This window comes from Hylobates moloch, unplaced genomic scaffold (genome assembly GCF_009828535.3).
Source record: "Hylobates moloch isolate HMO894 unplaced genomic scaffold, HMol_V3 SCAFFOLD_6, whole genome shotgun sequence".
Lineage (NCBI taxonomy): Eukaryota > Metazoa > Chordata > Mammalia > Primates > Hylobatidae > Hylobates > Hylobates moloch.
The window spans coordinates 28,995,306-29,117,201 of NW_026652281.1; the positions used below are offsets into that span (position 1 = coordinate 28,995,306).

The 121,896-nt window shown below is 36.6% G+C and overlaps 1 protein-coding gene, 1 non-coding gene and 1 pseudogene across 5 annotated transcripts; 2 read left to right on the top strand and 1 right to left on the bottom strand.

The window, feature by feature from the left end:
- The first annotated feature begins 12,617 nt into the window (after positions 1 to 12,617).
- LOC116470344 (fatty acid-binding protein 5-like) lies at positions 12,618 to 13,122 on the top strand (annotated as a pseudogene).
- A 13,039-nt stretch (positions 13,123 to 26,161) lies between these two features.
- On the bottom strand, positions 26,162 to 120,591 carry HSD17B4 (hydroxysteroid 17-beta dehydrogenase 4). Of its 4 annotated transcripts, none has more exons than XM_032156589.2 (24): positions 120,460 to 120,591; positions 116,415 to 116,468; positions 98,473 to 98,580; positions 98,028 to 98,087; positions 96,754 to 96,775; positions 96,611 to 96,657; positions 94,988 to 95,072; positions 93,466 to 93,653; positions 83,979 to 84,070; positions 81,136 to 81,160; positions 79,390 to 79,518; positions 76,772 to 76,875; positions 73,868 to 74,104; positions 71,335 to 71,386; positions 66,563 to 66,634; positions 64,209 to 64,312; positions 58,381 to 58,446; positions 49,693 to 49,762; positions 42,786 to 42,892; positions 41,595 to 41,681; positions 38,800 to 38,886; positions 37,385 to 37,523; positions 31,951 to 32,078; positions 26,162 to 26,586 (listed from the first exon to the last, which is right to left on the bottom strand). In XM_032156589.2, exons 1-24 carry the CDS (start codon positions 120,515 to 120,517, stop codon positions 26,497 to 26,499), a joined length of 2,211 nt encoding a protein of 736 aa, XP_032012480.1. In that variant the 5' UTR covers positions 120,518 to 120,591; the 3' UTR covers positions 26,162 to 26,496. The 4 variants fall into 4 exon arrangements, with proteins under 4 accessions (XP_032012480.1, XP_058296566.1, XP_058296568.1 ...); XM_058440583.1 differs by lacking the exon at positions 120,460 to 120,591 and adding an exon at positions 120,228 to 120,339; XM_058440584.1 differs by lacking the exons at positions 26,162 to 26,586; positions 120,460 to 120,591 and adding exons at positions 27,575 to 27,778; positions 120,228 to 120,339.
- Positions 103,742 to 103,840, top strand: LOC116472119 (small nucleolar RNA U13). The gene has a single exon (XR_004249023.1). It is a non-coding gene; the product is annotated as a small nucleolar RNA U13 (small nucleolar RNA).
- Positions 120,592 to 121,896: the final 1,305 nt, after the last annotated feature.

Below are 121,896 nucleotides of genomic sequence, written 5' to 3' on the forward strand. Positions count from 1 at the left end.
AAATCCTTTTCATTTCTCTGGTGGGCTACTCATTAAGAACAGACTCGAATTGCCTGTCAGCTTTTTCTGTAATTTTTACGGGTAAAATGTTTCTGTGGGCATTCTAATTTTAAAAGACAGCAAAAACTCCGTATTTTAGTTGCAACATTTAAAATAACAACAATGTATGTTTTCATACTTGCCAGTTAATTTTCATCAAGTTAAAGCACACAGTAAGATGTTTCCTACCAGAATCCATGGGTTTAAAATCCTGAAATTAGCATACTAGTACCTCGCAATCCCAGCTGTGTGTATTTCTTGCCTAGTGGTATCTTTACTATCTAAAGGTGCTTTCTTTCATCTTCTTTGAAGCATTCCTTCTCCTTTTCTTTCTATTGTTTACACTGTAAACTTAATTTTGTTTTGTTTTGTTTTTTGTTTGTTTTTTTTTTTTTTTTTGAGACGGAGTCTTGCTCTGTCGCCCAGGCTGGAGTGCAGTGGCGCAATCTCGGCTCACTGCAAGCTCCACCTCCTGGGTTCACGCCATTCTCCTGCCTCAGCCTCCCGAGTAGCTGGGACCACAGGCACCTGCCACCACGCCTGGCTAACTTTTTTTTTGTATTTTTAGCAGAGACGGGGTTTCACCGTGTTAGCCAGGATAGCCTCGATTTCCTGACCTCGTGATCCACCTGCCTCGGCCTCCCAAAGTGCTGGGATTACAGGTGTGAGCCACCGTGCCCGGCAACTTAACGTTCTTAAGCATCAAATCTGTGATGCTTATTAGAAAATCTTGCAAAATTTTTAATAAAATTATTATAAATTCTGCTTGTTAAACTCAAGTAAAAGTATAGGTACATTAATATTTTCAGTGGAAAGCCTACCATGCCACATAGACTTTGGAGTTGAGTGAGCTGGGTTTGATTCCTGGTGCCATTACATCCTAACTTTGTGACTTTGGAAAATTTTACTTTTCCGAAAATAATGACGAAAATTGCACATAGCTCATGGGAATAAAATGCAATAATGTATGTGCCACACCAGCATAATAGACAAAGCAGCATTTTACAGTGATTAGGCAAAAAGATTGCCTATATTCAGATCTCAGGTCTGCCACTTAATAGCAATATGATCTTGAGCAACTTAACCTCTCCAAACCTGTGTACTCATCTTTATAATGGGGGGGCAATTACATAATCTACCTCATAGGTAGATTATATTGTTGAGATGATTGACTGGGATAATACTTGTAAAACCCTCGACACAGGATGCTGCCAGTGGTGGGCAACTCAGGGATAGTATTTCCCTTTCTTGGCCTCCTTCTTTCCAAGCCACCTCCATGTTTCCTGCTCACTCTTTCCTACCTTGCCATCCCACTTTGCCTAGAAGGAAAAAAACATGTAACCTAGAGGCAGAATCCCTCATATAGAGAGAAACGTCTGTTTAGTTATCTACATGTTGACACCATCATCAGCTGTGAAAAGAAACACTCTGATGGCCTGGTTGAGAAACAGAGCTAAACACTTACGCATAATAAAGTGGGAGAAGTTGGGAGCTTCTGGAGGTATGGGATATGAGAAGGGCAGATGTGAGAGGAGTCTCTGGTTTGTGACTTTTCACCAGTGGGATTGGCCAAGCAGTTCAAAGAATTAGAGTGCAAACATCCTGCTAAGCTTAGCTGTACGTTGAGCCTAACACTTCAGTAATAGTCTAATACATATAATTACCTTACAGGTGTGGTTTGGTGGAAAATATCAATGAAAAAGAATGCTATTCCACATTTGGATTCAATGCAATGATGAAAGAAGGGAATAGCTGAATGAGGTGAGATGAGAGACTAATAACTTCATGAAATCAGAAGTCGGGGCTTTAATTTCTCATATAAGCAGAATAAGGACTCAAGCAAGCTCTTTTGATTTAAATATTAAATGAGAGGTGACGAGGAGGGCTAAAAAACTTGGGTTTCCACCACCTTTGCCCCACCAATACTGTTAACATGTTAATCATACCATTTTCTCCTTTTCATCACTTGCTTTTCATTATGTATACATATGCAGTGTAACTCTTACTTGATAAAGTAAAATACTTGATTTCAAAGCAAGGCTGAAACTCTAATGCTTATGGACTCCTAAAATCTTGAAATCAGAAGACGTTCTAGCCATGGCTTAGTGCAAGCTCTTAAATTAACAGCTAGGAAGCAGGCCTGGAGAGTGACTTTCCCAGTTCTCATGGCAAGTTGCCAGCAGCAAATGGACTTGAACTTTCAGCCAAGGGAGACCATTCCCTTCTTTAAGTGAGAAAGGGAATATATATAAGCCTAAACAGGTAAGGTAGCTCACAAAACTAGGGAGCTATTCCTAGCTGTCTGCATATTTTCTTGAGTTGAGACAGTCATTAATCCATTTTAACAATGGACAATCTTTATATTAACTCTACCAATTAATTATGTCAATACATTATTATATCAGATACCTTTATAACGATAAATTAATGCTCTCCTTGGAGTGAAATATCATGATGAAACCCATTCTTTGACATATAAAAGTGAAATTAAGCATGAAAACAGGTCCCACTGATCATCAGAACTTCTAATATCTTCATTTGCTTTCCTGTGTTTTGAGCTGATTTTCAGTTGAGTTGAGTTGAAGTGAACTTAGAAAATTCAATGCCTTTACAAACAATATGAAGCTCTGAATAATTCATTTCTGTTGTAGTTTAATTGTTGAATAAATGATTAGACTAATTATCATTGAATTTGTAAAATAAAAAGCAACTATTTTAATTTGGAGATTTGAAAACTGATTTTTTTTAATGGCTGAATGATAAAATCATAATTCTACAGCAATTCAGTGTGTTTATAATGGTAATTATTTTACTTTTAGGTTCCACAAAGAAAATATAGATAAGCTACTGTATAGAAATCAGAGTAAATAGCCCATGTCTCAGACCTGTAGCTATTATTCTTTAAAATAGTTATAAAATGAATTTAATTCAAGAGACAATTTATCTTTGCCAACTGTGATGGTTAATACTGAGTGTCAACTTGATTGGATTGAAGGATGCAAAGTATTGTTCCTGGGTGTGTCTGTGAGGGTGTTGCCAAAGGAGATTAACATTCGAGTCAGTGGACTGGGAGAGGCAGACCCACCCCCAATCTGGGTGGGCACCATCTAATCAGCTGCCAGCTCTACTGGGAGAAAAGCAGGCAGAAGAATGTGGAAGGACTTGACTTCCTGAGTCTTCCGGACTTCATCTTTCTGCCATGCTGGATGCTTCCTGCCCTTGAATATCAGAGTCCAAGTTCTTCAACTTTTGGACTCTTGGACTTACACCAAAGATTTGCCAGGGGTTCTCAGGCCTTTGGCCACAGACTGAAGGCTGCACTGTGGGCTTCCGTACTTCAGAGGTTTCAGGACTCAGACTGGCTTCCTTGCTCCTCAGCTTGGAGACAGCCTATTGTGGGACTTCACCTCGTGATCGTGCGAGTCAACTCTCCTTAATAAACCCCTCTTTATATATACATCTGTCCTGTTAGTTCTGTCCCTCTAGAGAACCCTGACAAATACGAACTACAAGATTTTATCAGTAAAAATACAAAATATATTGGTTTGCATATGGAGTGTAAAAGAGGGGGGGTGGAGGTCTAGAAGAGATGAGTCCCTGAGGTGTTGTAAAAAGACACTTAAGGAATGAAACCTTAATACATAAAGAAAGGCACTAACAAGGTATAAGCTAGGGGCACATTTTCAACTCTGCAAGGAAAGTCAGAAGTTTAAAATGTCAAAGATAAAGGACTTCTTTGGTCCAAGAATACCACAAATACCAAGAAATACAATCCTCAGCACTCTCCTGTTTCACCTTCAGTTAGATAATGTTCTATAATTCCAAAATTATGGAGTGAAAGTACAGCTAGCTTTTAGAGACAGCACTCTTCACAGCACATTCACCTTAAGGAGAGATTTTAAGACAAAGCATATTATCCTTTAAAATGAGGCTGAAAAGATATGTTTAGAGGTATCGCTTAGAATGCTTAGTAGAATCAACACAAACTAGGAGGCAGGTGACCTTGCTTCTTGATCTAACTTTGATACCTCTAACTCTCCCACTGTGACCTGGAACAACTCATTTAACTTCTCAGAGTTGCATTGCCATTTGCCAGATGGGATTTTTTAAAATTATCAACAGTAAGAATAGAAACCGATAATTCACATGCGAAGAAATGCATATTTCTTAAACAACTGTTGGAAAAGAATGTATTCTCTAAATAATTTAAAAATGCAACTTGAACCTGAGAAACCACCAAATGTCTGCTAAAGAGTAAGAATGCCTTTAAATGATCATAATCTTTAACAATAAAGTTGGATTCACTCATTCAATGCAATCAGCTGCTTAAAAGCAGATATTCTCTCTTCCTTATTTATATCTAAATCGCCAGGGCCTGTACACATTAGTTCAGTAAATATTTGTTCAATCAGTGCTAGCCATTGGTGGTGTTGAAAACTGCTGTTTGAGAATCAGTATAGCCACATGGAGCACGTATTTCTGGCATAGCCAACTAATTAAGCTTCAAGGTAAAGCATGAGAAAATGGTTTGTTTCAGTCTGTCCTGACCTGCCCTCATGTGCCAAACTGTGTATTCTTAACCAGGCATAGGAAAAAGAATAGAAGACTATTTTATAGTGTGCAGTGGGCCAGAAAGTAGTAGTACCAATCACCTCTAATATGCCAATCTGGGCTCCAAGGTGAAATCCTCTCAGTGTTCTGGTGTCCTCCCTTGGGACATGAGGGTGACCTGGGCTGAGGTTTGGTTGTCAGTGAGCCCCAACTTCAATTGACTGTTCAAAAGGGCGAAAGATTCAAGTCATTTTAGCACACAGAACTACCCATCTCCTTATAATATATTCTGTGAGCAGGACAGAATATTCTCATAGTGTCCATTCCCAATCAGAAGCAGGAGTCTCCTCCTGGTCCATCATCTGCACACAGAATCAGTGTGCTTACTTCTTGTCTCAGTTACTCCCACAGCCACCTTATTTGAATCAGAGGTCTAAGTCTTACTGCCTTTTCCTACTTGGACACAAAATTTAATAAACCTGGGAAATAAAGAATGCCTAATCAATAGGCTTTGACTTGTATAGGGTGTTACTTTTATTTTATGACAGAACTCACCATTCGTAAACATAAAAACACGTGGTCTCCAACAATTCCATTCCTAAATGTTTTAATCTAAGAAAACAATTCAGAAGTGAAATGTCTACAGCAGTATTTCCTATAATAGAATGTAGTGGTTCATAAATGTTGATCGGGATGAAAAGGGAAGATCCAAGACATTCTCTGAGCAACCAGTTGGAAAACCGAGTGGATGCTGGGGCTGGGGCCACTCACTGATCTAGGGAATGCGTAAGGGTAGGCAGGTAGGAGCAGGGCCACATCAGGTGCTGTGCCATTTTAACTGCACTGCTGTGGGAGTAGGATAACCTTTTCTAATTTTCACAAGGCCCTACTTACCTGCAGCGGGGAGCATGTCTTTTTAACACAAAAGAGTGCCCTGTGGCCTACAGGCAGCTCTGGATGAGAGGGAAAAAGTGTGCTTTCAGTTGTGGGTGTGTTCCATTTTTGAAACTCCTGAGGTATCTAGGGGAATTGCAGGGTAGGAAGTAGTGATCAGAACCGAGGTTTAGCTGGAGTTATAGAAATGTGGAGCCATCAGTGTGCAGGAGAAGCAGTAACTACCCCATCGTACAGGGCTATATCTTCTATCATGGCTCATTGCACCTAAGAATCATCAATTGTAAGATACAAACTAATTTCAGAGATGTGAGAATGTGAAAAAATGAGCATCTTAGAATTTATGTATATGATTAAGGGAAAGAACTGCTATTGTCCCTGGATGCTCTAAGTTTTTTTCAAGAGTGTAAAAATTAAAACGAAAACAGAGGCAAATCTCTAAATTTAATATTTTATTTGGGAATCACAGAATTGCAATTCAGGGCATACACAGACCAGGTAGTCTTCAACATGTCCAAAGAACGAAGAGAAGATTGGGAGTTTTATTAGAAAGATCAACGTTATGTACTGTTTTAAAAGAAATCTCATCAGCACTGGAGAAGCTTTTGAAAGCTGGCAAGCTCTGACTGGTGAGTGACGGTGGTAGGTACAACTAGTCTTAGAGTCACACCCAGTCATTTCAGCAGCTACAAGGTACAACTGCTCTTTGGGTTACAGCAAGCTGCTTCAGCAGCCAGGCTTGTGGAAAATTCAGTTCTTGGAGCAGGTGCTCTGTGCCTCAAGTGCTTTTCCCGCCTGCCCTCTTGACTCAGATTTAGTTGGCTATGACAAGAATGACACAATTCATGTTATCAACTTTCACAAGAGCCAAATAGAAAAGATATGGGAGGACTATTTGGAGGAACAGATGAATAGCTGGAACAGAAAGGAAGAAGAAGCCTTCAACTGCCCTTGGAGTATGTAGCTTCTTCCTAATTCACCTCACCTTTTCTGTGTTCCCCCTGCTGGCCATTTTTTTAAATTAATTGTTATTTTTATTTCAATAGTTTTTGGAGTATAGGTGGTTTTTGGTTACATGGATAACCAGGTAACCCTGTGGGTGAGTCTTTTATCCCTCACCCACCTCCCAATCTTCCCCTCCAAGTCTCTAAAGTCCATTATATTATTCTTATGCCTTTGTATCCTCATAGTTTATCTCACACTTATAAATGAGAACATATGATATTTGATTTTCCATTCCTGAGTTTCTTCACTTGGAATAATGGCCTCAAGCTCCATCCAAGTTGCTGAAAAAGACATTGTTTCATTCCTTTTTATGGCTGAATAGTATTCAACAGTGTACATATCCATATTTTATTTATCTACCCATTGGTTGATGGGGACTTAGGTTGGTTCCATATGTTTGCAATTACAAATTGTGCTGCTATAAACATGCATGTGCATGTCTCTTTTTAATATAATGACTTATTTTCCTCTGAGTAGATATTCATTAATGGGATTGCTGGATCAAATGGTATTTCTACTTTTTGTTCTTCAAGGACTCTCCATACTGTTTTTCATGGTGGTTGTACTAATATACATTCCCCCCAGCAGAGTAAAGTTGTTCCCTTTTCACCACATCCACACCAACATCTATTGTTTCTAGACTTTTTAATTACGGCCATTCTTGCAGAAGGTGGTATTTCACTGTGGTTTTAATTTGCATTTCTCTAATAATTTGTGATGTTGAGCACTTTTTTCATATGTTTGTTGTCCATTTGTATATCTTCTTTTACTAATTGTCTATTCATGTCTTTAGCCCACTTTTTGATGGGATTATTTGTTTTTTTCTTGCTGATTACTTTGAGTTCCATGTAGATTCTGGATATTAGTCCACTGTCGGATGCATGGTTTGTGAAGATTTTCTCCCACTCTATGGGTTGTCTGTGTACTCTGCTAATTCTTTCTTTTGTTGTGAAGAAGATTTTTAGTTTAATCATGTCCCATTTATTTATTTTTAAAATATAAGTTTTTTTTGTAGCTGTTGTAAAAGAGATTGAGTTCTTGATTTGATTCTCAGCTTTGTCATTGTTGATGTACTGCAGTGCTACTGATTTGTAGACATTGATTTTGTATCCTGAGACTTTACTGAACTCATTTATCAGATCTAGGAGCTTTTCAGAGGAGTCTTTAAGGGTTTCTAGGTATATGATCATACCATCAGCAAACAGTAAAAATTTGACTTCCTCTTTTCTGATTTGGATGTCCTTTATTTCTTTCTCTTGCCTGACTGCTCAGGCCAGGACTTCCAGTACCACGTTGAATAGAAGTGGTGAGAGTGGGCATCCTTGTCTTATTCCAGTTCTCAGGGATAATGCTTTCAACTTTTCCCCATTCAGTACAATGTTGGCTATAAGTCTGTCATAGATGGTTTTCATCACTTTGAAGTAAGTCCCTTCTACGCCTATTTTGTTGAGAGTTTTTATCATAAAAGGATGCTGGATTTTATCTAATGCTTTTTCCACATCTGTTGAGATGATCATATGTTTTTGTTTTCAGTTCTGTTTACGTGATGTATCACATTTATTGACTTGATATGTTAAACCATCCCTGCATCTCTGGTATGAAACCCACCTCATCATGATGTATTACATTTTTGATATGCAGTTGAATTTGGTTAGCTAGTATTTTGTTGAGAATTTTTGCATCTATGTTTATCGGGGATATAGGTCTGTAGTTTTCTTTATGTCTTTTCTTGGTTTTGATATTAGTGAGATAATGGCTTCATAGAATGACTTAGGGAGGATTCTCTAATTTTCACCTTTTGAAATAGTTCCAGTAGGATAGGTACCAATTCTTCTTTAAATGTCCGATAGAATTCAGCTGTTAATCCATCTGGTCCTGCAATTTTTTTGTTGTTGCTGACAATTTTTTTATTACTATTTCAATCTCACTACTTGTTATTGGTCTGTTTAGAGTTTCTATTTCCTCCTGGTTCAGTCTAGGAGGGTTGTATATTTCCAGAAGTTTATCCATCTCCTCTAGGTTTTCTAGTTTGTGCACATAAAGCTGTTCACAATAGCCTTGAATGATCTTTTGTATTTCTGTGATATTGGCTGTAGTATCCCAAGTTTCATTTCTAATTGAGCTTATTTGGATCTTTTCTCTTTTTTTCTTGGTTAATATTGCTAATGGTCCATCAATTTTGTTTATCTTTTCAAAGAAACAGTTTTTTGTTTCATTTATCTTTTGTATTTAATTTCAATTTCATTTAGTTCTACTCTTATCTTTGTTATTCCTTTTCTTCTGCTGCGTTTGGGTTTAGGTAGTTCTTGTTTCTCTAGTTTCTTGAGGTGTGACATTATGTTGTCAATTTGTGTTTTCATACTTTTTGATGTAGGAATTTAATGCTATGAACTTTCCTCTTCGCACTGCTTCTGCTGTGTCCCAGAGGTTTTGATAAGTTGTGTCACTATTATAATTGATTTCAAAGAATTTTTAAATTTCCATCTTGATTTCATTGTTAACCCAAAAATCAATCAAGAGCAGACTATTTAATTTCCATTTATTCGTACAGTTTTGAGGGTTCTTTTTGTAGTCGATTTCCAGTTTTATTCCACTGTAGTCTGAGAGGGTGCTTGGTATAATTTCAATTTTCTTAAACTTATGGAGACTTTTGTGGCCTATCTTATAGTCTCTCTTGGAGAATGTTCCATGTGCTAATGAGAAGAATGTATATTCTACAGTTGTTGGGTAGAATGTTCTGTAAATATCTGTTAAGTCCATTTGTTCTAGGGTAGAGTTTAAGTCCACTGTTTCTTTGTTGACTTTCTGTCTTCATGATCTGTCTAGTGCTGTCAGTGGAATATTGGTCCCCACTATTATTGTCTTGTTTTCTATCTCATTTCCTAGGTCTAGTAGTAATTGTTTTATAAATCTGGGAACTCTTGTGTTAGGATATAAATTTAGGATTGTAATATCTTCCTGTTGGACTAATCCTTTTATCATTATATAATATTTTTCTTTGTCTTTTTTTACTGTTATTGCTTTAAAGTCTGTTTTGTCTGATATAAAAATAGCTACTCCTGCTTACTTCTGGTTTTCATTTGTGTGAGATATCTTTTTCCACCCATTTAACTTATGTTTATGTGAGTTCTTATGTGTTAGATGAGTCTCCTGGAGACAGCAGATATTTGGTTTGTGATTTTTTTATCCATTCTGCCCTTTTGTATCTTTTAAGTGGAGGATTTAGGCCATTTACATTCAATGTTAATATTGAGATGTGAGGTGCTAGTCTATTCATCATGTTACTTGTTCCCTAGATACTTTGTTTTTTTATTGTGTCATTGATTATTAAGCTACTTAAGGAGGTACCAGAAAAGGGTGAAAACCAACATAAATAAATAAACAATATCCAGGATATGAATGAAAAAGTTTCCAGAGAACTAGATATCATAAAGAAAAACAATCAGAACTTCTGGAAATGAAAGACACTCTTAGGAATATACAAAATGCAGTAGAAAGTTTCAAAAACAGACTAGAACAAGTAGAAGAAGGAATGTCAGAGCTTGAAGACAAGGCGTTTGAATTAACCCAATCATAACCCAAAAATAACACAATGAAAAAAACAAAGTATCTAAGTAACAAGTAACATGATGAATAGAATAGCACCTCACATCTCAATATTAATATTGAATGTAAATTTATAGGCCCTATAACATTTACGCTTTCAGGAGGTTCTATTTTGGTGTATCTCAAACTTTTGTTTCAAGATTTAGAACTTCTTTCAGCATTTCTTGTAGTGTGGGTTTGACATCATTTGTTTGTCTGAAAAAGACTTTATCTCTGCTCATTTATGAAGCTTAGTTTTGCTGGATACAAAATTCTTGATAAAAATTGTTTTGTTTAATGAGGCTAAAGATAAGACTCCAATCCCTTCTGGCTTATCAGGTTTCTGCTGAGGAATCTGTCGTTATTCTGACAGGTTTTCCAGTGTAGATTATCTGATGCTTTTGTCTCACAATTATTAAAATTTTTTCCTTTGTCTTAACTTTAGATAAAGTGATGACTATGTACCATGGTGATGATATTTTTCCAATGAATTTCCTAGGTGTTCTTTGAGCTTTTTGTATTTGCATGTCTAGATCTCTAGCAAGGCCAGGGAAGTTTTCCTCAATTATTCCCTCAAATAAGTTTTCCAAACTTTTAGACTTCTCTTCTCCCTCAGAAATACCAATTATTCTAAGAATGGCGTGAGCCCGGGAGGCAGCGCTTTCAGTGAGCCGAGATTACGCCACTGCACTCCAGCCTGGGCGACAAAGCAAGACTCCATCTCAAAAAAAAAAAAAAAGAAATACCAATTATTCTTAGGTTTGGCCATTTTACATAATCCCATATTACTTGGAGACTTTGTTCAGTTTTTAAAATTCTTTTTTCTTTGTCTGATTGGGTTAATTCAAATGCCTTGTCTTCAAGCTCTGACATTCCTTTTTCTACTTGTTCTAGTCTATTTTTGAAACTTTCTACTGCATTTTATATATTCCTAAGAGTGTCTTTCATTTCCAGAAGTTCTGATTGTTTTTACGATATCTAGTTCTCTGGAAACTTTTTCATTCATATCCTGGATTTTTTTTTATTTATTTATGTTGGTTTTCACCTTTTTCTGGTACCTCTTTGAGTAGCTTAATAATCAACCTTCTGAATTCTTTATCTGGCATTTCAGAGATTTGTTCTTGATTTGGATCCATTGCTGGACAGCTAGTGTGATATTTTGGGGGGTGTTATAGAACCCTGCTTTGTCATATTACCAGATTTACTTTCCTGCTTCCTTCTCATTTGGGTAGACTATTTCTTCAAATTGTTCTTGAATTTATTTTTAATTCGACTGTGTTTTTTTTTTAAGCATATGACTTTAATGCTTATAGTTGATTTTAGCCTAATTTGATTCTTGGTGCTTTTAAGAGTGAACACTCTGTATGAATTCCTAACTTACAGAGAGTCTTGTGCACTGGCTTTCCCAGATGCTGGTTGTAGTAGTTATATACTTGGTGCATGGGCAAGTTCACTGTCTCCTATAGGTTTGGAATGGCAGGGATCTCTTGGAGCTTATCTCATTCTCTCAAGGTATACAGTTTATTTATTTATTTACTTTTTCCCCAGTATTTTATTTACTGAGTTGATGATTCAGGCTTTAGGCCAATTAGGGGAGGTGTCCTTGGGTAGGCACTGGTAGTAGCTAAGGCAGGCGTGTAGATGTAATACCCAATGGTTGGCAGAGGTCCCAGGCTTGATGAAGGTGGCCGGGGGAGCTCTCAGTTAGATGCACTGAGGTTTTATCAGGGTGAAGGGTGGGAGCCACCTCAGCTCCTCTGCCAGGCCCCTGTTGACCATTATTAAAGTGATAGATAATGAAGTAAAAATAATCAAATTATTATGATACAGCGGGTTTCTGTCTATATGATACATAGAGACAAAGATTCCAAATGAAACAGGAATAAAGGAAATGTAAGAAATAAAATCAAAGCAAAAAGTTAAATTAACGAATATAGTTTAGATGAAGAAAATGAAACCTTACAGATACACTGAAATCATCTTTGATAACTTCTGCAAGCTCATTCACCAGAAGCAACCACTCTCATGACGCAGGTGTGGATCCTCTCCAGTCCATGCTTTATCCCTTTATTACATGTAAATATAGCCATAGCAAGTATAATGTTTTTAAATTTTTACATGAATTACATCATTCTATACATTTCTGGAGTGATTTTTTTTTTTTAATTTTGGCCAACAATTGTGTTTTAGTTGGTTATATATTTGGGATCACAAACATGTCTACTATGAAACTGGAATATTTGCCTTCTAATTAAACAAGAAATAACTATATAATAACTATCAGGATCAAAGTGTCCACACAGAACAGGAGCAGATGCAAGTGACTGCTGGACCTCTTCCCAGCCTCTAGCTCCCTAAGGTAGGCACCATATCTAGGGACAAAGTCCACACAGGAAGGATCCTGAAGCGTCTGAGAACACAGCCACATTCTTGTCACGCCATTGCCCTTTTATTCTTTCCTTAAAACATCACGTAAGAGGGCACAGCATGTTTCCCATGCTGGACCCTGCTCTGCTCACTCCACACACCTTCTGACACCCACCATGGACACTGTTCAGCAGCTGGAAGAAAGATGGCACCTGATGGACAGCAAAGGCTTTGATGAATAATAAATACATGAAGGAACTAGGAGTGGGACTAGCCCTCTGTGAAAAAAAGGGTGCTTATGGCCAAAAAAGATTGCATTACCTTTTTTGATGGCAAAAACCTCACCATAAAAATGGAGAGTACTTTAAAATCACACAGTTTTCTCATACTCAGGGGAGAGAAATTCAAAGAAACTACAGGTGATGGCGGAAAAACTCAGACTGCACCTTTACATATGGCATATTTGTTTGACATCAGAAGTGGGATGGAAAGGAAGGCAAAATAAGAAAATTGAAAGACAGAAAATTAGTAGTGGACTGCATCATAAACAATGTCACCTGTACTCAGATCTGTGAAAAAGTAGAATAAAAACTCCATCATCACTTTGGACAAGAATTAGTTACCAGAATGAACAAGCTCACTTCAATGGACAAATCCCCTTACTACTGCTTTTTTTGTCATTACTGTATTCAATTATCTTTATCAAAATCATTTTACATGCAACTATTTCAAAGTCCTGGTTTAATTCGAATCCTCTCCATGCTTTATCCCTTTATTACCTGTAAATATAGCCATAGAAATATGGCTTTGATTAATAAATTGTGTTTGTATAAAATAAAGAGAAAAAGAGAAAGAAAGAAAAAAGAAAAGAAAGACAAATCATGTAATAGAATGTTAGAATATTAACAAATATATCAGTTAGAACACAATCTCTTGTGTCAGTATCCTAGGGTCCCTGAACACCATCCCTGACTCAGGGTTTCCAGCATGCTTGTATCACCCAGTGAAATCCCTGACTCTGATTTTAGTACATGTCTATTTATATATCTGCTTCCCTTCCCTTTTCCACTTGTACTCACAAGTGCCACAAGGACAATGTTAAATAGTAGTAGTGACAGTGGACTTATCTTCCTGTCTATAATGAAATGCCCTTTGTATTTTACCATTAAAGGACAAGGGAGAGATAGAACAATCACTCAACTTAGGTTAAAGAAGTATCCCTTTATACCTATCACATTAAATGTCTTTATCAGCAACAAAAAAAGAAAACTTCAGGCCAATATCCCTGATGAACACTGATGCAAAAAATACTGACAAATAGAATCTGGCAGCACATCAAGAAGCTTATCCACCACGATCAAGTTGGCTTCATCCCTGGGATGCAAAGTTGGTTCAACAGGCAAATCAATAAACGTAATTCATCATATAAACAGAACTAAAGACAAAAACCACATGATTATCTCAATAGACACAGAACAACATCCCTTCATATTAAAAACTCTCAGTAAACTAAGTATTGATGCAACATATCTCAAAATGAGAGACATTTATGGCAAACCCACAGCCAATATCATACTGAATAGGCAAAAACTGGACGCATTCCCTTTGAAAACCAACACAAGAATGCCCTCTCTCGCCACTCCTATTCAACATAGTATTGGAAGTTCTGGCCAGGGCAGTCAGGCAAGAGAAAGAAATGAAGGGTATTCAGGATTGGCACAGTAGCTCATGTCTGTAATCCCAGCAGTTTGGGAGGCCGTGGTGGGCAGATCACGTGAGCCCAGGAGTTCAAGACCAGCCTGAGCAACATGGCAAAACCCTGTCTCTCCCAAAAATATAAAAATTAGCTGGGCCTGGTGGCACATGCCTGTAGTCCCAGCTACTCAGGAAGCTGAGGCAGGAGGATCACTTGAACCCAGGAAGCAGAGGTTGCAGTGAGCCAATATCATGCCAGTGGACTCCAGCCTGGGTGACAGAGTGAGACACTAAGAAAGAAAGAGAGAAAGAGAAGAAAGAGAGAAAGAGAGAGAGAGAAAAGAAAGAAAGAGAGAAAGGAAGGAAGGAAGGAAAGAAGGAAGGAAGGAAGAAAGAAAAAAGGAAGGAAGGATTCACATAGGAAGAGAGAAAGTCAAACTCTCTCTGTTTGCAGATGACAAGATCATATATCAGAAAATCCCATTGTCTCAGCCCAAAAGCGCCTTAGGCTGATAAGCAACTTCAGCGAAGTCTCAGGATACAAAATCAACATGCAAAAATCACAAGCATTCCTATACACCAACAAAAGACAAGCAGAGAGGCAAATCATGACTTAACTCCCATTCACAATTGCTACAAAGAGAATAAAATACCTAGGAATACAGCTAACAAAGGATATGAAGGAATTCTTCAAGAAGAATTGCAAAGCACTGCTCAAGGAAATAAGAGAGGACACAAACAAATTGAAAAACATCCTATGCTTGTGGATACAAAGAATGAATATTGTGAAAAAGGCCATACTGAACAAAGTAATTTATAGATTTAATGCTACTCCCATTCAACTACCATTGACATTCATCACAGAATTAGGAAAAACTACTTTAAAAGTCATATAGAACCAGAAAAGAGCCCGTATAGCCAAGACAATCCTAAGCAAAAAGATGCTGGAGGCATCATGTTACCTGATTTCAAACTACACTACAAGGCAAACCTGAACCTGATCACAACAGCATGGTACTGGTACTAAAACAGATACGTAAACCAGTGGAAGAGAATAGACACCTCAGTAATAAGACCACATATCTATAACCATTTGATCTTCGACAAACCTGAGAAAAACAAGCAATGGGGAAAAGATTCCCTATTCAACAAATGGTGCTGGGGGTGCTGGCTAGCCATATGCAGAAAATGGAAACTGGACTCCTTTCTTACACTTTATACAAAAATCAACTCAAGATGGATTAAAGACTTAAATGTCAAAACCCAAACTATAAAAACCCTAAAGAAAATCTAGGCAGTAACATCCAGAACAGAGGCACAGGCAAGGATTTCATGATGAAAACACCAAAAGCAATTGCAACAAAAGTAAAAATTGATGAATGGAATCCAATTAAACTAATGAGCTTCTGCACAGCAAAAGAAACTATCATCAGAGTGAACAGACAACCAAAAGAATGGGAGGAAATTTTTGCAATCGCTCTATTTGACAGAGGTCTAATGTCCACAATCTGTAAGGAACTTAAGCAAATTTACAAGAAAAAAACAACCCCATCAAAAAGTGGACAAAGGATATGAATAGACACTTTTCAAAACAAGACATACATGGGGCCAACAAACATGCAAAAAAGCTCAACATCACTGATCATTAGAGAAATGCAAATCAAAAGCACAATGAGATACCATCTCACAACAGTCAGAATTGTGATTATTAAAAAGTCAAGAAACAACAGATGCTGGGGAGGCTGTGGAGAAACAGGAAGGCTTTTACACTGTTGGTGGGAGTGTAAATTAGTTCAACCATAGGGGAAGACAGTGTGGTGATTTCTTAAAGACCTACAACCATAAATACCATTTGACCCAGCAATCCCATTACTGGGTATATACCCCAAGGAATATAAATCATTCTATTATCTGTGCACATTTATGTTCATTGCAGCACTATTCGCAATAGCAAAGACATAGAATCAACCCAAATGCCCATCAATGATAGACTGGATAAAGAAAATATGGCATATATACACCATGGAATACTATGCAGCCATGAAAAGGAATGAGATCATGTCCTTCGCAAGGACATGGATACAGTTGAAAGCCATTATCCTCAGCAAACTAACACAGGAACAGAAAACCAAACACCGCATGTTCTCACCTATAAGTGGGAGCTGAACAATGAGAACATATGAACACAGGGAGGGGAACAACACACACTGAGGCTTGTCAGGGGGACAGGGAGAGGGAGAGCATCAGGAAAAATAGCTAATGCATGCTGGGCTTCATACCTAGGTGATGGGTTGATAGGTGCAGCAAACCACCACGGCACATGTTTACCTATGTAACAAACCTGCACGTCCTGCATATGTATTCCAGAACTTAAAATTAAATTAAATTAAAGCAAATGTGCTGAATTTTAAGTGCTTTTTCCAAATCTATGGAGATAATATAAATTTTTCTCCTTGTCCCCAGTAGCTCGCCATGATCATATAGTGGTTAGTACTCTGCATCGCAATCTATTAATGTGATTAATCCTATTAATGGAGTTTCTAATATTGAACCATAAGAGGTACTCTTTTAATGTGCTATTAGACACTTTTTTAAAAGGCCATTAGTCCATACTTTCTTTTGATTCTCTCACCTTTGAAGTTTTAGTATTGTTATATCAACTTAATGAACAAACGTGGCAGCTCTCATTCCGTGCCCTCCGGAACAATAGAAGTAAGATTGGCATTATCTCTTCATTAAGGGTTTGGCTGAATTCACATGTGAATCTGAGGCTTAGGAACTCAGGGAGAATAGTCATTTCTCAAACTTTCTCAAATTCTATTTTTCTTCTTCTTCTTGAGACAGGGTCTCACTCTATCATGGGTTGGGGTGCCGTGGCATGATTACAACTCACTGCAGCCTCCACCTCCCGGGCTCAATTGATCCACCTGGCTCAGCTTCCCCAGTAGCTAGGACTACAGGCATGTGCCAGGCTGGCAAATTTTTCCATTTTTTGGAGAAAAGAGTTTCACTATGTTGCCTAGGCTGGTCTTGAATTCCTGGATTCAAAGGATCCTCCCACCTCAGCCTCCCAAAGTGCTGGGATTACAGGTGCAAGCCACAATGGCCAGCCTCAAATTCTTTTATGTCAAACCATCTGTTTAGATTTTCTATTTTGTGTCAATGATGTAAAAAAATCATTAAATTTATACAGCATTTGAAGTTCATTGGCATACAGTTAAGCAAAATACTCTCCTTTTTAAAAATTAATTAGGTAAGATTGTGAGTTAGCTATTTATTAGACTTTGTAAGGATCAGCCTGTTGATTTGTTCATTTGATTATTTATTTATGCTAGATTTTTTATTTTCAACTCTCTTCTTTTTCTGCTTTTATTATAAATAATTCCTTTCTTCCGCTTTCCTTGGGTTTGTTGTTTTTCTAACTTACTAATTGAACACTTAATTCATTTATTTATATTCCTATAATTAGTATAAGAATTTTAAACTATGAAATTTTCCTTTGATTACTGCTGTAACTGCATCCTGCAGTGTTATACCATTTCCGTATATTCCCATATGCAGACATAACTTTATAAAATAAATGTAACAATATGCAAGCTTTGTTAATGTATCTTTTTCCTTCTCCTTTTGGTTGGTCTTCCTTTCTCCCTCCACTCCTCTCCCCTCCACTATAATCACCATACCCTAACTGCCACAGTAATCTTTGCTAACGATATAATGTGTTGGGATACATTTTTCCTATAGTGAAAAATCTTTCTCTGTCATTTTGCTTTAGGTGTGTATTATTTTATAGCATATAGTTGAATTTTTTTTATGTCACTATTGTATTTTTCCAATATTTAAATTGCAAAAATGTTTGAAAATACAGTAAACCTGAAAGAATTTTACACTAAGCACCTCTATACCCACCTCCTGAATAATCAACATTGTACTGTTGTTACCAGTGGAGGGTGTCCAGGTACTTGGCGTTTTGAACAAAGAATTGGACAAAATGCACAAACAAACAAGGAAAAAATGAAGCAACAAAAGCAGAGATTTATTGAAAACGAAAGTACACTCCACAGGGTGGGAGTGGGCTTGAGCATAGGGGCTCAAAAGCCCTTTTACAGAATTTTCTGGGGCTTAAATACCCTCTAGAGATTTCCCATTGGTTACTTGGTGTGCGCCCCATGGAAATGAAGATGGCCAACTACTTCAGAGGCTGAAGTGAAGTTACAAAGGTTACACCCTACGCAAGCATGTAATTGGTTGTGGAAAGCAACCAAACAGAGGCTAAAGTGAAGTTACAAAGTTACACTTCTGTGCAAACGAAGACTGGGCCTGCAGTCAATGTTCTCATTGTTCAGCTCCCACTAATAGGTGAGAACATGCGGTGTTTGGTTTTCTGTTCCTGGGCCTGCTTTCTACAACCAATCAGAGTCTGAAATGAAGTTACAAAGTTACACAAACTTACAAAGTTACACTTCTGTGCAAATGTTCTATTGGTTGCAGAAAGCAAACCAATCAGAGATACTTTCAATTTTCCATCTGCTACGCAGAAAAAGGGGGGGAGGAGGGGTTGCAAAGGGAGTAGTCTCCAATTTTTTTGTTACTTTTGGGTGAAAAGTTAGGGTTTTCCTTTTGATTTAGTTCTAGGAAGTCAGCGTGAATTGGCCTTAGGTTCCTTGCCTCCAGACTCCATTCTCCTGCCTCATTACGCTTGTGCTGTCACATCTGTCTATCTGCCTATCCCTCTATCCATCCCTCTTATTTTTTTATGCATTTCAAAGTAAATTGCAGATATCAGCGCACTTTATCCTTTAGTGCTTTGGCATGCATATCATGGATGAGAGTTTAATATTTGTTTATAATTTTTTCTAAGAAAAATTTATATATACAAAGGTATAAATCTTCAGTTAAAACTCAATGTGTTTTGACAAATGTATTTACTTGTGTAACGCAAATTCCTATCAAGATGTAGGATATAACTACCAGAGTTCTCTCATGGTCCTTCCCAAGCAATCCAAACTTTCCCCCTCAGCGCAACCACTTTCTGAACTTTTCCACCATATTTTAATTTTCTTGTTCTAGAATGCCATATACTCTTTTTTTTTTTTTTTTTTTTTTTTTTGGACGGAGTCTGGCTCTGTCACCCAGGCTGGAGGGCAGTGGCACGATCTCAGCTCACTGCAAGCTCCGCCTCCCGGGTTCACGCCATTCTCCTGCCCCAGCCTCCCGAATAGCTGGGACTGCAGGCGCCCACCACCACGCCCGGCTGATTTTTTGTATTTTTAGTAGAGACGGGGTTTCACTGTGTTAGCCAGAATGGTCTCGATCTCCTGACCTCGCAATCCACCAACCTCGACCTCCCAAAGTGCTGGGATTACAGGCGTGAGCTACCATGCCCGGCCATTCAGTATATTTTTGAGACTCATTCATGCTGCTTAACATAAAACTATTTATTTTAGAGATGTAGGGGCAGTGGCTCTTCACAAGCATGATCATTGCACACTGCAGCCTTGAGCTCCTGGGCTTAAGCAATCTTCCTGCCTCAGCCTCCTAAGTAGCTGTGACTACATGTGCACACCACTGAACCTGGCTAGTTAACTTTTTAAATGGTTGAGTAGAATCTCACTGTATCATACACCATCATCTGTTTATCCATTCCCTAGTGGATGGATTTTAGCTATTAAAAACAAAACTGTTGTAAAAATTCTTATATAAGCCTTTTTGTAATATGTTTTCATTTCTCTAGAGAAAGTAGCTAGAAATTGAATTGACTCACAGGAAAAGTGTATACTAGTTATAAAAAAAATGCTAAAACTTTTTCTAAACTGGTCATACCATTTTACACTGCTACCAGTGTATAAGACTTCCAGTTGATCCACATGCTTACCAAGATTTGGTATTGTCAGTCTTTTTAACTTTAATCATTTCAGTGAGTATGTAATGGTAGCTTACTATGGTTTTCATTTTCATTTCCCTGACTTCTCATGGTGTTGAGTACTTCTTTTTTTTTTTTTTTTTTTTTTTTTTTTTTTTGAGACGGAGTCTTGCTCTGTCGCCCAGGCTGGAGTGCAGTGGCGCAATCTCGGCTCACTGCAACCTCCGCCTCCCGGGTTCACGCCATTCTCCTGCCTCAGCCTCTCCGAGTAGCTGGGACTACAGGCGCCCGCCACCACGCCCGGCTAATTTTTTTGTATTTTTAGTAGAGACGGGGTTTCACCGTGGTCTCGATCTCCTGACCTCGTGATCCGCCCGCCTCGGCCTCCCAAAGTGGGTGTTGAGTACTTCTAATATGACATGTGGCATGTCCTAATCATTTGCCCATTTTAAAAAATTAGGTTATTAATGAACCTTACTATTTTTAATATTTAAAAAACAGTGGGAGGAATGGGATAAACTGTATGCATGGAGTTCCAACATCTCAACAAGAAATGCAAGTTGTATGCCAATCATTTTGTTTCATTAATATACTTTATTTGGTTTAAAGATTATGAGAAAGAGCCTTAAAGGAACAGGAAGCATATGAAAAGACAAGTTAAATGGTGACCAAAGTGACTTAAAATAGCTCTTCTCTAATGGTAAAAATTTTACGTAAACATGTTTAAATAAGAATAGCAAAAACAAAGCTCCATTAGTAAGCAAAACATAAACAAGCAACTTTTTTTGTTTCTTGACCCTAATTCTGTCCCTTGACATTCATAATTGAAAAAATTTTCCTGAAAGGCATTCATACTTTCATAAATTGTTTAAGGCAAATAAATATGCCAGTTCTTTCAGCTGGAACCACCATCTTCCAGTAATTCGCCAAAATGATGAACACAAAGGCAAAGAAGAGAGGCACCCGATATATGGTCTCTAGGCATTTTAGAAAACAGAGTTTTTCCTTTGGCCATGTATATGCAAATCTATAAAAAAGGTGATACTGTGAATCAAGGGAATGGGTACTGTTCAAAAAGGAATGCCCCACAAGTGTTATCATGGCAAAACTGGAACAGTCTACAGTGTTACCTGGCATGCTGTTGGCCTTATTGTAAACAAACAAGTTAAAGGCAAGATTCTTGCCAAGAGAATTAATGTGCGTATTGAACACATTAAGCACTCTAAGAGCCAAGATAGCTTCCTGAAACGCGTGAGGGAAAATAATCAGAAAAAGAAGCCAAAGACAAAAGGTACCTGGGTTCAATAGAAGCGCCAGTCTGCTCCACTCAGCGAAGTACACTGTGAGAACCGACAGGAAGGAGCCTGAGCTGCTGAAACCTATTCCCTATGAATTCATGGCATAGTAGGTGATAAAAAAATAAAAGACCTCTGGACTGTAAAAATGTTTCTATTCATTGAGTAGAAGTGTGGTGTCCTCTTCCCAAAAGAAATATTTAAAGCAAATTTTAATTGTGTCCTTATCTATCATGTAATGTCTTTACTATTCAAATTTAATGTATTTCTTGCTGAAAGAGGTGAGGTGGCTTACTGTGGAACATATTACTCAATTGGTTAGAAAACAGCCAGATATTATTTATGAAATATTTGTACTGGTTTGAAGATAGTCCCACTAAATCATCATGGAAGAAATAAAATAATTTACAAAAATTTTTTAAAAATTAAATTTTTAAAAAAAAATAAAGATGACAGTTGAAAATTTTGTTTTCTAAACCAGTGGCTCTCAGCACCTATATCCAGGTTCCACCCTGCCAGCTAAATCCAGTTCCTAGCCTGTTTTTTGTCCAGCTAGCAAACTAAGAATGGCTTTTTCAATTTTAGGTTTTTTTGTTTTTTTTTTTTAAACATGGTACAGAGACCAAATGTGGCCCACAACGCCAAAAATCTCTACTGTGTGGCCCTTTACGGAAAATGTATGCTGACCCCTGATTTAACCCATCATTTTTCTTTACTGACACTCCTGTAACTTCAAGAGATTAAGGTGTATAGAGCTGCTCAACCTCACTTCAAATACTTCTTAGTCTGTTTTCTGGGTTAATTTTATGACTTCTTCCATGCTGCCTACAAAAACTGTCCCCAGCCAGTGCTCCCTGCAAAAACACATGGTTCTTTCTACTTGACTGTTTTTCCATTCTTGTGAGCTGTGGGCTTAAAAGTTATGTAACCAAGCTTCTTAAAAGATGGATTTTGAATGAAGCTACAAACAGATCGTATATGGTTAAATTGTGAATTTTAGTGCCTCAACACTCGGCAATCTCAGGTATCTTTTTTTTTAAGCTATGTTAACCCTGATGTCTAGAAATCACTTAACTGGGCAACTTCAGCCAATATACCATGTATACATGTAATATAAATCTAGACTCATTTTTAGCTAAGGCTTGCAATTTCTATATTTTGCCTATTTATGCATTGTAAAATAGGTTATTTTCTCTCCTCTCCCCTCATAAAAATAGCTTAGTCCACATTGACCTAAAATGTTCTTCTCTTCAGAAAATTGCTTTCCATAACTGTCAGCTTTTGAAGTTTTTGAACTTCAGAATTTCTCAGCGGAACTGGATTATCTTTTAGTTTTTCTGCTTTATTTGTTGACCTAACAGGCAAAGTTAAAATGTTGGGGTAATACTATTCAAACCTATTTATTTCCAATGAAAAAAAAATCAGCTTTCTTATTGTATGCTTTAAAATATATACAAAGTTCTGTGAGAAGTCAAGAGATTATTCTATTAGGATCGATTGAGAACAGTCTCACACAGGTGACACTTGGAAGGCTTAGGGATATATAGTTTACCTGATGTTAAGGTAAAGAAGCAAATTAAGAGAGCTAAAGAACCTGTGGGGTGGATATTTGGGATTTGGCTTTCCAGTCCTCCAAATTTCCTGATATCACACCTGATTTGCTCTTAGGCCATGTAGCTTGGTTGGGGCTGATCCTATGAGTGTAGAAAAAGAGCTAACAAAGCAGACCTTGAGCCTGCTGCCCTTAGACTGCTTCTGAGGTTGACGCCTGGCTGGTATCTGGGAACTTAAAATTTGGGGAAGCTTCCCATCATTCCCTCACTGAGTGGCTCTCTGTGCCATGTTTGTACAAACAATGTGGTTTATGCTAAACACCTGCTTTCCTCCTGAGTCTGGAATTTGGGGATGTGTTCAGGGAGAGGAGCCCATGTGAATAAGATCCCAGTAATAACCTGGGGAGCTGACTCTCTAAATAAATTTCACTGGTAGTCAAAGGAAATCACAAAAGAGACAAGTAGAAGTCAGATTAACAGGTTCATTAAGAAGTTAATATATTTCTCATTGAAATGGTAAGAATAATTAAGGGCATTTGACAATATTAAATATTACAGAAGGGTTAAGGAGCATGACTAATAAGTTTCCAAATCTGGATATGAGTTCTCTGACCGAGATGTGTAAGAAAATTAAAACATAGCTTCCTTAAGTTTTAGGTATCTAGGATATATAATCAACACTTTCACTAATATATGGTGGCATTTATTTTAATATGCTATTTCTATTGGACACGAAAGCTTTCCCAAGTTCAACAGAAACAACTATTTAGTACAATAATAGACCAACATTAAAAATATTGCCATTGACTATTCACAATAGCAAAGACTTGGAACCAACCCAAATGTCCAACAATTAATTCAATTAATTCAATTGGCACAACAGATCACTGAATTAAATTTAAAAATACTATACAGTTCATGAGACAAAAGCATAATTGCCAAAAATATAATTTCTTTCTATGCCTTCTACTTATTCTGTTCACTCATTAAAATCAGTAACATATTGAGGTCTTCTACTGTTCCATCACCGTTCTAAGTATCACAATTCCAAATTTCTGAAACCTTCTCCCCTGATCCCTGAATTTACATTCTTGTTTCCTTAAATAAAATGTGCTGAGTTCTACAAAGCCCCGTCCAGGATTGAAAGACATATTCCTCAGCGTGCTACTGGTACAAAACAGACATACCGAGCAACATAACTAAATAGGGAACTCAGAAATAAGACTGCACACCTACAAGCATCTGATCTTTATCAAACTTGACAAAAACAAGCAATGAAAAAAGATTCTCTAATAGGTTTAATAAATGATACTGCGAGTGCTGGTTAGCCACATGCAGAAAATTGAAACTGGACCCCTTTCTTACACCTTATACAAAAACTAACTCAAGATGGGTTACAGACTTAAATGTAAAAACCCAAAACTATAAACCCTAGAAGAAAATCTAGGAAATAACATTCAGGGCATAGGCATGGGCAAAGATTTCATGACAACAACGCCAAAAGCAATTGCAACAAAAGCAAAAATTGGCAAATGAGATCTAATTAAACTAAAGAGCACCTGCACAGCAAAAGAAACTATCATCAGAGTGAACAGACAACCTACAGAATGGGAGAAAATTTTTGCAATCTATCCATCTGACAAAGGTCTAATACCCAGAGTCTACAAGGAACCTAAACAAATGTACAGGAAAAAAACAACCCAATTAAAAAGTGGGGCAAAGGACATGAACAGATACTTCTCAAAAGAAGACACACATGTGGCCAAAAAACATGAAGAAAAGTTCAACATCACTGATCACTAGAGAAATGCAAATCAATGAGATACCATCTCATGCCAGTCAGAATGGCGATTATTAAAAAATCAAGAAACAATAGATGCTGGTGAGGCTGTGAATAAATAAAAACACTTTTACACTGTTGGGGGGAGTATAAATTAATTCAACCACAGTGGAAGACAGTGTGGCAATTCCTCAAAGACTTAGAGGCAGAAATACCATTTGACCCAGCAATCCCATTATTGGGTATTTACCCAAAGGAATATAAATCATTCTATTATAAAGGTACATGCACACAAATGTTCACTGCAGCACTATTCACAATAGCAAAGACACAGAATCAACCCAAATGCCCACCAATGATAGACTGGATAAAGAAAATGTGGTAGCTATATACAATGGAATACTCTGCAGCCATAAAAAAGAGTGAGACCATATCTTTGCAGGGACATGGATGGAGCTGGAGGCCATTATCCTTAGGAAACTAACGCAACAACAGAAAAGCAAACGCCGCATGTTTTCACTTATAAGAGGGAGCTGAATGATGAGAACACATGGACACATGGTGGGGAACAACTCACACTGGGGCCTGTTGCAGGGGTGAAGGTGGGAGGAGGGAGAGCATCAGGAAGAACAGCTAATTGATGCTGCACTTAATATCTAGGTGATGGTATGAGCTGTGCAGCAAACCACCATGGCACATGTTTACCTATGTAACAAACCAGTACATCCTGCACATGTACCCCTGAACTTAAAAGTTTTAAGGAAAAAAAAAAGACATATTCCCCCAACTGCTGGGCAAGCCAACTCCAGGAATTGCTTTGCCGCTTTGACCAAGGTCATGGCCCCATGGCAGGGCAGGTCATAACCAATGACTACTTGCCTCAGGACAATTCTGAATGGCCATCTCAGCTTCAGAGCTCCCCAAAAGATCAGTCCGGGCCTTATGGTAACTGCAACCATAGCCTAATGTCTCCGTCGGCCCAGCTCTGCTTCCTTTGCTTCTCCTGGCAGGTGCTGCTCATAAAAGCACCTCCCAAATCAACTTCCTGCACATGAATCTCCATCTCAAAATCAGCTTCCCGAGAAACTCAGCCCAAACTAGCCACTCACACATATTCTCCTCAGCTGTGTTACATGATTGACATTTACTCCATCCCCGAGCTTAGCATCCCACTTGCTGCTCGTCACCTCTGCAGCCAACTCATCCAAAGAGCATCTCCCAGCACACTTCATCAGAGCTAAATGCTGAAAAACAGTGACATGGCAGTACTTGCTAGTAACCATCTTTTTGATTTGAGACTGCTGATTATTCAAGAAAGCTATACTTGGTAGATTTATAAACATTATATGTAGTAAAGAATTTCCAGCAAAGGGGAGGGGAGAAGAAAGAAAACTATCTGGGAGCATAAAGACTTTTCTCTTGCTTTAAACCAGAATACTATCAGAACAAAGTATGAAAAATTAGTGCATACATGGAAATTCACATAAAAACTGGGGTATCCATATATAAAAAAAACAGAAAATCACAAAAAAACAATGGTATCAAAGGCCTTTATTGATTTAATTTTCCTTTCAACTTACCAATGCTATCGCAAATTCTAAGGAAACTGGACTTGGGTGAAATTTTTTTATTATGAAGATACAGATCTAAGAACAGAAGGATAATTATGTGCTAGCTTATATATAGTTCCTTGTAAAAATAATGATACATGAAAAATTAGTAGAAAATGAAAATCTGCAGTTATCTGATATCTGAAAATGTTAAGCAATTTCGCCTGCATCTTAGTTCTAATCACTTTTGCAGAATAAGGATATTTGGGTGAAGAGAGTATTTAATTATTGCATTTTTATTAATAGTGTAGTGTGCCCTTCAGAGCTTGGCATAGTCTTTAAGAATCATCTGAAGTTTCTGGCTCAGCATGATGTTCCCTCTGGCCTTCAGTCTGCCACTAAAGAATGCCTGCAAGGAGAGGAGGGAAAAAGAGTGCCAACTGTTACCATGTTATAGTTTATTTCTTTTTTTTTTTTTAAGATCATTATTCAGGCTGAATACAATCGAGCTAATAATTCTGGACAACAAAGGCAACTTTTATTTAGCAAGGACAATTTAATAACTATAGATAGCACATATTTTTTAGGGATCTAAAAAAAAGAAAAATCACTCCTGTGTATTTTAGAAAACTATACAGTAATTTATCTGAACTCACGGATCTGGGAGTTCTGTTTCAACCTACGTTTCTGGCTTTACTTTATGTTCTTACACGTGAATTTGAGACCATATTAATAAAAGGCTACACTGTTTTCCTAATAAAAATATCCAATTCAGAACTTTTAAAAGCAGATTTAAAATATTTACTACAGTTTCATGAACTAGAAAGCCAAGAAATGACAAACTAGAGAATGTAACACAATGTTGAACAGATCACAGCTGTAGCATCAGAATGCCTGGGTTAAAATCCAGGCTCTGCCCCTTAATAGCAAGGTGAGCTTGAGAAAATGCTTAGATACGTGTTCTCTGTGAGCGTCAATCTCCTCATCTATAAAAGGCATAACAACAGTACCTAAATAACACAACTCTATTGTGTGTGTTAAATAAAATAATGTGTACAGTGCTTAGCTTAGTAGTTTGACATGTGGTAAGAGAGTATTAATTCATCATTATTATCAAGCAAAAGCTGGTGTGTTAAAAAATGAAGGGTTCCTGTAGCAGTTTTGTATCTAACGTGATACAGAAACTGGCGCAAGTTCCTTAAGTTCTCCTTCAGTGTAAATTCCCTATCAGTAAAATAAAAATAATCAACCATAGTTTTTATAGATTACATAAAATATAAAGTGAAAAAGCCTCTAGATTTCTAGCTAAATGGAAAAAATAGTGATACCTATATACATTTAGCATTACAAAGCAGCTCCACAAATATAATCTCACTTAAGAATCACAGCTGTCAATTTGAAGTGGGCACATCAGCAGTTCTTACCCCAGCTGGCAGATGAGAAACTGAATTTCAGAGAGCTTCTTAAATAACCTGCTCAAGTCTACAAAGCCAGCAAGAAGTAGGGCCACGGCTTAAACTCAGGTGTTCTTTGCTCAGCAATGCTTGTTAACAATACTTGTTAACTGGCAGCACTTAGTCTCAGAAGCAAACCCTTGTGAACTGGAGACAAGGCAACAACTTTTTATTCCAGAAATAGTAAGAGAGAGCTCATTCAGTCACAATCAAATGCATTCAAACAGGAGACCAGAATTTCAAAACTAAGATTTCTTTCACTATGCAGTTACAAAAAACAAACAAAACAATGGTCTGCAACTCGTGCAGGGAAGGAGTCAGTACTTAGACCAGCCTGCTACGTACTAAACTCTGAAAGAGATTTACAACCTAAAACAAGAACACCTAATTACTCGAAGTAAAAATATCAATTTTGGACATTTTTGAGCAGAAGAATTTTGTACATAAATCTTTCCTCCTATCTATTTTCTAATTTCTTAAAGCCCTTAACCATACGTCCATACTGCCAGTTTCCAAACTCTGCACTGCCATGCACCAGACATCACAGCAAACTCTCTGAGGGACACTTGGAATACTGTTAATTTGGGAGGGAAATACAGTCATACTGGTTGAACACAAAAAACTAATTGTTTCGAACTACTTCATAAATGAAACTGTTAGGTATATGGTTTGGCCTAGGAGTGCCATGCAAAAAGTAGTAAGACTATAAACTGCCATAAAGGAAGAAGGTCTGGAAGCACTGTGCTTTCCAGAAAGGCTATACCAACTACTGACTGATTGAGACAGGGTCTTGCTGTGTCACCCAGGCTACAGGTGCATGATCACACTCACTGCAGCCTAAACCTCCTGGGCTCAAGTGATCCTCCCAACTCAGCCTCTCAAGTAGCTGGGACTACAGGTATGTGCCACCATACAAGGCTAATTTTTTTTTTTTTTTTTGGTAGAGACAGGGTCTCACTGCGTTGCCCAGGCTCAAACTCCTGGACTCAAGCAATTCTCCTGCCTTGGCCTCCCAAAGTGCTGGAACTTCAGGCACGAGACATTGTGCCCCGCCGATGCCAATTTTATATTCCCTCCAGGTGTATATAAATTATCTTATCCCAACCTTAAAAACACTATTTTCTTGCACTTTGAAAATATGAGGCAAAAATAACATGCTTTAATTTGTATTTTTGGATACTTGGAAAAATTTTTTTCTTTTGTATGTTAGTCATTTCTATTTATTTCATTAATTACTGTTCCATACCTTTTGTCCACTTTTTCTTTTTTATTATTATTATTATGCTTTAAGTTCTACGGTACATGTGCACAATGTGCAGGTTTATTACATATGTATACATGTGCCATGTTGGTGTGCTGCACCCGTTAACTCGTCATTTAGCATTAGGTATATCTCCTAATGCTATCCCTCCCCCCTCCCCCCACCCCACAACAGGACCCAGTGTGTGATGTTCTCCGCCCTGTGTCCAAGTGTTCTCATTGTTCAATTCCCACCTATGAGTGAGAACATGCGGTGTTTGGTTTTCTGTCCTTGCGATAGTTTACTAAGAATGATAGTTTCCAGCTTCATCCATGTCCCTACAAAGGACATGAACTCATCCTTTTCTATGGCTGCATAGTATTCTATGGTGTGTATGTGCCACATTTTCTTAATCCAGTCTATCATTGATGGACTTTTGTCCACTTTTTCTATTGAGGTTGTAGTGCTTTCCAGAATTTTTGGAATGATACTATGTATCATCATTTCATTTTTTCCCTCAATTTATGGAAATATACTATAGAGTCTGACATGCAGAAGTTTCTAATTTCTATACAGCCTAAACTACCAATATTGAGCTTTCATTCCTTACTTCTATATTTGCTTTAATCTACCTGAGTATGAATGTCTACAGTATACTAGGCAATATTCTAGGCTAGGCTGCTTATCTGTCCCTGTTCTCACAGAGCTAACATTAAACTAGGGGAGTCAAAAAGTAAAATGTAAACAAATATTTAAAGCCTGTTATAAATGCAATGAAGGAGAAAACAGGATGCTATCAGAATATAACAGGAAGAAACTACTTTGCATGAAATGAAGCCAGCCATGCAAACAGCTAGAAGGAGAAATTCCAGAAAAGGCAAATGCGTAGACATTGAAGGAGTAAAAGCTGATGGGAAGGAACTGAAAGGAAGGGCAAAATAATGAAAAAATAACTAGAATTAGCATTACAGTTGTTGGAGCAAGTGGCATGGGATGAAGCCTGAAAAAGGAACAAGGGAAAGAAACATCATATACAACATGGTAACAGCTAGCTTGGATTTTATACACATGCAAAAGGAAATCCTGGAGATTTTGTATCGAGTGGGATGATAAATATGAACCGGTAATTAATGAAAGTAGTAGAAATGACTAACGTACATAAATAATCTAATCTGATTTACATTTTTAAAGGATTACTCTGGCTCCTGGGTGGAGAACAACAGACTGAATGGGAGAGACAAGACTGGAAGAAGTAAGACAGGTGAGAGATGACAGAGGCTGGGATCACAGTGATATCCCTAGAGAGGGAGAAGATGAATTCAAGATATATTTTGGAGAAAGGTCAGAAAGAAGTAAGGAAGAAAAGGATAGAGAAGGGCAGAAGGAATCTAAGATAACTTTGACATTTCTGGGCTTATCAATTTGGGTAAACAGATGATGGTGCCACTGATTAAGAAGGAAGAGACTGGGGGAGAAAAATAAATCACAAGTTCTATTTTGGTCACAGTAAGTTTGACATGCCAGAAAGCTTCCCATCAGAGTGATCAAGTAGAGGGGTGGTTCTCTCACTATGGGGCTCAGAGAAGACTAAGTGGAGCCAAGTTCCTCGCCCGGCAGCCTTTGTACTAGTTGTTTCCTTAGTCTGATGACTCATTCTGATACTCTGTTCAAATCTCTATCAGGCATTTCAGGTACCTTAGAAAACCCCCAGAAGGTATTTTAAACAATCTATTTAAAATAGTTCCCCTGTCCTGTCACATTCTAACTCAAGGGTTGGCAAACAACAGCTGAAGAACCAGATCTAGTGGCCGTGTGTTTCTGTAAATAAAGTTTTATTGGAACACAGTCACAATCCATTGTTTATATATTCTCTATGGCTACTTTAAGGCTACAATGGCAAAGCTGAAGAGCTGCAACAGAGACCATCTTGCCCACAAAGCCTAAAATATTTACTATGTAACCCTTTACAGAAAAAGTTTGCCAGTCACTGCTCTAACACTCTACTCAGGCTTATTCTTCTTCTCTAACTTGAGATTTGATTTCTTTTGCATTAGTACACTAAAAGAAAGCTCCATACAGTAGAGTTTTGTTTTAATTTAGCCAGTACCTAGAACCTGAATAGGTACTAAATAAATTCCTGGAAAGAAATTAACAGACGGTTCACTGCATTGCCAAGCACTACACTAAGCTCTTCACACATATTATTGGGTTGAGTTCTTATAACAAGCCTTTGTAAACATTACAATTATAAAACTCATTTTATAAATGAGAAAATTGAGGCTTTTGGATGAAGTGACAGGGGCAAGATTCAAATTTAGATTTTATCTGATGCCAAAGACAACTTTTTACCTACTATACTACTTTACAATTCCTTTCAGTCTTTCTATACAGGAAAGTTGTATATTTCCTCATTTATTCAAATTACTCCAATGTGAAAGCTATTTTTAAATGACTGCACTCAGCCATTTGTTTGAACTCCTTCATTCTAAGAATCAGTAAGATAGTTCCCTTGGAATTTCTAGCTACATAATCACAAATTGAAAATAACAAATTTTTCTCTTCCATTCTAATTGCCACATCAATTACTTTAATTTTGTGTATTTGTGGATTGGCCAAAAGTTTCAAAATAATATTAACTAAATAATGGTCACAGAAGGCACTCTTGTCTTAACCATGATTTTCCACTGAAATGCCTCTAAGATTTACCCTAAGTAAGACATTGGCTATTACGTTAAAATATCCTTCTAGTTCCAATATTCAATGATTTCTTAATCTTATTTATTGGGAATGTCTAATTTTATGTAGTACCTACTAATGTCATATGGTTTTTCACCTTTGAACACATAACAGAATATATTAAAAAATCTAAATGTGGGTTCAGTCTTAAAAAGTGTCAGGTGAAACTCCATTAAAAAAGAAATATATGACCTGTCAACCAGAATATCAGCAGCAATTGTGTCATCTTCAGAGTTGTAAGAAACCTGGCTTATAAATCAGAATTTGGGCATCAGCTTAAAAACTGCAATTGTCAAAGAGGAAACAATAAAATAATGAATAAATGAACATTTGAGAACATTACCTTCTGAGGGTCAAGCTTGCCCAGGACCACCTCCATGAAATCTTCATCTGAAAGTATGATTGTTGTATCAGCAGCTCCTTTTGCAGGGCCTTGGTACACTTTTCCAGAACCACTTTTCAGGTCAATAGCTGGGAAAAATAGGAAGAAACCAATGTGTATCTTTTTCTCTCCACAAAATGGGGGTAAAATAAACCAAGTAAAATGCAGACATTTCTATAGTTTCCACGTTAATGTGGCACTTATTCTACACAGATTCTATCTATCGATTATACATTATCTGTCATTTAGAAAAAAAGCAAAATACAGAAATACAAGAATACAGAAATTCGAGGTAAAGAAGTGGAACTTCCACTTCTGTAGTGGCTCAGGTCATGGTCTGCAACCACCACCATCACCTTGAGTTTATAGACACCTATAAGATCACAGCTAATCTTATTGCAGAAGTGAAGAAAGAGATTGTATTCATTTTCTCTTAGCGTCAGAATTCATTATAGGCATCTTACTGTTGATTTTTAGCTCTGTATTTATTAATAACTAAGCTTCTGAAAGAGTCCGTAACAATTTCAGTCATACTTTACAGTATTTAATGAGGAAGGGGTGACGTAACAGATGAGAATATGGCATTTGAAAACTTGGAGACCCCTAGGCCGGGCGCAGTGGCTCACGCCTGTAATCCCAGCACTTTGGGAGGCCGAAGCAGGCGGATCACAAGGTCAGGAGATCGAGACCATCCTGGCTAACACAGTGAAATCCCGTCTCTACTAAAAAATACAAAAAATTAGCCAGGCGTGGTGGTCGGCGCCTGTAGTCCCAGCTACGTGGGAGGCTGAGGCAGGAGAATGGCATGAACCCAGGAAGCAGAGCTTGCAGTGAGCTGAGATCGCGCCACTGCACTCCAGCCTGGGCGACAGAGCGAGACTCCGTCTCGAAAAAAAAAAAGAAAACCTGGAGACCCCTGAGGATCTTATTAGGATATATACTTTACAAATCACAAAGGGCCACTACAGGAGAAAGAAGGAACTTTGTTTATGCTACCTTCCCTTAATATTGGGTCTTTCCTGGCACAAACATGTTTTGTCTTTGTATTCCCTATACTTCCTTGAAGAGAAAATACTTAGGAATTATTTGTTAAATGGAAAAGCACATGAAAGACGGATGTCTACCCCCCAAAAATATATATATATAATTTATATTAATAATAACAAACACAAAGAAAAAACCCAGGTTAAAAATTAAGATTTTTTAAAAATCACACCAAAAGCATATTACTTATGTGTTATTCCTGCCAAAAGTTCATAAACTAAAACTAATCACGAAAAAAGCATCAAGTAAAAACAAATCAAGAAACAGGCTATAAAATAATTGGTCTCCAGTCTTCAAATATCTCAAAATTGGGAAAAGCAAACACTGAGGAACTCATCCAGATTAAAGCAGACTAGAGACCTAAGAACCAAATGTAATGTATAATCCCAGATGGGACCCTGATCAATTCTTTTTCTTTCTTCATTTTAATAATGAATAATAATTATTGTTTTGCTATAAACGACATTATTGGGACAATTGAAATATTAACAAGATCTATAGATTAGCTAATATACTGCATCAATGTTAATCTCCTGATATTGGTCTTTATTGTGTGAATAGATAAGAGAATGTCTTTGATCTTAGAAAATGCTAGTAGCAGTCTCTTAGGCATAAAGGGACATCATGTCTGCAAGTTACTCCTAAATGCCTCCGAAGAAAAAAACACATATGATGGAAAAAAATAGTAAAGAAGATGAGATACAAATTTTAACAATTTGAGGAAACTGGATGAAAGACAAAAGTTCTCTAGTATTTTTGCAACTTTTCTATAATTCTGGAATCGTTTCAAAGAAAAAAGTACAAAATGATGTTATTAAGATGAATAACACACAGAAGATGGAAAGTCAGAATTGTTTTAAATGATTTTGTGCATTTGTGTGTACTTTTGAAGATAAATGTCCATGAGCATGCAGTCAGGAGCTGCTGTTAGTAAGAGAAGAAACAAGTCACTGTTGCTTTGGGAATAGAGAGTAACCCTGAGGCAGATACACCTCCAACAAACACGCCCCCATTCCTAACTGGAGAGCATATTCCTTTTCAAGGAAAATCTTTCAAGACTTTTCTATAAATGCATGAGACACTCATTTCAATCCAAATCCAACGTTTGGAACCGACACCCTTGGGATTTAGTTTATATCCAAGTTGAGAATCCTAAGTGGCAATCTGGTTTGACTGCTAGAAGATGAGCACCAACCCAGGAGCTCAGAGGTTTTAATGATCACATGGTATCCTCAAGAATTAATTATTCTGGTATCAAAAGAATGCCAGTTCCCAAACCTTTGTACATTCTTACCTACTGTGGCAAATGTCTAAGATTCAAAATAGATAACCTCTAACAGTCAGAGAACATCCTCATCCAGTCACATCATCATACAGTACATATATAGTACATAATGGAGGTTTGGATTTAGTCCAGATATGCAGACTTAACTCTACACAACTAATTACAGTATGTACCTTTTAAAACTTGGCTCATTTTATTATTTATTCAAACAAAAACAATATTCAAACAAAAATCCATAGTATCTTGCCAACTAAATGTAAATTCCACTTATGTTCCTGTAATGGAAATGATTACAAACATGTGAAAGGAAACCAAATTTAAATTCAGGAGGAAAACAACCAAACTGCTCAATGCCAACCAGCTTAAACAAATCATCCTAAAGAAAACGAAACAGATTTTGCTCAGCAACATTGTATTCAGCACATGGAAATAAATCTTTGTAAAAAGTTTCAGTAATATTATTTTACAGGTATTGGATACATACAAACAATAGATTTCTATTTGACAGTATAGGATTGTCTTTGCCAAAAACACCAATAAATTGCATATTTAAAACCTGTGGGCCAAATTCTATGATATTCATTTTGTTTACAGACAAATGGAAATTTTAGAACCATTATTCCATGAAGTGAACAGAAACAGCAGGACCGACAAAGATTTTCCTTCCATTTTCTTCCTGCATGTCATGAAGCAAGGTGGTGAATGAAGCCAACGTTCTTGGTTCCAACTACTAATTCCTCAAATATGCTTTCCAACTCTCTGCCTCCAGCTATGAAGTTACTCCTAAATTCCAGGCCCACAGTCCCCACAATCTAGTCCAGATCTTGGTTGGCTACAGTGTTGGTACCACAACTTATCTTCTTCTCTCCCAAACCTCCCTCCTCTACCTGTTTCATACTTCTAGTAATGCAGTCAACATCCTCAAGCACACAGGCTCAAAACCACAGTATTAGTTTTGACTCTTTCTCATTCCTCTTGTTTTTTAGATATAATCAGTAGCTAAGATAGCCAATTCAATCTTAGCAATAGTTCCACATAGGCCCTCTCCTCTCCATTATTACCATTTCCTTAATTGAGGTCTTCCTTTCACTCTGCAGTGCAACAACCTTTTTTTCCTCAACCCCAGTATTTCACCTTTCCTGACACACAGCCTCTAAATAATTATCCTTATGGATTTAAAAAAAAAAAGACATCCTGTCTATTCATATTTGTAGTCTCCACCCTAGCAGAGAACTTGGCATATAAATACTCAAATGTTCATTGAATGAATCAATCCTCCCATTCTCTGAAAGCAGAGAGCACCCTTTTCCATGTCTCTTAACACTTGTGTTCTACAAGAATTATTTATATACATGTACAGGTCCACAAGTCCTTATCTGAATGAACTGCTTCAGGCTGATGTGTTTTGGAATTTGGAATCAGATTTTAGGAAGGAAATATAATACATAAAACATGTATTCCATATTACAAAAGGCCCCCAACGGTGCAACAATTTATAAACAAGCGTCTTACTTCTATACTTGTCTAACTCACACTAGGTGAGTTAAAGATAATCGACAGCATCATATAAGCTCAAGTCCGACTTCACCACCAGTGAATCATGAGAAAAAAAAATGCTCATTTTTAGAGCTTTTTGGTTTCTGGAGTTTCAGGTAAGAGTACCTATGTTTTAATTTTCAGGAGCAGACTATTCCGTAGGCCACATAAATCCTCTGATTCTTTATCTTCCTTATGCCTTTATGTCATCTTTCATTTTCTCTGAATTTTTACTGTTGCTTAGAACAATAAAATAGGATTCAAAGGGTTTACTACAACAACTTCTGGCTGGGTTTAGAAATTAATAGTAATAAATACTATAAAATATGTTACTTATGAAATATCTCATTGGTATCATATTATACTTACATATTTCACTCATACTAAATAAAAACTAAACATCACTATCCATACAATAAACGTATTATTTTAATAGAAGGTAAAGCATCAATTTCAGAACCTTTTTTTAAAAGGCAGCCATACTGTTTTCTGAAACTATGCTTTCTACATGGCTTTTAGCACTCATTCCAACATATGCAGAATCAGGCTAGTTATTATGTGTTATTGACCATACTAGAAGCTAGAAATAGACAAACTGCAGCCATTTCTCAGGGTTGAGCCCAAAGTCAAATGACAGAAAACATACAATTATAAATGACCATAATACAGTAAGATAACTGTGACAAGCAACAGACTCTGTTGAAAGGGAATTCAGGGACTTATTGCTCTACCTCCTATCCATTTTCATCTTTTCGACCTAATTGAAGAATCTCTAGAAAAATAAAAGTGAGGTTAGAATATTCTATAATTAAAGTGTGTGCCATGATTAAGGATGTGAGTTACACAGCAGATGAAAAAGATCTGACAGAATATTTTTTCTTTATTCTTTTTATCCTCTAATTTCTCTTTCTTTACAAAATGGTACCAGGGTCCCTTTGGACCTCCACATCAGTGAAAAGAAATATGACTGCTTTCTTTCTGCAGCAAGATGTTTTATACTGGGTGCATGGCACTCTAATAGGTAATTTCCCTAGATTAGATAAACAAACACCTTTGACTATAATCTGTATCTATCTAGAAAATAGTGATTTTATATTGATAATTAAGATAATCCGAATTATTGTTTTGCTATGAAGAAAATAATTTTGTAACTGTCAAATATCATGACTTAAGAATACTTCATTTTGACTTGATGAATTTGCCTTATGTTTAAGAAGCTGAAGATTACATAAAGATGCATAGAGCCAAGATGACTGTTTAAACTACTTTCAAGGATTACAATGAAATCTTAAAACAGGTATTTTCATTTCAACTGATTCCTACATCTCTTACACACACACACACACACACACACACACACACACACACCCCTTTGGACATTCCCAAACCTATTCATTCCCACGGGAAAAGAAAAAAAACTTACCTAAAAAGGTAAGATTTACCTACCTTCAAAGGTCTTTAATTGTTAAAAAGATACTTTATTTACTAAGAATTACCTTAGAATATTATAAAATCAGGGCTGTAACTTACTCCACTTAGCCCCAATATTTCCGCCTTTGGTTATATGCCACTCAAATACAGCATTTACTTTCTTCACCACCTCAGGCCCAACATCCTTTAGGCGGCGTCCTATTTCCTCAAATACGAGAGTACTCTGAAGCTTCCCGCCCTAACAACAACAACAACAAAATAAACTTTAAAAGTTCTGTAAAAATAACTCAAGGAGAAAAGTGATTATAAAATATATGTGCAACAAAAATGATTTTTTAAAACTCTGCACATAAATAAGTCAGTTTTCTTCATACAATGTGTCTTTCATACTCTCTTTATATACATCGCTCAGAACCTCAGTCCTCTTACTAAGAGGATTTTACTTTTATTAGGATTCACAAATAATATTTTAAAAGAAAAATATGAACTGGACAACCTATGTTTTAGCTAACTTCAGAAAGATCCTGATCAAATTAATCAACTTCTATGGTCTCATTTTTTTAATTTATAAAATGAGACTAAATTACATGAAGTCTGAATTTCTTTACAGCTCTAAAACTTCTTAAGTTTTTGGGTTTTTTTTTTTTTTTTTTTTTTTTGAGACAGACTTGTCGCCCAGGCTAGAACGCAGTAGCGCAATCTCGGCTCACTGCAACCTCCACCTACCGGGTTCATGTGATTCTCCTGCCTCTGCTTCTTGAGTAGCTGGGATTACAGAAGCCCGCCACCAAAGCTGGCTAATTTTTGTATTTTTAGTAGAGACGGAGTCTCACCATGTTGGCCAGCCTGGTCTTGAACTCCTGACCTCAAGTGATTAACTACTTCAGCCTCCCAAAGGACTGGGATTACAGGCGTGAGGCACCGAGCTCGGTCAAAGTTTTTTTTTTTCTTAGACTATTCTTAAGGGATTTTAATTTTCAGTCAGTTATGGGGTTTATGACAGACAATTAAAGATCATGAGTATCGAAACTTCAACATTACAAAGTTAATATTTCAGAGATAGAATATAAACATTTTATCAAAAGTCTCAGCATGCTAATAAAGAATACAATGTTTTAATAAATTATACACACTATTGGTTTGTATATTTGCATACAAAGCTTTATATAAATCTTTAAATCAAGAAAAAGGTACAGGATATTCAACTTTTTAATCTATTTTTCTCCAAAACGCTATTTGCTTAAGATTCTGATTAAACAACTGATTTATTTACTCTAAAACTAGAAAATTATGTTCTCTTGAAAGATATCCTAGTATCCTGCAAAACAAGTTTTTTAAAGTTCATAAATTGCCAGAGTATTCCTTCTACTCCAAGCAGTTTTGAATTAATGTCTTTCACTTCAAGAATTAAGAATAGTTGTTAATTTTCTAAAGTAGCCTAACCACTCTTAAAGTCACCTTAACTGAAATTCCTAAATTAGGAAGTGGCTTGGATACTAATTTTTATAACCTACCTCAGAGGGTGTCTTAGCTGAAGTATCAGATGTTGGTGCAAGATCCACATATGCATTTGAAATGACAACGTCTCCAGTTTCTTGTACCTTAGGAGGAGAAGAAAAAAAAACGATTTATTCTGATTACAATGGAAGTGTAATTTCACTGTGAAACAGTACAAAGTTTAAAATTTATATTTTTTCCTCATATGAAAAAGAATATAATAATCCTGATAAAATAAAAGGCTGATAAAGTAAATGTCAAGATGAACAAACATAAAGGCTTTCTGATTTAATACAACTGTTAGTAACCCTGACTTTATAATCAACTGGAGCCCTTTAAAACAAACAAACAAACAAACAAACAAACAAACAAAGAAACCCTGTGAGGTCCCATCCCCAAAAAATCCAATGTAAATACGCTGATAGAGACTGGGCCTTGGTATTTTGGGCATTTTTTGGGGGGGAAGTGGGGAACAGGGGATGAACTCTTATAAACAGAATTCAGTCCATGCTGAATCCTTATAAATAGTAAAAGGCATAGCACAATAGCCACATGAGGTAGTGGTACTCAAAGTACGTTTGTTCTGCTAATATAGAATAAAATTGGCTAGGAACAAATAATAGTGTTTTTTAAGTAGTAATTCCAGGTCTTATTTCAAGAGGAAGTGTACACAGTATAAACTAAATGCCTAAATAGGCTTTTATCAAAATAGTCATTAAAGGAATTCAAATTCTAATTCCTAGTCCTTCATTTCAAATTATTCCAATGGCTATTCTTTCATAAAAATTATGGTATTGCTACAAATGTATAGGATAAGATAGGAGATCATAAGATAAGAATGATAGAAGATCATAAGATAAGAATGATAGAAGATCATTCTCTTGACTACATCTCATCATATTTTGGAGGAAAAAGTATCTTTCAAGTAATTTGTTCACTTTACTTCAAATTACATACATTGAAAAGCATGGAAAGAGATAATTAATGAACAAAATGCACTTTAGTAAATTACTTTATTGTTACCAAGTCAAGCAAATCATTTTAAAACACTGGTTTAAAATGTTTCTTATATCTTAAGAATAGAAAGGAAAGGAGGAATGGAGGAAGGGAGGGAGAAAGTGAGAAAACGAGGAAGGGAGAGAAGGAGTCCTAAAACTAATAGAAAAAGAATATCTATAATCACTGAAGAAAAATATAGCAAATATGCTGAAAAGATAATACAGCATGCTTAGAATTTAACAAAATGGCAAGAATACATTATTATATTTAGACATTTAATCATTTCTCAGCCCTTCAAGTTTATATCCATAGAAATTATTTACATACTATTCATCACTAGAATTGCAGGAAAATAAAAATCTGTAATATAGTCATGGTCCTTAACACTTTTAGAGTTCTTAATCTTAATCAAAAAGCAAAACTTACTCATACAAAACAAATTAGAAAATGTGAGGGCTCCAAAATATGTGGCACAGATATTAGCTGCAAAGGCTTTCAGAGAACACCAATTTGAGTGTATGTATGGGTAAGAAAGTGGGCAATAGTAAGAGACTGTCTCTAAGAGCAAAGTGGAGCTTGAACTTAAGCCTGAAGGACAGGAGGAATCTGAAAAGTAAAATAAACAATATGTACAGATTAAGCAGGAAAATGATATTGCAACCAGCAGAAAGGAATTAGGAGTAAGGCAACCATGTAAGAAGAAGTTTGCAGTTATCTACTTGTGAAAGAAAACATGATACAGAAAAGATATTTGGGGCCTGTAATCAAAGCTTTGAAGCCATGCTGATCGGGTTTCTATCCCAGCTCAACCATTTGCTGTGTGACCACGAGCAAGTTATTTAGGACACCTAGATTAGATTTTCTTAGGAACCTAGATTTTCTTATATTTACATACAGATTTATTATGCATATTAAAGAAAATAATATTGCCAGTTTATAGGTTCTCAATAAATGAAAGCAGTTACTATTATCATTGGAGTTGTTTAATATACTCTATATAGCATGAAATGATCAAGCCAAAAAGTATTAGCCTGGTCAAATGTGTTAACAAAAACTGTCTTTTAATAACTTGCAAATAAAACAATGATTCCATGTCCTTTAAGTATTTTACTGGAGCATTGCTAACAGCCTCACCCCAAAATAACCTCATTTACTATTTGTTAGGCCCAAACTCTGTGATGTAGCTTGTTAATTTGTGGATTTTTGTGTAATCAAGATGCATATGATTTCTGTCCAGAGAAAACTCATAAAGGATAAGATTTTACTGTTCTATAGGATATTAATTAATTTTGTCTCTAACTCTGCAAAATTATTTTAGAATGGCTTTCCTATTGGACCATATAAACTGTTGTTCTAACTGTCATTTGAACATGTTTTATCATATTGCAAGATCCTTCATTAATGAGTCAAATAGATTTCTGTCACATTTTCACTGTATATCTGTCTGAGTCACGCCTTTAAATTTTTTAAGATGATATTTTGACAATGATTTGATTGACTAGTTGAGCCAAAAAGACATGGTTGGCTGGGTTTTCAGAATACCTGGGCCACTGCTACATAGATAGGTACCAATTTAGTTGAAAATAAAAGAGAAAATAAAACACAAGGTGCAAAACACTTCTATTTTATTTTTTTTAACTGTTGCCTGATAAATAAAAATTTTGAAAACGCCAGACAAGATGTATCTTATTTTTAATTAAAATTTACCACTACTTAAAAAGAACTTTCTATCCATAGTACTAACCAAAAAAAAATGATAAGATGGAACACAATGATAAAGCATGTGAGAAGGGTGGCAGAGTAAAATTCATACCTTGGTTTGAAAATGAATTCTATTTCCTTCCTTCCACATCTCAGTTTGTAGAGTTTGTCCTGGATATACTGGTTTTGCAAAACGAGCCTTTAAAAAAGAATTGTGGGGTTAAAAATGTTTTAAAAGGAAACTCTTTTACTTGTAGGAGGAAAAAATTGGAAAGGAAATTAGAGAGCACAAAAGAAAAAAAATAATCAAGGTTTAACGATATTTAAATTCCTAAAAGACCTAAGTATAATATGATAAAATTAGTAAAATAAAGATGTAACTAATATAAGTAAGCCAATTCTTCGTCTTTTCAAAGTATGGAATCAAAAAATAGTGTTTTTTATCTTGACAAATCAAGAAATAAAACCATAATCATATTAGGTAGAGTTATATAGGTACATCAGAACAACTTAAAGAAATAGTTAAAAGTGGTACAAATTAAGTCTGAGGAATGAGGCCTGGGGTGAGTATACAGGGCAAAATAATTCCACTTTTTATTTCATAATTTTTTGTATTATTTTCTCTGTGTATATATTACTGGATAATAAAAAATAGTTGTAATAAAATGAAAAGCATGAGAGTAATCAGTGCTATCAAAGGCAATGCATCAGAAAATATATTTTCACTGCTGCGTGGAGGATAAATTAAAAGCTTTTGGAGCTATTTGACAATGCCTTAAACTTTTTTAAGTGTACATCTTTTGGCTTAAACGTACGCAAAATAATATGGGCATGGATATTTTTCCTTGTTATTTATAACGGATAAAAATTTGAAATCAACTAAAAAGTACAGAGTTAAAACAATATGCAATCATTATATTGCTGTAGATGTATGTTTATTGGACTTAATCAGCCACTTAACATTTTTAATTAAATTAAGGAAAATGATAACACAGTTAAAAAAAGCAAATCTTGAGTTTTCAAGGCATATGTACTGATATATATATATATGCACCTAATTAATTTATAAAGCAAGCCAGTTTATCTGTTAAAATTGCAACTGTGCATCCTTCCTGGTGCAAGTGCAACAGAGCTATTTATAGCTACAAAAAGAAAGTGTGCTGATTGCCAGGTCAATGAAATAATAAAAATGTACATTGCTGTAGTACAATATCTATTTTCAATTAAATCACTAAAACCCCTTTTCTTCTCTAAAGATAGAAAAAGATAGTAATATTCAAATTACATAGTAATATACATTTACCTTAATTGCCTTGAATCTTGACACATCATTATCTGCAAACTGCTGTAAAACACGCCTGGCAGAAAATCCGAATGTACATAATCCATGTAATATGGGCTTGTCAAAACCTAGGAAAAGAGAGAACACTGAGTTTTAGATACAGGTACCTTTAAAGTTTAAAAATCAAGTGTAGTTAATTCAGGACTTGAAAAATGTCTTTAGATTGCATTAGCAGGAATTATACCATCTATTTTAAGAAACACAGTAGAGGGGGGTGGAGCCAAGATGGCCGAATAGGAACAGCTCCGGTCTCCAGCTCCCAGCCCCAGCGACACAGAAGACTGGTGATTTCTGCATTTCTGCTTGAGGTACCGGTTTCATCTCACTAGGGAGTGCCTAACAGTGGGTGCAGGACAGACGGTGAAGCGCCCTGCCGAAGCAGGGCGAGGCATTGCCTCACTCGGGAAGTGCAAGGGGTCAGGGAGTTCCCTTTCCTAGTCAAAGAAAGGGGAAACAGACGGCACCTGGAATATCGGGTCAGTCCCATCCTAATACTGCGCTTCTCCAACGGGCCTGGAAAACGGCACACTAGGAGATTGTGTCCCGCACCTGGCTCGGAGGGTCCTATGCCCACGGAGTCTCGCTGATTGCTAGCACAGCAGTCTGAGATCAAGCTGCAAGGCGGCAGCGAGGCTGGGGGAGGGGCGCCCGCCATTGCCCAGGCTTGCTTAGGTAAACAAAGCAGCCAGGAAGCTCGAACTGGGTGGAGCCCACCATAGCTCAAGGAGGCCTGCCTGCTGTAGGCTCCACCTCTGGGGGCAGGGCACAGACAGACAAAAACTCAGCAAAGAACCTCCACAGACTTAAATGCCCCTGTCTGACTGACAGCTTTGAAGAGAGTAGTGGTTCTCCCAGCACGCAGCTGGAGATCTGAGAACGGACAGACTGCCTCCTAAAGTGGGTCCCTCACCCCTAAGCAGCCTAACTGGGAGGCACCCCCCCAGTAGGGTCAGACTGACACCTCATTCAACCGGGTACTCCTCTGAGACAAAACTTTCAGAGGAACTATCAGACAGCTGAATTTGTGGTCTCACGAAAATCCGCTGTTCTGCAGCCACCGCTGCTGACACCCAGCCAAACAGGGTCTGGAGCGGACCTCTAGTAAACTCCAACAGATCTGCAGCTGAGGGTCCTGTCTGGTAGAAGGAAAACTAACAAACAGAAAGGACTTCAACACCCAAAACCCATCTGTACATCACCATCACCAAAGACAAAAAGTAGATAAAACCACAAAGATGGGGAAAAAACAGAGCAGAAAAACTGGAAACTCTAAAAAACAGAGCACCTCTCCTCCTCCAAAGGAACGCAGTTCTTCACCAGCAACGGAACAAAGCTGGATGGAGGATGACTTTGATGAGTTGAGAGAAGAAGGCTTCAGACGATCAAACTACTCTGAGCTACGAGAGGAAATTCAAAACAATAGCAAAGAAGTTAAAAACTTTGAAAAAAAATTAGAAGGATGGATAACTAGAATAACCAATGGAGAGAAGGGCTTAAAGGAGCTGATGGAGCTGAAAGCCAAGTTTCGAGAACTACGCGAAGATTGCAGAAGCCTCAGTAGCAGATGTGATCAACTGGAAGAAAGGGTATCACTGATGGAAGATGAAATGAATGAAATGAAGAGACAAGGGAAGTTTAGAGAAAAAAGAATAAAAAGAAATGAACAAAGCCTCCAAGAAATTTGGGACTATGTGAAAAGACCAAACCTACGTCTGATTGGTGTACCTGAAAATGATGGGGAGAATGGAACCAAGTTGGAAAACACTCTGCAAGATATTATCCAGGAGAACTTCCCCAATCTAGCAAGGCAGGCCAGCATTCAGATTCAGGAAATACAGAGAACGCCACAAAGATACTCCTCGAGAAGGGCAACTCCAAGACACATAATTGTCAGATTCACCAAAGTTGAAATGAAGGAAAAAATGTTAAGGGCAGCCAGAGAGAAAGGTCGGGTTACCCACAAAGGGAAGCCCATCAGACTAACAGCTGATCTCTCAGCAGAAACTCTACAAGCCAGAAGAGAGTGGGGGCCGATATTCAACATTCTTAAAGAAAAGAATTTTCAACCCAGAATTTCCTATCCCGCCAAACTAAGCTTCATAAGTGAAGGAGAAATAAAATACTTTACAGACAAGCAAACGCTGAGTGATTTTGTCACCACCAGGCCTGCCCTAAAAGAGCTCCTGAAGGAAGCACTAAACATGGAAAGGAACAACCGGTTCCAGCCACTGCAAAAACATGCCAAATTGTAAAGACCATCGAGGCTAGGAAGAAACTATAGCAACTAACGAGCAAAATAACCAACTAACATCATAATGACAGGATCAGATTCACACATAACAATATTAACGTTAAATGTAAATGGGCTAAATGCTCCAATCAAAAGACACAGACTGGCAAACTGGATAAGGAGTCAGGACCCATCAGTGTGCTGTATTCAGGAAACCCATCTCACGTGCAGAGACACACATAGACTCAAAATAAAGGGATGGAGGAAGATCTATCAAGCAACTGGAAAACAAAAAAAGGCAGGGGTTGCAATCCTAGTCTCTGATAAAATAGACTTTAAACCAACAAAGATCAAAAGAGACAAAGAAGGCCATTACATAATGGTAAAGGGATCAATTCAACAAGAAGAGCTAACTATCCTAAATATATATGCACCCAACACAGGAGCACCCAGATTCATAAAGCAAGTCCTCAGTGACCTACAAAGGGACTTAAACTCCCACACAATAATAATGGGAGATTTTAACACCCCACTGTCAGCATTAGACAGATCAACGAGACAGAAAGTTAACAAGGATATCCAGGAATTGAACTCAGCTCTACATAAAGTGGACCTAATAGACATCTACAGAACTCTCCACCCCAAGTCAACAGAATATACATTTTTTTCAGCACCACACCACACCTATTCCAAAATTGACCACATAGTTGGAAGTAAAGCTCTCCTCAGCAAATGTAAAAGAACAGAAATTATAACAAACTGTCTCTCAGACCACAGTGCAATCAAACTAGAACTCAGGATTAAGAAACTCACTCAAAACCGCTCAACTACACGGAAACTGAACAACCTGCTCCTGAATGACTATTGGGTACATAATGAAATGAAGGCAGAAATAAAGATGTTCTTTGAAACCAACGAGAACAAAGACACAACATACCAGAATCTCTGGGACACATTCAAAGCAGTGTGTAGAGGGAAATTTATAGCACTAAATGCCCACAAGAGAAAGCAGGAAAGATCCAAAATTGACACCCTAACATCACAATTAAAAGAACTAGAAAAGCAAGAGCAAACACATTCAAAAGCTAGCAGAAGGCTAGAAATAACTAAAATCAGAGCAGAACTGAAGGAAATAGAGACACAAAAAACCCTTCAAAAAATTAATGAATCCAGGAGCTGGTTTTTTGAAAAGATCAACAAAATTGATGGACCGCTAGCAAGACTAATAAAGAAGAAAAGAGAGAAGAATCAAATAGATGCAATAAAAAACGAAAAAGGGGATATCACCACCAATCCCACAGAAATACAATCTACCATCAGAGAATACTACAAACACCTCTATGCAAATAAGCTAGAAAATCTAGAAGAAATGGATAAATTCCTCGACAAATACACCCTCCCAAGACTAAACCAGGAAGAAGTTGAATCTCTGAATAGACCAATAACAGCTTCTGAAATTGTGGCAATAATCAATAGCTTACCAACCAAAAAGAGTCCAGGACCTGATGGATTCACAGCTGAATTCTACCAGAGGTACAAGGAGGAACTGGTACCATTCCTTCTGAAACTATTCCAATCAATAGAAAAAGAGGGAATCCTCCCTAACACATTTTATGAAGCCAGCATCATCCTGATACCAAAACCTGGCAGAGACATAACCAAAAAAGAGAATTTCAGACCAATATCCTTGATGAACATTGATGCAAAAATCCTCAATAAAATACTGGCAAACCGAATCCAGCAGCACATCAAAAAGCTTATCCACCATGATCAAGTGGGCTTCATCCCTGGGATGCAAGGCTGGTTCAACATACGCAAATCAATAAATGTAATCCAGCATATAAACAGAACCAAAGACAAAAGCCACATGATTATCTCAATAGATGCAGAAAAGGCCTTTGACAAAATTCAACATCTCTTCATGCTAAAAACTCTCAATAAATTAGGTATCGATGGGACGTATCTCAAAATAATAAGAGCTATCTATGACAAACCCACAGCCAATATCATACTGAATGGGCAAAAACTGGAAGCATTCCCTCTGAAAACTGGCACAAGACAGGGATGCCCTCTCTCACCGCTCCTTTTCAACATAGTGCTGGAAGTTCTGGCCAGAGCAATTAGGCAGGAGAAGGAAATAAAGGGTATTCAATTAGGAAAAGAGGAAGTCAAATTGTCCCTGTTTGCAGATGACATGATTGTATATCTAGAAAACCCCATTGTCTCAGCCCGAAATCTCCTTAAGCTGATTAGCAACTTCAGCAAAGTCTCAGGATACAAAATTAATGTACAAAAATCACAAGCATTCTTGTACACCAATAACAGACAAACAGAGAGCCAAATCACGAGTGAACTCCCATTCACAATTGCTTCAAAGAGAATAAAATACCTAGGAATCCAACTTACAAGGGATGTGAAGGACCTCTTCAAGGAGAACTACAAACCACTGCTCAATGAAATCAAAGAGGATACAAACAAATGGAAGAACATTCCATGCTCATGGGTTGGAAGAATCAATATCGTGAAAATGGCCATACTGCCCAAGGTCATTTATAGATTCAATGCCATCCCCATCAAGCTACCAATGACTTTCTTCACAGAATTGGAAAAAACTACTTTAAAGTTCATATGGAACCAAAAAAGAGCCCGCATCGCCAAGTCAATCCTAAGCCAAAAGAACAAAGCTGGAGGCATCACGCTACCTGACTTTAAACTATACTACAAGGCTACAGTAACCAAAACAGCATGGTACTGGTACCACAACAGAGACATAGATCAATGGAACAGAACAGAGCCCTCAGAAATGATGCCGCATAGCTACAACTATCTGATCTTTGACAAACCTGACAAAAACAAGAAATGGGGAAAGGATTCCCTATTTAATAAATGGTGCTGGGAAAACTGGCTAGCCATATGTAGAAAGCTGCAACTGGATCCCTTCCTTACACCTTATACAAAAATTAATTCAAGATGGATTAAAGACTTATATGTTAGACCTAAAACCATTAAAATCCTACAAGAAAACCTAGGCAATACCATTCAGGACATAGGCGTGGGCAAGGACTTCATGTCTAAAACACCAAAAGCAATGGCAACAAAAGCCAAAATCGACAAATGGGATCTCATTAAACTAAAGAGCTTCTGCACAGCAAAAGAAACTACCATCAGAGTGAACAGGCAACCTACAGAATGGGTGAAAATCTTTGCAACCTACTCATCTGACAAAGGGCTAATATCCAGAATCTACAATGAACTCAAACAAATTTACAAGAAAAAAACAAACAACCCCATCAAAAAGTGGGCAGAGGACATGAACAGACACTTCTCAAAAGAAGACATTTATGCAGCCGAAAAACACATGAAGAAATGCTCATCATCACTGGCCATCAGAGAAATGCAAATCAAAACCACAGTGAGATACCATCTTACACCAGTTAGAATGGCCATCATTAAAAAATCAGGAAACAACAGGTGCTGGAGAGGATGTGGAGAAATAGGAACACTTTTACACTGTTGGTGGGACTGTAAACTAGTTCAACCATTGTGGAAGTCAGTGTGGCGATTCCTCAGGGATCTCGAACTAGAAATACCATTTGACCCAGCCATCCCATTACCCAAAGGACTATAAATCATGCTGCTATAAAGACACATGCACACGTATGTTTATTGCGGCACTATTCACAATAGCAAAGACTTGGAACCAACCCAAATGTCCAACAACGATAGACTGGATTAAGAAAATGTGGCACATATACACCATGGAATACTATGCAGCCATAAAAAATGATGAGTTCGTGTCCTTTGTAGGGACATGGATGAAACTGGAAAACATCATTCTCAGTAAACTATCGCAAGGACAAAAAACCAAACACCGCATGTTCTCACTCATAGGTGGGAATTGAACAATGAGAACTCATGGACACAGGAAGGGGAACATCACACTCCGGGGACTGTTGTGGGGTGGGGGGAGGGGGGAGGGACAGCATTAGGAGATACATCTAATGCTAAATGACGAGTTAATGGGTGCAGGAAATCAACATGGCACATGGATACATATGTAACAAACCTGCACATTGTGCACATGTACCCTAAAACCCTGAAGTATAATAAAAAAAAAAAAAAAAAAAAAAAAAGAAACACAGTAGATATTTTTTAAAGAGTATTTCCTGGGAGGAAATTATGAAATAAAGAAAGAAAGAAAAAAAAATAAATAAGAAAAGAGTGTGAGAGATCTGGAAACACAATTGTTTTGTTTAGTTTCGGTTGTAACCATGAAATCACCCAAGGTACTCTCAATATCCACATAGGTAGATGATCCTTCCCTAACCTTTCAGTTCCTTGCTGTCTCTCCAATGACCTTCTCCTTTGTGATAACTCAGACACCCACCCTCATGGTCCTATCCTAGACCTCGCACTAGCAGGAACTTCCCTCCACCATAATCTGAATTTCAAGTGCACTATTTTCTGAACACATTTCCTACCTTTCCATATCCTTTGCATAAATGTAATAAATAAAAAAACATTTTTTTAAATGTTACTCAAACTACCAGTCATAAGTAGTAGTGTCTTTACATTATTTAGTTAATTAAATATCGAATGGCTAATATTTTTCATTGATACATATTATCGACAACTCACCTGCTAGACTAGCAAAGTTAGGATCAATGTGTAAGGGATTCCAGTCTCCACTGAGGCGGTACAAAGCAGCCTGTGGAGAAACCATAAACATAACTAGAACTCAGTGTTTTGTTAGAATACATTAAATGAAAAATAGGAAACATGGCTGGTTATTGCTATAAGCATTGTATTATAATGTACCTGAGACTCTGATTTTAAAAATAATTATCTTTAACAATAAAGATTACCTATAATGAAATTTTTTTTTAATACTTACCACTAAAATCAGTAGGAGGGAAAAAAAAATGTAGAAAGGGAAGCCAAGAATTATATCTAGGTGAAACACTGTTACTATTGCCTAAGAAGAAATTCACAAAAAGAAGTCAATCAATCTACTCCCATTTATACACAGATAAGGTAAATGTTTACAGTCTGTTCTAAGCAAGCAAAATTTATGCCAACTTTCTTACTGGGGTGTTTTAAATTGAAGCTTCTAAGACAATATCAGACATAGAAACATCAAACACTTCTCACTAACTTTCATTCTGCTGGTACACTAAATCCTGAACGTTAGCTCACCCTGCAAGAAAACTGACTGAACTGATAGCTTGCTATTATGATAAAAGTTCTGCTGGGTCCAGATTTCCACATCACTAGTTTAGTTAGATAAGGTAGGATTAGCAGCGTGGCCTGGATTACAATAGGGAAAAAGTCACCATACTTTCTGGCATTTAAATGGTACATTCTTCCAAGTTAAAAAGCACTTACCAGCACTGAAAGGAAGAAATTCACCAAACAGCTAATACTAAGTGTATTTAATGTATCTGTAAACTTGATCCTTTTAGGTCAGCCTCAAGACTTCTTCCCTTTCTCATTAATTGCTGTGCTGTTTTCCAAAGACTACTGAAATGTTGTGTAAAGACTAGCCATATCTTTTTAAAATTACTGATCTTTTATTACTTTTAAACTATTGATTATTTTTAACAAGTTTTATTTATAGAAAATATTCTATAATTCGTAAGAAAACATCATTCTTTTTAATATGCTTTGTATAATTCCAATAAGCTCTTTTCCTTCCCCATCACTCCATATAATGGTTGTATAGATTATTTACTTTCTCAATGACTCAATATTCTTTCCTTTACATGTCTTCTTAATATAATGAAATCAAATAAACAATTATTGAATATTGGTGACTTGCAAGGTCCCATATGAGATGCTAAGAAAAGTAAATGATAATTTTTAAAAAGCACTTTATATAATAAAATGACAGCAAATATATATCATGATGTTGTATACAAATGAAAGAAAGACACATTTCAGGGCCTGAAATTGTGACAGGAAATTGTCAAACACATGCTAGATCATGGGATTTGGTACCAGGCAGATCTGGATTCAAAGCCAGCTCTACCATTAATGGGCAAGTTTCTTCACCATTCGAAGCCTCAACTGCTCATTTAGAAACATTTAGAGGCTAACAGAACTTACTCTCACAGAGGAGTTGGAAAAAGGTGGGATAAAGCTTACAAGGTATTATCTTTGATAAATAATACCTCAATAAATGTTAGTTATTTTTTAAAGATTACAGCAACAATATAAACAACCCAGTTTCTAAGATTAGTACTAGTATTCTCATTCCACATATATCATTTCCATAAATGAAAACGGTGTTCTAAAGAAACAATATTAATATGAAACATCTCACATTATTTCAATGATGGCGTTGCTTTCTATAGATAACAGAGTTAAACAAAGACAAAAAAGGCTCATTATGAGAAATGACAAAACCCAACTGACTGGATGTTTGACCCATTCAACGATAACACAAAATAAGCATTGTTCAATTAATAATGACAACTGCCAAAGCTTATCTTCTATGTATTTTGAAGAAATGGCATATTTCAGAAGGAAACCTAAAGGTTTCTTGTTTTGTTTCATTTCTGCCTAGAAATAAGTCATTACAAATAACCACCAAAAAGTAAGAAAAAGAAAAATAGCTATACATTATTTTGCACATTAAAAGTAGGTGGGAGGATAATCTGTATACAGGTAAACTATTTCTTAATTTGATTTTTTAAAATTGTACCATTAAGTTAAACTAAATGCTAAATAAACAGGCTCAGGAAACTAGTGCTTTTTAAGTCCTCACATCCTCCAAACAAATATACAAATAATGAGAACAAATAAAACTACACAAATCTCAAGCCTACAGTGTAACTAGAAGACAGAACACTGCAGACTTCAAATTCCATTAAGTCTCAAAATAAACACCACTTTTCTATCAGTGCTAACTTTTGAGCACCCTCTGAAAGCTACTGCAGAGTGGCAGGGCTTGGGGGGTGCAAAAGCAGTGCATGGAAGAGGGAAAAGGAAAATCACTCCCAGATAAATCCATCTTAAGGGCAAAAATACCGAAATGAATCCTGGAAGATTAGAGCACTGACTACAGTGAAAATAATTAATAGTACACTGGCCTTCCAGTGGCAATCCCAGAAAGGTATCACTTTCGGGGAGAAGAGAATAAAACAAAGATATCACCTTTGGAGACTGGATGGTGAAGAAAAAAAGAAGCAAGAAAGGAAATTAATGACCCTGAAAGATAATTTTTTTTATTTTTAAAAATAAAACACCTCCCCACAGCGCCCCTTCTTTAAAGCCACCAACTAAAGAAATTGCATTTTGCTACACAGAGAAAAAGGGCAATTTTGAACTAAGAATCTTGGAAACCATCCCAAACCACAAAATGCACAGAGGTAAATATTCTTCATCTATACAACGCTAACATAAAACTAAAACTGCGATTCCTCAGGGATCTAGAACTAGAAATACGATTTGACCCAGCCATCCCATTACTGGGTATATACCCAAAGGATTATAAATCGTGCTGCTATAAAGACACACGCACACGTATGTTTACTGCAGCACTACTCACAATAGCAAAGACTTGGAACCAACCCAAATGTCCAACAATGATAGACTGGATTAAGAAAATGTAGCACATATACACCATGGAATACTATGCAGCCATAAAAAATGATGAGTTCACGTCCTTTGTAGGGACACAGATGAAGCTGGAAACCATCATTCTCAGCAAACCATCGCAACGACAAAAAACCAAACACCGCATGTTCTCACTCATAAGTGGGAATTGAATAATGAGAACACTTGGACACAGGAAGGGGAACATCACACACTGGGGCCTGTTGTGGGGTGGGGGTAGCGGGGAGGGATAGCATTAGGAGATATACCTAATGTAAATGACGAGTTAACGGGTGCAGCACACCAACATGGCACATGTATACATATGTAACAAACCTACACATTGTGCACATGTACCCTAGAACTTAAAGTATAATAAAAAATATATATATTAAAAAAAAACTAAAACTGAAACTGCAAAACAAAACCTTTTAGTAAATAAAATCCACCCCCGCCCCCCAATAAACAAACTACCAAACAGAAGAAAACTATAACAAAACACTCAAGCATTTGGGGACGTGAAACAAACACTCTGAATCCAAAATCCAAAAACTAAAAAAATAAATGGATGACATACTTGAAGAAATAAATAAGTAATGATTAAATTCAAGAAAGAAATGGAAAGAAAAAATCAAAATCATATAAGAAATGAAGACTAAATTATAAGGTACCCAAAGGAGAACATATGCAAATAAAAATGAAATAAGGAGATGGCAGAAAGAGCAGAAATGAACCATGAGAATGAAAATGAAATCGAGAAGGAACTAAAAGAGAAGAAAAGTAGTTGAAAGACATGAAAAGATCCAACGTACATATAAATGGAGTACCTGAAGAAAGAAAAGCAAAACAGTGAAAGAGAACTAACATTTAAAATTTGAATACTATAAACCTAAAGGACCTGAATATACATATTAAAAAGGCCCACCAGGTATATAAGGAAGACTGACCTGCAACATGCAAGACTGAGACATATCCCAGCAGAACCATTAGACTTTAAAAACGAAAATAATCTTGAGGGCCTCAGGGTAAAGATCAAGTAACTTACAGGGGAAGATAACTAGATTGGCATCAGACTTTTCAAAGGCAACATACAAAGTAAGACAACAGTGATGCACCATTCTTAAGAAATAAGATTTTATATAGAACAAAGCTGTCCCTTCAAGTATGTAGGGTAAATAGTTTTAAACATACAGAAACCAAGGAAACACTACGCACATGAGCCCTTCTTGAGAAACCTTCCACAGAAGGAGCTTCATCCAACTAAGAGCTGACTAAGAAGCTTTAACAAAAGGGTTGACATGTTCAATTGTAAATCTAAAACTAAAACATGCAGAAAGTGGAAATAATACATAAATGTTAAATGCTCTAAACAGTAAAAATAATGCATCCCCCAAAATGGGAACAATAAGAGGGGAAAAAGAAAGTAAAATAAGCTCTTTTGACTGTTATACAAGAAACAAACAAAGCCAAAGGACACCAATAAAAACTAAAAAACTAGATAGTCATGGATTAAACGGGAAAATGAGGCACTAAGAGCAAGAAAGGTATATACAACTTTTGCTTCTGGCCATCATGAAGGACCTGGAATGGACTTATTCTTCCACCGTAAACAACTAGAAAAATTATAAAGAAAAAAAAAAGGTGAGGGTTACCACTGTTCCTAGACATTGGACAGTAGGCAATGCAGGACTACAATTCTTTACAGAAAAGAAACAAACAAGATGAGCTCTACAATTGTACAGCTTCCTTCTGACAGCAGTTCCCAGACTGCAATTCAGATATCTCGAACATAGCAAAGTGGTCTCAATGAGTTACAAATATAGATTAGAATTCTGAAAGGATGATACAGCTGAATTTGTGTGTACTGAAGAGGAGGAAGTTACACAGAAAAATAACTCCAGAAATCTAAATGGGGGTCTCACTGAGGGCTATAAAAGAGGTCCTGGAAGATGATACACCACATGAAGAAAGAGGCCATGTAGGGAAGACTTGAAGCACCCCAGCCAACAGGTAGCACTAAGACCCCAGATATGCAAAAGAAGCCATCTTGGAACCTTCCAGCCCTGCCCAGCTGCCATCTAAAAGCAGCTACACCATTTGTAGCAGAAAGATCACCCAGTCAACCCAGAGTCTTGGAAAATAATAAATGATTGTTTAAAAAAAAAAAAAGGTAGTAGTTATAAAATGTATGGTAATTTTTTTGGTTTCTCAGTGATTTGTTTTTGATTCCCAATGATTTATCTGAAACTTCCACCCACAAACAATCAGTGAAGTGAAGGTGACACGAATTGGAAACTAAAGGCGATGGGTGCTGTGGCAGCCTAGAGAAAAAGTTCAAAGGAGTCTTTTCTGGAGCTGCGAGTGGGACCTAGAACATGGCTGTCAGCAATATCTCTCTCAGATTATGAGACCAGAGGATGTAAAAGAAGTTTTTTCTTTTAAAAATTGACAGTTGGTGTATCATACTGTGATCGTTTAGTAGAAGCAATTATACAAAATTATGAAAATATTCTAGTGAAACTAAATTAAATGCTGGGACTCTTCTAGATGAGATGAATGCTTGTGTTGCTTTGATTCTTAATGACTTTACGTGAGTTCTTTATGGTCCTAAAGGTCCAAATAAAAATAAGAGAGGAAGAATAGTCTAGGAAATATGACTTGATATTTGCAACGTCTGGAATGCAATCAGTCTCTACATTTAAAACACACAGCTGATCAGCAGTTCACTTTAGATGATCCCATCAGATAGTAAGCACTTTATGGCAGTTACGTGCAAGTGACTCAGATGGTCCAACCAGCATACATGATCTTTCTACAGCTTTGTGGCCCCACAAAGGGGTGTTCTAAATCTGCAAAGATCTCCCACTAGAAGACCTGTTTTTGAGCCTATGTCTGTTTTCAGTTCAAGATGACAGTAATTGTAATAAAGAATTATATTTTACTGGATACTAGAACTGATATGCCAAATATTAACTTCACTTAATAGGATACGTATAGTATAAGATATGTATCTGGGGAAACTATGGATATTTGTTCTCATTTTCCTCAAATACAAAGCCGGACATCCGATATTTACTTATTGTTTGCTCTTTCTAGATTATTGCAGTGGAACTGTCTATTAATAATCATGAAAAACTACAAAGTACACTTGTATTGTCATACTCGTTTGTTTTGTTTTGTTTTTTGAGACAGGGTCTTGCTCTGTTACCCAGGCTGGAGTGCAATGGTGCAATCATAGCTCACCACAGCCTTGATTTCCCAGGCTCAAGTGATCCTCCACCTCAGCCTCCTGAGTAGCTGGGACAATAGGCATATGCCACCATGCTCGGCTAATTTTTTTATTATTATTATTACTTTTAGTGGAGACAAGGTCTTGCCCCAGGCTGGTCTCAAACTCCTGAGCTCAAGCGATTCTCCTGCCTCAACCTCCCAAAGTGCTGAGATTTAAGGTGTGAGCCACTGTGCAGGCCTGCCATACTAGTTTCAAGATGAAGAAACTCTCCTGAAGACATTATAAACAGACATTCCAGAAGTGACACTGGTAGAGTTAAAAACATATAGTTGCCAGTTTTCTTAATGATTGAAAAGTTAGTTAGTTAATATAAATACCTAGCATAAAGTTTATGTATAATGGCATAATTTTTTCTCATTTCCATATCTCTTAAAGATCTGCCCATGCACAATCATCCTACACTAGTCTCCAATGTGAATGCTCTAATTCTTACCCCTTATACACACGTCATGCTCTTCTCCTTTCTTAGACTCCATCATTACTTCTCAACACACTGCAAGCCCTACATATCCGGAGAGAGAACACCCACATACCGTCTCAGCTAAGTCCCATTTTTACTATCTAACCCTTCTACATGTCATTCCCTAATGAGTATCCCTTCTCTGAATGTCTGTTACACTTATACTATAAATCGAAGCCTTGTATTTAAACATTCATTGCTTGGAATAGGTGCCCTAGTTATCTCAGACATCTATAAGTTGAGTATCCAAGTGTTCTTTCCATTCCTTGGCAATAGATGACATTTCTTCTAATTGACTCATATTTCTTATAGCATGGATCCAATTTCAGATGACCCACAAATTCCCTGAAATTTATGCAAAGTTTTATGCAAAATGTTTTTTAGGGAACTGGTATATAGCTTTCATTATATTCTCTTATTATCGTATGATACAAAATGGCCAAGAACCTCTGCCAAATGATGAGTGCCCATTACTCACACAAAAATATTGTTGATTTAAAAACTGTCTTTTGTCACGCAGCAAAATATTAAAACCTACCTTAAAACTAACAAAAAGTTTTAGTCATCTGAAAAAAAAAAACAACAAAAGAAAGAAAACCCCACTACTTACTGTGTGTAGAAATTCAAACCTTGGAAACTATTCAGCTTTTATTTACAGCAGATACATTTTTTATTTCAGTACAATAAAGAGGCACTTCTTGGGTTTTCTGAACCATGAAACCATGAGCCTTTTCTGTTTTTTAGTACCCTAACAGAATTAGTTTCTTAATTAAGCCTTATGTAAACATAAATACGAGTGCATTCTTAAGAAATTGGTAAGAAACAGTAATGGATGGAAAAAATATTTAAAGGCAAGAATAAAGCAGTGTTCCCTCCATCACCTGATTATATGGTACAGAAAAAAAATACATATGTACCAACTCTAATTCTCTCTGGCTCATGAGATTACATTTCTGTTTGCTAGGAAACAATAAGTACTGCAGAAGTTTTCATATCGAACATACCAAAAAAAATTTTTTAACTTGTAAGTTCAGGAGTATATGTGCAGGATTGTTACACAGGTAATTCCGTGTCATGGGGGTTTGTTGTACATATTATTTAACCACCCAGGTATTAAACCTACTACCCATTAGTTATTTTTCCTAATCCTCTCCCTTCTCCTATCCTCTACCCTCCAGTAGGCCCCACTGTGTGTTGTTCTCCTCTAAAATACAACCAAAAATTTTTTTTAAAGTGAACTTTCTGAACAATTTACTGTTATTACATGCTCACACACTGCATTACTCCAGAGGTTTAAGGATTTTATGCTATATCTGCATGGTTAGTCTGCTGGCCGTCTTAGAGAAGAATCTTGAGGTCTCTCAAAAATAAACTTGCTTTTCTCATTTTTATGGTTGCCTTTTGCTTCTTAAACAAATTTTTCTATGCTCACAGAATTTGTGAACTGACAAGATATTTTATCTCCTTCACCAGAAAACAAATTTTTTATGTCAAACAAAAAAGATTAAATCACCTACTGCTTCTAAGATGCTTTATTTGCATGTCCTTTACAGTTGGTATAAAATAATCTGTTTCCAAGCAGTGTGGCATTGCTTTCTTTCCCAAAGAGGAAAGGATGACTAATACTTGCCTTTTAACTATTTTTTATCCTGCACTTACTCTGAGGCTTTCATGAAATTCTTCACTCTTAAAGTGGGCAGCCTCTCCAAAGAAAGCACTCCATTACCAACAACATGCAATGCTTTTTAAATTCACTAATAAAAAAACATTTTATATTTTATTTGGTATCTAGTGGGAAAACATTAATAACTAAAAATTTAGCAAAAATAACTTGCAATCACAGGAAACATGTCTGTATGTTTATTATGTTGAACGGGCCCCACTTTTTAGATGCATAATGTTATAAGGTATTAGAGTTATAAATTAAAAAGTGTCATCAACCAGGTAGATTTATCATTTTTCAAAAATACAATCTTACCTGATTAAGAGAGGTGGTATCCGTAAGTACAGCATCAGGAGGTCTATTAGGTATGGCTACAGCTACCTAAAATTAAGACATTACATGTTAAATCTTAAATACAAATTATCATTATTCTCTTTAACCAAACTAATATTTGATACACAACCATGTTTCAATACAATAAACCTGCAAATTGGATAAAAGGGTTTTTAAAAAAAAAAAAAAAACATGCTCAGGAAATAATGATATTTAAAATTTCATAACTCCTAGCTTCATCTACACTATGAATTGCCTGCAATGACCTTTTTTAATGTAAAGAATTATGTAATCAGATTCATTCTCCAGGCCACAATGGAGAAAAAGTTAAGGACAGTTTTTCCCTGTGTAAAAGACTAAAACAGCTACAAGAATTAGACATATAATTCGCATCTAAATTGATTCAGTCTTTAAGACGGGTCTTTTAAATCCTTGCATATTTTAATTTGCCATCTTAACAAAATAATACATTTTAAAGTTGGTTACCAAAAATATTTGAATTATTATGATCCCTTAATGCCAACACTTAAAATTCCTTTTTGAGGAAAAGTTTGCAACATCTACAAAGTAAGTATCTGAGTGCCAGTTTATGGCTGATTTAAACCAAAGTAAACATAAAAAATTCAAGTAGCTAATATCTACTTTTCAATAATTTATAATAGAGGCAAAATTTTATTGTGCATTTATTCTCAATTAGGTAAATTTTCCACAATAAAGTAAGCTTTTATCCTTTCAGAGAGTTAAGAAATTAGTGATTTTTCATTACTAAAATGCCACACTAAGATATATTCCCAAACTTATTCTCACAAACCCCGCCACACCCAAAACATAAAAAAAGATCATGAAGGAAGTTGCTCCTTCTAAAAGCAAACAAAAGGCGGGCTGCCGTTTTTCAAAAATCATTGCATGAATTACACTCCTTTGTTTCAGTTGCATGCAGTGTATTTTGCAGGTTTTATTTACAAATTTATTTTCAACGCATTCTACTAGGTTTTGGAGGACCTGACTTCAATCTGTAAGTCCTGAGCAGTCTTTTAAAATTTCTGAGTACCAAGAGTTCTCTGAACCTGTCTTGATTCTGAGGGCTTCCTGATTAAAAATAAATAAATAAAAATTAAAAATTAAAAAATTCTGAGTACCTTTTATTCCACAAAATCCATTGTATGCCATGTATACAAAGGGCATTTAAGATGGACAGTGCTGCAATGGTAGTTTTACTGTTAACAGACTAGAAACTCATTTATGGCACAGGGCTTCACCATGACTTGACATCATCCCTGATTTTGTTCTCAAAGCAACAAGTGATGCTTGTGAAAAGTGCTTAGAGAATGGTATCTAGTTTAGATTATTTTCTGGTCTACGGTAATTCATTATTGCCCAATATTAAAAAGAACATACAGGGAGCCCGAGGTGGATGGGACACCTGAGGTCAGGAGTTCGGGACTAGCCTGGCCAACACGGTGAAACCCCGTCTCTAGTAAAAATACAAAAATTAGCCAGGCGTGGTGGCGGGCACCTGTAATCCCAGCTACTTGGGAGGCTGAGGCAGGAAGATCAGTTGAGCCTGGGAGGCAGAGGCTGCAGTGAGCCGAGATTGCACCACTGCACTCCAGGCTGGGCAATACAACAAGATTCCATCTCAAAAAAAAAAAAAAAAAAAGAATAAAGAAAAAGAACATACAGTTAAAAAGGAAAAACAAATAGCATGTTATATTTACTTCACCTAATATAGCCTCAGACTTGTATTTTACCCTTTCTAAAATAATATCTTCACTAAAAGCTTGGAAGTTTTAAGAGTGAATATAACATTTCCAAGCTTTTCATTCAGACAATGCCACTGCATATGTTTGTGCAGTGCAAAACTTGCCTTAGGGTTCTTAATAACTCATAATTTGCTACCTGTGAATAGACACAACCTCACATAAATAATACCCATTTAATATCTGTCAAGGTAATTTTTTCACATCCAAGCAATAAATGAGGACAACTTTTAAATGTGGGCCTGGGACATTGTTTTCATATAGTATTGATCAATATTAATTTTTAAAACAGCTTTACTGACACAATACACATATAATTCGCCACTTTAAAATGTTAAATCCAGTAATTTTTAGTATATTCACAGAGTTGTCCAACCATCACCAGAATCAACTTCGGCACATTTTCAAGTTCCCAAAAGAAAACCCTATACCCATCAGCAGTCACTCTCCCTTGTCTCCTTTCTCCTCCAGCCCTTGGCAACATCTAATCTACTTTCTGACTCTACAGATTTGCCTATCCTGGGTATTTCATATAAATACAGTATGTGGTCACTTGCCGTCAATCTGAAAAACTTTATTTAGTATTTCTTGTAAGGCAAGACTGCTAACAACAAATTCTCTCAGTTTTTGTTGTCCAGGAATGTCTTTATTTTACATTTATTTTAGAAAGATCATTTTGCTGGTTATAAAATTCTTAGTTGACCTTGTGGTATTTTTTTTTCCTTTCAGCACTCCAAATACATTAGCCCACTATCTTTTGACTTCCATTGTTTCTGATGAGAAGTCAGAGGTCGGCTCTTAATCTTATTAGGGTTCCTTTGTAAGTAATGAGTCATTTTTTCTTTCATTATTTTCAACATTTTCTTTTCATTTCTGGCTTTCAACACTTTTACTACAATGAAGAGAATATGGATCTCTTCAGATATATAATCTATTTGGAGTTCACTGAGCTTCTTGGATGTACAATGTTTTTCATCAAAAGCCATTATTTCCTCAAAATTTTTTTCTGTTCCTTTCTCTGTCTCTGATACACCCATTACATGAATGTTAGTGTGCTTAGTGATACTCCATCTGTCTCTAAGGCTCTTCATTCTTTTTCCTTTTCTTCACCGTGGTTCTCTCTGTTCTTTAGTTTGTATAATCACTATCAATCTATCTTTAAGCTTTTTTGATTCTTTCTTCTGTCAGCTCAAATCTACATTTGGCCCTTCAACAGTAAATTTTTCATTTCAGTTATTATACTTTCAGCTCCAAAATTTCTATGAGTCTTTGTAACAATTTATATATATTTAGTAACATTTAAGCATGGTTTCCTTTAGTTCTTTGAACATAAGTAACAGCTGCTTTGAAGTCTGTCTACTAAGTTCTCTCAAAGCCAGTTTCTGTTGCCTGTTTGTTTCTTCCATCTATGCATCACACTCTCCTGTTTCTTCCATGTCTTGTAATTTTTTGTTGCTAACTGGACATTTCAGATAATAGATTATAACATCTCTAGACACTAATCCCCCACCCCTTCCAGGGCTTGTTGTTATTGTTTATTTATTTAGTAACTTAGCTAGACTCTTATATGTGAATCTATTCTCCCAATAGTGTACAGCCTCTGATATTGCTCCTCAGAGAGTGTACCTTGAGTAGGTGCAGTCACCCTAGGATGACACTGGTTTTAGCAGGGCTCTCTTTGACTGTCTCTCCTTGGTCTCTCTGTTAAACTGTCTGCCTCTTTTGGTATCATACCCAGTTGTTAGGTTCCACTAATTGCCAGATGACTGTTCTATTTTTTTCAACAGTGTCCTGGGGTATAAATTGTTCAACAATCTGATCCAATTAAATTCAAGTCTCTTTGCAAGGGTAGTCGTTGAGGCCAGTCTTTGAGGTTTGTTACAATCCCAGGAGCGCTTTTCTTAGCTATCTCTTTCCCTGGTTCTTTCTAGTAAATGTCTAGCTGGGCTACACTTTAGCTCCCTGCTGTTATGGAACTACCAGCCTTCTCTTAATTGCTTATCACTACAGTCACACCTTGTTTTTGAGGGCATCCCTATGCTTGAACTTCCAAATACTCCATTACAAAAAGACTGTTTCCTTGAGAAGAGGGTCAGAACTTTGTGTTATTACAGACTTCCTCTCCCTCTAGGCAGAACTTCTGCAGGAATAGTGACATACTTCTCTCCAAGTGATACACTTGCTTTACAAGAAGGAAGCAGGGCAGGTGTAGTAGCTTCTGTTCTTCTCAGCTGGCTCTCCAACCATGGAACCTCCACGCTACAGGAAAGCTAGGGGAAGTGCAATCAGGGCCCCAGTATTCTCAGCCTGCCACAGGTAGGGTAAACTCTCCACTCTGTAAGTAGGGGCTGGATGGAGAAATAGAGGCTCACAAGTCAGTCACTTTTACCTGGAATACAGCATCTGCAATTCAGAGCTAGTGGGAAGGATAAGAAAAGTTAATAGCCTGCCCATCCTGGGAAGACAGCATGGTAGAGGGCTCCTACATTCTTGGCTGCAAATGCCTGGGGTACAGTTTCTGTCATGCTCAGCCAGGAGAGGAAGAACAAAGGGAGGGGTTGTGGCTCAAATGCCACACAGCCTCACTGTTCTTAACAAAATATGATAGATTTTCTTGAATAAATGTTTCTTCATTTGCTCTATACCCTTAGGACAATTTCCAGAGACATTAAATAGCTGTGTTTTAAAATTATTTTTTACAAGTCATGGTTGTTTCACTGACAAGAAAGTCCAAGGAGCTTCTTACGTCACCATTCCAGAAGTCTTTTCCCAATACTGCTTTAAATAATATTTTATTTACTACAGAGGAATATTGACTACAGTATAATCTTATTACCACAAATAACTTAAAGGTAAAGCCAGATTAACATGAAATCCAAATTAAATATTTTTAGGAAAAATATGTTTCTAGAATTTGAGAACAAAAGAATAACCAGAATTATCTTGCATAAGAGAAATACTTAGGTCCTTTAATAAATGAAGATTTTAATCTATACAAGGATCACTTGTGTTCAATTTTTCTAAAAACTTTTGGGGTCTGCAAAGATCATACAAGAAAATAACAAATATTCTCGTAATTATCTCAGATAAGTTATACTTAACTCAGCAAGGCTTTTCTATATATAAAATATGTTGTACAGAGAATATATAAACATAAACAGCACTTCAAATTCAAGGAACACACACTATTTCAAAGTACTGATTACCGAGTCTCTATGCTACAAGATTAAATGTATGGTAATATAAGATCAACATACAATTGACCCTTAAACAATGTGCGGCTTGGGAGCACTGACTATGCAGTCAAAAATTCACGTATAACTTTTGACTCCCTAAAATCTTAACAACTGATAGCCTACTGTTAACCAAAACCCTTACCAATAACATAAACCATCAATTGACACATATTTTGTGTTATTATATTCTGCATTATTACAATAAAATAAGCTAGGAAACATTTTCTACACTGGCTGCCACCTCATCTGAAACCAGCACATTCCATGGAGGAAGAAGTCCTGCTTTGCTGCATCGTCTATCCAAGGGTTTAATGTTGGTAAATGAGCAACTCTAGCATTTGTACAAGGCTCCCTAAGACTCCTGCAGCAGTCGACCAAGCCCAGGGACATAATTGAATCTGGAGTTTCCTGAGGCCTTGTTTTGAAAAAGACTTGACATACACATAGGAAGAAAGGCACAAAAATAAACGTTCACTTGTCTCTGCAAAAAAAAAATAATAATAATAACAATAATAAGCTAGGAAAAAGAAAATGTCATGAAAATCATAAAAAATGAAAGAATATTTACTATTCAGTAAGTGGAAGTAGATCATCATAAAGGTCTTCATCCTCATCATTTTCACATTGGGTGGGCTAAGGAGGAGGAGGAGGAGGAAGAAGAGGGGTTGGTCTTGGTGTCCCAGGGTGGCAGATGTATAAGAAAATTTGCCTATAAGTGGGTTCATGCAGTTCAAACTCATGCTGTTCAAGTCTCAATTGTATAGGTAAGAATCCTTAACTACACATATGTTTTGCTTATAAAGTCATGGCTTACCTTGACTTTGTCTGATGTCCGTTTTCCACCAAAGCCTCCAGAGCCAACAAGAAAGAGAGAGAACTGATTGTGGCATATAAGTTCCTTCTCAGAATAAGAATAGACTGAAAAGTAAATAAAAGAAAAAATAAAAGAAGTTACTACCAAAAGACATAACTAGTTAACCAAGATAGGTTCAACAATTCCTGTCAAGGTTTCAAAAACAAAATCCAATTACTGAAAGAGCTCTAACATGTAAAGGTGTCCAAGTTTGGATTGCAAAGCATTCATTTTAATCCATTCATCCAGACTCTGAAAGGCAGAGAGAAGAGGAGCTTCAAAAATCCTTTCTTAACTATGAAATAGCAGTTCTTTCACTTTTCTTAAGGCTCTCCAACTGCTATTCAGATCCCAATTATTTCCACCTTAAACATTTCAAATAATCCCACTAGAAAGTACAGGTAACCACACTCGAACTTTCAAACATTCTGCCAAAGCAGTCAAGAGGAGCATGCAGAGGAAATAAGTGGGAATGAAGGTATAAGCCACATGAGGGCAGTATCATGACTGCTTTGCTCACTCTTATTTTCCCATCAACTAGAATAGTTCCTGTACAGAAAAAAAGGCACCTAATAAATGTTTATTAATTAATAAATCAGTGAATAAATGATATGAGTGAGCAAGTTGGCAAATAAGTGAGCAAGTAATGAATAAGACAGCAGTCCCTCTATTTACTAACTTACTAGGGACAGATTATTATCTGTTTCATATTTAGCTCTGCAAAACTAGAAATATGATCTTAAATTGCACACTAAAGGAAAATCTAATTATAGCCAAAAATAAGGAAAGGCATGTCAATGTATTTCAAATAAGATTTTTACTTTTATCACACAGGCAACTGAATAACCAATTTCATCTATACTTTGTCTACAAATTCTAATATACTAAGGACCATTACCAAGTTGTATTTCAATAAATGGAGCAGATCAAGAGAGAAAAGTAAAAATTAAAGCGAGATTTCAGCAGGACTTATTTTTGGTATGTTACATTTGGTACAATGGTGAGAAGACTAAAAGAGAACTGGGAGAATAGTAGCCAAGTGTTGGCCAACATCTGGAATGACAAGCAAGAAAACCTAAAAAGAGAAAGGAAGAGGAAAAGGAGGAGAAGGAAGATAAAGAACATACATAATATTTAAGAGCATCAAAAATGTTCTCAATTGATTATTAAGCAAAAACAAAGCAAGTTCCAAAACAGCATATACAGTATAACCTCCTATGTATTTACAACAAAAATGATAAGCTTATATTCCAAATATTAAATAATGTCAAACTTTATACTGTTCTTAGGTTCCAAAATCACTGACAACAAATATCTACTTTTTTGTTCTTAAACTTTAAAACTTATAAATTTTAAATTTAAATTTAATTTTTAAAATTTAATTTATAAAACGTACAATTTTTTTTTTTTTTTTTTTTTTTTGAAACACAGTCTTGCTCAGTCACCCAGGCTGAAGTGCAGTGGCGCGATCTCGGCTCACTGCATGCTCTGCCTCCAGGGTTCACGCCATTCTCCTGCCTCAGCCTCCCAAGTAGCTGGGACTACAGGCACCCACCACCACGCCCGGCTCATTTTTTTGTATTTTAAGTAGAGACGGGGTTTCACCATGTTAGCCAAGACGATCTCGATCTCCTGACCTCGTGATCCAACCGCCTCGGCCTCCCAAAGTTGTAGGATTACAGATGTGAGCCACCGTGCCCAGCCTAAAATTTACAAATTTTAAGCATCGTATCTTCACCTTATGTTTAATTACTAGTATTTCAGTATTTATTAAACTACTATAATCTTTTTTCCCACTGCAAATAAAAAGTGGCTGTGGTGTTTAAACCACATCGTAAGTTCAAGTCTAGAAACTTATAAAGGCACAAGTCTAGGAGCCTAACTACCATTTATAAGAATAATTTAGTGTTCAAATATGTTCCAAGCTCCAAATAGCTAACACATTAAAGAATACCTAAAATACAGCCTAATTGTCAAGTGAGGACTATCTAATATTCCTTCCAGCCAAAAACATACTCCAGCAGGCTTAATTCTCCTCTATATTATCAATACAAGCCACATTTATCACTTCTGTGCTTTGGTTATGTTGTCTTAAATCCAAATGAAACGCCTCACCCTTCCCAGCCTGAGCCCAGAAATAAATGCTTCTCCCCCTCCTTCGTTATTTTTCTTAGAGTTTAAAAATGCTTGTCTTGTTTTCTAACAAATTGGAAGACAAATACTAACTTATTAATCAACTTCTATGGTGAAGTATTATGTCATACACAAAGCCTATCAATCTAATAATATTATTATAAGAATTATAAATAAAATACCATCCATAATAATCACTACACCGGATCCTTTATCTAGGACATCAGCAACAACCGCTTCACATTTTAATTTTCCTAGAAAGAAAAGAAAAACAGTGTCTTAAAAACCAAAGATTACTATAAGAAGATGTGAAAGAATTTAATAGCGTTTCCACTGTAAGCTCAGCAAAACTAAAAAACTATGGTTTGAAATAATGTTCCTGAACAACAGATGCTGGAGAGGATGTGGAGAAATAAGAACCCTTTTACACTGTTGGTGGGAGTGTAAATTAGTTCAACCACTGTGGAAGACAGTGTGGCGATTCCTCAAGGATCTAGAACTAGAAATACCATTTGACCCAGCAATCCCATTACTGGGTATATACCCAAAGGATTATAAATCATTCCACTATAAAATACATGCACACGTATATTTATTGTGGCACTATTCACAATAGCAAAGACTTGGAACCAACCCAAATGTCCATCAATAATAGACTGGATAAAGAAAATGTGGCACATATACACCATGGAATACTATGCAGCCATAAAAAATGATGAGTTCATGTCCTTTGCAGGGACATGGATGAAGCTGGAAATCATCATTCTCAGCAAATTATCACAAGATCAGAAAATCAAACCCCACACGTTCTCATTCATAAGTGGGAGTTGAACAATGAGAACACATGGACACAGGGAGGGGAACATCACACACCGGGGCCTGTCAAGGCGTGGGGGACAAGGGGAGGGATAACATTAGGAGAAATACCTAATATAGGTGACGGGTTGACGGGTGCAGCAAACCACCATGGTACGTGTATACCTATGTAACAAAACTGCATGTTGTGCACATGTACCCCAGAACTTAAAGTATAATAAAAAATAATAATAATGTTCCTGAACTCACTAGAAAAAATAATTCAACATTAAAAGCAGTCAGAATACCTGAATCACTAAATTTCAAACATCAATATTTGATACATTAGATTTTTTTAAATAACCATTGCCAAAGTCAAGGATTCCTCTTGGTCTCTTTTGACCCTGTTATTCAACAAACATTTGTTGAGCATACAACCAATACCGTTTACCCCATTCTTAAATTTCTACTCCTATTCAACACAGTATTGCAAGTCCTACCCAGAGCAATCAAGCAAGAAAAAAAAATTTTTTAAGACATCCAAACAGGAAAAGAAGTCAAATTATCTCTCTTCACCAATGATATGATTCTATACCTAGAAAACACTAAAGACTCCATCTACCAAAAGGCTCCTAGAACTGATAATGAGTCAAGTAAAAGTTTCAGGATACAAAATCAATGAACAAAAAAGAGTAGCATTTCCATACACCAATAATATTCAAGCTGACAACCAAATCAAGAACGCAATCTCATTCACAACAGCCACAAAAAAAAACAAAGTATCTAGGAATACATCTAATCAAGGTGGTGAAAGATCTCTACAAGGAGAACTATAAAACACTGCTGAAAGAAATCACAGACAACACAAACAAATGGAAAAACATTCCATATTCATGGGTTGGAAAAATCAATATTGTTAAAATGGTCATACTACTCAAAGCAATCTGCGGATTCGATGCTGTTCCTATGAAACTACCAATGCCATTTTTTACAGAATTAGAAAAAACTATTCTAAAATTCATATGGTACCAGAAAGAGACAGAATAGTCAAAGCAATCCTAAGTAAAAAAAACAAAGCTGGAAGTATCACATTAACTGACTTGAAACTATACTATAAAACTACAGTAACCAAAACAGCATGGCACTGGTACAAGAAAAGACCAGTGGAAAAGAACAGAGAACCCAGAAGTAAACCCACACACCTACAACCATCTGATCTTTGACAAAGTTGACAAATACAGGGAATGGGGAAAGGACTCCCTATTCAATAAAGGGTGCTGGGATAACTGGCTAGCCATATGCAGAAAAATGAAACTAGACTCCCACCTTTCATCATATACAAAAATTAACTCAAGATGGATTAAATATTTAGATGTAAGACCTCAAAGTATTAAAATTCTAGAATAAAACCTAGGAAATACCATTCTGGACATGAGCCTTAGGAAATAATTTATGGCTAAGTCCTCAAAAGCAATTACAATCAAAGATTAACAAGTAGGACCTAATTAAACTATGAACAGAGTAAACAGACAACCTAAAGAATGGGAGAAAATATTCTCAAACTATGTATCCAACAGAGGTCTAATGTCTAGAATCTATGAGGAACGTAGTTCAACAAGCAAAAAACAAATAATCCCATTAAGAAATGGGCAAAGGACATAACAGACACTTCTCAAAAGAAGACACACAAGTGGCCAACAAACATTAAAAAAAATGCTTCATAACACTAATCATCAGAGAAATGCAAATCAAAACCACAATGAGATACCATCTCACATCAGTCAGAATGGCTATTACTAAAAAGTCAAAAAAATAACAGATGCTGGTGAGGCTGCAGATAAAACAGAACATTTATACACTGTTGGAGGGAATGTAAATTAGTTCAGCTACCATGAAAAGCAGTCTGGAGATTTCTCAAAAAACTTAAAACAGAACTACCATTTGACCCAGCAATCTCATTACTGGATATATACCCAAAGGAAAAGAAATCATTCCATCAAAAAGACACATGCTCTCATATGCTCACTGCAGCACTATTCACAATAGCAAAGACATGGAATCAATCTAGGTGCCCATCAATGGTGAAATGGATAAAGAAAATGTGGTACATATATACCATGGAATACTACGCAGCTATGAAAAAGAACAAAATCATGTGCTCCACAGCAACATGGATACAGTTGGACGTCATTATCCTAAGTGAATTAATGCAGGAACAAAAAACCAAATACTGTATGTTTTCACTTATAAGTGGGAGCTGAACTCTGGGTACACACGGACATAAAGATGGGAACAACAGACAATGGGGACTACTAGAGTAGGGAGAGCAAGAGCTGAAAAACTACCTATTGGGTACTATGCTCACTACCTGAGTGATGGGATCATTTATATCCCAAAGCTTAGCATCACACAATACACCCATGTAATAAATCTGCACAGATACCTCCTGAATCGAAAATAAAAGTTAAAATTCTTTTTTAAAATAATAAAGTTTATATAAAACGAAAAAAAAAAACCAGACAGAAAAGAAAGTACTACTCTAAGGCTTCCTTCACTCCTTCTAGTGGTTATTTTTAACATGATGAGGGTAAGTCAGCCTATGACACTACCAGTATAGCCAACAAATGAGCCATTAAGAGATGTTGTTATCAGTCTCCTGATGCTTGACACTCTGTGTCTCACCAATTGGTGTGTTTTATAAACAGTAGTAAATTATAAACAGTAGTCGTGACCTTGGTTTTCTGCAGTTTAAAAGGTTCCAAACCACAAGTATCTCGTATTTTGAACATTCACATTTACTAGACAGTAAATTTTAAAACTACTTAAAGAAAATGCACAGGCTGTACTCAGAAAAAATAATTCATGAGAAATATAACTTGAGGCTAAGGAGGTAAAAAAAATTAAAAAGTTATTCTCTACACCTTCCTATTCACATCACTGTTCAGTTATCATCACTCCGGAGTATAAATCTAATCTCTCTTTTCATATTTTAAAATCCCTAATGGCAGAAACCTATCTTCCACATTTCTACTTCCCTTGTAACAGTGGTTTCCAAGTGGACCCATAGGGCTGGTTACATATGAAACACGTAAGGAGCTTCCTAGCCACTGTCACCAACACCACCATCCCACCACATACATACATACATGCACGCATACACACATACACACACACACACACACACACACACACACAATTTCCAAGGTTGGGATTGAGAATCTACATTTTACTTAAATTAACAGATAATATAATGTAATAACTTGGGTGATTTTGATATGCAGCCAGGTTAGAAAATTACCTACTACCTAATACTGTGCCTTGCAAATACTGGGTATCCAGCAGATATTTGATCAATGCACAATCACCACAAAGTGTATTGTTTCACATAAAAAGAGCTGTTTTGAAAACTTATGCTATAATACTTACACTGAAATAAAGCTATTCAGCTTCAAGCAATAAAAATCTCATAAATTTTTTAGAAAAATAAAAAGGTTTAAGAAAAATATTGAAGTAGGATTCTAGCTACTTGCTGACCTCTACATTGTATAACATGAAATGACAAATATTAACAAAACATTCCTTTTTGTATTCTACCACCTTATATGACCAGTATATAATTAGACAACATTCAAACATCAAAGTAGAGAAATAAATATATCCAATTATCTAAACAAGTAAGATATTTTTGAGAAAAGTAAAAATGATTATTTAAGCAGACTTGTTATTATTTTCTCCAAAACAAAATAGAAAAAAATGAATTACAAGAAATTCTGTATCTTTTAACATTGTTTGCTTTATGAAAATCAGTATAAGGATAAATATCTGAGAAAAGAACAATAATCCTAAGAACCATAACAGATTATAGGCAATCACTAAGTTTAGAGCACACACACAAATGTTCCTTTCAGTTGTTAATAACACATACATCAGCAGGGATAAATTATGAAATAAATTTTTAAGACTATTAAAGGACAAAGCTTAAGGTGACCAAAACAGGTACTAGTTAACATCAGTCTACTCTAATGGCTCACAAGTGCATAACAATTTGTGATATGTTTTATTAGGTCACTCTACACCAGTTTAACACACCGATGTTGTTTAAAAGGTTAATCAGGAAATAAAAGTATGGTATTATGGAATTAGTATATCAATAACTCACCTGCTCTGGGAAGTGGTTTATATAACTCTAAGTACTGCTCTCCATGAAGAACCTATGTTAGAGTAAACAAAATTTTATTAGCAAACTTTCCTGCTCCACAGGTTCTGCCTGTGGATACTGCTACTCGCAAGTGACATTTTACTGTCCACAGGCTCACATTTCTCCCCAAGTTATCTCTCTCTGTTTGGCTTCTTCTTCTTAATCGTGTGATTGAAAAATAATCAATCCCCCAATCTCAAGACAGTCAGCTCTTCTGGAGCAGAGAAGATATATTTGTGTTCTTTCTTGGCATTCATAAAGCCTTGTTGACTGTTAATTACATATTATTTGCCAAGAGACAATAAACTAGGCTGTATTCCCAGAACTTATAACAGTGCCTAGAACATATTGGGCATCCAATAAATATTCATTGAATAAGAACGAACAAATGGGCCAGTGCTAGTAATTTCAGGTCACATATACCAAATACAAATGACACAACTAAAACACAAAGAAAAATCTTACAACCATGTTCAAAATGAAAGCACTGTCAATGTGAATATCCCTCTCTTATAATACTTTGTAAATTATCTACAAAGAGTAGATACTAAGGATACTGTGTAACTTAATAGCCACTTAACCTCAACGTATCAAACAAAGAATGCACCAAGGTATGTAAGAAAACAATACGACAGGAAAACCAAAACCTGAAGCATACACTCAAATGATCCCACTTTCACTAGAGGGCCAGTTTCCCAGTCTTCCTCAGAACCCAAAAGGATTTAAAAAAAAAAAAAAAAAAAGAAGAAGAGGAAGAAGAAGAAGACAAAGAAGAAGAAGGGGAGATGGTTGATGAGAACACAAATGAAGGTCGGCCTTACTGTGTCATACAGCTTGAAAAAGTCAAGCTTAAGAAGACTAGGATTCAAGTTCCAAGATGTATGAACACCATTTACAATTTCCAATGGTTAGGGGGAATTTTGAAACATTTGTTTTAATTTTTTGCATTTACATTGTTCAAAGTATATAGCAACTAACCATGGGAGTGTGAATGAAACAGCAAACTGCCCAGCACATATTTCTTGTCTTCCTCCCAACTTCATGAAACACTCTAATAAAATAAGTGGCCATCAACTCAGAGCAGCAATGGGCTAACTGATTGGCTAAGTTCTCCAATCAGTCAAAGTTACAGATACCAGCTCATAGCCCCATGATTTACAATTACCAAGCTCATAACCTGAATCTTACTCCAAGAAATAAAATACACCCTATCTCAAAGAACTTCTCACCATTGTTCACTCCTCCTTCTTGACACACTTTATTCATTTGGCTTCTCAAATACCCCATTCTCATGATACTCCTCATACCTCACCAATCATTCCTCTGCAGTCTCTTTTTGCTAGTTCCTCTGCATCTCTTTACCCTCTCACCATTTCAGGGCCTCTAAACTCAGGCCTCTTCTCTACTTATTCTCACACATTAGGTGACTTCATCTAATCTCCAGTCTTTAAACATCACCTAAATGCTAAGGACCCAGTTAGACCCCTCCCTGAACTCTAGACTCATATATTCAACTGTCCATCTTACATTTCCACTTAAATGTGTAACAGACACCTCAGACATACTTAAAACCAACTCCTGATCAACCCCACCTTAAAATAAATGTGTATCTATAAATTATACATAATGCCATATGTAACTACTATACATATTAAACACACTATACATAATTATACATTACATATAGATGTGTAATTTATAATTATATACAACGTATTCATGCACCCATCTATATATATATATATATATATAAAATCCCAGTTATCCAGAACAAATATCTTCATCCTTGACTCCTCTTTGCTAACCCTCATATGCAGCACTTTTACTTGGATTACTGTAATAGACTCTTCAGTGGTTTCTCTGCTTTCATGCTTGACTCCCTTATAACCTATTCTCCAACAGCAACAAGCTTGTGCCAGTGTGTGAACATAGCCAGACCATGTCACTACTCAGCTGAAATCAACAAATGGCTTCCCATATTCATCGAAGTATATGCTGAAATCCTTACAATTACTCCAGTGCCTTCTCCTACCATTGCCCCCTTGCTCACTCTACAGCTATGCTGGCCCTATTACTGTTCCAAAAACAAGCCAAGTATGTGCTATTTGCTTTAAATACTCCTCCCTGGCTTGCTTCTTCACCAATGTCATGAGGTGAGGATTATCATATCCATTCTATAGATAAGGAAACTGAAGCCTAGAGATATTATCTACCCTTGGTCAAGAATCAAGTAAATGGCAGAGAGAGAATAACATTATGCCAGGGTTATGGGACTACACATACTTGTTATTTTCTTCTTTTTGGCTGGCATTTTGAACTAACTCTCCCCTCTTTTATTCTTAAAAAGAAAAATCAAAAGATATGCTAAACTAACCACCATAAATAATTATATAAATATTACACACACTACACATACATACATATAAGATATGACATTAATGAATAATATTTACAGAAACAGAAAAGCAAAATAAAGGTTTCTTATTAGGCATACCTTTGCAAAGTTGATTGAAAGTCCAGGAATTTCTGCTAATCCTCCACCCATCATAGATTTCTGACCTATGATAACTCCGAAGGTGGGCAAACAGGAGAAATCAGAACTTCCTTCATAAATAAATTTCAAATCTTTTGGATCCTTGATTGATGCTCCCACTCCAAGGGCATACATAATAGCTTCCAGTTCCGTATAAACATAAGAAAATGGAGGGAGTTTCTGGCCAATAGCTCCAGCCTAAGGACAGTTTTAAAAAGTAATTTATTTCATTAATAACTTTTCAAAACTATTAACTTCTTACATACCTAGTTTTGTTTTTGAATAGATGTGAATAGAATGTTAGTGAATTTGATGGAGCACAATTATTGCAATTATATTTTATTTTTTTAATAGAAACTAGGTAATGTGTAGAAAAGGACTTCATTTACAGTTAAGAACTTTTTTATTGCTTGCTTCTTGCTAACAGATAGTATGCCTCATACTCAACTTTCCTGTCTCTAATTCAGCAACTATTAGCTACCCAAAAATCCAAAAAATAATGAATTTGTTATTAAGGATAGTAAATTGCTCGTAAGATCTAATGTATAAAGTTCACTGTAAACAGATGAGTAAAACGCTGCTTAATGGATGTAAATTTGATTGCCTCATAATGGTTTTTGTCTGTTTGTTTGTTTTGAGATGGAGTCTCGCTCTGTCACCCAGGCTGGAGTGCAGTGGCACGATCTTCGATCACTGCAACCTCTGCCTCTCAGGTTCATGCGATTCTCCTGCCTCAGCTTCCCGAGTAGCTGGGACTACAGGCCCGTGCCACCAAGCCTGGCTAAATTTTTTTTATATTTTCAGTAGAGACAGGGTTTCACCATGTTGGCCAGGCTGGTCTGGAACTCCTGACCTCGTGATCCACCCACCTCGGCCTCCCAAAGTGCTGGGATTACAGGCATGAGCCACTGCGCCCAGTCCCTCATAATGTTTTTAAGTAAAATAAAATTTAACTTGAATTTCCTTCCCAGGAATATCCTTTGTCTAACTAGATGTTGTCTTTTTCTACTTAGTGATAATATGCACAGCTAATAAGTGAAGTACATATTAAAGAATAATGTCCAATTTTTCAATCATTTTTATTCTGAAGTAGAAGTTGGCAAACAAGGACTAAGAGCTAAAATGGTTTATACAAGTTGGTTAAAAATAAGAAAAAGAGAAAGAATATGTAATAGAATAGAAGCACTATGTAGCCCACAAAGCCTAAAATATTTACTATATGGGCCTTCATCAAAAAGGTTTTCCAACCCTTATTTTGAGGAAAAACCACATTTATATACTGACCACATTCTCAGGCTTAAAATTAGAATTTTAACTTTCTTTATCACAATGCCTACCGTAGGTTACAAAACATCAGAATCTAATATGGCAAATGACTTACTTCTTCCTATTTATCCAGTACAGTTTTTTTAAGAAAGGATACAAACAGGAACAGTAAATAGGCAAATTTCACATGAGCCATCACAATTGTCCTCGAATTTCTGACTCAGTGGGAAGCATTTTACTTGCAGCCATGTTGAAATAGTTCTAAAATACAATATCGATGCTTCCCTTAAAAGAAACAGACCCAAAAGAGCACTAAACTAGATATCCTTTTCTAAAGAGTTAGAAAATGTTACAAAAGTAGGATTATTGATGGTCAAGAAAAAAAAAATGATACTTGTCATACAGTTAGATACAGAAATCTAATGGTACTGAAAAAGAAAAAGCAAAAGTTTAATATCTGAGCTTATGTTCAAATTCTATCAATATTTAGTACATATTTTATACAGTTTTATCATCATTCATTTAGCAATAAATAGCTTAGAAAATAATTTTTTGTATGTGAAAAAAGTTTCAAAATTATTTACATTTCAAACAAAATTTTGCTGATTATAGGCACTTCACTTTCAATATAGAGGTTTAAAGCCTTGTGTGCATTAGGTAAAGGGGTAAAAAACACAACAAAGAACCTGGGAGCACATAACCTCCAGGAGTCATGGTGTCATAGTCTCCACTCCCAAATACAAATTCCCACACAACTTAAATCTACTTAAAGTCAATTTAAAGCTATCCTTAAAGAGATAAAGAACTATGAATGGGTAGAATGAGAACTGTATACGGAAGACAGACAGTCCAGGCAGGCATAGATATCAGGACTAGATATCAGTTTAGCCACAAGTCATTTTACCAACAGTTGAGATACTCCCTTTTTTCCTCTTCCATTCAGTACCTCCGTGAGTCAGTTTCCAAACAGCACTGCAGGGGGTAAAAATGGGGTTGGCACCACTCAGGCAGCTAACCTGATTCATCACACCCCCCAATGGAGCCTACCAAAAATTATATGCAAGTAAGGAGCATTCCTCTAAAAAGTTCATGATAAGCTTTCAGCAGCTCTGTTTCCAACCAGGAGAAGAAGCTGAGTGGGTTACCTCCATTCTCCAAGCCCCACTCGGCTGCTAGGTAAAACCTTGGAAACTGACACCCAACCACTCTTATCTCCTTTCCCATTAGGGAAAAGAAATGCAGGGCACAGTCCAGAGAAATCTAAGAGAGGGAAAAGGAGAAATTTAAAAGACAAATAAAGTACTCTGGACCATGTTAGAATTCACCCTGAGCCATCTCTTCATGTGGCTCAACTGTCCTGAATTCTCTGTATGTTGAAATCAGGCTGTATGTTACAAAGTCAGTCATAAATGATTCCTGAATAAATCTTCTATTTTAAATTATCTCTGCCACTGCTTCTCTCCATTATTAGAGACTGAAAGAAAGTAACTGCATCCAAAAGAAAAGAGAAAGAAGTAGGGAAGGAAGAAAGCAGGGAGGGAAGAAGGGAGGGAAAGTCTCCAGAGAAGGCAAACGCTTTAGGCTTTTTTCCCCACTTACAAATCCTGATGTTGCTGTAGACGTTGCACGACTAGTATGATTTGCTGAAACTCCTCCTTCTGAATCTATTTTACTCAGAACTTCAATTATACTGCCAGTTGATTCTAAAATTAAAAATGAAAACCAAAAAAAAAGCTTTGTTAAAGATGTGACTAAGAAAAGCTACAATATGCTACATAATTATTCCTATAACATTCAGCAAACCTGCTACAGAGCCTCCATTGCCACTCATGAACTGAATGTATGATGTCAGGCTACTGAAGGAAAAAATTGCAACTGAAATAGGCCAAAAATAAATGGACATCTTCAATGAAATACAAGACATTGTCTAGCATATCCTTCCCTGGTTATCTGATTCTAAGGGGGCTCTGGGCTTTCCAATGTCTTTAAGCTATTTTACAACCTTTAAAGAGAAATACTTGTCTATAGACATGCAAGTTGTCTGATGGAGAGATCACTGATTCCTCCTCTCAACTGATTTCCATTCTTCCCAGGATGAAAGAGTGCCAAGATTACCTCCTCACCCCTACTCCCAGTTCTTTGTACAAGTAATAGCTCTGAAGATAGTACCAAAAATTCTTCCAGAGAAAATCATCATCATAACCAATGACTCCAGACAGAGATCAAAAGCTGCTGTTCTGTGGGTCTAAAAGGCTAATAAAGGAGGCTCATGGGGCATCCACATATCCATAAGATATTCTCAAGGCCCTGGGACCTTTCTAACAAAGCTTAGAGACATGGGCTTCCTTCTGAACTCAGACAAAACCATAATCAAAAATTTTTAATTTTTGTAAAAATACTAAAATTAGCCAGGCGTGGTGGTATATGCCTGTAATCCCAGCTACTTGGGAGGCTGAGGTGGGAGAATCACTTGAACCCAAGGGGCAGAGGTTGTAGTGAGCTGAGATCACGCCACTGTACTCCAGCCTGGGAGACAGAACAAGACTCCGTCTTAAAAATAAATAAATAAATAACCAAATTACAGAGTCTGAGAAGACCAGAGATATCTGCCATTCCTGATGACACCAGTAAGGAAGTTTCTTGCCTATTAATCTTCCCCCTACCATCCCATTCATATTGCTATCTAGAGGGAAGGCTATTTAGTTGAAAGCCACCTCCTTCCAGAAACAGACAACTTAAATTACTTCTTGGCTCAAATACTGGCTAGTTTAGCTTTTCCTGGGATTTAGTTCCATCATCTATAAAATAAAAACACTAGAATAGATGCTCTGGAACGTCAATTCTCATCGAAAAGATCATTTTTTTTAAATTGTGCTTCAAAAAGAGGTATCTTTTCACTTACAATTAGTTATAATAATTCAATTAGTTAGCTTTTTAATAAGTTTAACACTTTTGAGGCAGAAACACTTTTTGAGATAAATATCAGAGGAAAGCTTTTACTATACTTTTCTTTCATTTATTTTCATGGATAAGTGACTGTTGTTCATAGAATAAATTTCTCAAATGTCTAAATATAAAATACAAAAATGTTACCAGTTATGACATAACAATCATGTTATCATCTGATTGAGAATAAGCATAATGAAAACTTCAGTGGGTATTCCAGTAGGTAGGAAAGTATCATTAAGGAGAAAAAAAAACGGAATAGTCATTTTTCAAATATATTCTTCTATCAAACTTTAAATATTACATTACTATGAGAAAAAAACGTTTTTCTATAAAATGACCTTGACTCATGATCTTTTCAGAAAAATACTTCAAATTTCATATATTACATGCATATGTGAGTTATGCTAGAAAAAAATAATCTGACTTTTATTTAGTTATCTATTTCTGTGGTAATAGGAGATTAAATAATTCAAGTTAATAAGCAATTATTAAGTCCCTTCTATGAGTTCCGCACTATGCTAACACCAAACATATACAAGAAGTACAAACAAGATACAGTCTCTGCCTCAAAGGAACTTACCAGGCAATTAAGAAACCATACATTCATGAAACAAAAGAAGTGGAGAACAGTTAAAATTAGATGCTCAAGCGCTAGGAGTTCAGCTAACAGAAAGATGAATATACCCTAGAATATCTGGACAGGTTTTGTTGAATATCTGGGGCTTGAGTTTTTCTAAAGAAGCATTAAGATTAGCAGAGGACATCAAAGGCAGAAGAAGTATGTTAGAAAAGCAGAGAATCAGTAGCAAAGACAAAGTGCTAAAACAAAGCCACATTTATGCACTAAACAGAAAACAGCTAAGCCTAAATTAAAAAAAGGCTTAAATAATCTTCTTGAGAAAGAAAGAAAGAAAAATATGGTAAGATTGGGAGCATATGGGTAGATAATGGAAGACTTTGAAACCAACCATCAGTGAGGATGTAAGTGCATTCAGCACAAATGAGTAAACATCTTATGCCATCCATCCCCCAATCACACATAAACCCAAAAAAACAGGATAATAATAAAGCTGAAAAACTGACAGTGAGAATAACATAAATATCTTAAATGTCAAGAATTCTAATACCTACTAGAGCAGAAAATATGCTATAGACGATTCAAGTGTCTTAACACTACATTTAACATAGAAGACAACTCCATAAGAGAAGAAAATGCTTGCTGCCTCTGATTCCCCAACCAGGGCTGACTGACGGAGGACTCTCTTTACCTTGGATACTCTGAGGCTTGCTGGCATTCTCAAAGTCACAGATCTTCTTCCAGTTAGCCTTGACTGCCTCAGGAGTCATTGGGTGATTCTTTTGTCTTACAATAGCTCCAAGAGTCCGCTCCCAGCGTACTGGTTATAGAAACAAAAATAACATACTGAGCACATAGTTGAGAGACAGAAAGTAAGATGCATAAGAATCCTTTCATTTCTTAAGAGAAAGGAAATTTAGAAGAAAAGGGATTCTAACTCCTAAAGAGTTTTACCATAAGCCTTAAAATGAATTTTTCCTAATAAACCCATTAGGATAAGGTCAATTTAAAGAAACATTTGAAGCTGAAGGGAAAAATTTCTCCTCTGACTATGCTAGGCAGTACTAAAGGTAGAATGTTATGCTTTATGTGAGAAAGTTTAATCATATAATAATCACATCGAAAGACTGACTTCACGACCACAGATCTCCAAAGTAATATACTTCATTCTTCTTATTTATAAAATGAAGATAACTGAATAAAGCTTCGCTGAGTTAGCAAACTGAAGACTAATAGTAAATAAAAGCTCAAAGACTTCAGTTAACAAAAATTTAGTGTAACAGGTGGCCCCAAATAATTCTCCCTTACCTTCTCTTTGCTCTACCTCTATTTCCACAAGAAGTCAGTTAGAATGCACAGATTCATAAAAACCATTACTGCTGCATAAGGAGAATTTTTAACATTGTTTTCTTTTTAAAAACCAGAGGGTATAAATAACTAATAATAACCTTATTTAAACATAATAGTCAGATATTGATGATTGTTAAACTGAAGATTTGTCTTTGGGAATGACAGAAATGCCTTTGTCTAGAGCTTTCCTATTGATAAAGTGCCAGATGTAGCTTTTACTGCAAAACTTTATGTTCCATTTTTAAATGAATGTAATAAGACACTCAAAAATGCTTCAAGAATATAAGCCATTTTAACAATTAGAGAAAATGACCATTAATTCTAAAAATATTATACTACTACAGCGATGCCCTCCAGAGATAGCAACATTTTAACTGATTCAGTTAATTGGATTAATTTTGATACCCATAGCCAACTAAATATAAGCTGAGACATAGAATTTTTCACAATTTTTTTTAATGCCATAAAGCAATTCTCAAATTTGGAGTTCACAAGGTTTGAGAGATGGGTTAGGAGAGGGTTGAAGCCAAGTAAATTTACTACTGGGCTAAAGCAGAATAATTCCCATAGATTAGCTGCAATTTCTGTCCCAGTAAGTTGTCCAATGTGATTCCTCACTCCCCTTGACGTCTTCTGCTTCATAGAAGAAAATAATTACATAGGAAAATTGGAGAACTTGCCTGCTGCTCTAGAAAAGTCTCAACCCATCTTTTTCCAAAACAGCTCTCCCTCCCACTCACTTATCTGCTGAAACAGCAAGAACAAGCATTTGGGAAGTCAAAGACATGGGAGGATGATTATCAATATATGCTGTCTGAAGGAATAGCCAGTTCTGAACAAGACAGGACAAGTCCTGAATAAGGACTGCCTACAGGAAGAATAGATAGGATCTTGAAAGGGCCACAGACCTATAGGACAATCACAGTGCTTAAAAATACCTGTTGCTATAGCAATGTTTAAGTTTGAATATGCAAGCACTATATCCAATGGTTAGGCATGTGACAAAAATCTTACCCACCTCAACTGGATATGCAGGTTTAAAGATAAGGAAATAATCTATACAAACCAAAAACTAAGAGAGACTTACATTTTCCAATCCATCCTGCTCCAACCTACCAAAAAGAGGGGGAAAACATTATACCATCTAATGTGAAATCACTGATACAATTTTTTTAATTAAAAAAAAGTCAGCTCCTTTACTAGGAGTATTAGAATTCAAGGCGACAAGAGATGAAAATAATACAGGTCTATAAGAGTCCACTGGCCCCCATGACTTTGCACGGTTCATGTTATCAGAGCACAAACTTAAAACAGCACAATGAAGTAGAAATGCATGTAATAGAAAAGAATGAATCTGATGTCAGAGACCAAGGCTTGACACAAATTTGTCTACTGACTACCCTGGCCAAATTATGTGACCTGCCTAAATCCAAGTTTCCTCAAATGTAAAATAAAAATGACAGTACATATTTCATGTGTTACCATGAAGCAAACAATATAAATAGTACACTGCCTAGCATATCATGAGATCCAAATAAATGTCCGTCTTGAAGGACCTACTGAATTACAAAGAAAACCAAAGCCAAATAAAGAGAGTATTTGACTTAGTAAACTACATATACTCATTTTAATGAAACATCTTTATGCAGAGATAAGACAAATGACCAAATAATAACTGCTACCCAGAAAGATAAATTATTCACTTCTATAATTTTTTCTAGAGGTCATTCAAGAAAAATCCTAAAAAAAAAAAAAAAAAGTCTGATGAGTCTGATGTAAAGAAAATCTGTTTGTCATAACTTCAAACACCACAACTACAGTGTACTCAAACTTATCACAAAAATTTCATATGCATATGATAGAAGAAATGTATCAGCAGACATCTTAGTGGCTCTAAGTTCAAGGGTGTGGCTTTTCATCACCCTTTGCCTCTATATTAATATGCCTACACCTTTTATGATACAGCCAGTCAGCCTTGATACAGTTACACTAATCAGCAGTGGTTTGGATAACCGACAAAATAACTACCACTTTTTACCGTATTTTAGAAGGGAAGTAATAAGCTACAAGCTCCTCTCAGGTGCTAAAAACAATTGCACCAGCTGAGCCAAAAATATTTGTATCTGCCACTCTAGATATCTATCAGAACTTCAAAAAGTGGCAATTTACTTTCAAGGTTTAAGTCAGGATATTATGCACAGCTCGTAGTATATTTTATCAATCAGGCATGCCAAATGTTTCTCACTAAAAATGTTCACAATACAGTAAAAGAAAACAGCAACATAACAAAACTTCATCTGCAGAATTATCCTACTTGTCTGTGTGTTTGGGTGTATAAAACACCTATTTAGGCCGGGTGCGGTAGCTCACGCCTGTAATCCCAGGACTTTGGGAGGCCAAGGCGGGCAGATTATTTGAGGTCAGGAGTTCCAGGCCAGCCTGACCAACATGGTGAAACCCCGTCTCTACTAAAAATACAAAAATTAGCTGGGTTTGGTAGTGGGTGCCTGTAATCCCAGATACTCAGGAGGCTGAGGCAGGAGAATCACTTGCATCCGGGAGGTGGAGGTTGCAGTGAACCAAGATCACGCCACTGCACTTCAGTCTGGGCAACAGAGAAAGACTTTGTCTCAAAAAAAATAAAAATAAAAAATAAAACACATATCTAATAAAAGACTGGAAGGAAAGACATAAAAATATTCATACTAGTTCTCTCTGGATAGTGGTAATGTAGGCAATTTTTATTTTATTTTTTATATGGTCTTATATATTTCAAATTTTCACAAACAGCACTTATTATTTTTGTTCACAAAGTTAGTAATAAACATAACTGTAAAAGATAAATAGTTTTTAAAAATTCCTTAATGAGGTAAAAGAAGAGCAGGCAAAATTCTGAATTACAGATGGCTTGATATTATTAAATTTTCCTCTTCTATAAAACAGAGTTGTAAAGTTCTTTCTACCTCTACTATGCCACAATTCACATCCAATGGCTGTGATTAGGAAAGTGGAGGTGCATATCTCTGCTTAGAGATATGTAAACTTTTTCTTTTTCTTAATTTACCCATCAGCTTTTCATTCAAATGAAATAAGTTAATATATCCCTCACTTTAAATTGAGCCAGGTTTACAATAGGTTCTGTATACAACAGGTTCATTATTACCACAGAGAATTTTAAATGGGGGGGTTCTAATATACAACAGTTTAGGCTAGAAAAAAGAGATCAAAGTCAAATAAGTAATCAAAAATATATAAATTGGCTTTAAAAGGTCTAAAAGAACTTTCATCAAACAGTGAACAATGGATCTCACCGCATGATGGGATTATGCGTAGATAACTATTTTTATAATAAACATTTAAAGCTCTGCAATAAAGAAAAACAGAAAACTTCATTTTTTATGTAAAAATAAATAATGTTATATTTATTGACCTATTACACAAGATTAAATTCCGGCTATACTGATAATTAAAATTGGTGGGTAAGTGCTATGTATTAGGCCTTATGCCAAGGGTTTAAAATATGACTTGTAGTTGTCACAAGAAAGCCCCACAAAACTAAAGCTCAGGAAGGTCAAATCAGCAATTCCCAGAATAAGAATTCAAAATCTGGCCTGATTGACTCTAAACTCCAAGCTTCATCTTTCCACCTTATCATTCAGCTTCTTAAATAATGAAATTTCCCACATTTTGACCTAACAGATCAAACCAGCCACATTTTCATTTGGTAGGAATGTTACAAACGTAGAACTAAGTAAAAACAGAATTTATAAAGTTACTATTACTTTCCAAAAAATGGATATTAGTAGACACTTTTAATTATAACATAGACACAATATTTAAAAATATACAAGTGATGGCCACTGGTACAGATTTTTACAAATGCAAGCAACTGGAGAAAACTAATAAGAGAAAACAGCAAGGTGCAAATACCTCAAACAAGCCACCATTCTCCTCACAACTCTCGTGACAAAGCCAAAGGACAAGGGGTGCCACATACTCTGGCTTCAGGGCTTCCACGAGATCTGAAATAAAGAATATACACATATCTTATCAATCATTTTACTTTCTAAGAATTTCTTACTTATAAAATTATAGGTAATTCAGAGACCTTTAAAATAAGAACAAAATTAGTATGTACATAACTAGTCTAACATTTAAGGCTTTGGGAAGAACTCTTTTTAATCTCAACTGAGCCATTTCTAAAGGGCTCTCAAGCTTCTAAAATTGTAAGTATCAGACACACCTTTCCAAGATGAGTAACATATTAATACTGTTCAGAAGAAGAAAAGTTAGAACTGCCTAGACAAAGATTGGTGAGCAAAACTGTATTTAACATGAGAAACTTGGGTACTATTCATTCCCAAAATTATTCTATTCTCCCAGCTATTAACAAGAATCTAGAAAACCACAAAACAGCCTAGACGATTATAGTGGCAAATAATGATTGAGAGTGCTGAATCCTAACCATTAGACCACCAGGGTAGGCAGATAATGATTGAAATAGACCTTGTAGACATCACTGATGAGTGCACAAAGTATAAGAACTACTTTCCCACTGCATATGTTACCTTTTTGACTTTTTAAAAATTAATATATAATAGTTGTACATATTTTGAAGGTGCATGTGATATTTTGATACCTTATACGATGTGTAATGACCAAATCAGGGTAACTGGTATAACCATCAACTCAAATGTTTATCTTGTCTTTGTGTTGACAACATTACAAATCTTCTCTTCTAGCTATTTTGAAATACACAATAAATTATAGTTAACTATAATTTCTCTATTGTACCATCAAATACTAGAATTTATTCCTTCTATCTAAGCTTACTTTCGTAGCCCTTAGCCAACTTCTCTTTACCATTGCACCCTTTCTGTGAGTAGCTTGGTGAAGCAGAAAGGTACTACGTGAAGAACGTGAAGACTTTGATTTTGGTACTGAACCTGCTATGCAAGCAACTTAGGAACCTGTGCCCATCATTCAACTTCCCTGGGCCTGTACCTTCATCAGTAAGCTAGTAATTTAAATGCTTCTGCTTCCTATTCCACCAAGTTGTTCCAAGGCTCAAATGAGATACAATTTGTATCTTACAATACCTTAAATACCATAGAATTTTATCTAAAAGATCAAATAAATGCAAAAATTGTGAAATGACAAAATACAATTTTGTATTTATGTGTTAAAGTAAAAAAGATGGTGTATATAGTCCTGTAAATTAAAAAGTAGTTGCAATAACTCTTCACTTTATAGCCTCTAAAAGCTCTCAAAAGTACACAAGCATTCCAATGGCACCCTGTCTTCCATTTTTCATTATATGCATGAGGAAAAAACGAAAGGAAGACTCCAACCATCTCAAATTGTACAATACAACAAATTATTAACTTAAATACCCATTCATCTCAATACATAACATTCCCCTAATTTCCCATTTATCAATTGGCAAAACTAAATGTTAAAGGATATTTATGTACAGGGATTTGGATATTTGAGTTGACTAACTTCAAACTGAATGCAAACTAAAGACATCTATAAAATGCAACAGAGTATCTATTATCTTAGTTGAGAAAAAAGAAAAGAACATAAGCCACATACAAAAAAATACGTCTGCCTTGCAGTTTATTTTATATATTATCACTAATAATATAAGCAAATATTCTTGCTTTCCAGTTCATTCTCAAACTCCTAGATTAGCCAGCACCTATTAAACTCAATTTTATAAATAAAAAACCAACCTCAAGAGAGTAGATGAAAGATCAGAGAAGTCCCATAGCTATTAAGATATAAAGTTATATGAAATCAAAAATAGAAAGGTTTACTTACTCAACCCAGTGTTTCTTCCACAATACTAGATGTCAGGATATCTAGCATTACAGTGAGTCAAGTACTCTGAGGAATACTTCTGCTTCCAGAAATGAGATTCTTTTAAAGCATTACTGAGATAAAGAAGGTATCCTCCAACCAGAAAAAGAAAAAAAAAAAAAAAAAATAGAAAAGACTCCCTAGTGCTACATGCTACAGGGAAGGCAGGGTTGCCCTAAGAATGAGACAAATAATAATACCGATACCTAGGTACTCAGAGATAGGCCAGCATCAAGATGGGGTCCTAAACCTAAACTGTTCTACACTGAACTTCAACTTCTAAGGAAGACTGAAGCAGACCAAAATTGGCTATGCTTCCTGGTAACCAGCAGTAGCAACGACAGATCCTCTCTGAAGAAAACACTGCCAACTTAGAACACAGAACAAATACAGAAAAAGATCAGGTAAAGAGCTGGTAATTAGAAATCACCAAGCACACAATGAAGAAAAGCCACTATGAGTAAAAGTTAGAACAAACAGCAGATTTAAACTACAATAGAATAGAAATGTTGGAATTTAAAATATATTATAAAGAAAAGTTAACTATTGATTAGCATTTGTACCCTTCCTGACTCAACAATTTTACTTCGAAGTACATATCCTAGAAAAATTCTTGTTCTTGTTATCCAGAACACATGTACAAGAAAGCAGATTAATTGAAAAGCAACCCATATGTTCATCAATAATAATTAAGTAAATTCACATAATAGTCTTGCAGCAAAATAATCGAACGAGCTACAGCTTTATATAAATCTTAGAGCCCTAAAATTGCATGAAAAGACAAAGTACAATTCCACCAAAATTTTTTTAAATGACAAATGTCATAAAGATCAAAAACAAGAAAACCAAACAATAAAGTGTTTATTCATGTAATTCTTATTAAAAAAAATTAAAGGTAAGGGAATTAATATTCTCTTTAAGTGATTACCTCTTGGGGGAGGAAATGGGGTGAGATAAAAAGGTAAAAAAAATAGGCCGGGCGCAGTGGCTCACACTTGTAATCCCAGCACTTTGGGAGGCCAAGGCGGGCGGATCACGAGGTCAGGAGATCGAGACCACGGTGAAACCCCGTCTCTACTAAAAATACAAAAAATTAGCCGGGCGGGGTGGCGGGCGCCTGTAGTCCCAGCTACTCGGAGAGGCTGAGGTAGAATGGCGTGAACCCAGGAGACGGAGCTTGCAGTGAGCCAAGATGGCGCCATTGCACTCCAGCCTGGGCGACAGAGCAAGACTCCATCTCAAAAAAAAAAAAAAAAAAAGGTTACAAAAATAGACAAAAGTTATGGAAATGCTCCAGTTTGGGGGTTGCATGACAGCAAGTCATCAAGATGACCTCCAGTGACCCCCATGTCCTTTAATTTATCCCTTTTTGTAGTCCTTTTTCACAGTGTACCAAGGCTAGTCTGCGTGATCAGTAGGATAGGACAAACGTGATGGTACATCTCTTCTGAAATAGGTTATACAAGACGCTGCAGATTCTGTCTTGGTGATCCTGTCTTTCAAATAGTTAGCTCTGGGGAAAGCCAGCTGCCATGTCAAGAGCAGTCCTATGGAAAAGCCACATGGTGAGAAACTGAGGCCTCCTAACAACAGGTAGGAAGGAACGGAGGCCTCTTGGCAACCGGCATGTGCACAAATGAGCTTGGAAGTAAATCCTCCAAGCCAAGCTTCCAAATGACTACAGTGCCAGCAAACATCTTAATTAAAACCTCTTAAAGACCTAGAAGCAGAACCTCCTAGCTAGGCTAAATTCCTAACCCCAGAAATTGAGTGAGATAATAAATGTATGCTGTTTTAATCCACTAAGTTTTAGAGTAGTTTACTGCAGAGCAGTAAATAACTAATACAGCTTGGAAAGTTAGTTCCTGGATACTCATTATAGGGTTTTATTTTATTTCATGTAAGAAACAAGTAAGTTATATACATTATTTTTCATGTATCAAGTATATTTCAAAGGGGAAATGAAATAGCAAAAATGTCTCCACACATTACTCATAATATCTGGTTCTTTAACAAATAATTCCTTTAATTGCCCATAAGGAAATATTTTAGAGGAGGAGAAGAAAAGCTTCAGGTCAAAATAAATTTTCAGATATTCTAAACTATAAAAGAGTAAGAAAAAAGCAGAATAAAAATAATGGAATTTTAGGACTAGAAATAATGGTCCCAAAATTAAAGGAAATTTAAAAATGATCTATAACTCTCTTACTTTGTGGAAGAGAAAACAGATCCAGAAAGATTAAGTCATTTGTCTAAAGTAGACTTTATTTTCTAAACTTCTTTTACTAGAGCATGGTAGGCATAAAGGATTAAACATTTACCTAATGCCTTTAGTGGTCCACATCTGTTCAAATAAATGATAGCACATTCCCAAAGAAAAACAAATTTAAAACCTAAAGTTTTAAGTACTTTCTTGAAAACGTACTGCTTCCCAAAAAGTCTAGAATCCATGGCAAAAAGTGACTAAAGGTAGAAATCTAACAAAGGGATGATCAGCACAAATTCTAACTAGTGGTTTGTCTCTTGGTATGAAGCAGGGGGGTAGAAAGAAAGCACAAAGTTAGATGCAAGTTATTGGCAATGTTCCAATTCTTTGGTTGAGAAGTGAGTTCATGAATATTCATTACATTTTGATGCTTTACTTCTTATCTATAACCTATACTGTTTTGTGTCTATATAGTATCATACTTAAAAGGAAACAAATAAATTACATATCTTTCACATAATATGATTCTTCAACAAGACTTCCTTTGACACGACTACGAGAACATAAAGAGTTTTTAAAGAATAAGAGGCTTTAAAAATGGCTCTGCTGTCAAGGAAACAGGGGAAAAAATTAGATCTCAGGTCCAAATAGGTATTCTACACTAAAGAAAATTGGTTAAACACAGCTCTTGGCAAAGGCTGCAAAGTACTGCTGTAGTATTACAAATCCCAAGTTCTAAAATGAATGTTAGTTCAAATGTGGAAAATATACGGTACTGTAAGTTTTAGTGTTCCATGGAGTAGCTAATTTTAAAATACTTTCATCAATTATTTTGTACCTTTTCACAGAAGCTACTTTTAAAGTATTATGTAGATTTTCTTTTCGAAATATATAAAAACCAAGAGTACCAAAAAACACAGTTCTCCATAGTCAACTATTAAATACATATTGTATAAGTAAATAAAGGTAGGCTCTCAATTATCCATTTAAATGTTTAAAGAAAGTAGAAAGACTCACACTATCTCATTCCAAGACTTAATATAAAACTAGAGTAATCAAAACATCATAATATTGCTGAAAGGACAGGCACACAGATCAATGGAATAGAATAGAGAAGCCAGAAATAGACCGAGGTGTAAGTGGTCAATTGATTTTCCACAAAGGCGAAAAGGCAACCCAAATCAAGAATGAGGAATAGTCTACAGAACAAAAGAAGTAGATTCTTGAACAAACGAACAGCGTTTTTTCTTTTTTAAGGGAGGGTCTCAGTCCATTACCCAGGCTGGAGTGCAGTGGTGCAACCGTAGCTCACTGTAGCCTTGAATTCCTGGGCTCAAGCAATCCTTTCACCTCAGCCTTCCAAATTGCTGTGACTACAGGCACAAACCACCCTGTCCGGCTTGACTTTTTTTTAAAAAAGAGAAGATGAACTATTATGTGTTAAAGGAAACTTAAGAGCTGTAACAACAAAAATGTCCGTGGACCCTGTTTGGATCCTTAGTGGAACAAACCAACTCGAAAAATATCTCTTTCTAGACAACTAGAAAATTTTAATATGAATTTGGTAGGTGATATTAGCAAGTTATTGGCATTGTGGTTACAATGTCCATATCTGTTAGATATTCATTTCCAAGTGTTCATTAGGTAAAACATAATGTCTAGGATTTACTTTGAAATATTGCAGAAGAAAAGGGAGAAGGTGACCAAAAAATGAAACAAAACTGGCTGTTGACCGTTTGCTGAAGCCGAATGATGGGTACAGACAGTTCTTAACTTTCTTTACTCTTATGTATATTGGAAAGCTACACAAAAAAGTCTTTTCTTTTACACAAAGAAACTATGACCATAAAAAGCATTTTTTAAAATTATGGAACATGAATAAGGTAAAATATAATGCAACCATTAAAAGATACCCTGCACTATTTTATTAAATGGGAAAATGTTCATGATATGGGAAAAGAAAAGATAATAATAATTAGACTTCCAGTTTGCACTCCAACATAAAAAGAGCTTGGAAGTTGTTACTTCCATCCTCAAACCAAGACAAAAGCTTAACAAGCTAAAAATCAACAACTCTGCTCATTGGCACCAGAGAATTCAGGTCACAGGGCAAACCACCATTAGGAAAACTGGAGACACAGGCAAATTCAGAAAACCCAGCTTACTGAGATAGAAGCCTCCAGAGCCCAAGCAGTTAGAACACTTAAACAGTAACTGACAAATTGCTAGAGGCTGAATGTGGACTTGTTTCATCTTAGGAGGACGCAATCTTAGGAGGAGACTCCAACACTTTTATAAGTTTTACCTCCAGAATTTCCTACCACACAGTGAAGATCAGAGAAAAATCCCCTCATGCTTTGGACAAGACAAGGGGGAAGAAACCATTTTGAAACATGCCCAGAGTATTCTGTTCTACTTAAGGCCTGCTCTGAAGAGAAACTACTTTACCAGAGCCTTATCTGACCTAGTGGAAGAGTGATTAGACAGTTGGAACTTCTCTAGCTTTCCCATCTCAAAAAAGGGAAGGAAAAGAAAAAAAAGAGAAAAAAAAAGGCTAAAAAACCCTTCTGAAGGTCCCAACCCAGGACTCTGACCCACTAAAAAAATGGAGATTTAATAATAAGAGTACAGAACACTTCCACCTTACCACTCCATCAACAGGGCTCCAGTATAATAACAATTACAAGTGAGAGCTCCAACATACAAACTCTATTTAACAAAGAGTTTCTAAGGAAACTCAAAGACAACAGAGTATAAAAAAACAAGAACAGAGAGGAAACAGAAGCCTCTGATACCCATAGCTATAGCAAATAATAAACACGGCCTAAGTCCTAACGAGATAAACATAAAACCTCACACTAAAAGCCTATTAATCTCACTGGCTGTTACTCAATAGTATTATTTTTTACTTTCAACAAAAAAATTACAACCCACGTTAAAAGGCAAGAAAAACCACAGGCTAAAGAGACAAACATTAGAACCAGATTCATATATGGCAGAGAATTGGAGATTACCAGACAAGGAATTTAAAATAACTATGATTACTGTGCTTAGGGCTCTAATGGAAAAAGTGGATAATACACAAGAACAGATGGTTACTTTAAGCAGAGAGATAAAACTCTAAAATTAAAGAATCAAAAGAAAATGCTAGAAATCAAAACCATCATAAAAGAAATGAAGAAAGAATAAGTGACCTTGAAGATATGTCAATACAAACTTCCTGCAAGGAAACGCAAAAAAAGAATGAGAAAAATGGAACAGAATGTCTAAGAACTGTGGGACAATTACAAAACATATAACATGCATACAAGGAGAACCCGAGAAGAAGAAAAAGAGAATAAGCAGAAGTAGTATTTGAAGGAATGATGGCTGAGAACGTTCTAAAATTAATGACAGACACCAAACCACAGGAATCTCAGAGGACACCCGGCAGCATAACTATAAAAAATCTCCACCTAAATACAACATACGCAAACTGCAGAAAACCAAAGATAAGGAGAAAATCTTGGAAGACGACAGAGGGGAAAAAAAAAAATGCCTTACCTATAGGGGAATAAGGATAAGAATTATGTCACACTTCCTTTCTGAAACCATGTAACCAAGAGGAAAGTGATGTGAAATACAGGCATATCTCATTTTATTATATTCCACTTTATTGTGCTACGCAAATATTGCATTTTTCACAAATTGAAGGTTTATGGCAACTCTACATCAAGCAAGTCTATCAGTGTCATTTTTCCAACAGCATGTGCTCACTTCATTTATCCATACTGGCATTTTTTAACAATAAAGTGGTTTTTAATTAAGGCATGTATATGGTTTAGATCTACACATAATGCTGTTGCACATTTAATAAACTACAGCATAGTGTAAATATAACTTTTACATGCACTGAGAAACCACAAAATTTATATGACTTGCTTTATTGCAATCTTAGCTTTATTGTGGTGATCTACAATCAAACCTGCCACACCTCCAAGATATGCCTGTATTTAAAGTGTTGAAAGAAAAAAGCCACCACCTGAGAATTCTGTATCCAATGAACTTATCCTTCAAAAGTAAAGAAGATTAAGAGAATAGAAAGACAAGCCACAGACTGAAAAAAAAGATTTCTAAAACATATATCTGATAAAGGACTTGTTTCTAAAATATACAAGAATCCTTAAAATTCAAGAAAACAAACAATACAATTTAAAAATGGGTGAAAGATGTGAATAGACATCTCAACAAAAAAGACAAATAAATGCCAAATAAGCACAGGAAAAAAAATGCTCAATACCATACATCACTAGGTACGTGCAAATTAAAACAATAAGATATCACTAGATATCTATTAGATAACCTAAAATCCAAAATACTGACAATAAAAAATGCTGGTGAGGATGTGGAGCAACAAGAACTCTCATTAATTGCTGATGGGAATGCAAAATGATACAACCATTTTGGAAGACAGTTTGGCAATTTCTTACAAAGTTAAACCTAGTCTTATCATAGCATCCAGCAATCACACTCCATGGTATTTACCTAAACAACTTAAAAACTTAATGTCCACACAAAAACCTGCACATGAATGTTTATGGCAGCTTTATTAATGAGTGCCAAAAACTGGAAGAAACCAAGATCTCCCTCAATAGGTATATGAATAAACAAATTGTAGTACATTCACACCATGGAATATTACTGAACAATAAAAGGAAATGAGCTTCAATCCCTGAGAATTCAGGAAGAAAAGGGGAGAGACAAACAAGTAAAGCACAGGGGATTTTTAGGGCAGTAAAACCATTCTGCATGACATTATAACAGTGGATACATAACTTTATGCATTTGTGAAAACCCATACAATTGTACAACACAAAGGGTGAATCCCAGTGTAAATGATGAACTTTAGCTTATCATAATGGCTCCATACTGGTTCATCAACTGTAATAAATATACCACTCTGACCAAAGATGTTAATAACGGGAAACTGTGGGAGGTAAAGTATAGAAGAAATTCTCTGTACAATTTTTCTGTATATCTAGAACTGCTCTAAAAAATAATCTATTTTTACAATAATTATTATGAAACAGGAAGAATATTACTCCATTCTGTAAAGAAAAAAAATTATGAATATCTATGCAGAGAAAAAGAATCAAAGTTTTTATCAACGTGGTAGAATTATGGGTCATTTTTTATTTTTTCCTTTGTGCTTTTCTAAATTTTCCACAATGAACACAATTTACAGATAATGCTTTCGAAATTGAAAGAAAAATAATTCTTAAGTATTCAGAAAATTAAATACTTTTGCAAAGCTCACTCCACACAGATTTGTAAGTAACAGCACTGAAAAATATAAGCTTGCTTACTTACCTTCAGGCATAACTGTCTGAGTCATCCGTGATCCCGCATTAGGAGCAATGGTGTTACAATGAATGTTGCTTTTCCTGCCTTCAATTGCAAGAGAATTTGCAAGGCCCAGAAGACCCAACTTTGCAGCACTATAATTGGCCTGGCCAAAGTTGCCATATATTCCTGAAGCTGATGAAGTCATAATAATCCTAAAAAGAAAATCAATCTCTCAATATCATCTTTTCCATAATTTGATAACATTGCAACTCTAACTCTGTTTTGGTACTATTGCACCTATCAAAAGCAACAATGTGTATTTTCATTAGCTTCTTACAATCATGATTTATGTAACTAAAATAATATTAATATATAAGTAATCTCTCAAAATTCAACTACAAGATTGAACTGTTTTAAAAAGATTCTCTGGCCAGAACCAAATGATCTTAGACTTATGCTTTACAACCATAAAATAACCCGGTAATATATAAGTTAAAATTTTAGAAAGAAATATTAAACCGAACAGTTCTAACTTTTCAGTCCTCATCACTTTGCCTCTCTCCCCTTTCTGAACAATATTAAATGCCTCATTAAAACAATGCCATCTCAAAATCTGACCCAACCTCACTCACTCTACTTAGGCCAAGTAAAATAAAACATATTATTTATTTTCAGAAACTGTCAGGACCAGGATAAACTAGAAATCTCCAACAAAAACAGGCATCACAAGCAATTTGCTTTTATTAGATATGTATGGATCCTAAATTTAACAGGAATGACCTCAATACTAGAGTGCAACAGAGGACATGGACTAAAGCGTACTAGCACTGCCACAATGAGTTACTTACCTAGGAGCAATCACGAGGGGTCCTACAGTTCCTAAACAGTTTATAAAGACTAACTCATGTCTGACTAGCACCAGCAAGCAGGGAATAGCCATTCATCTCTCCCCAGTTGGTAAGACATGAAATAATATTCGGGTTACAGAATAAGGTATAGCCGAATCCTCAACGTGTGTACTATCTTCTAAAATGCCAGAAACTAAGGCAGGAAGATTACTTGGGCCCAAGAGTTTGAGACCAGCCTGGGCAACAAAATGAGATACTGTCTCTACCAAAAAATTAAAAAATTAGCCAGGCATGGTGGCACATACCTGCAGTCCCAGCTACTTGGGAGGCTGAGGTGGGAGAACTGCTTGAGCCCAGGAGGTAAGGCTGCAGTGAGCCATGTTCATGCCACTGTACTCCAGCCTGGGCAAGAATGAAACTATGGCTCAAAATAAAATAAAAATTGCCAGAGAGCAGCAAGAAAATCTTTAATAACAAAAAGACGTAAAAAATAAATATAAAGCTTTCCAGCTCAGCCAATCTGTGACTAAATTATACCAATTTAATGAGGGTATGTGCCAAAACCATATGTTTAAAGCCTGTACATATTCCTCAATGTCATAAATGATTTCACGACACTTCACATAATCTTTCCCTGTACACAAGAACCCCCAGACACAACATCTTCAATCCCCCTTGACAACCACATGCAATTCTACCTTCCATATTTCTGTTTCTTCATGTGTTCCCATGCTGCCCGTGTCACTTGGAATGAACCCCGCAAATGAACTCTGTGGATTATATCTAAAACAATAAATTATTTTTATTAAATATTTTGTAAAAACTTAGTAGGCATGTCTGAGAATCAACATAAGCAATGTTGTATTTATACAAAGATGTTCATTTTATACCTAATGTATAAAATCACCTACTGTCACACCCCAATGAGTATTTTGCCTTTGTTCCAGTTATGCTAATTAATACTTCACACCTAGAACTACAACAGCTTTCCTCATAATTTGTAAAATTAATGTAATGCCTATACACATCTAAATATAATGCTATACCCTTAATTTATGCCTACTTTATATAAAAATTTGCTAATATAAAATCCAAGATTTTTACAAATATAACTGGCACTCAACACTAACATCAGGTAAAGCATAATCATAAACCACATAGCTCATTAAGAAATATTTACAAAATACTCACTAGATCCCTATTGTTACCGTTTGCAAATGAGTTAGTGAGAGGCCTGTTTTCACAGATTTCGATCTAATGAACAGACCACTTATGAAACATTCAGACAGACAATTCTAGATTTTAATTGTCAAGTTTTTTAAGAATTCTTACTTATTTTTGGTAAAACAAATGTTTTCATGTGTATATTAGAAGAATGTAAGAGTGAAAAAAGGAACTAAAAAAAAAAAGAGAGAGAGAGAAGGGTAGTCAGGAGTAGTAGGCTTAGTAGGATGGAATCAGAGAAGGAAATACCTCAGTCCCATCGCAGCACCAAGAAATGCACCAACATAGGCCCCCTTTGCCAGCAAATCCTATCTTTCTTAGCTTCTTTTTTACCCCAGTTGTTACAAGGGAAGCAGAAACTAAAAGCTCTTCTTAGCTTAATTCTAAATCAAAGATATTAACTCTTCTTCCAAAAGATGGTCAGGCAATATTCCCCCAAAACACACTCTATAAACAATGATACAATTGTTTCACCTCAGTTGCCATGCCTCCCACTGTCTCAGCCACCACTGTTCATTTTAGTTCTGATGGCCAATGAAAGTAAGGACAAAGAGGAGCAAAAGAAAAAAAAATTCTTAACTGTGATTTGTTCATTATCTAAACTCAATCTTTCCAATTCAGAAAGAATGGAAAACTTTCCTATTTACTAGAAGCTTCTAAATTATAACCAGGTTTTATCCTAACCTGTTCTAAGATCTCCATCATTTTTAGTGCACTAGACTACCTTACATATCCTGCTGTTCTTGAAAAAGATGCACACAGCTGGATAAGCACGTTAAAGCCTGTTAAGAGTTAATACTGCTAGAAAATGCTGACAACCTCTTAAGGAGAAAAAGAGGGGAGAGGGAAACCTGAAGAAATAAAATCCTTTTAGATAACTTCTAAACAAATGATTTAACATTTTTTAAAAGTATTAAATGTTTTCTAAAAGAGGCTACTTTTCACTATTCATTGTTTTCAGTACAGTTTACTCATCATTTATATTAACAGCAAAAGTAGACAGAAGCAGGTTTTTCCTTAAATGTATAAATTTATCAAATACTAAAAAGGCTAAATGGATAAGTATGTTCCCCAGAGACATATTAAAAACAACTTACCCCAGTCTTCATCACTTATCCTAGCAAAGGAACGATCCCTCAGAATTCTAAAAAATCAATGTTGTATAGGGTAAAAGGAGAAAAGTATATACTTTTTAATAAAATTATATACATATCACTAAAAATGAAAAAGAAATACTCACCCAGCATTGTTGACCACAACATCTACAATATAAAAAGATCCAAGTCACATCTAAAAGCAAGCATATTAGTTTGCATTTGCTTACAACCCACATTTCTCTCAAAACTGGCTTTTTTTAACCATGAAAAAGTAAATATAATAGGTAAAGAGTGCTATCAAAACAAAAGTCTATATCTATATCAAGAAAAATTGACTCTCAAAAGCCTAAGTATCACATTGTATCAAGCAACTTCCTCTCAAACTAGTATCTATAAATTTTCCCACCTCTCTATCAAAATTCTATCCACTTATTTATAGAATTAGCCATTTTACAACTCTTAGGTTCTAAGGAATCAGAACCATAAGCCATTCTACACTTAACCTCAAAATTCACTTAGCAAGTTAAAGTTAGATTTTTTCCTTGCCACTCAAAAGTAAAAAGTCCAAAAAGAAAACCATTAGAGTTACAAACCAATGCCTTATCTTGATACATAATTATTTTCTCACTACGAAAGAAAATAATTATTTTTTAAGGTTCAGCCCTCTTGTGGCTATTTTCACCCTATGATTTCACATTTTTGCGGTTTTTATCCCTGTCAGATGATATGTGAACAAGGTTCTTATGAGTTCAATCAAACACAATTAGAAAAAAAAATGTAATAGACCAAACAAAAAAGGGAGAGCACATTCAATTAAGAATAAGTAATGTTTTTCAGATTGTAAACATGTTAGGCTTATCTTCTGTGATGTCTCCATCTAGTAGTTAAATAATCTTTTATTAAGGGTGTGTGGGACTAAACTGGGAAGGTTAGCTAGAGAAACAACAAACTCAACAATTTATTTGAAATACTTCTTAAAAATTAAGAGTTTTATTTTTTATTATAGAGAAATCATCTCAAGTAATTTGCAAGATATTGGATCATTTTAATTCAAATTATTATAATTATCCAAAAGAATCCACTGGTTCCTCTATTGCCAAAATATTGGTTTATTTTTTAATCTTATAAACATCTTTGAGGTTTAACGGAATTATTTAAAAAAGGGCACTGAGTAAACGCTCATAAATTTTTTAAAGCACTTAAGGTGCAAAAAAACAAACTCAACACTATATCCATAAAATTGCCACCTCAATTAAGCCATTTGTGAAATAAGTAAAATAATTAACTTATAAATCAAATTTTAATATGCGATTATGAGGAAAGAGGTATCTGTTTAGTAAATAAAAGTCAACTTAAAAATATTTCATTAGGAAGGTAGAAGTTGCTCCATAAGAGCTGTAACACAAAGAAACATCACCTATTCTTCCAAAAGCATCCAGGGCTGTCTTCACAACCTTCTCTCCTTCTTCCACTGAATCTGAGGGAAAGGAAAATTTGTATGAAATTTTGGCAATCTCCCTTCCAAAGGACTTCTAAATTCTGTGGGTCAGAGTACACGACAGATACTATTCACCCCACAGAACTTAGAAGAACATATCCATATCCACAATAATTTACTAATTATATCATGTGCTCACTAATAAAAATAGCAAACAATAGAACAAAGGTTAGAATCATGAAATAGTCTGCATCAAAAGTTTTAAAAATTCTCACATATATAAAATATGTAGTCAGAGAATTTTGGCAGACTTAGAAAATCATAATTATACTGGAATACTGAGATATTTGCTCAAAGATTATTAATGTGACAAATAGCATTAGTTGAAGGAAAATAAATAGTATAGTTCTCTCAAATACCATACCATAGTTGGCCACTGCTTTTCCACCTCTCCTTCTTATTTCTTCAACAACTTTATCAGCAGCTAAGGAGCCTTTACCAACTCCTTTGAAGTCCCCTCCCAAATCATTCACTGTAATGCAAAAACAAGCAAACAACAATTAATTATTCTAGACTTTCAAAATGTGTGTGTGTGTGTGTGTGTGTGCGTGTGTGTGTGGAAAATGAAATTCTAATTACTAGCACATCTCTTCAGTCAGATGACTGCCCAATTCCTTCCTACCCTATCCCATCTTACTAAACACACCACAGGCATTTTCAAAACATTCCTCTTCGTTTTTGAATACAGACATAAAGAAACAGCAAAAATATTTAAACACAGGTTCTTCTCAGGAAATTTTTAACTGTGTGGTGTTTTTCCTCTTTCAAAAAGTAAAAAAGACTGGGCATGGTGGCTTATACCTTTAATTCCAGCACTTTGGGAGGCTAAGATGGGAGGACTGCCTGAGCTCAGGAGTCTAAGACCACCAGCCTGGGCAACATAGCAAGATTTCATCTCTACTAAAAACCAAAATAATTAGCTGGGCATTATGGCATGTATCTGTAGTCCCAGCTACTTGGGAGGCTAAGGTGAGAGGACTGCTTGAACCTGGGAAATCAAGGCTGCTGCACTCCAGCCTGGGCAACAGAGCAAGACCCTTTCCAGAAAAAAAAAAAAAAGGAGCAGGGAAGTAAAAAAAAAAAAAAAAAAAAAGATTCAACCCACTTTTCAGCAAAAGAAAAGAAAAAATGTGAAAAACACTTTAAGATTAAATACACAGGAAAACAAAACTATTGTAAGATCAATCAATCCTACTTCCACATCTTTATCCAAAAGAACTGAAATCAGAAGAAAAACTGACTTGAAATTCTCTTCAAATATCAAAGGATATTAGCACTCCAATGTTCACTGCAACACAATCCACAATAGCTAAGATGTGGAAACAACCTAAATGTCCATGGATAGGTGAATGAATAAAGAAAATGGGGTATATACATGCAATGAAACATAATTCTGCATTTAAAAAGAATAAAATACTGCAATATGTGATAATACAAATAAACTCTGAAGACACACTATGTTAAACGAAATAAGTGAGTCACAAAAGGACAAATACTGGCATGATTCCACTTATGTGGGGTATCTAAAATATCAAAACTCATAGAATCAGAATATAGAATGATGGTTGCCAGGAACTAGTGAGATGCTGGAAATGGAAAGTTGCTAACCAATGGGTATAAAATTTCAATTATGTTGGGTCGGGCGCGGTGGCTCATGCGTGCAATCCCAACACTTTGGAAGGTCGAGGCAGGTGGATCACCTGAGGTCAGGAATTCAAGACCAGCCCGGCCAACATGGTGAAACCCCGTCTCTACTAAAAATCCAAAAATTAGCTGGGCGTGACGATGCACACCTGTAATCCCAGCTACTCAGGAGGCTGAGGCAGGAGAATCGCTTGAACCCAGAAGGCAAAGGTTGCAGTGAGCTGAGATCGTGCCACTGTACTCCAGCCTGGGCAGCAGAGTGGAAACTCTGTCTCAAAAAAAAAAAAAAGTTTCAATTATGCAAGATAAATAAGTTCTACAGATTGGCTATACAACATACCTATAACAATACTATATTGTACACTTAAAACCTTGTGAAGAGGATAGATGTTGTAAGTATTCTTACCACCATAAAAAAGTTTTTAAAGATTAAGCATACAGGCCGGGCGCGGTGGCTCACGCTTGTAATCCCAGCACTTTGGGAGGCCGAGGCGGGCGGATCACGAGGTCAGGAGATCGAGACCATGGTGAAACACCGTCTCTACTAAAAATACAAAAAAATTAGCCGGGCGTGGTGGCGGGTGCCTGTAGTCCCAGCTACTCGGAGAGGCTGAGGCAGGAGAATAGCGTAAACCCGGGAGGCGGAGCTTGCAGTGAGCCGAGATTGCGCCACTGCACTCCAGCCTGGGCGACAGAGCGAGACTCTGTCTCAAAAAAAAAAAAAAAAAAAGATTAAGCATACAATGTTGAAACATCTTCTCCATCAGAAAGTCTTTCTGTATAAGAATGGTGATTTTAAAAGAAACAGGCATGAGCTTAAAATATTAGAAAATTATATTTTAAGTTTTTACAACACACGCAGTGTCTAAAATGAAAGAAATAAAAATGATTTACCAAAAGAGGTCAAAAATTACATACAGAACCAATAGATGTTTAGTCACTAATTTATACCATAACTCCATGTTCATATGTTTAACTGATCACACTTACCATATAACATCTCCCTATATCCAATTATATATTTACAAACATTAATTGATTATTTACTATTTGCAAGAAAATCTACAGAGGGACACACAAATGTGTAAGAATAGTGTTTGCCCTCAAAGAGTTTATAATCTATTGAAAGTTAAGTATGCGATGGCCACAGTAATACACAGATTTTAGCATAAAGTATATATCCAAGCCAACATAATCAAATAAGAACAAATAACAAAGTTAATTTACACAATAATTTATGAAAAAATTTACAAAATAACATGCAAAAACTAATAAAAAGATACCTAGATAAATGCCAAATAACTTGTAAAAACAGAACTTAAGAGAACTACTTGAAACAAAGAATCTTCATTGTGAAATGATCTTCTCCGTAGGGTTATTGCATAGATTTTGAAAGCTATAACAATAAAAAAAGTTACTAATTAATAAATAGCATAATGGTATATATGAAAATGTAATAGTTATGATTAACACAATTTTTTTTAAACAAGATTTTTTTTTCTTCTGAAAAACTGCTCTTTTCAAAACTGGAGTGAGAGTTGAAAGTGGAATTGGATAAATAAGTAATGGGATAATACGGAGAAAAAGCCAACGCCTAAAATCAGCTAAGGCATATATATTTTCACTTAACTTTTTAAAAACAGGAAATGAGTTTTTCAAAATGTGGACTGAGATTTTTTTCTGACAGTATAATATGACAAGTCTTATTGAAAATAAAAATGTTACAAGACAAAAAAAAATGTTACAAGACACAAAATAATAGAAAGAGGCTTATATTATCCCTCAAGAGATGGAAAAAGTGTTAGGATTCTCAAAAGAGTGAATTCTTATTAATTGTTCATTTCAATGCAATTATTCAAATGACAGGAAACAACCAGCTAAAAAACTCAAGATTTTAAGACAGCTAACAGTCTTTTATGATCCTTTTAAGCACAAGAAAGTTCAAAAGCAAATTAGAAAACGTGATACTTATGTGAAGAAAGCATTGTTTGATTGTGCAATGAAACACTACCCCCAAGTGGAAATTTTACAAAGCGCAACCAGGCAGGCAACCATTGAAAGCTGGATAAATAACTTATTGAGATCAATCATGGGCAGTTAAATAATATTGGGGTAAATTTATCTCAAACAAATCTCTACATCAGAGACCACTAAATTGACACTGACCCATTCAGCAATCCTACTATCACCAGAGCGAAATCACAGAAATTAAAATCTTAACTAGAAAAATACTGGTTAGATGTCATCAAGATGGCCAACTACAGGTGCCCAATCCTTGTCTCCTCTGCAGAGAAGGATCAAAACAACAAATAACAGCACTTCAGGTAGAACGTCTAAGGGAGAACATGAAAATTCAGCAAGGAAGTGACAAAAACCCTCTGAGGCACAGAAACTCTGCATGGCAGCTTAGAGGGGGAAGTGAGGCATCCAGATGGAATCAGCTTAGAGCTGACAGGGACTTCCCATTGTGGGCAAAAGGTTAAGTGGGGGATACCCAAGAGTCGCCATTACCATCACAAATATCTGCAATCACAGACTCTGAGCTCAGTATAGGAACCTGCCTGGAGTATACATAGCTGAATTGCTCCTGAAAAGGAACACAAGCTGAGTCCTCCCCATCCCATGAGACCCAAGCTGTTACAGTATGACACCATTTTGGGAATGGAACCACTGCTGGTGTGCATTCTGACCTGGAGGCCAATAGCCCAGACATCTCCACATCCTAGGGGTGCCATCTGCCATCATCCCACCATGCCCACACAGAAGGCTGCAGGATCATGACCCCAGCTATTTTCAGTGGTACCACTATGACCTCAGCACCGGAGTCCATGCAGCACCCTACACTCCAAAAAAAAAAAAAACAGACATTCAAGTACAATGGGGACGCTGCCACCAAGAAGAGAAAGGCTGACATACGCATTCCCCAGAGACTGAGAATTAGCCTGGCCAGTATCTATCACCTCAAGCAACCATGATCTATCTAGCAGTAAAGCAACCATGTGCCACACGTGCTCCATATGGACCAAGACAACTGACACCACCAGCAACCCTTCCCCCTCCCATGGAGGATCTACCATGCACCATGCTCACCCACCAGGGAGTGACAACTAACCCATCTGGCAATCCCTGTTTCCAGCAAAACCATGCCACTGTCTCCACAAACACCAAAGTCAAGGCCACTGAGGCACATACGGACACTGCTGATGTTGATTACAGCCAAAGAAATCACAAGGCAATTACACATCTGTGCCCAACCAGAAGCTAAACCAAACACCTAACCTAAATGATATATAGAGAAAAAAGTCTTTCCCTACAAAAGTTAATTCATACAAGTGGAAGATACGACTGCTCTGCTAGACACACAAATATCAATGTAGGAACAAAAGAAATATGGAAAAACAGGCCAGGTGCAGTGGCTCACGCCTGCAATCCCAGCACTTTGGGAGGCTGAGGCAGGTGGATCACTTGAGGTCAGGAGTTCAAGACCAGTATGGCCAACATGATGAAACCGCATTTCTACTAAAAATAACAAAAATTAGCCAAACATGGTGGTGGACACCTATAGTCCCAACTACTAAGGAGGCTGAGGCAGGAGAATTGCTTGAACCAGGAGGCAGAGGTTGCAGTGAGCCGAGATTGTGCCACTGTACTCCAGCCTGGGCAACAGAGTGAGACCCTGTCTCTAGGTGGATAAATAAAGAAATAAAAATAAAGAGATATCTTTCTTTAAACACTTTAAGTTAAAAAAAAAAAAAAGAAACATGGAAAAACAAGGAAACACGACACCTCCAAAGAAACACAACTCTCCAGTAACAAACCTAAATAGAAGAAAATCTATGAAATTCCTGAAAATGATGATCTTAAGGAAATCCAGTGAGATACAAGAAAAATATAGATAGACAATACAAGAAAATCAGAAAAACAATTCATGATCTAAATGAGAAATTCAACAAAAAGATGTATCATTAAAAAAAAAACAGAGCTTAAGAATACAATGAATAAAGTATGATGACTGAGTGTTCACACTCATGTGTAAGATGTGCCTCCCTCAAACTTTGTCATGAAATAAGCACATTGCCCATCTGATAGGAAAAAGAAAAAAAAAAAAAACAAGAATTCAATGAATGAAATTTAAAAATACAACTGAAAGCTTCAACAACAGACTACATCAAGCAAAAGAAAGAATATTTAAACTCAAAGACAGGTCTTTTGAAATAACCCAGTCAGACAAAAAAAAAAAAAAGGAAAGAGAAAAACAAGAAAAAGAATGAAGAAAGCCTATGATAGTAATGGGACACCATTAAGTAAACAAATTTTTACATATTGAGAGTTACAGAAGGAGTGAAGTTGGGCATAGAAAACATTTTAGCTGAAAACTCCCAAGTCCTGAAAGAAAGATGGACATCCATATCCAGGAAACTCAAAGGTCTTCAAATGGATTCAACCCAAAAATGTCCTCTCCAAAGCACATTCTTGTAAAACTGTCAAAAGCCAAAGACAAAAAGAGAATATTAAAAACAGCAAGAAAAAAGCATTAAGTCACATATAAGACTTATTAGACTAACAGCAGATTTATCTGCAGAAACATTACAAGCCAAGAGAGAACGGAATAACATTCAAAATGCTGAAAGAAAAAAAAAACAAAACCTGCCAGCCAAGAATACTACTCCAGCAAGCTATCCTTCGGAAATAAAGGAGAAACAAAGTCTTTCCCAGACAAGAAAAAACTGAGAGAATTTATCACCACTAGACCAGTCTTAAAAGAAACGCTTATGGGAGTCCTATATCTGGAAGTGAAAGGATGAACTACCACCATGAAAACATATGAAAGCTTAAAACTCACTGGCAGAGCAGATACACAAATGAGAAAGAGAAAAGAATCCAATTTTGTCACTACAAAAAAACCACCAAACTGAAGAGATAGACAATAAAAGATAAAGAAAGGAACAAAGAACATACAAAAAAAAAAAAAAAACAGAAAACAATTAACAAAATGACAGAAGTTCTTGCCTATTTATCTTGAATATAAATGAATTAAATTTCCCAATTAAAAGACAGAGATTGGTTAGATAGATTTTTTTAAATACTCAACTATATGCTACCTATAAGAAACTCACTTTACTTGTAAAGACACACACAGACTGAAAATGAAAGGATAGAAAAAGATATTCTATACAAATAGAAACCAAAAATAGGCAGAATAACCACATTCATAACTCAGTATATAAAAGGCATTTGTTCCAGGACACTCCACGTGCATCAAAATCTGTGCCTACTCAAGTCCTGAAGTTGGCCCTGTGAAACCCACGTATACAAGAAGTAGGCCCTCCATACACGCAAATTTCACATCCTATGAATATTGTATTTTCTATTGATGTTTGGTTTTTAAAATATAAATGTATAAGTGAACCTGCACAATTCAAACCTATGTTGTTCAAGAGTCAACTATATACTTACATCAGATATAATAGACTTTAAGTCAAAAACAGTGCAAAGAGAAAAACAAGGTCATTATATAAAGATAAAGGTATCATTTCAGCAAGAGGACATAACAGTTGTAAATATATATGCACCCAACACTGGAACACCCAGATATATAAAGCAAATGCTACCAGATCTAATGAGAAAGATAGACTTCAATACAATAATAGTTGGGGACTTCAATACCTCACTCATGGCATTGGGCAGATCATCAAGAAAGAAAATCAACAAAGAAACTTTGGACTTAAACTGCTCTGTAAACAAAATGGACCAATAAGACCACTGCTCTAGAAATGAAATGGTCCTAACAGAAGTTAACAGAACATTTGATCCAACAGCTGCAGATACACATCAGCACATGGAACATTCTCCACGACAGACCATAAGTTAGGCCACAAAATAAGCCTCAATAAATTTTTTATTTGATATGATTTTGGTTTCTAACCACAATGAAGAAAAACTAGAAATCAATAACAAGAACTTCGGACGCAGTACAAATACATGCAAACTAAACAACATATTCCTGAATAACCAATGGGTAGCAAAGAAATTAAGAAGAAACTTTAAACATTTCTTGAAACAAATGAAAATAAAAACACAATATACCAAAGCCTATGAAACACAGCAAAAGCAGTACTAAGAGGAAAGCCTACAGCAATAAATGCCTACACTGGAAAAGTAGAAAGAATTCAAATAAACAATCTAAAAATGCATCTCAAAGAACTAGAAAAGCAAGAACCAAATCCAAAATCAGTAGATAGAATTAATAAAGATCAGAGAAGAAATAAACAAAATTGAGACTAAAAAATTTCAGAAGGTCACTGAAACAAAAAGTTGGTTTTTTGAAAAGATAAACAAAACTGACAATTCATTAGCTAGACTAAGAAAAAAAGAGAAGACACAAATAAAATCAGAAATGAAAAAAAGACATTACAACTGATACCACAGAAATAAAAAAGATCATTAAAGACTATGAACAACTCTACGCCAACAAACTAGAGGAAAACTGGACATAGACATATGACCTACTACGAAGATTCAACTCAGAAGAAACAGAAAATCTGAACAGGTCAATAACAAGGAACAAGATTGAAGCAGGTAGAAAAAGTCTTCCAAGAAAGAAAAGAGCAGTATCAGACAGTTTCACTGCTGAATTTTACCAAATATTTAAAGAACTAATACAAATTCTTCTCAAATTATTTCCAAAAATTGAAGCGGGGGAACAGATTTCTTCCAAACTCATTCTATGAGGCGGGCATTATACTGATACCCAAACCAGACAAGGACAAAACAACGAAAAAAAGAAAACTGAAGTCCAATATCCCTGATGAACACAGTCACAAAAATCCTAAACAAACTACTAGCAAACAGAATCCAATTAGAAGATTATATATCATAATCAAGTGAGATTTAGCCAGAGATGTAACGATGGTTATGTGTATCAATAAATGTGATATATCACATCAACAAAATAAAGGAGAAGAAAACCATCTGATCATCTCGAGAGACACAGAAAAAGCATGTGGTAACATTCAATATTCCTTCATGATAAAAACTCTCAACAAATTAGGTACAGAAGGAATGTACCTCAATACAATAAAGGTCATATATTACAAACCTGCAGCTAACATCATACACAAGAGGGAACAGCTGAAAGCTTTTCCTCTAAAAACTGGAACAAAATAAAAATTCCCACTTTCACCACTCTTATTCAACATAGTGTTGAAAGTACTAGCCAGGGCAATTAGGCAAGAGAAAGAAATAAAGGGCATCCAAATTAAAAAGAAGGACATCAAACTGTTCCTGTTTACAGATGACAAAATCCTATATATAGAAAAACCTAAAGACTCCACCAAAAAACTCTTAGAACTGATAAATGAATCCGGTAAAGTTGCAGAATACAAAATCAACATACAAAAATCAGTAGCATTTCTACACACCAACGTGTCAGGCCACTTCTGCATTGTTATACGAAATACCTGAGGCTGGGTAATTTATAACGAAAAGAGGTTTAATTAGAGTATAGTTCTGCGGGCTGTATAGGCAGGCCTCCAGCATCTGCTCCTGGTAAGGCCCTCAAGAAGCCTCCAATCATGGCAAAAGGCAACGGAGGAGCAAGTGCATCACAATGGCAAGAGTGGCAGCAAGAGGGAGAAGGAGGTCCCAGACTGTTTTAAACAACCAGATCTCACATGAACTGAGTAAGAACTCACTTATCACCAATGGGTTGGTGTTAAGCCAATCACATTTCAACATGATTTGGAGGAGAAAAACATCCATACCATATAAACCAATAACAAACCAGCTGAAAAAGAAACCAGAAAGCAATCCCATTTACAATCACCAGAAAAAAAAATAATAAAATACCTAGAAATAAATTAACCCGTTCATGGATTGGAAGAATTAGTACTGTTAAGATGGCCATACCACCCAAAGTGATCTACAGGTTCAATGCAATCTCTATCAAAATGCCAGTGGCATTCTTTTTTTGCTGTTGTTCCTAGCCACTAGACTACCAGGGAACCAGTGACATTCTTCAAAGAAATAGAAAAAAAAAAAAAATCCTAAAATTCACATGAAACCACAAAAGATCCCAAATAACCAAAGCAATACTGAGCAAAAAGAACAAAGCTGAAAGTATCACACTACTTGACTTCAAAATATACTATAAAGCTAGAACTACCAAAGGCCGGGCACAGTGGCTCATGCCCATAATCCCAGCACTTCAGGAGGCTGAGGCAGGCGGATCATGAGGTCAAGAGTTCGAGACCATCCGGGCCAACATGGTGAAACCCTATCTCTATTAAAAAATATATAAAAATTAGCTGGGCGTGGTGGCGGGTGCCTGTAGTCCCAGCTACTCGGGAGCCTGAGGCAGGAGAATCGCTTGAACCCAGGAGGCGGAGGTTGCAGTGAGCCAAGATCACGCCATTGCACTCCAGCCTGGGCGACAGAGCAAGACACCATCTCAAAAGAAGAAAAAAAAATAAGCTACAGCTACTCAAACAGCAATGGTAGTGACAGAAAAATAGATACATAGACGAATGGAACAGAACAGGTAACACAGAAATAAATCCACACATTTAAAACCAACTGATTTTCAACAAAGGTGCCAAGAACATATGTGGGGGAAAGGACAGTCTCTTCAATATATGGTGCTGGGAAAACTGGATATCCATATGCAAAAGAATGAAAATAGACCCCTATCTCTCATCATATACAAAAATCAACACAAAATATATTAAAAACCTAAACATAAGACCTGAAACTATGAAACTACTAGAAGAAAACATAGGGGAAACACTTCAGGACACTGGTTTGGGCAAAGATTTTATAAATGAGATCTTGGAAGCACAGGCAACAAAAGCAAAAATAAACAAATGGGACTAGATCAAACTAAAAAGCTTCTGCACAGCAAAAAAACAATCAACAGTGAAGAGACAACTTGCAGAATGGGAGAAAATATTTGCAAACTATTCATCCAACAAGAGATTAATATCCAAAATACATAAAAAACTTAACACCAAAAATAAAAAATAAATAACCCTAATAAATAAATAATAAACAGTATATTTTTAAAACGGCAAATGAACTGAATAGGCACTTCTCAATGGCCAGGTGCAGTGGCTCACGCCTGTAATCTCTGCACTTTGGGAGGCCGAGGCAGGCGGATCGTTTGAGATGAGGAGTTTGAGACCAGCCTGACCAACATGGTGAAACCACGTCTCTACTAAAACTACAAAAAAAATAGGTGGGTGTGGTGGCAGGAGCCTGTAGTCCCAATTACTCAGGAGGCTGAAGCAGGAGAATCACTTGAACACGGGATGTGGAGGTTGCAGTGAGCCAAGATCACACCACTGCACTCTAGCCTGGGCAACAGAGTGAGACTGTCTTAAAAAAAAAAAAAAAAAGACATATAAATGGCCAAGAAGTATAAGAAAAAATGTTCAACATCACTAATCATCAGGAAAATGCAAATCAGAATCACAATGAGATCATTTCAAGTTAGAATGGCTACTATCAAAAAGGTAAAAAAAAAAAAAAAAAAGAAGACAAAAATGTGGAGAAAATGAAACTCATATATTACTGGTGGAAATGTAAATTAGTACAGCCATTATGGAAAATAGTATGGAGGTTATTCAAAGAAACTAAAAACAGAACTATCATATGAATTAATCCCATTGCTGGGTATATATAACTCAAAGGAAAGGAAATCAGTATGTCAAAGAGGTACCTGCATTCCCATGTTTACTGCAGCACTATTCACAATAGTCAAGATATGGAACCAGCCTAAGCGTTCATCAACAGATGAATGAAGAAAATGTGGCACACAATACATAATAGAATACTATTTGGCCATTAAAAAAATGAAATCCTGTCATTTTCAGCAACATGGATGAGCCTGGAGGAAATTATGTTAAGTAAAATAAGCCAGGCACAGAAAGATAAATACAGCATGTTTTCACCCATATGTGGAAGCTAAATAAGTTGATCTCACAGAAGTACAGAGTATAAGACTGGTTACTAGAGGCTGGGAAGGGTAGCAGGGAAGAGGGGAATAGGAGGAGATTGATTAACCAATACAAAATTACAACTAAATAGAAGGAATAAGTTCTAGTGGTGTATAGTACTCTAGGGTGATTATGGCCAACAATAATTTATACTGTATTTTTAAATAACTAGAAGAGAGGATTTTGAATGTTCCCAATGCAAAGAAAGGATAAATGTTTGAGGTGATGGATATGCTAATTACTGATTTGATCATTACACACTGTATAAAGGCATGAAAATGTCACACTGTACCCCATAAATATGTATAATTATTATGTCTATTAAAAATAATAAGAAAAGAAAATCATTGGTACATGCTGAAAAGCTTAGATGTAGAAAGAACATTAAAAATACTTTTTGCAATTATATACAAAAAGAATTATATTCGTAACACGTGAGACTGTTACTACTTAAATGTATAGCTAAAATTCTAGTAGTAATAATAACAACTTATACTGATATGTGTTTACTTCACATTTCAATAAAACCGCTATGTACACTGATGCATTTAATCTCCAGACAGCTTTTTAACAGATTGGCAGTAACAATTGTTCCTACTTTCACAGATAAGAAAACAGTCTGGAAAAGATTATCTTACCACAGGTCCCTAAGTCTATAAGAAACGGCAAAATTCACATTAGAAATTGGACCTACTACAGTACCACTCTGCCCCTCAAATGTGTTAAGCAAGTTTCTTTTACCCTAAAAAGATCATTATTTCCACTAAGCAAAAAAAAGAAAAAAATCACATTGTTGGGGAGGATATGAAGGAAAAGATAAATCAACCACCCAACTCAAACAAATAGCTTTCAAATAGGTAGCAAAAAATGGTAAGACTATAATAGTCAAGGGTCAAGTCTTTTCAGCTGAAACCATCAAAATGTTCCAAAGTGTGATACATTTGTACATTTTCCATATAAAATCTAGTTCATAACCCTGGAGGGTTTTTTTTAACATGAATCTTTTCCTCGTTTCTGTCATTTTAAATAAATCAGTGACTTGGACAGTCTATTAACTACAGAAGATTTTTCCTAAAAAGCATTCTCAAAATTTTATCAAATACGTGCTATATTGGGAATGTAAGAATATTGGGAAATCCTTTTTGTTTTTTCTTGAGACAGGGTATCACTGTCACCCAGGCTGAGTGCAGTGACACAATGATAGCTCATTGAAGTCTCAAACTCCCAGGCTCAAACCATCCTCCTGCCTCAGCCTCCTGAGTAGCTAAGACTACAGGCATGCACCACCACACCTGGCCTTTTTTTTTTTTTTTTTTTTTGGCAAAGACAGCAGGTCTTGCTATGTTGCCCAGGCTGGCCTGGAACTCCTGGCCTCAAGCAATCCTCCTGCCTCAGCCTCCCAAAGTGTTGGGATTACAGGCGTGAGCCACTGCACCCAGCCAGGATCCAAGGAATTCTAAAACACACTTAGATCTGATAAAAAGTATTCTATAAGTAGGTAAATAGATAACTAAGTACAAGGTACCAAATTATCAGGCATCAATAGCCTGAAAATAGAACCACGTGTTTGTGAGAATGCCTGTTACCCCACATTCTCACAACATTGGTTATTATCATTGCCTTCAGTCTGACAATTAAATGATTACAATTTGTAGCTCATTATTTTGGTTTACATTTTTTTGAGCACTAGTAAAGTAATATTTTATTTTCATGGCTTGTATTTATATTTATTATTGTTTTGCCTATTTAGTTCACATTTTCTTTGGGATATTTGTCTTTCTTATAGATTTGTAAATGTCCTTTATTTATAAAAGATCTTAATTCTTTGTTACATAAGATACGAATCATAAATTCCTTCACTGAAATGTTGAGAGAGAAATAAAGTTCTTATCTGAGAATCAATATTACTTGATAAGTATTATGTACATTGCTTTTTACCCCATCTCAGGGTAAAAGTCAGTCCTTACTCTGAACTAAAGGTCCTATGTAATCTGGCCTTCTAGGACCCCTCTGCCCTCATCTCTCACTTTTGTCTCCCTTATGACCTTGCCCGCTATATAACCACACTGGCCCCCTTCCTAACCCTAAAACATACCATGCCTGCTCCGGCCTCAGTAACCTGGCTTCAGCTGCTTCCTCTGCCAGAGATGCTGCGGCAGCAGATCTCCTCAAGGTGCACTCCTTCACTTCCTCCAGTCTCTCCTTAAAAGTCTTCTTTCAGCATTTTCTGTTCCATTCACTCATTTTTTTCTCCACAGCACCTACATCTATTATATTTTTACATATGTATTTGTTGATTATCTGTCCCTCCACTGCCCCCGACTAGAATATATGCACCATGAAAGTAGGGACCCTGTTTTATTCCCACTACATTCCTCCGACATCTAGAACAGTGTTTGCTACATAATAGACACTTAATAAATACTTGTTAGATGAATAAATGAATCTATTTGATGTTAAGTCTATTAACCTTATTACTTTTTTTAAAACTTGCAAATGACAAAATAACAAATTGCTAAGAACTACTCTAGCTCTTAAAATGACAAATAGCTAAGAGCTACTCTAAATTTATTCAAAGGTTTTCCCCCATAATCCAGGTTGGTGATAGTCATGGAGGTATCCAACGGAGATGTGGGTATTTTATGTACGGCTCATTTATTGTAAGCTGGAATTCACATGTGCCTTCTTACGATCTTTCTCCCTGTATTATATCAGTTTCACTTATTCAATCAGTGTATATTCTTGATTACTAAGTACTATACTTACCCTTGCAGAGAGTATATCAGTGCCTAAAGCAGCCTGCGATGGTTTAAATATTTATCCCCTCCAAAACTCATGCTGAAATTTAATCCCTGATGTGGCAGTATTGAGATGTGGAGCCTTGGCTGGGCACGGTGGCTCATGTCTGTAATCCCTGCACTTTGGGAGGCCGAGGCGGGCGGATCACGAGGTCAGCAGATCAAGACCATCCTGGCTAACACAGTAAAACCCCATCTCTACTAAAAATACAAAAAAAAAAATTAGCTGGGCATGGTGGCAGGCACCTGTAGTCCCAGCTACTTGGGAGGCTGAGGCAGGAGAATGGCACGAACCCGGGAGGTGAATCCAGTGAGCCGAGATAGCGCCACTGCAGTCCGGCCTGGGCAAAAGAGCGAGACTCACACTCCAAAAAAAAAAAGAGATGTGGGGCCTTTAAAAAGTAACTGAATTGCGAGGGCTCTGCCCTTATAAATGCATTAATCTATTCATGGACTAATGGATTAATCGGGTAATGAATTAACAGGTTATCATGGGAGTGAGACTAGTGGCTTTATAAGAAGAGGAAAAGAGACCAGACCCAGCACACTCAGCCCCTTACCCTGTGATGCCCTGTGCCATCTCGGGACTCTACAGAGTCCCCACCAGAAAGGAGGCCCTCCTCACCAGATGTTACCCCTCAGCACTGGACTACTCAGCCTACATAGCTGCAAGAAATAAATTCCTTTTTTAAATTACATTACCCGGTTTTAAGTGTTCTGTTATAAGTAACAAAAAACAGACTAAGACACAGAGCTTTTCCTTTTAGCATCTAGGAGAAACATGTATAAGGGGGCTAGCATGTGCCTTGAGTCAACAAGATCTCAGGTTCACTTCGATACATCCAGTTCTTGAGCAGAGTGACTCATATATGGTAAGCAGGGACTGATACTGGTTCCTTTCTCTTCCGTTTCTGAAAGGCTTTAATTTTTTGTCATTTACCCTCACCATAATCCTGAAAGTTAGGTAAGACAGCTACAAACAGAGAGGTCATGTAATTAGGCAGCAGAGCCAGGATTTATAACTTGGCCTGACTTCAAAGGCAATGCACCTTGCCCACTACAGTTCACCTTCCAGCTGTCAAGATCCCATAGTGGTTAAAAACGATGGCTCTAGCATCAGGCCACAGGAAGTTAAGACTCAGCTTTACCATTATTATGTAACTGTAGCACAGAAAAGTCAATCTTACTTAAAAAGATTGTAATTCAATTTACCCAAAGGTGTTACTTCAGTTCAAGAGTAGAACTCCCTTTCTTTTACTAAGGAGTTCTTTTTGTTCCTTTTTGTCAGTCTTTCTTGTGTTTATGTCCTCAAAATAAAACTTACTATTCAGAGAACCAGATATAGTTCACCTACTAAGGAAACCTCAATACTACTGAATTCCCAATAACCTGCTTAAGATATGCACAAGCATTTCCTGAAAGATGTAATTGACACAAAAGCAAATGTCCCTTTTTACAGGATCAGCCTAAGGCTTAGCAGTTCTTATACCAAATTTAAATATTCCATAAGCTTTATATTATGGAATATAAAACATAGCAATCATATTAACACAAAATTGGAGACTATCTTAAATGATGCCCCTAACTTTTGGCTTAGCCAAATGATTTCCTTTGGCCAATGAAATGTCAGTAGAAGTGATATGCCACTTCTAAAAAGAGGTCAGGAGTTCAAGACCAGCCTGGCCAAGATGGTGAAACCGCATCTCTACTTAAAAAAAAAAAAAAAAATCAGCCAGGCTTGGTGGCAGGCACCTGTAATCCCAGCTACTTGGGAGGCTGAGGCAGAGAACTGCTTGAATCAGGAGGTAGACGTTGCAATGAGCCGAGATCACGCCACTGCACTCCAGTCTGGGCAAAAAAGCAAGACTCCATCTCAAAAAAAAAAAAAAAAAAAAAAAAATTAGTGTGTGATGCAACTTGGAAACACGGTGTTTATGATGTACACGTAAAAAGGCTAACAGGTAAGACACAGACTTTAAAAAGGAATAGAAAACATAAGTCAAAATTTCTGCACTTCCACATAGATTGAATTCTCCTCTTTAATACTAAACTAAATCTGGCTCTTCATTCAAGTTTACGAAATATTTTTCTTCTACATTCTTGGACTTTTATCAGGACTTGACACAAGTATCATCTCTACTATAATAATGCAATTACAGAATAGATAGACACAGCATCTCTGTTTAATTTTTTCTTAGAATTCAAACACTCCTAATCTGAATTTAAGAAATTGAGAGGGAACAGGGAAATAAAGGAAAACTGATGCACGGGAACACACTGTTATAAAATTTTTTATAAAACAGGTTTATAAACTAAGTTTATATCTTACTCAAGAACAAAAAAAAAGAAATGTATTCAACCAATCTCACATCAGCCCTTCCCCCAAAAAAGTATATCAACAATAAAAGAACCAATGAACAAAGTACCTTCTTTGCACAAAAAAATATTCCAGATCCTTTAGTAGATACAAAAGATAAAACAAGATCCTTGCTGTTATGGAATTGAGCAGAAAAGATGTAAATAAATAAAAACGTATAAGGTAAAAATATTAAGAACTAAATAGCAACATAAAAAGAGAAGGAAAATTAAAAATAGTAACAGCATGTGTCTTTAGGCCTCAACATGAGCTATTCTTGGGAAAATCTGACAAAGTGGGCCTGAAATATATACTCGCTGTCCAAATAATACAATGTCAAAATTCATCCCTGCCATAAGAAGCAGATTCAATTAGCAGACAGTGGCTATGATCTTAAACAAGGAACATCCAAAGCGTCAGTGTTCCTTCCATAAAGATAACCTACACATCCACAATGAAGGAGAAAAGTGTATCAAGTACTCTGCTTAGGGCTTGTTTAGAAAACCTGGTTGCTTGCTTACTCTTTTGTTATATGTGTCTCCCTGAACAAACTGATGAAAATTCGTCTCTCTGTATTGCCTTCTAAGATGTCAGAAAGCTGAAATTAGAAGATCATTGTGGGCCCACAATTTTATCCCAGGAAAAATGCTAATAAGTACTGGGTCCTACATATCCCCCTGCACTTAGCACCCATTTAGTTATTCCCCACAAAGGCTCAGTTGTGGACAAATTCGTTTCTGTGTCCATACCAACTGTCAAGCACATTAGGTCAGTCCAAACCATGTAGATTACTAAAACCTCCCACCTTTGGGATTCTTCAATACAGTATCTGCCATCTGACCCCTCCACTACTAAACAAAAACTCATGTAACTGCCCCCTCAATTAAATTTTAAAAAGCTTCCAGTTGAAAAGTCTTGATGAAAGAGTCAAGAAACCCATACTTTAGATTCCTTGACTCCAAACTTCCAGTTCTCAAAATTCAGTTATTTCTTACTTTTATCAATACACTTGCAGGGGCTCTCTTTCGATCTCGCACCAGTAGGTGAACCTCCTGTCTCAAAAAATTACAGCCTACAATTTACTAAAGTCAAGAATTTCCTTTTATACAATAAATGCTTGTCCCCACCCTTTTCTGTGAGAAACAGGGTTTTGCGCCATCACCTAGATTGGAGTGCAATGGTGTAATCATAGTCCTCTGCAGCCTCGAACTCCTGGTCTCAAGCGATCCTCCCACCTCAGCCTCCCGAGCCACTGGAGTTATAGCCACAAGCCAGCATGCCCACCCCCAGCCCTTCGTTATCAATTCTGTTAAGTTGGGAATTCTGTGAAACTGGTTCACTTTTAAAAGTAAGTTACAAAGACAGCTTTAGTTGGGGTAAAAACCTTCTGGCAAAAGTAAAAATTAACAATAAAATTCAACCTTGACAAATTATTTGATAGAAAGACAAACATAGCTTGTGAAGATTGTATTTTGGTTATCAGCTACGGATTAAAAAGAAAAACACACCAACTTACCAACAACTAACGCTCCTCTTTCTGCAAAAGCCAGGGCATAGGCTCGGCCCAATCCTAATCAAAAACAAAATAATCAGAGAGTTGAAGAAATGTCAGCATAATTTTTTTGGTCTGCTCAACTCAATCCCCATTTAAAGAAACTGGTGAACAATTAATTACATTTTAACGATACTCTCAACCTATCCTATCACTGACATTCTCCACCTATCCACTCTCTTCTGCTTGCAGAGGTTGGAAAGCTCAAAACTGTATTTTTCCACCTATTCTATTACCATTTCCTACCATTCTACTTAGCTGCTAGGATGCTGTGAAATGGGTTCCACCATATGACGCATCTGCATAAAATTTAGAAGGTGGAAGTGAGGGCCGGGCGCAGTGGCTCACGCTTGTAATCCCAGCACTTTTGGAGGCTGAGGCGGGCGGATCACGAGGTCAGGAGATCGAGACCACGGTGAAACCCTGTCTCTACTAAAAATACAAAAAATTAGCCGGGCGTGGTGGCGGGCGCCTGTAGTCCCAGCTACTCGGAGAGGCTGAGGCAGGAGAATGGCGTGAACCCGGGAGGCGGAGCTTGCAGTGACCCGAGATTGCACCACTGCACTCCAGCCTGGGCGACAGAGCGAGACTCCGCCTCAAGAAAAAAAAAAAAAAAGTTGGAAGTGAGACAGAGACCACCTTACTGGGAGTTCTGGCTGTTGTTGTTGTTAAGAAGCTAATTTTCTTGAAAGTTCCTAGGTATTCAAAAACTGACTATAGCAGCAACTTCTTCATTCAGCTCCCTAATCCCTGGATGGCAGCTTCCATACTTCAGGTCCCCTAGTGCCAGTGCTACTTGGGCTGTGGCACAGCTCCAATGACAGCCTCAGAGGTACTGCCTCCTCTAATGGATCAATTTCCTATTGTTTCAGAAGTTATTCTAAGAAGACCTGCCTAAAACCTAATTGCCTGTATTGAATCCTTTACTGCTTAAAATACCTAGTGGTTTCTGTATCCCACAGTGAACCTTGACTACACAGTCATCAAACACAGAAAATATTTAATTCTGACTCAAAGCTATAAGGTATAAATTTATATATCCAAAAAGAAATTTTTTATATATATATATAGACACATACATACAGAGACAGAGAGAAAGGTTTGCTTTTTTTCTTTTTTTTTTTTTGAGATGCAGTCTCACTCTGTCGCCCAGGCTGGAGTGCAGTGGTGTGATCTCAGCTCACTGCAACCTCTGCCTCCCAGGTTCAAGTGATTGTCCTGCCTCAGCTTTCAGAGTAGCTGGGACTACAGGCGCCCACCACGACACCCAGCTAATTTTTGTATTTTTAGTAGAGATGGGGTTTCACCGTGTTGGCCAGGATGGTCTCAATCTCTTGACCTAGTGATCAGCCCACCTAGGCCTCCCAAAGTACTGGGATTACAGGCGTGAGCCACCATACCCAACCAAGAGAGAAGTTTTATAGGCATAGAGTATCTCGGGAAAAATACATTAGAAACTGGCAATTAGTGGTTACCTCTGGAGAACAGCACTATGTGGCTAGCAACAAGGGATGGAATGCTTACTTTTGGATTGTTTTTCTGTATTGTTTACATTTTTTAATATGTGTATATTTTTTACATTTTAAGTTAACTGATAAATTTCATTGACAAATGAATAAATTTAATTAACAATTTATATTTAGTATAAATTAATCAATAGGTATACAAATAACAAACTGAGATGCAGAAATTATTAGCCCCTTCCAAAGACAACCCAAGGCCAGGAGCAGTGACACATCTGTAATCCCAACACTTTATGAGACAGAGGTGGGCGGATCATTTGAGGTCTGGAGTTCAAGACCAGCCTGGCCAACAGGGTGAAACCCCGTCTCTACTAAAATCACAAAAATCAGCCGGGCGTGGTGGTGTGCACCTGTACCCCCAGGTACTTGGGAGGCTGAGGTAGGAGAATTGTTTGAACCCGGAAGGCAGAGGTTGCAGTCAGCCGAGATCATGTCACTGCACTCCAGCCACAGCAACAGAGAAAGACTCCCTCTCAAACAAAAACAAAAAGAACCAAAAATATACAGTTTTCCAAAACTAGGAAATTTTGCCAAATAACTTATTTTAGAATTTAATCCAAGCAGAAGGATCGCTTGAGGCCAGGAGTTTGAGACCAGCCTGGGCAACAAAGCGAGACTCCATCTCTTGAAAACATTTAAAAATTAGCTCGGCGTGGTGGCACACGCCTATAGTCCTAGCCAGTCTGGAAGCTGACGCAAAAGGATCACTTGAGCCCAGGAGTTCAAGGTTACAATGAGCCATGATCGGGTCACTGCACTCCAGCCTGGGTACAGAGTAAGACCTTTTCCTCTGAAAAAAAAAAAAAAAAAAAATTTTTAACCCACTCTGAATGGGTAAGAGAGAATTTAACCAGTTTATGAACAGCAGGTGCTAAGTTCATAACTGTCTAGTCACAATTCATTGTTTCACAAAATTTTATGGGTTGCAATTACAATTTATAAATAAAACAGACCAGAAAATAAATTTCAGGATGCACTGCCTGTACTACACACTGTATCATGAACTGGTTTTAAATACAGATGTGTGTGCATGTGTAAGTGTACTGTGTCCTGGTGTAAAATGTACTGCATACCACGTGTAAGTATGCTAATGGTGTCAAAAGAAGCAGTCCCCATCCTTGAATGATTTTCAGATATAGCCCCTGAAAAGGAAAGTCCCCTTAGCAATGGCAAAAGCTTCTTAGAATGTAATTAATCCCTGGACCTCTTGCATGAAAATTATCCAAGAGCTGTCAAAAAAGATTTAAAACACCAAGCGTTGTAAAACACATTATTTACATCAAAAGCAAAGTATAAAAATGTCTTCCTAAAAACATTTAGAAGATATGGGTACACCCAAATACATGCCCATGCAGATATAACCAGACACCTATGGGTATAAAATACTTGGCTATTCATCAATACTGAAAGCATTTTCTGAAAGGCAGCGTAAGAAGCCACTTTATCAATACAGATATGAAAGTACATAGGAATTAACTGACAGAATTCCAGTTTGTAATGTTTAATATATAACTCAAATAATTCATGCATTAGGGCCTTTCCAGGTATAAGGTACTACCAGTGGAGAATCAAAGGTGCATAATATCAAGATCCCTGCACTTGGAGGTTACAGAGGTCACCCAATGGTGAGAAACTAATGTAAAATCTCACTGCACAGCATCTATTTTGGTATGAATGGTTTGTTTTAATTTTTTGTACTTTAAAAAATGGGGTTATTTCACGTAACAATTTTCCATTTTGCCGCTCCTGAAATACAGGCAACTTTCCCACTGGCCGGTCCACTTCGGAATTCTCTGCTATCCAGTTCCTCAAATGTGCCCATCCTACTCCCATTTTCTTTCTCCATCATACGCCTGACCCCTGTGCGCATTTGAGCTTACAACCTCTGCCAAGACTACAGTGGATTTCGAGTACAGTTTGTGACTTGCTAAGCATACAAACTCCAACGGGTAAGGGCTCTTATCAGACGCCCTCTTTAAAGAAGGCCCTCTCACGAACTTAAAATCGTACGACAGAGGGAAACAAACACTGAACGACTGAATGACTTTCCAGGAGCTGACATCTCTGCGCTTCAGGGGGCGAATGCCAGCCCCCACTCCTCGCGGCTTTTCAGTCCTTTAAAAGACTAAGCAAAGATCTAAGAGAGTTAATTGCAGGAAGAGTAACAATCGATGCCTACAGATAAGCGTTAGGGAGAACTTTCACCCAGTTTTGCAACCAGCAGCCCAGCCTGGCCTCTCCCCTCAGGCAGGACCTTGGGAAGCCCACACCGGGATGCTGGGGAGAAGCGGGCTGTACCCGCCTGAGGGACCAGGTGTTTCTGGCTCTTTCCTCCTCAACAGATTTGATGCCTCAAGAATAGCCATTCCCCTCCCCACCACCTCAGCGGCGTGACCTCAGCTGCGGCTGCGCGCGTATCCCGGCCCGAAAAGAGCGGCCAGCAGCGCGAGAGCAAGTCGCGCGGCCTCCAACCTTCGCATGCTCACCTGCCCCAGCGCCGGTGACCACTACCACCCGGCCGTCGAACCTCAGCGGTGAGCCCATGAATAAGGCCTGCAACGACACACACACGAACAGGAGGAGGCAGGGAATGACGGGGCGGGACGAGGGTCAGTGACTTGCCGATTTCTGGTAGGAAGATGGGCGCAGAGCGCGCGGCTCCCTTGGAATCCTGGGAAATGTAGTTAAGAGTGACTCCACTTGCTGGAAGGACCTGCCCAAGAGTGGACTTGAAAGGGCCATTTCTGCGGCTGGAAACAATGTGAGCTGCTAGGACCTGTGTAGAAGAATACTTGATTCGACACCCTGCGTTCACCTATTCACCTATCGTTTCATCATTCACTCAGTAAATGTTTTCTGGGTTTAGTTGCTGACCTACAGAAACAGCATGCGGCCACTATCCTTGAGGGGCTTCCAGAGATAGCCCCGGGAAGGAAAGTCCCCCTTAGGGATGGTAAAGATTTGTCAGTGTAATGATCCCTGCACTTCCTGCATGCACACATCAGGGAACTGTCAAAATGCAGAGTCCTGGACCCCCACTGCTTACCTCCCAAAATAGAATCTCAAGGGACAAAAACATTTTGACAAGTGTTCCTAAATGATCTTGCGTTTGTATGTTGAGAACAGTCATAGTTCAAACAATATTTATTGAGCATCTCCTGAGTTTTGATAGGGTCCTCAAGCTACTCAGAGTCAGATGGTAAACTTTCAATAATGGTGCAGCCTAGACTTGTACAAATGTGTGTAAGTGTGGTAATGGTGTCAATACAAACAGACCCTATCCCCGCTGGGGAGAAAGAGGAAAAACTTTCTGAAGGAGGTGAAGCAGGACCTAAAGTGGTGACTCCTGCAAAGAAAGAAGGGCATTACAGGCAGCACCAACACTAGCTAGGTTTGGGGAGAAAGAGGGTAAAGCCACAAAAGCAAAGCCAGCAAGATCATGTTTAGATGTTTGAATTTTGTGCTGAAAAATTTAAGTAGGATTACTCCAGAGAGTGGTGGGAACACATTTACATTATGGAAAGATCACTTTGCCCATTATGGAGGATTGATTGGATGTTGCAGGAAGTCACGGACCCCAAACAAAGGGACCAGCTGGAGCCACAGCAGAGGAACATAAGTTGTGAAGATTTCATGGACATTTATCAGTTCCCAAATAATACTTTTATAATTTCTTATGCCTGTCTTTACTTTAATCTCTTAATCCTGTTATCTTCGTAAGCTGAAGATGTACGTCACCTCAGGACCACTGTGATAATTGTGTTAACTGTACAAATTGATTGTAAAACGTGTGTTTGAACAATATGAAATCAGTGCACCTTGAAAAAGAACAGAATAACAGCGATTTTTGGGGAACAAGGGAAGTCAACCATAAGGTCTGACTGCCTGGGGAGTTGGGCAAAAAGAGCCATATTTTTCTTCTT

What these genes read in the sequence shown, in the direction of transcription:
- HSD17B4 (XM_058440583.1), bottom strand. Translation starts at nt 120,339, where the DNA reads ATGGCTATTCTTGAGGCATCAAATCTGTTGAGGAGGAAAGAGCCAGAA. An exon ending in GGATGCTTTTGGAAGAATAG is followed by an intron (nt 96,776 to 98,027) that starts GTGATGTTTCTT and finishes TTTATATTGTAG; the next exon opens with ATGTTGTGGTCAACAATGCT. An exon ending in CAAGATTCAAGGCAATTAAG is followed by an intron (nt 41,682 to 42,785) that starts GTAAATGTATAT and finishes TCTTTTTTAAAG; the next exon opens with GCTCGTTTTGCAAAACCAGT.